General features: G+C 35.0%; 4 protein-coding genes across 7 annotated transcripts; 1 reads left to right on the top strand and 3 right to left on the bottom strand.

Moving 5' to 3' along the window:
- Positions 1-743: 743 nt before the first annotated feature.
- On the bottom strand, positions 744-24,263 carry LOC121408910 (dentin sialophosphoprotein-like). Of its 2 annotated transcripts, none has more exons than XM_041600626.1 (4): positions 24,085-24,263; positions 14,959-16,024; positions 9,368-11,527; positions 744-8,561 (listed from the first exon to the last, which is right to left on the bottom strand). In XM_041600626.1, exons 2-4 carry the CDS (start codon positions 15,869-15,871, stop codon positions 8,494-8,496), a joined length of 3,141 nt encoding a protein of 1,046 aa, XP_041456560.1. In that variant the 5' UTR covers positions 15,872-16,024; positions 24,085-24,263; the 3' UTR covers positions 744-8,493. The 2 variants fall into 2 exon arrangements, with proteins under 2 accessions (XP_041456560.1, XP_041456558.1); XM_041600624.1 differs by lacking the exon at positions 24,085-24,263 and adding an exon at positions 23,728-24,040.
- Positions 24,264-29,735: 5,472 nt separating this feature from the next.
- On the bottom strand, positions 29,736-37,814 carry LOC121408909 (MORN repeat-containing protein 3-like). The gene is made up of 5 exons (XM_041600623.1): positions 37,339-37,814; positions 35,183-35,337; positions 33,780-33,939; positions 30,213-30,397; positions 29,736-29,809 (listed from the first exon to the last, which is right to left on the bottom strand). The coding sequence occupies exons 1-5, from the start codon at positions 37,481-37,483 to the stop codon at positions 29,741-29,743; spliced, it is 714 nt and encodes a 237-aa protein (XP_041456557.1). The 5' UTR covers positions 37,484-37,814; the 3' UTR covers positions 29,736-29,740.
- Positions 37,815-40,848: 3,034 nt separating this feature from the next.
- On the top strand, positions 40,849-81,571 carry LOC121408908 (titin homolog). 2 transcript variants are annotated; one of them, XM_041600621.1, is made up of 28 exons: positions 40,849-40,988; positions 45,851-46,627; positions 50,438-50,488; positions 51,300-51,394; positions 55,317-55,665; positions 56,455-56,589; positions 57,904-57,954; positions 60,248-60,349; positions 60,639-61,677; positions 62,020-62,117; positions 64,372-64,518; positions 64,955-65,073; positions 65,679-65,838; positions 66,213-66,397; positions 67,847-67,933; positions 70,678-70,791; positions 72,152-72,223; positions 72,923-73,034; positions 73,872-74,004; positions 74,575-74,698; positions 75,760-75,971; positions 76,390-76,608; positions 77,598-77,670; positions 77,991-78,113; positions 78,686-78,745; positions 78,917-79,075; positions 79,654-79,790; positions 80,133-81,571. In XM_041600621.1, the coding sequence occupies exons 2-28, from the start codon at positions 45,970-45,972 to the stop codon at positions 80,161-80,163; spliced, it is 4,845 nt and encodes a 1,614-aa protein (XP_041456555.1). In that variant the 5' UTR covers positions 40,849-40,988; positions 45,851-45,969; the 3' UTR covers positions 80,164-81,571. The 2 variants fall into 2 exon arrangements, with proteins under 2 accessions (XP_041456555.1, XP_041456556.1); XM_041600622.1 differs by lacking the exon at positions 67,847-67,933.
- Positions 81,572-86,025: 4,454 nt separating this feature from the next.
- Positions 86,026-119,906, bottom strand: LOC121408907 (transcription elongation factor SPT6-like). Of its 2 annotated transcripts, none has more exons than XM_041600619.1 (38): positions 119,758-119,906; positions 116,835-116,972; positions 114,994-115,095; positions 114,520-114,593; positions 114,014-114,172; positions 112,810-112,885; positions 111,944-112,028; positions 111,080-111,185; positions 110,736-110,834; positions 110,199-110,285; positions 109,460-109,561; positions 108,521-108,637; positions 107,812-107,901; positions 107,135-107,283; positions 105,830-106,464; positions 105,233-105,362; positions 104,642-104,792; positions 103,491-103,645; positions 101,590-101,788; positions 100,773-100,915; positions 100,021-100,215; positions 99,677-99,812; positions 99,091-99,228; positions 98,362-98,529; positions 97,494-97,621; positions 96,713-96,923; positions 94,785-94,932; positions 93,992-94,140; positions 93,645-93,785; positions 93,043-93,241; positions 91,970-92,085; positions 90,230-90,352; positions 89,447-89,645; positions 88,923-89,075; positions 88,323-88,400; positions 87,714-87,919; positions 87,029-87,246; positions 86,026-86,614 (listed from the first exon to the last, which is right to left on the bottom strand). In XM_041600619.1, the coding sequence occupies exons 2-38, from the start codon at positions 116,926-116,928 to the stop codon at positions 86,389-86,391; spliced, it is 5,685 nt and encodes a 1,894-aa protein (XP_041456553.1). In that variant the 5' UTR covers positions 116,929-116,972; positions 119,758-119,906; the 3' UTR covers positions 86,026-86,388. The 2 variants fall into 2 exon arrangements, with proteins under 2 accessions (XP_041456553.1, XP_041456554.1); XM_041600620.1 differs by having other exon boundaries at positions 114,520-114,590.
- Positions 119,907-132,542: the final 12,636 nt, after the last annotated feature.

Genomic DNA, 132,542 nt, shown 5'->3' with positions numbered 1-132,542 from the left:
AAATATGTCCCATACAGTTTCAGACAAGGCAAAAGCGATTTTGTCTCGCCCACTGATGAAAATAACCAGACATATCGTGATTTGTGAGGGCACGCAACAGAATTGTCATAGAAGCCTTGCATGTAAACTTTAATGTTGACCTGAAAATGACCTTACCATGTGACCTTCCACTGCAGCAAAACATGCAGGTTGCCTAAGTACATCTACCATCCAAGTTTGGTTGAAAAGCGACTTACGGTTGCGAAGTTAGGTGTCATAAGAGAGTCTTGCATGTAAACTTTAACATTGACCTGAAAATGACCTTTGACCTTACCATGTGACCTCCGACTGCAGCAAAAGATGCAGGTCCCCCAAGTCCATCTACCATCCAAGTTTGGTTGAAAAGCGACTTACGGTTGTGGAGTTATGTGTCATTAAATTTGTGACAGACGGACGACATTTGGATCCCTAAGTCTCGCCTTCACCTCTGGTGGGCGAGACAAAAATGAGCAAAATGCGATTTGTTCCAAAATCGGATCGCGAACAGTCAGGTGTGCAGTGGTCTTAAGATATGAAACTTAGGATGAAACTGCTGTTCCAGTTCCCCAGTTTTTTACTAAGACTTCAAAGCTTTTTCAACACATTAAATTTTTTTAATCCTTTGTACGTCACTGAGTGAAATCTCGCTTATTATGACCAAACAACCTCCATCGTAATCATGTACAAACACAATTCACATGTAAAAGACACAAACACATGAATAATTAAACTTGTGAGCAGATCATTATCCTGCTTCATTTATTGTATGAGCCCACGTCATATGCCCAATGTACACATCAGTATCTCGAATTAGATCACCATAAAATAAAAATAAAGATTGTAGAATAAGCTTGAAAAGAAAAAGAAATAGGAGTTCGAAAGAATTAAGCCTTCAAAATAGAAAAAATCACTTTTCTTTACTCTGATTCATATATCACTTCTTATGAAATGTGTAAGAATAAGATATAGAATGAAAACTAAATTCTAGTACACAGTTCTATTAACTCTAGATAAATTAGCTCTGATATAGTTGCAAGCAGGTCTAAAGATACAATACAATACATTTACTGTCAAAATGCTACATATAAAGAGTTCTATTACTGGTAGCAAGAGCCAGAAGCAAAATTTATGCCAAAGCTTTGATGCAGTATATGTTGGGTTAATACACTTTAAGCTGCATTCGACCAGAGTCGATCAAGACCTGCAGAATTTTCACACACAAATGATATGTATTTCATAAAAAATGAAAATTGATGGGTCAGGGATTTCAGTAACAGTCTTGGGCCAGTTCCTCAAAACTTTCACAAGTTTGAAGTATTTGATACAACTGACGAAACTTCTTTTATAACCCATAACATGTGTTGTGATCCAATGGGATGAGAATAACAGGCCCCGAAGTCCCAAGACGTGTCAAGTCTTGGCATGGAAACAAATCATAAACATAATCTTGATACAAGATGATGTACAATTGGAGTTAATCGGTATACTATAAGCATCCATGTTATTACGGATATGGTTTTGTTTGGTTTTAATACAATATATGAAGATTCTGCTCTTAAACATGACTTTGGACTATTAAAGCTTGACAGCAATCACAATCTCTGTGTTTAAGGTGAGATCTAAGGGAATTTGCAAGTAATCAAAAAATGTGACGCTCTCTAATATACACACGTATCTTAGACACATGCCTAGAAATGTTAATTTGCACAAATTGATTCACACAATCAAACATTCAACTGCTTTATTCTAATGGCGGGAACAAACAAAAAATAGCAAATAATATAGTAAAATCTTTGATAATAAACAGTATGAAATCTAGTAAAAGTAGCACATCTACAATACATGTACTTAAGAATAGTCATGGATGAAATATTACCTGCATCTTTCTGAACATCTAACATGAATTTTGTCTAAATTGGTTCTTGAAGTAATAAATGAAGTTGCAAAGCAAATAGATGAAATCAACAATTAGCTTGTGGAAATAAAAAACAATTTTTAAAAAATAGGAAGTTCAGTCAAAACAATGCTGGCTTATTGGATTATTTATGGAAAGCAGACAGATGAAGAGTCAAGATTCACAATAAAATTATTTTAGTGCAGTGTTCAAAACCAGTTCTGCAATTCATACACTCACATGCATACAAACAAACAAACAAAAAAGTGTCATAAACATTAGATTGCGTGAAGGAAATGCTGAAAACAAAAACAATAAAAAATTCATGTTCATTACAAATATACCACATAGAAACTGAAATTACACCGCAAAATATAAGGTTATGAAATAAAAAAATTTAGACAGAGAATCTTATTACCAATTCTATCAACTTCTTTCCATATGCTAAAACCATAATCATAATCATCAGAATCAATGCAATTTTAATGAGTTGTTGATCAAAAAGACATGAATATCATAATAATCATCAGTCAATGACATGGCGCGAGGAGAGCCAAGAGTTTAAGCCTAGCTAATACAGCTTGCAGTATTATAACATTCATTTTCTGAAAAAAATCTAAATATACCTTAGTCACACAGCCTGTCCCCTTTTTTACAATTGGAAGCATTTGCATACATTTGATTTATTTTAATTTATCTGATTTTAATGATTTAACTCAGACATTCATATATTGTCTGAAGATCACTAGCAAAACAACAAATGAATGCTACATGCATACATGGTCATTTAAAAATATATTTTTTTTTTTTCTAAAGCAGAAGTATCAACTTATACATGTACTTTTCAAATACTGAAATTTAGCATGGCAAATTTTAAGCATCGCATTTTCAACCATTTAAGTGAAAGCAGCTCATCAAGAATTTTGTACAAAAACATTTATAAATATTTCTGTGGTGAAATATCTTAATTTAAAGACTTTCATGCTGTGATGTGTACATTATGGCAAACTCATTCCTTACAACTTGTACGGGAAATACAAACTTCAGTATGATTGCCATTTGCCAAGCAACCTACTAGTAATAATCTTCTTTCTTTTTTTTCACTTTTTTTTCTCAAAAGCAAATATCTTTCAAAACAGATACAAGTAATTCAATATAAAATTAAGTGAAAAACTTTTTTTTCAATTCAAATAATAATTTTGAAATACAGGTATAATCATAAAAGTTAATTTTAATAAGGAGATTTTTTATTCAAATAAATGTGCATGAAAATTCATGAAATTGCTCACATATCTCCTTCCAGTAATAAGTTCAACCTCATGAAACTTTTGTTTTTAAATTTTCAGAAACAAACAAGAGAAATGGAAGGATTTTTAATTCATTTTACATGTACCATAATGATTTAATAGGACTTTGTGTAGCTCAAATATCTGTTAATGGTGCAACAACTTACATCTGCAAGTGAAAAAAAGTTGTGCATGCATATTTAAAATGAGACCGAACAAGTGCTTAGATATCAAATGTGGTCAAAATGTGTTTATTTTTCAACTACACCAACAATGGTTTCCTTCCTATTTACCCTATTATCAGTATATCCACATGTGTAACTAAGTAATTTTCTGATCATTGACATCTTGCAAGGTTTCTTCCAACTCACTAGTAAAAATTCAGAGATCTTTTTAGAAAAAATCTACTCAAACATATTTTTAAGGCAAATAAAGCACAGTATGTTTATACATATAATATATTTTGTTGTTTTCATATACTCTGGAGATGTACGTCTTGTTCATAAGACTGACCAGTAACCAATTGCACTGTATAGTTGATTTTACATTTGTAATTAATCTTTACCTTTGTATCAAATGAACATGATGCACTAATTTACAAGCAACTTCTTCCCAAAATTGGGGTAAGGAGGAATTTTCAACATGTGGGCAGCTTACATGTAGTAGTTAAGGACCTATGAACAATTATTTCAAAATTTCAAATCCCATTGAGGCCTTTGAGCAAAGCAAGAATTCACATTAGCCACAACCTACCCAGGAATTAAATGGTACCCAGTCATAGCAAATGTCTAGAATATGCATATATTGGGCCACAAATTCCATGGTACATTGTCAGTGTAATAAGCCTCTTTGAAAAGAAACAAAAAACATTATGGTAATTACACTTTGACAAGATTAACAATATTTTAAGACAAGATTCTCAGTTGTATACACATCAGAGCTTTGTCCTAATATTGTAACATCAAATTACAATTACCATTGAGCTTGACTTAATATATATTTTATTAGCCAAGATTTATACCAACTCTGTGGAACCATGTACATGTACTTTCATAGTCACTGCTCGAATCACCGCTGCGAGGGGAATTTTTTCAACATAAAAAAAGATCAACATTATTCCCGATTTAGTTTTTTTCTGTGTGAATTTTTAGTCATATGAATATTAAATACAACATGAATCAAAACTTAGTATTTTCTTTTTTAAACAAGATCTTTGTAAATGCTAATCAATGCCTTAAATATGTGCACAAAATAAAGAATAGGGATGCAAGACATGCAATTATGCCAGCAATTTTTTCATATTTTTTTTAAACCTTACATTTTCATGCCTATCTCTAAGACAAAACTGTCAAGAAAAGAAACAACACATCCTCAAAATAAAAGTAAGTTTTTCAAACCTCTAATAAACTTTATAACTAAACTTTTTTTCTTTTATAACTAATTAATGTATAGAGATTAACTTATTCTTCTTTTGCAAATTATCAATAAACAGTTTGCTTTTTTTCTGCTTCTTCGCCTTTTTGTGACAACACATGTAAAGCTGACACTGTACAAAAATAATGTTTGTTTTTTTTCCAAACCCCTCTCTGATCACACACTTCTCTCAACACTTTATTTTATAATTCTACAATTTCACACCCAATGTTTATCATCACTGTCTCTGATTTAAAATCCATTGGGTGCAGATGAACCTGTACAGGTGTTCACAAGAAAAACATGTACAATTTACACAACATATTGCAACATGTTAGAAGATAAAGATTCTATGATACGAAAAGCTAAAATTGCTTCTTCTTTTTGTTGCATGTTACATTATCTTTTTCTTCACAACAAAAATCTATTTCTCAACCAACTTTTTCCTCCAATACTACAAAAGCTCTCTTTCCTTCACGCAATCTGCCAGTTGACTATTGCAAGTTGCATAATACAAAAGTATCGCAAGTCAAAGCTAATCCTCCTTCTTCATATATCTATATACATCAGTGTGCAACCTACTTTTAGTACTTTCTTTCAAAGAGAAATAAAATAGAAATACATGTACATTGGATCAAACAGGAAAGGAAATCCATACAATATATTCAAAATCACAATGATCCCAGTGGGTTTTAATAGGACATCATTGTAACATCTTGAGATAGGAAGCAGCAAGACAGAAGAGGTTTTTTGAGGGTGATTATGACATCACCTTATAGAAAACCCAAGTCACATGAGTTCTGTGACGATGTGAAGTGAAGAAATCTGACATAATGTAACCTTATAGATGTGGCACAACCTTTGAGACACATCAAGTCACATGGTACATTCGGTGATGTCATAGGAAGAATAACGATACTAGCTACCTGCCAGATATGACATGACCTGCTCAACACACCAAACCACAAGGTATATTTCATTACGCAATCTCCAGAAACATAACCCAATCTTCTTGACAATGAAGAGATCTGAAGAAAGGAACCAACAAGATTTACCAAAAGTGACAAAAATTGCTTTTACCCAACAATCTATCCAGAAATAGAGGCATTCTGGAATCTCCATTCATGCCATCAGTTCAGAAGACTTTCAAAGACTACTCCTGTTATATCTACCCTATCACTTGTTTTCCCCATATCATTTAATTTTATACTTTTCTTCACGAGAATGCCTTTGATCATCGAAAGGTGAATGTATAATACACATCTCTTATCGTATTTGTTTTCATTTATCCTATATTAGATAGCAGATCACACAGAACATGCTATGGATGTTTGTGGCTTTCATCCACCATCCATTTACACATAACAAACATCCTTTAAAAAGGATATTTTCAGGGGAAGTGGCTCCCTTCATTCACCGACCTGATTAAATATCCTTGAAGCATCCCACTTTAATCAGCAAGTTCAGAAAATTGATGAAATTTGGCATAAGAAAATCATATTTCATTCTGCCAAAACAGAAGATGGAGACATGTGTAGGTAGAGGATGTGTATCAAAATACATGTAGTTCACAATATAAAATTTTGCCATCTTTAGAACAAGCAACAGTTGTACAAGGAAAGCACTTCGTCAGCACCTTTGCAATGGTTATATGAGCATGACTGGCTATGACTAGGACGTAACCAAAGTGGCACTTCTCAACATGTCAAAGACTACATCTCACATTATACTGATGTTTGATAGCTTATATCTGATTCCTACTTATGCAAAGACCTGCTACTTGCTGTAAAATTACTGGCCTCGTTTGGGTCATACTCAAAAGGACCTTGGGCCATTTATCTCAAAACCAAAAGGAAGATTTCTTTGGCATTTAACAAAGTGATAGTCAAAAACACAACATAATCAAAACAAATCTTCATACAAAATCTGAAACAAAATGTACATATAAAGGTCACTTGCACTTAAGCCCGCAATATCTCAGAGAATCAAATATTTTTGAAACCCAGAACATTACAAAATAATCTAAATTTGAACAAATTATATTAAAAAATTTTATGTAGAATCAAGAATTAGGAAATCTAGAATTGGAATTTGATCCCAATAATATTTATAAACTATTAACTGTCTACTGCCCTTATTACCACAATTATTCTTCTGTTAGATTTTACACTTAAAGATAAATTATAGATTTTTTTCATGAAAATCCTTCAAGGATGAATGAAAATAATATCTAAAAAAATATACAAAGCAATACTTTTTTTCAGCAAAAACATCAAGCTATATTCAGAGCAGGACAACTACCACCCTCTTCATTGTCCAAACTATAATCATACCCTGTTCACACATGCCACCTTGTAAATAGGAACACATGAAGTTTCTGTATTTTATTGCAGCATTCTGGCTGACTCATTCAGATACTTCAGTCAAAATACCGGTATAATCACTGTGTTCAGACTATCTCTCACTTACTGGACATCCCCCCCCAAAAAAAACCTCAGTCTGAACGCTCAGGAGAAAAATGCTTTGTTTCCTATTCCCCCCCCCTGGTTATTGGAAGTATACGCAATATTCCACTAAACTATGCAATTCAGTGCTACATTCCAATGGGGTGCAGCTGTTTTTTATTCAAGAGAACACACACAAAATGCAGAAACAATGAACTGCTTCCACATCATGTCAGTCAGCCATGACTTGTCCCTTGAAGATTGGGGCAAATGTGAACACTCAATCATTAAAAAAAGATTGACCATCCCCTGGTAAGCGGGAAACAGTATGAATGCCAGGATAATTGTAGAAATATTGTGTTCTTTTAGCATACAATTGACAGGGATTTGACAGCGCTTACCCTTAAACTGCTAAGATGAGTAATATTTACAACAATGATGCTGTATTGGACATATGAACAGGGTACGTGTCAAATGTACATTTTTTTTTTTTTTAAGATAAAAGATGAGTGTAAAAGCTACCGCCATATATCACTGAAATCATGTTATTGATTGGCTTAGAGCAAATAAGCAAAATGATTGTAGCAATTGTTTTAATAAGTTTTATGAAAGAGGGAATAAACATATATCTATTTTTCATAAAGATGATTCCCAACAAGTTTAACCTATTTCAGGTGAAATATAATAATACGAGAGATTTTTGCTTAGCAAGACTACACGCTGCTGAGGTGACAAAGGTACATATGTCCCCATTCTCTTTAATGCAAGTCTCATTATAGATTGCATCTTTAACATTCATACATTAGACATCATTTCTTTCATGGAGCAAATCTGCATGCCAGGATACCATTTCATCAATGTTTTTCATCTGACAACTCTCCTTGATTTTGATTGGCTGTGTAGCACAGTTGCTATGGTAACCATCACATAAAACAGGACCTGTCAGATAAAACATCCAACAAGTCTTATTATCAAATGCTCCCTGATCTAAATCTGTGAGAAGAACTTACCTCTCTCACAACCCTCAGATTCTAAGTCCATGCTGAGTTTGAAAAAAAAAATTGATATCAACTGCTCGAGAGCAAAGGGAAAATTCTGTATTCAAAGTTTGATGTGATCAATCATAGAAATAGTATGCAATGCTTCCTAACATCAACTTTTGAAAGTTTATATTCTTTCACACATGGATCACTGAACTGGGGATAACACAAATCAAAATTTAAATTCCCGATCATAATTCATACTGCAAGAACATGACGCATCAATGTATCAAACTAAAGCAAACATGAAAAATATAACAGACTTGATAAACATACAAAATAGTTGTAAGAACAAAGAAAATATTCTGTGTTTTTTCAAGAATTTGGACAAAATTTACACACAAACAATGATACATGATAGCATGCATCAGATTCATTACAACATCTCATAGAAAGTCCTATTCTTCTTCATAGACCACAACCTTGGATGACTGCTTGGTCAGCTCAAAATTCAACTTCTCCCATTCTGTGTGGTAGAAATAAAAGATACAAAATATAATCAAAATGGTAACTATTTGATTTCAATACTAACCGTATAAAATAGTTACATGTATTATATAATGCAATTATGACACTACTCCAGCATTGTATAAAATACCATTAAACCTTTAAGCATGCAATTTATTATTTAATTATTTATCTTCAGACCACCATGACATTGTAATGCTTAGCTTGCATAGTTCCTGTCACAGGTGGAATTTTTGATATACATGTAAGCATTAACTTCTTCAACGTGAAATAATGACTTGATAAAATCACTTAGACAGGGGATATCCTGGTAAAATATATATATATATGTACTTCTACAGTCTGAATTCTGAATGAATTAAATACACTGTATGATGCAACAATATCAAATCAGTATATGTGACAAGGTACATTAACAAGTAGTGATAGAGTTCTCATACCATAGCATGTACGTTGGTCAAAGATTAATGTTAAAGTTTCAATGAAATCTCTCCAATCATTCATCATCATTTCCAAAGTGCATGTAGATTAGTAGTTAAATAACCTAAGGAATTCCTTAAAACTTGAAGTCCATGTTCAAATGAAATAAGAAACAAACTTGATTGAATTTGAAATCACAACATATTTTTTTACATCTTGCACTAAGTTGCACACAAAATAATGGCATTATTCTCTTAATTCTGAGCAAAAGCTTTTCCATATTTGACATTCAATCATTCTTTTTTAATAATTATTTTGACATGTGCATGGTATCATGCTCAAAAGTTTCTTCATTGTAAATGAATTAATCAATAATTAACTTACCTTTCTGAAGCATATCTGCCAATTCTGAGTGGTTAAATCTGGCTGTCCAATATTGCTGTCGATCCAATGGCTTCTTCTTCAGGTTATTATTCTCTCCCATTGTGGTATGAGGGATACTGTTCTTATTGCCACTTGCAAGAATGGCAGCAAGGCTTGCAGGTACTGATGGCACTGTAGAGGTACTGTCCGGAGTAGTCTTCCGGATATGGTGATTGTCACTTTTGTCAATGTTCTGGGGAGTCTTGGAAATCCAAGCCTTTTCCAGATCAGCACAACTGACCTGGTTAGGAGGTGGAGATGGAGAGCTGGCATTGGTTCGATTCTCTGGGTTATTGACAGGAGAGGATTGAGGCACAGGCTTGGAATCAGATTTACCCTTTGGCTGTTGGTTGCTTTGCGTCACATCGTCGATCAGTTCGAAATCACTCTCGCAGAATTTCACTGAACCAAACGTAATGTCAAAGCTATCAGCTGGCACTGCTTCAAAAGGGAAGGAGTTGTCCTGGATGACAGGAGTACCCTCTGACGTCAAGTTAAGGCTAGTTTCAGATTTGACTGTCCGCATACTGTCCTTGTCTTTAGTATTGGCACTAGATGATTTCTTGGGCACCACTGCCGGAGCAGGTGGTGCAGAGTCGAGGCTTACAGCTTTATGGCTGCTCTCTAGTTTACTTGCCCTAGCTGGTTTGATATCATCACTAGCTTTTGATGTATCCTGCTGGGTGCTAAGTACTTTACTCAGTGTTTTAGTGTCTGTTGATGACTTGTTAATGCTTTGTTTAAGGCGTGCTGCGTAAGTGTCATTGGAGCATTGCAAGTCAAGATATTGCACAACATTATCTGCACTTGTATTGTCCAGTTTTGGCAACTCGGCATCCGGTATACGGCCCATATCACGTGGGAGACTTGCTGATTTGGCAGCTGTCACAGCACCAACTACACCACTACCATATGCTTTGGCAGGAATATCACTAAGATCAGTCTGACTGTCCAATTCTCCAGTAGTAGATGATGTAGAAGACTTTGTTTCAAAATTGTCCTTTACTTCTGGTGGTTTTATCAAAGGAGGGTCTTGTTGCTGTTCTCTGCCATCTGTTGCACTAGAAGTAAGAGAAGCTGAAAGTGTTTTACATGTACTATCATCCACTGTGCTTTCTTGCTGATCTCCAACAATGGGCTGATTTTCCTGGGGTTTTTTAACACTCCCACTAGGAGGAACAGGTGGTTTAGCTTTTAGTTTGGCTGCATAAGAGTTGGCAGAAACTGGTGGGGGAGGTTTCTCAGCACTCTCGTCTGTAGGTATACTGTCTGGTCTAGGCGATAAGCTGTGAAACTCCTCTCTCAGATTATGGTGGCGGGAAAAGGAAGCATGCCTATGTACTGGTCTATTATCGCTCACATCCATCCATTTGGACATGCCCGATGGCTCACTGCTGGATTTACGTAACTTAGGATCAAATGGTCCACTGTAATAAGAGCGTCTGAGGTTATCTGCAGGTGAAGGTCTAAAAGTGTATCTATCCTCTGCAGCATAAGCCCTCCTCTTGCTCTTCTTTATTCCATATGTTTGCCACTCACTACCATTTGCTTCATCTTCATCGCGAAAATTCTCGTCCATGGAGCTCTCTTGGCTTGCCTTTATACTGGTATCCTCGCTGCTTTTTTCGGCATCATTTCCACTTTCTGATTCATTATCAGATGTATTAGCTTCCTTTGCAGCACTTTTATCACCATCTAATTTAACTAACTTATCATTTAAAGGCTTTTTATCACTAGACGATTCATGTGTAGTCCTTAGAGCATCATCTTTATCTGACATGTCTAGTGATTTTGGCCGGTCAGGCTTCCCAGAAGTAACTCTCTTGTCTGATTTGTTGATGGCTTTGTTGTCTTCAAGAGTTGAATCCACTTGTTTCTTTGCATTATTTGTCTGTTTCTTGTCATTTTTGTTTTCTGTTTTCTTAGTCTTTGTTGAAGGTGCAGATGATTTAGAAGGTGCTCCACTAGGTCCATTCAGAGTTTTTAAATTGGACGAAGATTGTGAGACTGCATCTGTTATTTTATTACTGTCTTCTGCCCCAGATGTGCCTGGTGATGTAAGTGCTTTGTTCTCATGATCAGATGAGTTGGCTGTTCCACCTGGATCTGCTTCAGTATTTCCTGCAGAAATATGATAACAAAATACAACTCCTGTTAATGACTTCTCTGTATATCATGACAATGAACATTCAAAGAATATACACAAAGGAGCTTTCACTATTGGTTTACAATATTTTTTATCAAAACAGCCTAAACTAGGACCACAGCCAATTATAAATACCCCTTCAGAAAATACCCATTCTCAATTTAAAAAGACAGAAAAATCAAAGAATAACAATAAAGAGTTTGAGAAAAATTTGACAAACAATGAGAAAGTTATGAGCATTTGAATATTGCAATCACTAATGCTATGGAGATCCTCTAATTGGCAATGCGACAAGGTTGTGTGATGTCACATGTGAACAACTTTCCCTATGATGGACTAAAAAATAACCCCAAATTTCTCTTTTTGCTTTTTCTTATGGTGATACAATCTTTTATCCGTGATGTGTTCTTTAAAAATATGTATTACATGCCCTCCTATAGAAAGAATAAATGATCTACTGATAGATGTGATAAAAGAGGCAATTTAAGTGAAATATATACTAGTGTAATGGGGAGAGTTGTTCATCAAAAGACATCAGTGACATCATACATAACATCTTTGCCGCATTGCCAATTTGAGGATCTCCATAGCATTAGTGATTGCAATATTCAAATGCTCATAACCTTCTCATTCTTTGTCCGATTTTTCTCAAACTTTCGTTGATCTGTTTCTTTGATTTTGATAGGAAAACTAATGTTAAATTTCTTGGTGTTATTCTCGATCAGCATTTAAACTGGAATTTGCATTTTCAGCATCTAAGAACTCATATTTCTAGAATTATTGGTATTATGTTCAAACTAAAAGATACATTAATGCCAAAGTCTATTATACTATTGTACAATTCTTTCATATTATCTTATTTATCTTACGCTAATATTGCTTGGGGTTGTGGAACCAAAAGAAACGTTAATTCCTTACTGTTATTGCAGAAAAGAGCCATAAGAATTTGCACAAGTTCTGCTTACTTAGCCCATACTGATCCAATTTTCAAAAAACTGAACATATTAAAAATATGTGATATCAATATCTTACAAACTGCAAACTTTATGTTCAATTATGCTAATCACTTGGTTCCAAGCAATTTTAATTCAATGTTTATACATAATACCCAGGTTCATGAACACAATACCAGAAGTTCCAACAATTTTCATCTTAGTAATCCCAAAACAGTACCGGTACTTGCTTATAAATCCATCAGACATAGAGGACCCGATGTTTGGCACTCACTGCCTCGTACAATAAAAGAATGTTCTTCGCTTTCTTCTTTTAAATGTAAGCTAAAAAAACATATCATATCATCATATGACTCATGAATTTTTTCTTAAAGTGTATTTAGATAATTTATAATTGTTACACTGGTTTCCAGTTCCCGATGGGGGGGGGTAGGACATCTGTACTTTTTTCCCTTCATGTCCTCATTTTTAATATGTCAATATTTGTATCGCCATGATGGCACTCGGGGTCTGCCTCGTCAAGACCTTTCGGTCTTTTGCAGTCTCCCAAATTTCATTTTGTATTCATGTATGTTTAATTGCTTTCTTATCAATTATGTATTTTTCTGATATTGTATCTTGTGTTTTTTATTGAATGGAATTTGAATAAATTGAATTAAATTGAAATTGAAATTAAAATTTTTCTGCTTTCACACAAGCTATCTTGTTCTAAAGGTTTCATTCTCCTTTAATACAAATGTTTCTAAGCGCTGCATTCTATTTCCCCGGCTTTAGCATGGCTATCCTGATTGGACACTCGAGCATTCAAGGAATTCCTTCCTACCGGGTACCCATTTACTACACCTGGGTGGAGAATGGCAAATGCAGATAAACGCTTTGCCAAAAGATGCGAGTGCTGCAGGGATTTGAACCCCAGACTTTGTGGTTCAAAGTCCAGAGATTTATTCGCTGAGCCACAACACATGGATTCATGGAATATTTGCCCAAGGTAGTCCATTCTGAGCCATCAAATATAACATGAATACCCAATTGCAAAGGAAGTATTGTGCACACGTACTGTACATAAAAAACTGACCTTAATGGATAGCTGGCAAATTTATGATACGACAAGTGGAATGCCTCTGGCCGTCTCACCTGCATCGCGCAGTTCAATATAGCAGCAGTGCTGACTTTGAAAACTACTCTAACTCGCACAAGATGTTCAGTGATATATGGTTACTCTTATGTCTACTTTTTATGAACTAGACCAATAAACTTACAGAGATATGATGGTTATTCAACAAAAACCCCAACATGGCCAAAGTTCATTGACCTTACATGACCTTGATCATGTGACCTGAAACTCGCACAGGATGTTCAGTGGTACTTGATTACTCTTATGTACAAGTTTCATGAATCAGATCCATAAACTTTCAAAGTTATGATGGTAATTGAACAGATACACCTAATTCGGCCAAAGTTCATTGACCCTAAATGACCTTTGACCTTAATCATGAGACCTGAAACTTGCACAAAATGATCAGTGATGCTTGATTGCTATTATGTCTAAGTTTCATGAATCAGATCCATAAACTTTCAAAGTTATGATGGGAATTCAACAGATACCCCCAATTCGGCCAAAGTTCATTGACCCTAAATGACCTTTCACCTTAAACATGTGACGTGAAACTCATGCAGGATGTTCAGTGATACTTGATTAACCTTATGTCCAAGTTTCATGAACTAGGTCCATATATTTTCTAAGTTATGATGACATTTCAAAAACTTAACCTCAGGTTAAGATTTTGATGTTGATTCCTCCAACATGGTCTAAGTTCATTGACCCTAAATGACCTTTGACCTTGGTCATGTGACATGAAACTTTAATAGGATGTTCAGTAATACTTGATTAACCTTATGACCAAGTTTCATGAACTAGGTCCATATACTTTCTAAGTTATGATGTCATTTCAAAAACTTAACCTCAGGTTAAGATTTGATGTTGACGCCGCCGCCGCCGTCGCCTCCGCCGCCGGAAAAGCGGCGCCTATAGTCTCACTCTGCTATGCAGGTGAGACAAAAACAGTTTTCATTGAGGGAACCTGCTCACATAAGCTTTAGTACCATCTCGAGCGAGGATGAAGTTGATGAAGTTGCAAAAACTGGATATCATAACATTAGCAACTGATAAATTCAACCAAGAAAATTGACAAATCATGCATGCCTTAATATAATCTTTCTATAGTTCAATTTTGTTCATTTAGGCCCAAGGTTTGAAATTTAAAATGTGAAAATGCAAATATACATGTAAATAGTAATTAAAACCAAATTAATTAATCTTTAATTCATTTTACATTTACTTTTCATTGGTGCACCAATAATGATAAAATCAAATCTAGACCCGAAAGAAACAGTCAGGAATTTGTCTGTTCAATTGTATCATCTCAGCTATACTCAAAATACATTCTACTGACCTTTCTTTTTCTTTTTCCTTTTCCTCTTCTTCTTGGTGGGTTCATCTGCCACTTCGGGACCCCCTAAGCCAATACCATCACCAAGCACTTCTGCTGTACTGCTTGCAGTTGGAGAGATTTCATCCTCTGGAGATGAAACAGCATTGACACCAGCAGATGTTTCAGGAGATTCAATGCTTCCATAGTTCTTTGGCAGCTTGCTGCTACATAGTCCCTCTTGCTCCCTACTGCTATCTACATGCAGTTTCACAGGCTGCATCTCCCGCTCCACGGGTTTCTCAAAGACATTATTACCCAGGTTGCGGCGACTAAAGTCACTACTACCTGACACATAGTTCAAAGCTACGGCGTCAGAATGGTCAAGGCGCTCACTGTCAATGTACTCAGGTTTAGGACACGTTGAACTTTCTGGGAATTCGGAAGCATCAACTATGTCTACAGCACGATTCATCAATTTGTTTATTGTATGTGGGGAAGGGCTGGAAGCAGATACTTTACTTCCTTGAGTACTGTCACAAGATTTTTTCTTTGTTGAAAGCAATTTATGTGAATTTGTGTTTTTAACACTGCTCTTTTCATCTACCTTTGGCTTGTTCACAATACTGCTGGTTGCACTCAGTTCTAATCCAAATGATATGTTAGCCCCAATATCAACATTGCTGTGATGAATGTCATTTTTAACTTGAGAGTCCTTGTTTGCTAGTGATCCATTTTTCTTGCCAGTGACATGAATGACATCTTCCTTCTTTTCTTGAGGAGTTACATTATTCAAACATTTATCATTCACAGCATGTTTCAATTGTACATCAGATTTTACTTCAGCAGACGCATTCTTGACAGAAGTAACTGAAAGTGCTGTAGTCTTGCCATCTACCCCAGCACTGATGCTTGCAGATTCATCGGTGGCAGCCATATGGCAAGAAACAGTCTGTGCTTTGGGGGGATCACAGGGATGTTGCTCAAACACCAGAGGCTGAAAGTCGGTGACAGAGCCAGTGATCAGAATATCAAATTCCTTATCTGGTAGTTCAGCTATCCGTCTTGCTGTCTCTTTCAGGCGATCAATCTGTATACAAAAAAACAGAAGCAAAGAACAAACAGTGAACATTCGATATTTCTGCAAATCACAATACAGCACCAAATGACATCATATGATAGGCAGATCTTGTATTTCATACATGTAGCTCAGAGGAGCATGATGGAATATATCAAGAATTGGTTCAATTGGGATCAAGATACAGTATGACAATGATAAGCTAAAGCCCATCTTTCGCTTTGGTAAAGGGTCAGTAATGTAAACAAGCATACATGTACATGTAGTATTAGTTATCATCCAATGCATTTTTTACCCATTCAAATATACATACGGCATTTTTTGAGGCGGTTAGGATTTAAAAAGAAAACAAAAATAATAAAAGAAATAAGTGAAATAAAACAAAAGAAAGAAAATGAAGAACAAACAGAACAGGAAAAAAAGTAAAACAGAAAAAAATAAAGAAAAAAAAAGAAACAAAGTAAATGAAAAAAAAATGAATAGAACAAAATTAATAAAAAATGGGGAAAGGGGGAAAAAATTGAGAAGCCATTACAAATAGTTTTTAACAGTTGTATGTGACAACAGTTTAAGCCAATTGAGCAAATAATTTTCACCTTTTGGGGATGGCGCATTTCTATTTTTATAACCTTTCGTTTGTATTACTTGTATATATCAGTAGAAACATATTCTTTAATCAGGCATATTCAATGGGAAGGAGTATATTGTTTATAACCACTTTCAGAAAAGAAAAAATAAAAAAAAATAAAAAATGCCAAAAGTTATATCTGGAAGAAAAGTGTCAAGAAAAATTCTTTAATTTGTTTGCAAAATGTTTGAAAAATTCACATTTCATACAAATGAAATGCCTTCCCAAAGTATTTTCTTTCTGAAGAATGGTTAAAGAAGTCATTTATAAACAAGAAAGAAGGAAACTGTCTGCTTATTTTTGGCTAGACAAGACACAGCTTCTAAAGAAACCAAGTATCAACATACATACAAATGCACACATGGGACTGTGATGTACTCACCTATGTGTTTTTATGTGTATTAATACATTTGGAAATCGGTCTTTTCGATTCAAAAGAGAGGTTATAATTCCTCTTTTTAATGCTTGCAAATAAACAGTTTACACCAGATTTTAGTAATATGGACTGTAGAAGGGCATTTCATTGGTGTAAAATGTGACTTTGACATAGATTTTCAAAGTTCTGTGGAAGATTTCTAAGCAGCAACATTTTGTATCGTAGCTCGCCAGCTGGCCGGCTGGATAATAGCTACTGTATGCCATAGCGGTAAAGCCTATGTACTGTCATGTGTGTATTTGTGTGTAGATCAACAAAAAGGGCGCATGACGAACTGGCTTGCAAGTTGAACTGTATAAAGTTGATAAATGCGTGCAAAATCAGGAGAAAATTGCGCTTCTTTGAAAATAATTGGTTGCCCGATTTGGGCAACAAAAACTTAACATTTTTCAATGATTGCCTGAAGTGGATTTCTGTAATGTCGAGCCTTGTCATAGCTATATTTTCGTAAAATCGTATCTTATTTATAAAAATCCTACTGTCGTATTTTAAGTGAAAAATCGTACTATTTGGCAGGTCTGATTTGGGTTGAATCACAACTGCACAAAAATAATGCTTTATTTGCTATCCTGAGATACATGCAAATAATGGCGAGCAATTGTGCAATTGTGCAATCCCTCCAATCCAGTCTATCTTTGGCAAAAAAAAATTCCAGCATTTTAATGCATGAACCCAAGGTATAGTACGTACATGTATGTATCTAGCTAATTCGTCAAAAGCATTTCAGCATGCATGTTCCCTGAAAACCAGGGGCGGTATTCTGAGATCCATTATCCTTGACATTGTTTTATTTTACCTCTAAAATAAAATTGGTATTCTGATATCAATTTAACCTCTCTAGTCTGGGACTAAAAATTTCATACTTATCTCAGATAAATTTTAGTTTTTAATCATGTGTATAGATAAAATGCAACGGAGCAGTCCCAATGTAAAAATCCATCGCTTTCTAACCATTGCAACACAGATGATGTGCTTGCTCCCATGTTACTTTGAAGATATAAACAATACGCTTAGCGTAGGATGGGGCTATTTCATCTCTGCGTTGTCAATTTCAGCAATATTTCTCGGTGAATAGTATAACTGAAACGAATCGATTAAAGACATGTTAGCATAATAATGCAATCGTATTTGAATGTATTGAAACTGATGCACTCTCACTCCCTTCCCCACTTCTGGGAGGAAAGGATTTTCATTGGTTGGATGTTGAGAAAGCTAAAAGCAGCAACAAACTAGCAACCTTAATAGCGCTGTAATAAGTATTTTCTACTTACATCTTGCCAGCACAATGCTACATTCGGAGCTGTGTGTGTAGTCTTGTAATAGGCCCAAAATTGAATGATATAACATGTAATTCACCAGTCAATTCATTCATACAAAATTACATGTATGTATACCACAGTAGCAATATACATGTAAGTACTTTCCCCTAACAAACATTTCAGTTTCTCTATTAAATTGAAGGCTAGTTTATGAGCTGTATTATTGATTATCTCACATATTCATTTTTAAGATTATACATGTATGTAGTCTATAATTGCACACAGTCTGTCAGAGGCCACACAAAATGTTGGTCAGTTTACTTCCCCTTCAAACAGCCATTCTTAATGGACATTGCTTCATATTAGGCATGCAATATATGGAGATGAAATGAGAATGAAATGGTTCTCAGAATACCAATTTGGATAGATTTTAAGAGTATTTTGTTTAGTATCTAACTGGTTAAAACAGAGGTATAAAATTTTAAATCTGAAATAATATGTCATGATACCCACATAATGTCTTTACCTACATGTACATGGTATGTAATGATGTACAAGTATCATTTGAGATTCATGTGCATGTAATGTACCTGTAGTGTAAATTCTGCCTACTGGCATTCCGCCATATGATGCATTTGTGAATGTACATGTAAATACTTTACTCTAATACTTCCATATGGCCAGCGTAAGTAACAGTGACTGTTTTAAGATTGTATTCTTCACCAAGAGAAGGAATACCTGATATATTCTATTCAATACCATTTCTAATGCAATGTGCTACCTGCAAGCCAGGGCCCTGGGAACAATTTTTTTGGCTGGGGGTGCTGAAGTAAATTTGCCATACAAAAAAAAGGCTTTTACTACAAAATGAAGGTTGTTTTAGTCCGAATAAATCTGACAAGCCAAAAAAAAAAAAAAAAACATTTTCACTACAAAATGAAAGTCGTTTTTGGTCTGAAGTATTACGAGAAATAAAAAGGTTTTCACTACAAAATAAAGGTCGTTTTGGCCAAAAGAAATCTGACAAGCAAAAAAAAAATCTTGGGGGTGCTGAACCCCAGCACCCCTGCTTCCCAGAGCCATGCCACAGGCGCTGTGCAACCCCTGTATGATAACCGACACCCTCCCCCTAGAAAATGAAAGCTGAATCATATTTTTTCAAACCACAGTATTGTTATGAACAGCAAACTACATGTACAGTGTACTTTATAAGGGGAGCATGTTTAGTCTTTGTTCATTTGTCATAGCAAAGGTTAAGTCCACCCCAGGAAAATGTTGATTTGAATAGAGAAAAATCAAACTAGCATAATTCTGAAAATATCATCAAAATCGGACGTAAAATAAGAAAGTTACGACATTTTAAAGTTTCGCTTATTTTCCACAAAACAGTTATATTACATGCACAACTCAGTGACATGCAAATGAGAGTCGATGATGTCCCTCACTAACTATTTTTGTTTTTATTGTTTAAATCAAATACAATATTTCATTTTTTACAGATTTGACAATAAGGACCAGGTTGACTCAGCCATATGGTATTGTACAATGCTAATTCCACATGTTCAGGGAGGAATTAATCATTGTTTCACATAACAATGTGGAGAAAATTAGAATATTTTTTATTTCTAAAAGAATTCCATATGCATCCCCCCACCAAAAATAACACAAAGATTGTTGATTGTTGAGGCTTCCGGTTCGTTCACTTCAGATTTTTCTATCATTTTTTTACTGTTGGCACCTGAGTTGGAACTCAAACTCACCTCGTTTTATCTGCAGTCAAGACCTCTTCCCGCTATACTAGCGAGAAGCGCTGATATCGGAAGGGGTATTTTAACGATAATCAGCCGATAGTTTCACTAGTCTTGACTCACAGACCCTTTACTGACTAAATAAACTGATGTCTATGGACAATTACACACACTAGATCCTGTTCAAAATTTGACAGAATAAAGCCATATTTTGGTATGTATTCCCACTCCCCCATCATACACATGTATGTTCTATATTGGACTACATATAGATACCTTCTCCATATTTTATTTTCAATTTTAGTGGGGATGCATATGGAACTCTTGCCAACATTTCATATAATAAAGTATAAAAAAAATACTTGCATCGACCGATAAATATCATGAATCTTTGAATTTTACGGCAAGATTCATATTCATCCGCCGACGCAAGTATTTTTTTAGATTTAGTTAGCACTGCTCATGATATTGTCGCCCTCTATGTGTCTGGTAACTAGGCTTAGATAACGAAGACGGCAAGATGGCGACAATAACAGACTGAGTACATCTAAACGCTCCTCTACTTTTAATAATTTCATGTATTTAAGCGTAATTGTATTAAAAAAACAATGATCTTTGGCCAAAAGTTGCAAACCAATATTGTAGGCCTAGCCGATTGATGATGGTGGTCCCCAAGTCTGCGCATCTAACAACTTCAGTTCGGATTTAATATGAATTTGTTTTTATTTCACAAAATCTTTCAGATAACAACATTCCTTATACATGTAGTTATTATGAGTAAGTGTACCAAACATCTCATAAGAATTTGAAAGAAATAGATCTAGGCCCCATAGGATTTTCTTGGAAAATCATCGGGCAGTCATTTTCAGATTGAAAAAAATGGTGCTCCATGTCTGCACACCCATTCACTTTGCACACGATTTGGGGATTCTGATGGGAAGCCGAGAAGGGCTGCATTTTGAGGCCGTCACATGAAATGCCCCAAATTCATTATTTTTCCACCATTTTGAGTCAGATTTTTAAATGAATATCTGTTTAAGTATTGCATGCGTAAAGTCTGTGTTTGCTGCATATCTTCTTTTACTAGAAGTTACATTTAGAATAGCGCAGATACGAATGTGCAAAGACAAGGCAGGGGGACTGCGCAGACTTGCCCAAGTTTGGGCTCAATCAAAAAAAAGGCCTGGCATGCCTGGCTTAAAGTTAAGTTAAAACGAGTATTTTGGAGCAACATTTATTGTAGCCCAATTCCTTGGTGCGTTTAGAGCAATGGCATCCGTCCCTGGCTCCATGGAGATTTTATTAAGCACGTTAGTGATATCACATCTCCACTGGAGACTCCAGGACCCGGGGGGGGGGGGGCACTCAGTATATATTGCATAGTGGGTATGTGCCAAAGAGGGGACCCCCATTTTTACACTCAAATTTCCATTCCAAGGCATAGCATTTTTGTCTTATTGAGAAAAAGAACAAAGAAAGCCGCTCCAAGGCGTAGCATTTTCCTTATCACGAAAAAAGAAAGAAATCCATTCCAAGCTTCACATATTTTTTGTTACGCCGTTCCGGTCGCATTGATCCGCTACAAATAATGAGCTGCAATTTTGGTGAAAAGTGGTCGCAGAACACCATCCGACAATCGCCTCTGCGAGAGCGCACCCGGTGGCCGGGCTAGCTGCATCATACACGTACATGTATACCCATTCCATAGGGATGCATACGTACTCACACGCTGGCAATCCGTTCCAAGCCGGCTTGGTCCACGGACCCCAGTATTCACAAACATTGTAGTTCCAAAGCCCGTTCCGAGTAGCCTGGAGTCGTCTGGGGAGTAAAAAACATTTACTTCGTGGACTTACTCCCCAATGATGCCTGAAATTGGATCCCATTTATCTCTGTGTAGGGATGCAATTCCCACGATCAAAGTTAGGCTAAATCAACACTTGCCCATTACGTTTGGAGCCCAAATTCACGTAAATGGGCCCAAACCATATTAACCCCCCATAAGTACTAAATTTCATTATATTTATTACATAAATAGTACTAAATTTGAAAAAAACATAAGAGCAGTCTGTTTATCTGCCATTTAGAATGCCACACGCGTGTAGATCTGCCAACTTAGATTTTAAAAAATACTTGAATCGGCCAATAAATATCATGAATCGTAAAAATCATTTTTTCGGTCAAAAAATATAACACGTGCGAAATGATATTTTTTTACTGCAAATATTTTACGATTCGTAATATGTATTAGCCGATGCAAGTATTTTTTAAATCTTAGACTGCAGCTCTACACGCGTGGTATCTTGGTATCGATAACGAAAGATTCTAAAATGGTGACGTAAACAGACTGGGTAAGTTACGCTCGTGGTTTGTTTTTTTCAAATTTAGTATGGCAGTGAGTCCAAACTTCGCGTGTGTCCATACTTCGCGGACGGTCATTATCTCAAAAACTAGCCAGTATCCTTAAAATCTGACATCATCAACGTGAAAAGCGACCTAAAATTACCCTTGGGTGAAAGTTTCTTTAGGATGAGTTCAGTATTTATGAAAATATTGGCAAAAGATCGGCAAATTTGTCACCGTTAGCGCCCCTTTTGAAGAAAGCAACAAGCATCATGATATCACCATTTTGCAAGCAGAAATCATCAAAAATGTGATTTAAATGTGGTTCTAACCGATTCCATAGCTTTTTGCCATCAATCTGATATAAATATTTCACTTTTTGAGCTTGAGTTTTTGTTTAAATCTCCACAAAAGCTTTGGCGCGCGAAGTTAGGTCACACTTTTTCTGAACGGTTTTCCAGCACAGCCCGCATTCGGAATAGAATTTTGAGATCGCGATACCAGCGAAACCCCTTGACCTACTTTACATTATCGTCCATGATTTTATAGTCTACGATCTTGCCGTCAATGTGGTAACTATTTCTTGAATTGGTTTTGTATAAATTATGAATAATTTGTGAACAAAATTAAGCCTGATGTCATGAATATTTTTGAAAAAGTGCGCAAAGTTTGGACACCCCATCGTACTATTTAATAACATATGAAATAAAATATGAAATTTAGTACTATAACGGGGGGTAATATGGTTTGGGCCCACCTGAATTTGGGCTCCAAACGTAACGGGCCAGTGTTGATTTAGCCCAACTTTGATCGTGGGAATCTCATCCCTACACAGAGATATATGAGATCCAATTCCATCCAGGCGTCACATTGGGGAGTAAGCCACGAAGTACCGTAAATGTTTTTTACTCCCGATGCCTCCCGGCTAGTTCCAAGAACCCTCCTAGCCTAGGCCTAGCTAGAGTCCTAGTCCTATCAATATAACTTATAGTATACGCCCACTCCACGACCAAGGCCCCCATTTTTTGTCTCGCCCGCAGCACACACCCCCACCACCATGACCACTTTTTTGGTCGAGTGCCCTGGCCTGGTTGCTAATTCAGCATTCTTCCAGTATTTGCGGTAAGGTAAGAATGCTAGCTGTGCCTGTGAGCTGTGCACACACATACTAGCCTAGGCCTACCTAATTCCTAACTGCCACTGAGTGCCAGTGCAGTGCAGTGCAGTGTTGGGTCCTACTGACATGACTGTGTGGAGGGAATGAACTGAAAATTTTATCCTTGTTGTTTAACAAAATTTACCTCTTCAGTAGGAAGACTAGATGGTATCAAGTTGTCATACACTTCTAGAAATACATCAGCATTCTCTTGTTTAAGTGCCTTGGCTAAAAGAAGTACAACGCTATTCCTGTCCACCCCGAAATGTGTTAAACTATTATGGTCACATCTTCCACTGTCTGCCATTTTTGGGTAGACAGTGTTGTTATGGCCTAACTGCGCATGCTCAGTTCCATTACAAACGAGCAATCTTGCTCGCGATGAATTGTATGTCCGAGAAATGACTACACCTCTGGATAAAAGGCCTATCTTAAGTCGGTATTATATTAAGTGTACGCAAAATTCAGGCAAAACAGACACGAATTCTCGTAGGAGACTTACCCATTAGAATTATATACTCTTCTGAATGATAGAGGAAAAACGGAAATGTTATTAATTTGTCACGATTTGCAGTGGGTTTCCTCATATGCCGGATTGATGGTACAGCCAGATTTTGTCATGGAAGAGGTGTGTAAGAATAGTACACGTATACCATTGGTGCATATCATGCACGCGCCGAAGCACTTCGCGAATGATCTCATGAAAAAAAATATTGAGATCGGTCAAAGGTCTTTTCCACTCCAATAAATATCTTGAACTAAAGCAATTTGATATTTGATTGAAATTTTGTGGTATGAATCGTTTTTTTTTCTTTTACGTCTAGTCTCATAAATATGTGATGAACGAACAATGAAAGGTAAAATGTATGTTTTCTTCTTACAAATGAAAGGGAAAAAGTATAACCCCGGAAATAGATACATGTAATGGATGCACGCCCACTTGCAAGTCATACCAAATTTGAAGTGAATACTAAAAATGGATGTGAAATACTGGGAGGGGGCTCTTTTAAGAGATTTTTTTTAATATTGGGGTTTTATAAGAACATGTGAGCCTATAAACTTGAAATTATTTTCATAATCAGGCACTCAGAGAGAAGGTGAAGTAGTTTGAGCCCGGGTATATTGAGACCTAGCTCAGAGTGAGATTTTACATTTCTACATCTTCTTTTGATAGCCTTTAGAATTACCGGAAATAGAACGTCGACGGGTCGCTCAGTAGCGAGAGGAGGTACAAGTTGAGCAGACCCACTCGTTCTGTTGTATTTTGTTCGTGACGAGTAACTGCATCAGAGCTGGTGCCGAGGATAGCCCCCCCCCCCCCCCACAAAAAGGGTCACTTAATTCTCTTTTAAAACAAAATAAAGAAAACAAAGAAATAGGCATGCATGCAAAAATTTTTTTGAAGATTTGACAAGTGAATTTGATAAATCACTTATGCATTGGCCTGCCCATTTATATTCCCCTCCCCCTCCGTGCTTTGCACCCAAATAGCCTACACAATGCACTCGGTAGCGTCCGCCACCAAGGGAAGGGGCAAGAGGGCTTCTGACCCCCTCTGTCAAAAGCATTGCCCAACCCCCAAAATTTCGAAAACTAAAAAAATGAAATGCTTTCTTGTCCGCTTCTGCCCTCTCCCCCTCATACCCCAAGAGAAATTATTCTGCCCCGGCCCCTATCATAAACCGTTATATACCAATGGTATATCAATGGTGTATAATAAATGGTAGTCAATGGTATACCATTCAATTTTTTTATAAGGGTTGCTGCTACTATCCCAATTGAGCATTTCACATATTGTTTTAGCTTTCCAAGGGCTATCAGCATAAACGAAATTCCCAAGGCCATTAAAAGCAATTAAATCGGGTACTTGATACAGGCTGAAAATAATATTTGAACCAATAAAGAAAAATCAGACAAACAGAACACTGAAAATTTGATCAAAATCGAACAAAGAATAACAAGGTAATGACATTGCGTTTTGGTGAAATATATGTTTCATGAATATTCAATGAGCAAATTGATATCATATCCTTAATTGATCTTTTTGTTTTGTTTTTTGTCCGCCAATTCAAGTTTTATCCGCCCAGACAATAATTAATTTGTGGAAAGCCTAATGAAATACTAATAAAGGCATATGGTTTTCTTTACATTTTGTATTATCATCATCATTATCATCACCATTTATTTCAGTCAGCATTGATATTTTTAAGTGTTCGTATTATATCAATTATAAAATCAAATAAGGATTATTAAATGATTGCAAATCAAACGAACAGAAGATGGTTACACAAAAACAGGAAAGGTAACGGCAACAACAATATATAATAACCTTAATTCATATATCACTTGTTCTTTCATTTGTATTTTATATGAAATTATATTTATTCAAATTTTGTCCTCCAAGAACTAAATTGGATATAAAAAAAAATTATCACAATATATTAACAGCTCCAACTTATTTTATTATATCGGGGAGGCAAATCATTTACACATGTGTGAAAATAGGAGGTAATTATTATTTCAACAACATAAGAAAAAAATGAAAGTGTGGATATGTAATTATCAGCAATACTGATGAATTTTCACAACGACGTGATATACCGTTTTCACAAAATATTGCTGAACTTAAAATTCAATAATTTCGTTATTTCGTTAGATTTTGATTACATATTCAGCCTTTGCTCTGTGAAATTTACTCTTTTTATTTTGATATAATGTTTCCATCCCGGTGTACCCCGGACCTTTAAGTAAGTGAATCCGCAACATGCTTGTGCTAGGGGCGGGGACTGAAGTGGCTAACGCAAGATGAGATAATAGGTCTATCAAAGTTACTCATTTTAAGTTAAGTTTGCGCCTAGACGGAGGGGGGGATGCAGCTCGTGCGGTTCGAGTACAAATTATGCTCTATAGGGACAGAAGATCATAATTGACGGCTGGATACAAAATGTGCTTAAAATGAAATTTACAAATCGGCCCCGGCCCCCTGTCAACGGAAGATATGGGGGAGATTCTGTTCAAGTGGATTAATCGTGCTTTAAGTATCCAGTTCTTTATATCAATATACATGCAAAAATCATTTTCATGATTTCAGCCCGCACTCCACGCTCGCATTCAGGACTATCATCTTCACGAATTCCTGACAACCATTCCTTTTATGTTCCCCGGGATATGTTCCTATTTTCAGCTCGCACTTCGGCGCTCTTTGCACCGATTATTTAGTTAGTTACACATCATTTTGTGAATGCAAAGTGTTTAAAATGCCAAGTTCACATTATTTTGTTGGTGGGAGACGGTTCCTTTTCATGATAAATTGTATGACCTTTATAATGAGGCCCGGGGCCGGGGCCACTTCCATTCACGAGTGGATACCATGCGCGACCATGGGGTATCGAAAAGCACCCTAAACAAGTAATTTCCATTTTCTGAAAATGCACCCCTTAACAAGTATTGGCGTGTGAAAACCTACACTTAACAAGCATTGGAAACAAAACGATACTCTTGGCAAATATTCCTTGAAATGAACCCCTAAACAAGTACAGGAATGTTTTATTGTTACGGGTCCTTCGGTCGTCGGCTTTACCTTATTTGGTTTAGTACGACCCCAACTTCTCAAATCGGACTCTAAACACGAAGTTTTGGGGCAAAAAGGACATCCTTTATAAAACATTTTAATTTTGTTTTATCATCCCCACATATTCGACCCTAAGCACGTAATTTTCCTAGCGAAATAGATACCCTTTTTTCATTATTTTTGTGTTTTTGACACCCTTATCACGTTACGTACGTAACGTGCCCTATCGTGAAAAAGACATCCTTTTTACGTGTTTTTTTGGTCGCGCATGGTATCCACTCGCCAATGTAAGTGGCCCCCCCCCCCCCGGGTAATGAGGTCTGGTCGTTTTCATCATACTTGAGAGTTTTAAATAACTGCAGAAAATCAGCGGTGCAGACAAATGTTTCTTTTATACAAAATGTTCAACTTTGCTTTTTCTCTCTTATTAGTACCTATCAGGGGCCGTGGAACCGGGTAGGGGGGGGGGGGCTGAAGCCCCCCCTTTCCAAAAACGTGTAAATGACCATATGATTGTGATTTTTGGCATGGTCAGCCCCCCCCCCCTTTGAAAACCATTCCGCGGCCCCTGCCTATGTAATGTGCTATTGTGGTTCTAAGAAAACGTATGGTATGAGAAACCACAAATTAATCATGAATAACTTCGTAAATAGAAGACTTGTCCCTACTAGTCCTTAGAATATAAACATCAATTTGGAAGCTTGTTTATTAACCCTATCTAGGCCAGGGTATTTTGGAGTTCCCCCCCCCCTAAGATCTCGGCCGTCGACCGCGCGATCGCGCCGAAAATTGGCACGCGGGTTGCCTGGGACATAATCTACAAGATTGTACAGTAGTTTATTTCATGCGAATCGCTATGAAGCGATTATGCTAATTTATGCGTAATTAGTATGCGAAGTCATACTTTTTCCTCTAACTCCCTAAATAAAGCTCCAAATGTTCTAATTTTTGGTATAGAAACTCTTTGTGGTGTCCTTAGCAAGTGTACATGACAAAAATCGTGATATTAAATAATTTTCTTATGTATTATATTGTTTTTTGGAATTTCTTATGTATTTCTTTGTTTTTTTACTTTTGTTTTTCATTGTTTTTTTCAATGAAATCTGTTGGGGACTCTTCTGTGATCATAAAAAGCATAAAATGAATATATTTAGACTAGCAAAACTAAAAATAATCATACAATTATAAATTTTGGTTGAAAACACAATTTGCATTGACTTTGTATATAAAATCACGTTTTTGAGCAATTTTCGGTCTGACATGCACTTACATAATGTTGCATGATTTCGTAACCATGTACCCATCTGAAGCGAAATTGGTCTCAAAAGTTGCGTAAGACTTGAAAGTAAAAAGTCAGCGAGCAGCGCGGTCAAAAAATTTCGCACGGCGAAAATATCGCACCATTTGTTGAGGGGGCCTCCGAGGCCCCCCGGCCTAGATAGGGTTAAACATCAACAAACTTTCATTCCTTGTTCAATGTAATAAAAATGCAGCATTTTAAAAGATTGTTAGCACATTTCCTCTTTTTGTTATCAATACACGATACATTTCATAGATTTGAATAGATCTAGACCAGCCATGGAAGGTGACCAGTAGAAATCTGGATTTAGAATTAAATCTAAAACAATTTAAAAGTGAATCCTCAGGATATAGATCTTACTGGTCACTATTCCAAGCCTGTATGGAAGTATTCTTAATCACTGTGATTTAGAATATGTTTATGACATGGAAAATTGCTAGCAGTCTGGATGAAAAATACTACAATATTTTCTTCTAAAAAACACTCTTCTCACAGAATAACAAGCATCATGGATTTAAACTACTTCAATAAAAATTTCAGAGCAATCATTGTATTGATGTTTTCCTTTTTTATTGCAGTTTTCTTACAAAATATAATGTACACATATTTACAAATACAATATAAACAGATTATTAAAGAATATTGTAATTTTGAGGTATTTACAACACTGCCCATTATTCATTTAGGAATAGCAATTCTTCACAATGGTCCTCATGAATAGCATTCCTCATAAATTAGCAGTGTACAATTACATATGCAATTTGTGTATGGATTTGAAGTTGTCGGGCCCCTATTTCTGAAGAATTGCTATTCAGTAAGTTATGTAATATATAAATAGTGCTCTTTATAAATAGTAAATTTACCCCCACAAATAAGTTTGAAGTGCTATTAGTCCATGAATAAAATTCATATCACACATATTTCAATATGATGTATTTTGGGGAAAATGTGTTTTCAACTTATCAGACTTTACACAATAGGTTATATTTTAATCTAATGGCAGTCTGTAACAACTCAACAATGAACTTTCATTAATTTTATTTCATTATGCTAGAATGTTCAGAACAACTATATTATGTTCAGAATCCAGGTTTTGTAAACAAAAGAAGAGCTATAATTGATATCTCTCTTGGTTCATAATTCATCAATTTTTAAATGCTTGGACATTTCCTCTCAGAACAAAATTTAAATATGCTAGTTTAAAGAATCATCCAGTTCTCAGTTGTTTAATTACAATACCAGTTGGCTGTATATTAGAATGTTTATTTTGATACTGTAATTACATCCTCAATCACTGTCGGGTAAAAACATATCTTCTGCTTCTTGGAGTACGCCATTTGCATCTGCGAGTTTGATCTGAAATGAAACAGAATAGGAAGAGATATACGAGTGCCATCATGATTGAAATTATTCTACAGATCATATGAGTGCTCAAAGAAAATTCTATCTTGATTTGATAAACAATATATACTCTATCTAATTTGCAAAATATGCCCTATCTACCAAACCACTAAAATATCATTACCCTGTTATATAATTATTCGTTTAATGGCCATGATCATAATTATCATAATCCAGGGGCAGTGTTAGCAGGGGGCAGCCAAAATTTTTTTTCAGAAGGAAAGGAGGAGGAAGAAGAAGAGAGAAGAGTGTCAAAAGGACAGGTGTGTGTTGTGTAAGCCTTTGTTGCCTATTACTTTTGTTTGCTTCTACATTATTAACACAATTACAGATGTGACACATATAGTGTAAGACATACCTCTGGAATGGGATACTGAGTTGGGTCTGGAGCTCCCTCTCTGCCAAAGTCTACCATGGTGCCACACTTGGCAATGTCATTGACCCAGACACCCTCATAGACCTGACCTTTGTCCAAGTAAAAGAACTTCCCTGGTCCATTCTTCTTGTGATCCTTCCACATGCCCTCGTAACGATTCTCTGTCGCTGAATGAGAAAAACCAAGAACAGACTTGCCAGATTAATCACCACTAGATTTCCTTCAGAACAAGAGTGGTGTACATATAAGATTGAAATGGAAGATCTCCTCCATTGCTGACAATTAATGACATAAATGTTCAGTGTTGATCCTAATCATTCACCTTTTTCAATAGCATTATTAACTTTATTGAAAAAAAAAGAAATACTGAGAAAACTGAGAAGTACAATATACCATATCTTTTCTTAATATGTAACCAGCAATACTTGGGAAGTTTTAGACTAAATATAAGTCATAACCTTCCATAAAAAAGGTGACAGACATTGAGGTTTGTCACATACCATGTCTGCAAAAGCTCGATGGGCAAAGCAGCTGCAATACAAGAAATTCTGCCTACCTCAAGAATTATTGATGCTATCATGACATTTTTTTTTCATTGTAGACATCTTGATATGTGTAGGACAGTTATGTATGTAGGCCTATTCCTGTTTGTACAATTTACAAGAGTAGCTGGAATGGTGATTTTGGTTCTGAATGACAACCAAAGTTACTACATGTAATATTGACTACTTTGAAACATACACTCTGATATCTTAAAGACTATCATTAGATCGATAAACTGTAAAAGCCTATCTTAATATCAGTCAGTCATTTACATTATGCCCATTGTTGCTCATTATGAAAAATACGAGACATTTGACTTCCTCCTGCTCGTACGCACGGGCGTCCGTCGATATAACACATGATATTTTTATGAAAATATGCACCCTTTTTCTTAAAAGTTGATGGAGAGGGGGAAAAATTAATCGTATCAAGTCGGGGTATTCAGTAATGAGTACAGGAGAAACTATATTTCACTGATTTTCATGATTCATCCCATTTGATTAACTCATCTATTCGTGTTTTGGGGCTAATCTTTCCCTTACGCATTGCTTTTTGGCAGAAGTTCTATGGAAAATGCACCTTTTTTCACACAAACTTTGAGACACTCTGTATTCATTCCCCCATTGCTCGAGAATGAATGGGCAGTTAACGACGGGGTGAAAGATTTATTGAAGAATGGAATGTATATTTCATGAAAATGAAAGCCATTCCCCATTGGATGTTATCTTCAATACGTGTTTTTTAGATGAAGTTAGTTGTCGAATAGGCTCTCCTGGCATTTGAGGTCTCTATCGGTGACGTCACTCAGGATCGTCATGCCTGAACCATCGGCCAGGCAGGGGTCGCAATGGTAGTATGATTTATGCATAATGCACTCGATATATACAATAATCTTGTCCTCCCGTTCAAATGAATGTGAAACTCATATAATTTTCATCAGAGCATTCAACAGGAGTACTGTAGTACACATTTCTTTGTTATAAGTGAATTAAAGTCCCTCCAGTGAGTTTGATCACCCCTATTGTGAAAATGTATCACCCCTAAGTTGTAACACAGTCAGCTGTTTGCACTCAGGGTCACTCCGTGACCTGTGTGTGCGTTCAAGAGTTGTACACGATTTTCTGTCTCATTTAGGCAGAAATCTTTCATAATGGAATAAATGAATTAAAAATCCTAACCATTTTTCCATATATATGCCAAAGCACACTTAATATCAGAATGCATGTAGCAACATATGCTGCTTATAATTAAATGACTGATGTCATAGTCTGTATCAAATCAATTATATTAGTGGCCAATAAACAGGATTATTTACAATAATGTAAATGATTCCCATCTACTACAAGATAAATTGCTGAAAAATAGAGGGCTTGATAAATGTAGGCTCTTGTAACAATATTTTTTGTATTCACTATATCTCAGAAGTAAAATACCACAACAACAAATAAATGTTTTCATGAAACATAAAAGTTGAAATCATGGTTAACAAGGACTGCCCAAGTTAAGGATTTGTTGTTCTTAGCAGGAGCTTCCAACTCCCTGTTCTTAGTGTGTGAAGGGTTGTTATCATTGTAAAAGCAGTAATGACCAAGCAATGTGGAAAAGTGTAAACATGTTTATTCTGTTGAATGAATTATTTTGTTGCCAGCCACCCTCTCTCTATCCCTGACCTAGACATCCTGGTTTACTGCGCCTACTTTCCACATCCTCCAAATAATTTAAAGGACACTTCAGGCTGGCAGAGGTTCGGAAATTCATTTATAAGAAATTGACCTCTTATACAGCAACTAAAAAAAGATTGAAAAAAAAACACAATGGGGGCTGAAGAAGGAAGTAGCCCCCTGAATTAAACAAATATAAGTTACCATTTGGTTCAAAACAAACAGTACACAAATAAATTTTAATAAATGAAAAATAGGAAACTAGCCCCTGCACAGACAATACAATGTTTTACCCTGATAGAATTTTGTAATATAGCAATATCTTCAAAATAAAAACTGAATGGGGCTGACTGTTTTTATGGACCATTATATAAAGAATATTAAATGACTTTGTATGAACAAACAACTACAAATTTCCAAAATGATACTACATTCAAATTTCAAGTTGGGAAATATGAAAATACTGGCTTAAAAAAAAATCCTTATGTCAATTTGAAATATTACTGGTATGAAATGGAATGTTTGTGAAATCATGCCATGTTTTGCCTCACAGGACCAAGCTCAGTTACATTCAGGCTGTCTTCAATGTCAAAGGTGTACAGCTAAATCAATTCTATTGGGCAGACATTCTTACACAAGCAAGATCACAGTATGAGACAGAGACAAACAAGCAGAGAACAATGGCAATAAAGATTTGAAGCATACAGAGTGATCTTAGTTTCCCACAGTGTCAATGAGCAGCAATAGATTAATAGTAATAGTCTGACAAGAAAATAGAAATGAGGGGAGAAGAGAGTGGAGAAAAATGTTACAGGGGCATATGTCTGAAAATATTCTGACGATGAAAAGAAGAACAATTAGAGGTTGAAACATCAGTATCATTCTTTTCCTTTTCCTCTCTTTCTAATTTTGGTTTTGGTTGATTGATAGGGGGGACTTCCCAAGACCATTCAATGTTAGACCATCATAACAAATAATTCACGCAAATTTTACATCATACATATCAACAACAAATAAGGACATGATGCATAAAAGAAATAATAATGATAGCTAGTTTATAGCGCTCTTCCCAATACAGCTTAAAGCACTTTCCAACATATTATTACCCAGCCATAAAGAAATTATAGACAGATTTAAATGAAAAATAATGTTTTAACATCACTAAAGTAACAATGTGATGAATTAATAAAATATAACTTTCCAAAACAAATACTGATAAAGTACTGTACATAAACAAATTGGGAAATTACACTTGTCGATATTCACATCACTTTAAGCAAATAAGCACCAAAGAAATGAAACCATAATTCATAAACTAATATATAGTTCAATTAGAATAACCTACCTAATCTGAGCATGCCCTGTCCATTCCTCTCATCATTGTACCACTCTCCTTCATATGTGCTTCCATCAGCAAAGTACATCCTACCCCACCCACTGCGCTTATCAGCATACCATTCTCCTTCATAGTACTCTTCTGCTGAGTAAAAATTTGTTCCATAACCCTGAACAAAATTGGAAGAAGAAATATTAGAAATTAAGTTTGCATGTAAAACTTGATTTTTTGCATTTCATTTTTGCCTTTGAGAAATATTTACACAAGTTGATTTAATTTTATCAGTTATAAATCTTTTCCTCATAAAAAGCTTTTCCAAGCCCCAGAGGCCTGCTTTACAAGGGAGCCTTGTTATAAAAACAATTCATATTTCAAACATCATACAATCACATACATGCACACAATCAAATCAAACATCAAATATTCACAATACAAAAAAGAGGAAAAATAGAGGGGGTATATACTGTGTGTATAAAACACATACAGTAGAACATTAAGCTCACTGTGATTTTACATACATTTCGCTTTAAAATAGGAATTGAGGCAGAGCATTTAATACATACAGATAACATGTTGACAATTTTTGATGATGTATAAGAGAACAGCTGTTTTATTTTACACTCCTTTCTTGGTTTTGCAAGATGTAATTTTTGCGTTGAGAAGGATCTTGTGATGTAGGATAATGATTAATTCTCAGAGGCATGGTTTGCTTAATTACCATGATGCAAGGAGCAATGACTGTCCAGAATTTTATACAGTATGTTTTTAAGATAGAAATTTCAAAGAGTCCAACATACCCTGGGGCAGTATTTTGATCATTTTCTCTTTTCTCAGAGATAAGACAGAATCATTAATTTGGTGGATGTCATAACTTTTGTCATAAAAATCTTCTCTTTAGCGTGCACCAAAAATATGCGTTTCTTAATTGCACATAATCACAATATTCAAGCAAATGATATGACAAAATTTATGACACGGTCTAGCACTTGTAGCAGTAGTGAAATTTTGTCATATCTTTTAGTACCGATTCCCTGCTGACTAAATGTCAAGCATTCAATCATATTATTTAGATTAGATTGTGATATTAGTTTCATTCATCTTCCAAGATTTAGATAAGAAAAACAATTTTCCTATATTTCTGGGTATTAATGTTTCACTCCATGTAACTTAACCAACTTCTGCAATTTCATCTTTAATATGCAGCTGTTGAAATACATGTAGCTCTAGGTGTCATTTTGGATCAACTCTCACTCATCTATAATCTATTCAGCTATATGCCACAATTCCTAAATTTCCTCTCCAGTCTTTCAATCTTAAAGTTTTAAAGGAATTTCATAAGAAAAACATTCAAGGAAATATTTGACTCAAGAATCTAGTTAACATTCATGGTTTTCTGTTCCTAGAGCACTCACATGTCGTTTATCATTTTTCCAGCCACCAGAGTAGATTCTTTTGTAGCCTCCTCCCTCCATGGGGGTACTTAATGTTCCAAACCCATTCCTCTTTCCAAACTTCCAATCTCCATCATATAAAGCTCCTGACTTCTTCCACTTGTACGTTCCTTTGCCTGTAATGAAAGAAGCAATTTAATTACAATAAATGCAGATGTATGGTTTCAGGGGTAAAAGAGAACTAATCTGTCACACATTTTAGTCTTGGATTAAATAAATAGCTCCAAGTTAGGATGGTTGAAGAACTGTACATTTCTCCCATGTTTCAAATACCAGAGATCTTTAGCATGAAGATACTCATGGTTTAATCATGCATAGGCAATGTTTGTTGTTCTTTTTTGTATTAAAAGAAGTCTAGTATTACATTTCCTCTAATATTTATTTTATACCAGTTGTTGTATGTCCAAACAGGTTGCTTAAGCGGACAAGACAGTAATTTGGAGAACTTGCGATCAATATTTCATTAATAAAAAAATTATCAGGCAGTTACAAAGCACATGTTCTACTTCAACTTGCAATTATTTAATGCACGACTTGGGGGGAAATCTAGAGAAAAAAATTATTTTTATAATCTGCTCCCAACCATACTTGTGAATTTATGCATTTCATTTGACAAAAGACTTTTAATACATGTACATGTATGGTGTGCTATACTGATTACTCCAAAACATAAAAGAACAATGTATAATGGAAGCATCATCTAAGCTCCATTCCCATTGCATTAGGGCAGTTTTAGGGCAAGGCCACTTTTTCTATTATATAACAGAGGGCAAGTTTCTTGTCAGCACAAGATGGGGAATTCAAAATGGCATCAAAAATTTACTAGGCCAATCATTTGTTGTTGTTATTCGTTGTGGGTCGTTTCCACACCCAAATGAACTCCTCAGTACCGGTATTCTCTCAGTGTTTGTCACAAGGTTGATGAGCTGCTAGGTACTATTTGCTACTGGTGCTAGAAGTTGGCATTGGTGCTTTTGATGAAGCAAGCCAAAGAAGATGCTATTATTGATTGCATTTGGGGTGACAATTTGGGGTTAGTCCTCAGTATTCTCAGGCCAATCACCTGGGGCTGGGAATTGCCATTGAAGTCAGTTAACAGGGCATTTAATACTGCCATGGGAGTGGCTTTGGTACCCGGGGGGCCACTTCCATTGACGAGTGGATACCATGCGCGACCATGGGGTCTCGAAAAGCACCCTAAACACATATTTTCCATATTATGAAAATGGACCCCTTAACAAGTATTGCATGTGAAACCCTACCCTTTAACAAGTATTGGAAACAAAACGATACTCTTGGCAAATATTCTCTGAAATGAACCCTTAAACAAGTACTGCGATATTTTATTATGTCACAGGTCCGTTGGTCGTCGGTTTTATCTTTACACATCATTTGGTTTAGTACGCCCCCACCTTCCACAGCTCGTACAAATCAGAATTTAAACAGGCTCTAAACACGTAGTGTTGGGGCAAAATGGACATCCTTTACAAAACATTTTTTCATTTTGTTTCATCATCCCCGTAAATTTGACCCTAAACACGTAGCTTTCCTAGCAAAATAGATACCCTTTTTTTTTATTATTTCTGTGTTTTTGACACCCTTATCACGTTACATACGTAACATGCCCTATCTTGAAAAAAAAGACATCGTTTTTACATGTTTTTATGGTCGCGCATGGTATCCACTCGTCAATGGCCCCCCAGGCTTTGGTATAATTCACTCTGCCATTTAATACGAGAAATACAACTTTACAAGTATATATCATTTAATTTTAAAAGGGTAGTCTGAAAATGAAATAACAAGTGCAGCACAGAAGATCAATTACCGTACTATTTGGAAAAAAAATCTGTAACAGTAACATAAGACTTGGTTTTGTTCGTTTTTAAATTCTTTGCAATTTACAAGTTGATCATAACTGAAGTTGTGAGCAAACAATCAATCCTGAGCCTATCAGTATCACATTTGTCCAATCTACATGTAGCCCCCCCCCCCCCCCAACATTACTAATTTTTTTACTACAACTTGTACTAGAATCATAAAACCTTTGACTTTTTTTACTCTTAATAATAGTTTTGGTCTACCTATTATTTTTCCCTTTAAAAGTTTTATTGTCTCACCATGTTTTTTGTTGTCAAGCCATTCTCCTGTATATTCATCTCCATTTACAGAATACACTGTACTCCGGACACCTTTTTTCTGTGCCTTATAGTCCCAATCATGCCACAGAGGTTGCGTTTTCTTTGGTACTTTCTGATACGGCATCTTTCCCTGGTTGAGTTCAGCTAGATCTACAGGGTTTACTGTACGATACCCACGCCAGCGGGCTCGGCTGGTAAGATGTTCAGCAATCCGATAAAAGCAGCTGAATTTTTTAGTGTCTCTTATATATGCTTCAAAAGTTCAAATTAATACACCGACAGAGGAATTTCATCCGATTTTCACCAAAACTGTAAATGTCATAGACAGTATCAGTTTAGAATCATAGATTTATAGAGTGAAATGATGAAGTAGTAAACAATTACAATCGTCTTATTCCTTCAAGCCTTGCTTTCGTTCGGAGAGAAACGGGGTACCGGTGAAAAACTATTGTTTGGGTCAAAGGTCACAAAGCTATGGTAACGATCTGCAAAAGCTCCACGCGCGCTAGCGCTCTAGAAGTGCATGATGTGGGCATGGGGGCATGCAGGTCAGTGGGTGGGGTGCACGGGGCATGAATCTAATGTTTTTTCTCAGCTCAGGGTAGTAAGAAAAAGTGAAAATGAAATAGAAAAATAATAATTGAGAGAGGGATCACGAGTCCCTTTGTTGACGTTATTGTATTTATTTTGAAGGATAGAGAATGAGAAGGGAACTTTGAAGCTAAATAGAACAGGGGCGGCGGCACCACCCTATTGACGGGGGGGGGGGAAGACGATCTTTATTTATCTCAATTAAATTACAGGGGTAATAAAGAGTTACACGACCAATACCTCTCTACTTCTCTTCAGTATTTTGTTTTCCCCTTTTTCACGTACTTGAAAAAAAAGTTGCACTCCTGCCCCCACCTGTAGCACCGCCCTGTTCTAGAAATAGGGCGGATTTTATTTATTTATTTATTTTCATTGTAGGCCTTCCTTCCGGGTCATAAACCCATATTCTTTATCGGTACCGACATTAAAAATGACAGTGAATATATGGGTGTCGATCATGGGGGAATGGGGATATTTTTTTTCTTGTATTTATGTTAATGGGGATATTTTCTTTCTTTCTATATTTCTTTCTTTCTTTCTATCAATCTATCTTTCTTTATATAAGTTCTTCCTTCCTTCCTTCGTTCTTTTTTGTTTCCCCCAGTTTTTATGCACCTCAAGAAGATCCGCCAATGGATATTTTTACCCTCAGTTCTGAGCAGGCCGCATAAAGAGAGTAACCACTAGCAGATCCAGGGGGGACACAGCTGACACGTTCCCCCCCCCCCCCCCTTTGAGAAGCAAAATTAAAATTTGTAATGTTAAAATGCCATCAAAACTGCTCTTTTGAAATTGAAGGCCTTTTTTCGGTATGAAGTATCCTTAATTTGTGATTGAAACCTGTTTTTTTTAATATCCTTTATTTGTGGTTGAAAATATTTTTTTTCTTTTTTTTCCTTTTTTTTCGGTACAAATTATCCTTGATATGTTGTTTAATTTTTAATTTTATTTATTTTTTTGCTTTTCAAAATTTTCCTCCGAAAAATTTGCCCCCCTTTGGAAAATTCTGGATCCGCCCCTGAGAGTGACCCCTCCCCCCCCCTCCGCCCCGGAGCCTTCCCATCCCTCTTCTCATCCCTCTATCTGGAGGTTACCTTTAGATTATTCGTAAAAACAACCGATGGCAAAAAGAGATTGAGGCCTATAGAGGCGATTGGCTCACTGACATTCAGGTTTGAGAAAACTCTTACTCCCCGCAGAGTCATTTTTGTCCGAGCGCCATCTCATGCATGGTCTTATATTTTTATATAATTCATATATGATAAATATCATGACATCCGCAGTAATGAGAGAAAGGGTATTATACTTGTACATGACTTTCGGAGACTGAGTGTCGATTGATTCTATCTGAAACGGTTTGTAAAGGCCTAAATTGCCTTTTTTGAATGTTCACTGTCAGGACTGAATTGACTGTTTGTCAATCCATATCGTATAATTTCATTTTGCATATATACTCAACTCATTTCCTCTTGCTTTCGATATGCTTTATCTTGCCACGCGAGTATAGGCCTATAGGGTTGTCTTTCAGATAGCTCACATAATTTTTATAACATAGAATTCAAATATTATTCAATCAGCCGATCGGATGAAATGTGGTTGATCCCCCCCCGGCCCCGCCACGCCCCTCCCTATGATAATTGATCCTCCTCTGATGTGACATTTCCCTAGCTGGTGTAGACCTTCTAAAATTATCATCTAAACCACACCCACATGAGAGGCTAGTCTCATGGACAAGCTTGGGTTTGAAACGGTTTTTTATAGGCCTGTATATAGGTTTTTCAAAGTTCAAGGAAAGAAAGTTCGGAAATAGTTACTGATCAATAATTAGGTTTAGTGGTTATATCTGGGTTCTTTCGTTTAGTTTATCTGTGTTTTTAATCATTCTTCGATTTTTGTTCATTGGACAGGGTAAAATTGCCACATGCATACGTTTATCATTCTTATCGGCTTTCTTTAGACCATTGGCCTACTTCCATCCTTATATCTTGGCCCAGAGGGGCCACTTACATTGACGAGTGGATACCATGCGCGACCAAAAAAACACGTAAAAAGGATGTCTTTTTCACGATAGGGCACGTTACGTACGTAACGTGATAAGGGTGTCAAAAACACAAGAATAATGAAAAAAGGGTATCTATTTCGCTAGGAACATTCCGTGTTTAGGGTCGAATTAATTAAAATGTTTTATAAAGGATGTCCTTTTTGCCCCAACACTTCGTGTTTAGAGTCCGATTTGCGCGAGGTGTAGAAGGTGGGGTCGTACTAAACCAAATAAGGTAAAGCAGACGACCGAAGGACCCGTAACAATAAAACATTCCTGTACTTGTTTAGGGGTTCATTTCAGGGAATATTTGCCAAGCTTAAGTATCGTTTTGTTTCCAATTCTTGTTAAGGGTAGGGTTTCAGACTTATTAAGGGGTGCATTTTCAGATGGAAATTACGTGTTTAGGGTGCTTTTCGATCGAGACCCCATGGTCGCGCATGGTATCCACTCGTGAATGGAAGTGGCCACCCCCCCCCCACCCGGGTATCTTGGAAATATAAGTATTTCATTTGAATTTGAGTTCAGTTGAAAAAGGTAGGTAAACTGCATGTCAAAATTTTGCGGAATATGCCCCCCCCCCCGGCCCCCGGGCACCTACCTCCGATTTAGGTTCCCAGGTGTGGGTTTATAGGGAATCGATGTATAGTCAGCAAAACGATTCTGCACAATAAAAAGTCATTAAAAAAAACATATTCCCTAGCCCCGCCCCCACACACACAAAAAGGAGGCCATATAAAAAGTATCTTGTACACAGTACTCTGCCTGTCCTCCAAAATAGGCAATGACAGTGCATGCAGTATACAGTTATGTAGCCGTACGTATACGAGTGTGAACGTACGCGTTCATAAGATTTTCAAAATAAGTGACGACGCCGTTGTTTACGGATGCTAGGGAACAATATATCTACGTGAATTTTCATGTGAATCTGTATATGATACGGATTTTATCCTGTAAATCACAAGCAAAACTTAAGTTCTGGAGTGACTGCTTACAGGTAATACCCTTTAAAGATTAATTCTTGATATTTAGTGTGGTTTTCGTGTGATAAAAACTAGACTTGATTTAATGTCCTCTCGTGTGTAGTCCGAGTCTTATGTTTCTGTGTTACATGTGATTGGGGTAGACAGCTGGCAGCCGCACTCATTCAATGAACAAGGTTATAATATAACCTTGTTCTCAGTTATATCTCCATGTGTGGCAAAATAAGGGTGGCAATGTTTGGCTTATTTTCTCTTTTTCTTTGGGGAAAATGCTTGATTTTTTTACACTGACAGTTTCCATTACACCTATTATTCATATAACTTGGCTCTTATTTAAATTTGATTCTTTAAATCATTTTTTTCTTAATTAAAAATAGAGATTAAAAAATGAAAATTTTCTTGCCATATTACTTTCCACCAATAGAGGGCGTACCCAAAAATATGCCCAAAATTCAAGTTTTTGAGCGCTCTGGTGAATACAAAATTATTCCCAAGTTACTAATGAAAAATAAATTGCAACTGTATGGAAATTAGTAATTTTGGTCACAAAAGTGATATTTTAATGATTTTTTAAAGTGTGTGCTCTGTACAACATTGGCATACCATAGTCCTACCTCTAGATTCCCCACAGGCAGGGTGGTAGCAGTGTTTTCTGTCTGTTTCGAGGATTTTTTTTTTTACATTTTTTTTTCTCCTCGAAGTCATACGGCTCGCGATCGTGCAGCCACCATTAGGGGATTAAGTTTTAACAAAGCAAATTCCCCAGACGGGGCTCATCGATTTTTGCTTTAAAATATTTATTTCATAAAAATCTGAAAAGAACTGGACTTTTGTTTTGGCCTGAAATGCACCAAAACGGGAAAAATAAACTTAAACTTTAAAGGACAAAAACAGTGATTAACTTCAGTCTTCACTTCCTTGGTTTATCTAGCCAGGAGGCTTCTGGAGAGTAAAAATCATTTACTAACGTAAGGTTACTCAACGAAGCCAGGTCTTCCTTCTAAGTTCCTTTCTATTCATACCACCAAAAAACCTGAAACTTTTGCCCCCGAGATTTCTACTTTCTTTCTAAAAGATCTAGCCCTAAATCATGTACATGGGGTACAACTTCATTTCTGACATTTCTACGCTATGGATTTTATTTTTAAACAAGAATTCATCAAAAAATAAGAACAAATATCTTGCAAAGAAGGAAGAAACTTGCCCGATGTTTACGCCGCCATCTTGTTTCATATTGTTCTTCCCCAATGTTACGCGACGCAAGTGTCCGTATTGAATGAGTGCAATAAGTAACAATTTGAATATTTGAACTGATTTGCTTACTCTTAAACTTAAAGTAGGTATGTGTGACAAAAAAATGAGATTCATCAAATATGAATAAATTTGGTATCATTTGAAAGCTCTTAAAAAGACCTTTCAAATGATACCAAGAACTCTAATTTTCATCTAGAAATTATTAAGTTATTCCAGTTTAAGTCGCGCATATTGTGGTCATTGTCTTATAATGTGAAGTCAATGGAGTACAGAACGATTTTCTAATGTATTTCTTTGTTTTTCTGATATAAATTACATGCTCTTTTTCAACTTAAAGGAGAATGAAACCATTGGAACAAGATAGCTTGTGTGAAAACAGAAAAATCAAAGAAACAGATCAACAAAAGTTTGAGAAAAATCAGACAATAAATGAGAAAGTTATGAGCATTTAAATATTGCAATCACTAATGCTATGGAGATCCTCCCATTGGCAATGCGACAAGGATGTGTGATGTCACTGATGAACAACTCTCCCCATTACTTTAGTATATATTTCACTTGAATTGCCTCTTTTATCACATCTATCCATAGATCATGTGTTCTTTCTACATGAGGGCATGTAATACATATTTTTTTAAAATACATCATGGATAAAGAGTTTGTATCATCATAAGAAAAAGCAAAAAGAGACATTTTGAGGGTATTTTATAGTCCACCAAAAGGAAAGTTGTTCATCAGTGACATCACACATCCTTGTCGCATTGCCAATGTGAGGATCTCCATAGCATTAGTGATTGCAATATTTAAATGCTCATAACTTTCTCATTTATTGTCCGATTTTTCTCAAACTTTCTTTATTCTTATTCTTTGATTTTTCTGTTTCTACACAAACCTATTTGTTCCAAAGGTTTCATTCCCCTTTAAGTATTGTATACATGTACATGTATGTACGGGGGTCTTTTTTACGTATGAAAATTATTCCTTTTGTACTTTGTATGACAAAATAAAAATACAAGTGTGCTTTTTTTCTGATGTATTTGATTGTTTCATCAATTCCAATTCTATTGTTTAAACAATTTTTTATGTAGCTTTTGATTTTAGAGACAATGGATTTAGTGGTCCATAGCTTCATTCAGCCTTAGGACCCCTTACCATAAAACTATTAGTCGTTGGGATCCAACAATAGCAGATTATTACATTGTAGAAAGATTCTACTGAAGTACTGTAGAATCTATTTCTAAAGTAGAAGTTGAAGAAGAATAAGGAGGAGGGGGAGGAAGAGAAGAAGAAATTGGATCTACATTGTACAACACTTGCTATTCTTTGCAAGAGATAGGCTACAATATTTAGATCTACATGTATTTCTAAATAGCTCTAAATTTCTTTATTTCTTTTCCCCCACAAATTTTTGTACAGCACATGCTAAAAGAAGTTGAAGACATTTTAAGACTTGTAAAATCAATAGTATCTACATGTAAAGCTCTGTATCTTTTTTCCAATGAAAAGTATGATTTTGCAAGGCTTTAGGGTAAATCAAATTTTTAAAAAATATGTCAAAGAAAGGGTATGTCTTGTTTGTATGGCATTTTTTTTTCTTAACTTAAGTGTGATAATGAATTTCTTTTTTTTTTCAAACATAATTCATAAGTGGGAAAAAGATTTTAATTTAACAGTCTTTTAATTTTAATTTAAAAGACTGTTACACTGTAGTGTAACAGTCTTTACACTACAGTCTTTTGCTTTTTCTCTAAAGTTTGGTTTAATATAGGAAGGAAATATGAAATATCCATAAATCTGGGGTGGTATTCTAGAACTCTGTCATAACTTTTGTCATACATTTTGTCATTTCTCTCCGAGATGTGACACCGCTATGATTGTCACAAATCACTATTCTGAACATTGTCTTTTCCCTGTCATATCTCTTAAAGTTCCCGCCCATCTTTTCGGAAGCAATCCAATCAAAATCATCGTTAGTTCCCAGTGGGAGCCCTTCTAGCCAATAGGAAGGCCCCGTGTCAGGTAGGGCGTATCCCAAATACAGTTGCTGGCACTGCGCAACTACACAAATATTGATGCGCTTAATTACAAAGAGAGACAGGGAGCTGTGAAGGATGTAGAGGAGAAGTAGAAAAAGAAGGAAAACAGAAAAACAGAAGGAATTATTATGTATGGCCTAACTAATTGTAGCATGAAAAAATAATTTTGAAAATTGTCATGGATGAACTAATACCACAATCTAATCTAAATAATATCATTATACATGTATGCTTGACATTCAGTCGGCAGGGTATCGGGATATTTGGTAATAAAAGATATGACAAAATTTATGACTGCTACCCCCCTGTCATAACTTTTGTCATATCTTTTGCTTGTATAAAAGGATTACGCGCATCTAAAGCCGCATATTTTTGGTGCGCACCAAAGAGATATGACAAAATTTATGACATTTTTTGTGACAAAATTTATGACCTCCACCAGAATACCAATTTTGTCATATCTCTGAGAAAAGATAAAATATGGAGAAAAGACAATGTTCAGAATACCGCCCCTGGTATCTAGGCAAAGACAACATCTTTTATAACCTGCTCATAAAAATATTTAAAAAACACAAAAATCTTCTGGCTTCTCTTGATATCCTCAATTGAAATGCCCCAAAATAGTCTCTTCCATGAGCGTGAAAATTCCGCTCTGAAAATCCGCAAATTTATGTGATGTCACATTACGTCTTTGGTCATCGGCTCTGCACCCCACTGTGCATATGCTTTTAAAATCTAATTTAAAAAACATTCCCATGATGTCAAAATAAACTGGAACATAGACATTCATATATCTTGCTGTGATTAAATAAAATTTCATGCGAAATATGCATGAATTTATGGCCATGATCTTTATGTCATTATTTATATTTCATGTGGTTGATAGATTTGGATTAGGTAAAACTTTAATCAAAACATATTTTGTGCTCCAATTTGTGAGATAAAAGAACATTTAACAGTAAAATGAAAAATAAAGAAGCAGAAGTTTGGGAGAGTGCCATAGAGTTGCCAGTTCACTTACAGTATTATGAAAAATATTTTTGGCATGTACATGTAGAGTGTGTTGTGTACCAACTTCCAAATATTTGACAATCTTGACTAAAAAGCACATGGATAGCCAAATTTGTAGTATCATTTCCTGCATTTCTATTCATGACATAATTACACATCAACTGCTATATATTCACTGTCCCTCACCTTTTCATTCACTTTTCAGTTTCCTTCCCCCTCTCCTTCACAAGCTGTATGCCCACTCTCTCTGTATCACTCCCTTCCTTCATCATTCTTTAATAGACTGCTCTCTATCCTCCACTCTCTGTCTCTTTATCTTTGTACAGTACATGTACATAGCTCTCTCCATTTTCCCCGTTCTTTCACTCCCATTGTGCTACATAGTGTTATTTTATCTTACCCTTTCCACCCCCTCTCTCTCTCTTTCTCTCTCTCTCTCTCTCTCTATCATCCTCTTTCATGTTGCTATTCCACTGACAATCTTTGTAGGCCTAATGTTTATGTAATTACTGTATAAATGTTGCTATTAATTTAAGAGTACTACTAATTAATTAATTTTTTATTGCCATTTCCAGGAACATGTACATACATGTATGATGGTAGTATTATCGCAGCTGCATTAAACCATGTGAGAAACCCTGTCATCTGCATTACCCTGTGATTGGATTCTTCCAGTAATCAACAACAATCCATCATGTTTGGCTGGAAGAAAAAAAAGAAGGAAAACAAGAACACTTCCTCACCTTCAGGAGGTTTTTCATCATCTCTGAACAACCTCCTCAAAGGTTCGCCCAAGGCCAAGAAGGCCAATAAGCATGGTAAAACTGATATCCTCAGCGGTAGCCAGACATCAGGGAGCAACTCTCCACACTCTGTCACTGACCGAGCCCACCTCACAAACACCCCCACCTCGTTCATCTCCAATGGCTCAGCTTCGCCGTCCCCCAGCAACAACTCCAGCCAGATCACCTCCCAGTTTGTGCAATCTTTGCCACCACCAGAATACTCTTTGCGTGTGCCTCCAGACCACAGTCGCCTGACGCCAAAGACAAGTAACTCTGATCATCCATCTTTGCGTGCTACTTACACTCCACCTCCTGGGTATGGCATTCTGAAGCAGGTTGGTCGACCTGGATCCTCTGCTTCTGAATTGTCCAATGCATCCAGACTCACTTCACCCTCAGCTGAAGGGGTGGATGCGGACTTTGATGTTACTGGAGAATCAAACAATGTGTCAAAGAGTGCAAACAGGAGCACTCATCCATGCAAGCCTCTTGAGGATTGGTCAGAAGCAGAGATTCTGCAATGGTTGAATGACAGTGATCTTGAGTACTTTGCTGACATCTTCCAAGGTATGTTAAGACAATATTATCATGCTCATTGCTCAACAATGTACTGTACACTGTTTGAAAATGTAAAATATCTGAAGGTCTATAACTGTTGTAGGGGAAGTTTACCCTGACAATATTTTTTTTTGTGCTGGCAATTCATTTTTTTCAATTCAATTCATTTATTTTCTTTTTCAATCTTTTTACATTGACATTGATAGTTCAATATACATATTTACAAAATATAACATTTAAATCATTTTTATAATACAATAATACTATGAAATCGAAAGAGAAGGAGACCAACTAAAAAGCATAGCTTGTGGGGTGAAGGCCCTCTTTCATACATGTTTTTTATGAGTAAAAAATAAGATAAAATAGAGAAATAAAGAATTTATATATATATATATAAAATGAATAAAAAATAAACAAATGAAAACAAAAATAAATAGATAATAATAAAAATAAATGTTTAAGTATACACTGTATACAGAAATCATAAAACGATTAAGCATGTATACAAAGAGAAATTAATAAACATATTTACATATTAAGTTCTGAATTACATTACTTTGTGAAGAAACGATTATAATCAAATAAGAATTCAGAAGATATTTTTTAATTTTTCCTTTGAAATTTTGTATTGAATTGCATTGTATAATATCCTATGAAAAAGAATTCCATAATTTTGGACCAGTAAATACAAATGTCTTCTGTGTAAACAATGTTCTATTTAGAGGTAAATGAAAGGAACTCGCCTGGCGAGTGAAGTGCTTATGGATTGTATCATTTTTTACAAACATATCATTAAAAGGTAATGGTAATTGTTTATTGATAAACTTGTACATTAACTGTCCGAGTTGAAAAGAATATAAATCTTTAACCTTCAAGACTCTAAAAAACAAAATATTTGTATGTGCCCTTGATTAATGATTAATATACGAATTACTCTTTTTTGTAGAATAAAAAGTCTATTTGAGAATTCGCTGCGTTACCGCATGCAACAACTCCGTAATTCAAGTAAGGTAAAATAAACATTGGATACAATGATAACAAAATATAATGGGGTAAGAAGGAACTTAATTTTGTAATGACACTAATGTTGCGAGCAATGATTTTTACAATGATCAGTCCCAAAAATTTAGTAGACCGCACTCTTTGAATGACAGTATCATTTAAAATTTCATCTTTTGGTACAGTCGTGATCTTGTTGCTAAATAGCATGTAGCTAGTTTTTTTCGAGGTTAAGAGAGAGTTTGTTAGCTGTTATCCAATTCGAAACATTTTTAGTTCGTCATTGAATATTTGCATCAATTGCAATTGGGTCGGGGTGCGACAGAAATATATTAGAATCATCAGCGAAAAGTATAAATTGAAGCAATGTAGATGACATATCAATAGCATTTATGTAAGTAATGAACAATAGTGGGCCAAGAATGCTGCCCTGTGGAACTCCACAAAGGACAGGTTTACGTTCAGAAATATTACAATCAAGTGAAATGAACTGTGAACGCCCGGTTAGATAATTCTTGAACCACTTTAGTGTTTCCCCTCTAATTCCATAATGAGAAAGTTTATAAACAAGAATGTTATGATCAACTGTATCAAATGCTTTTGAAAAATCTAAAAACAAACCAATCATATTTGAAGACTTGTCATAAGCTTTGGCAACTGTTTGAACTAAAAGTATTGCTTGGGAAGTGCTACTCTTTTCCCGAAAACCAAATTGAGTATCGAATAGGATGTCGTGCTTTTTAAAAAAACATCTATATGGTTCGTATGTGAACCAATTTTTTCAAGAATTTTAGATAAGTTTGTAAGCAATGAAATAGGGCTGTAGTTACTTGCTAAAGAACTATCACCTTTTTTGAAGACTGGTATTATCTTAATTGATTAATTCTCAGAAGAAATAGAAAAAAATATTGGCATTACAAACATGATATTGAAGAAAACATCTTAGAGTTACATGCATGTGCCAGAGAAAGTATACTCCTTTTCAATCATATTTTTTTTCTTTTTCACCTACTTTATTTTGGGGGGGATGGGGAAGAGGGATTTAATGTGTTGAACTTGTATTCACACAACCTAATCAAATTCTGATTGATAGATATATATACACCGAGTCAGTATATTCATTTATTGGAATGTAAAATATTTGACACTTTATCCCAACTCATTACTGCATACCGGTACATGTCATATGAAATGTATTCTGGAAATGGATGGAACAAGATTGTCTTCTGGCAGTCTGTATCTTGCTTCCGTTCCCTATAAAATAATCCTAATACTTTAAGACCCAGAAGCTCAAAGAAGTATGTGTCATGCTGGAAAAACTGTGGAAGGATTTTCAAGGAAAAAATATTTTTAACTGAAGTATTGTGCTTGAAATGAAAGTTAAATACACGTAAATGTAAAGCATGTTTTAAACACGCTTGAAAATTTTCAGAACAGATCAATCATCCAAATGATGTCAATGATAAATCATTCCTTTTTAATCAATATTGTACTGTTTATGTCATTCAAAATCGTACATTTCCTTTGTGCATCACTGTTAAAAATACATATTTATTCTTCTGTAACTTTTTAACATTATTTTCTTGCTGACATCAAGTATAATTATCAACAAAAAGTTGTTTATAACTAATTATGCAGATTGATTAGAATTTGTCATTTTACATGTTTTATTGTAAGAAAGAATGTTAAACTGTACATTTTGAAAAGTGTATTACGAAGTACCAGCAGAATTTATTGAAATTGAAAATTTATATAAATTTATATCATGCAGGTCAACTGAAATCAATCCCCAAATCCAATTTAAAGCAGCAAAAATTACCCTGCTTTTTTCTTTTAACTATGATGGCTTTGTGTCCTAAATATTTTTTATGCCCTTGGTTTACTATACATGATGTATGTACAATAGGCCATTTTTTTTTAATTCCCTGTGTCTGTTTCATTATAAAGCATAGAATGAATGTTCAATTTATGTGACAAATTTGCGGCTAGCCACTGAAATACCATTAGTCCATTAGCTCAGTTACAAATGTAATTTAACTGCTATTGTGACCAGGTTTATGAAATTTACATTCATTTGTCTCAACAGTCATTAGTTCAGGACCCTGTTGCATAAAAGTTATCCAATGGCTACTACCATGGTAACACTGAAAAACAGCCAATCAGAATCAAGGATTTCATGCAAGTTACCATTGCATGGCAAGGTACTGTTACCATGATATTATGACTTTTACGCAACAGGGCCTTGAAGTTTGTACAAACTGTGGAACTTGGTATGAATAACTTCATTCAGTGGCCAATTCTACCTTATCTCCTAATTTTCAGGTCAGGAAATATCCTTCTATTGAAGCGAAGCAGAAGTAAATGAGATACTTCCCAAATCAATTATTTCTTGTTTCCTTGCTTTTATAGGGAAGTTGTTTTTCAAATTGATGAACAAACAAATCAATTTCGAGAAGATACATCTATGATCTATATGCTCATTTTCAGTAAAGGTTAAAGTTTTTAATTGCTACATGTGTATGTATGCCAGTTCTATGATGAGAGTAGATTGGGTATCTAGATAGTAAAACATTAATATTTACTTTTGCTATGAGGAGTCTCTAGAATATGTCATTGATCCCTCCTACAATGACTGTTGTTTGGGGGTGGGGGGGGTTACAGTGTAAAAAATTGGGTTGTGTTATTTTTATTGTATTATTTGTTTACTTGACATGTACTAATTCTGTCAAATTCATTCATTCAGATACATGTATTTCTTTCTGTTTGTGTCATTTCTTAATGTCATTCTATAAGTTGCTTCCTATTTTCCCAATGATACAGGTTGTGATATTGATGGGGATTACATTTCCCAAGTCACTGAAGAAGATCTAAGTAAGTATGGAATGACTGACCACTATTTGATTTCTACTGTGTATATAATAATCAATTACATGTAGGCTATACATGTACTTAATCTTACTCAATATGTTTTTCCATTTTATTATTTTTTTTTCTTTCTTTTTAAAAAGGTATTTACCTATTTGGACCTTATGAACCAACTTTCATTAATTTTTTGTACTTTCTGCAATTCTGGACTAAAAAATTTGGAAAGAATTGAGAATGATAATAACTAATTCACTAAATTAATGTTATTGTGTTTTGATTGTGGTCTCTTTCAGTATGCAAGTCATTAAAATGAAAGCTACAAAAAATTCCACCAAGTTAATTTTCTGCATTTTTTTTTTCTTTATTTGAAAACAAGCCTTTTTCAGGGCCACTTTTCTGTAGGGTGCATCACAATATTACAGCACCAGTGGAGAAAATCATATAATAAGGGGTTCAATAAATGTCCAATAAGGGAATTGAGGCAACTTATGTAATAGTTCATCCAAGGTCTTGGTCTTCCTGGATGTTTATTGAATTTAAAGACCTTGAAAATAAAGTGATTATTTGTATACAGGATCTTTGTGGATTTATGAAACTGAAAAAACATTTGTTGAGGATGGAAATGGAAGTTATTGCCACTCTACTAAATGTAATTATAGTAATTTCCCCATTATATTTCTGTTGTTTTCAAAGGATTTGCATTTGATCCAAAAACTGGAACAGGTTGTGGATAGATGATGTACAATAAAGATAAAAATCTAAATTCAGCATCAACATTTTCACATTTGTTATTATTTTCCTTTTCTATTTGTTTCAGTTGACTTGGAAGTAGAGGAAGGGAGCCTTAGAGAACAGCTTTTAAGAGAAATCACAAACCTGAAGCAAGAACTTGCACATGAATCAAATGCTCAGGTATTAAGTAATCTTGCTTTTTGTATACATATTAATTCAGAGAAACATGAATAAGAGTAATGAGGGGATGGGGGGGGGTAAGCCTTGACTTACTTTTTTATTTTGCATCATGAAGCAATTGGAGTCATTATTACTGAGAGTGACATCATTATTTGAAAAGAAAAAAATCAAGGAGTTGTATTTTTTTAGTACAAGTGAATTTTCAATTAGAATGATGTTTTTCCCCTTGACAAATTAACTTGTATCGGGGAGCTATTGGAATCAGTATTTCCTTCATGTTACAAACAAAAGTAAACTGTTTGTATTCTTTAAGTATTTACAAATACATCAACAACACAACAGTACAATATCATTGACATTGTTTTTTTTTCAAATGCAACCATGACATGTACATGTAGTCATTTTCATTACTTATTTCTAATATAGGCCTATATGAGTTAGTATTTTTTACTCTGATTGGTGAATTTTGTCGTGAAAATTGTTGAGCAGAAGATATGTTTACTTCCCTGTTCTACTGTAATTTACTGCACATTCCAGTACATGTACAAGAATGTTCAGCATCCCTGGGCATTGACACAATGGGCAGGATTGCAATTTGAATGCAATAAAAAAAAAAGATCCTACATGTATTCTGTGTAAGAGGAAGTATAAAGAATTGAGAAGCTTTGCCATTGATTCCACTCAATTCCTTGTGAAGAAAAAGCCCCCCCCCCCCCTTCATAATTCCCACTTTCACTGACACTCACATGCTAGACAAGCTTTAAAGGAAATTATATCTATTTTGACATCGTCTTGAAAGAAATCTAAATATTGAATTGTTTTTACAAAATTATCATCAGTTTTCACAAAAGAAATAACAGAATAATGCTTGGTTTTGTTAAAAAGAAAAGAACATAATTAGTTGTGAATGTCGCCCTTTTTTCTTGCTTATTATGAATAAAGGAAGATTTTGATACATTGTTCATGTAATCATTTTTTCAAAGAAAATTTGTAATCATTTTATTAATACATGTATGTATGTATGTATAATTTGAAAAGTATATTTTCTTGTACATTTGTGTAAACTCTGTATTTTACTTTGATGATACTCATCAATGTATAGTTAAAGGAAACTTTCTTTAGGATACATGTAGAAAAACTTTAATTTCCATCTTTGATCTCCTTATGCTACATGTAAATATGCAGTAGGTAGGGGAAAGTGGGGTAATTGAGGTCATGGGATAAATAAGGCCCCCAGTGAGTTTTTAGCTTACCGGTACTGCTCAATTATTCCAGTGCCAAAAGTGATTGTGGTTTGTGTGGTATTTGAGACAGTTCCTTAGCAAACATTTTGAGCATTTACAATGTCTCATAGTTCAATGCGAATAGCCAGGAGGAGCAGAAACCCAGTGGCACCTCAGAATTGAAATATTGAAAGTGGCATCGTCACTTTAGAGTTACAGTACAGTTACAGTATGTGCATGAACTTTCATATTAGTTTATTTACTTTTGTCAGACATCATTATGCTTGCCAGTACTGTACTAAAAATTCACCACTTTACCTCTTAATTTCTGACCAGAATCCTATGAACTCAATAAGCCTGATGGGGCAAATGAGACCCCCAGATTAAAACATAATTAACCCTGTATGGTTACATCTTTTAAAACAGTAAAGTGCAGTGTAGACATCTCTACACATGCATGTACACTAAAAGTGTCAATTTCCAATAGAACATGTAGAAAAATATAACTCTAATACATGTAGTTTAAAAAAACAATCCAACAATCTTTTTTTCTTCATAATATTGGATAGGATTATTAAACAAATAAATCCTTAAAATGGGGGCCTTTTGGAAAATAAGTAGATATCAATCATGTGATTGTTATAGTTAGTCAATGTTCAGTGATTGTGACAAACCACCTGAAGTATTTTTACTTTGAATATGGCAACACAAAATAGTTCTAAATTGAGGAGCCTCATTTGCCCTATATTGATGGGGCAAATAGGGTCCCCTGACAACAATATTTAATGCTTATTAATGTGAAAATGAGATTGATATAGTTCTTATATCTATTGGATAATGCAGGTCTACTGTAGACCTATTATTAGACATCTTATAATGTTACTACTGCTATGCATTACAAAGATATGATTGGAATTATGAAAAAGATGGCCTTATTTACCCCACTCTCCCCTACATGTATATAGTATTCTTCACAGTTGGTCTTTAGATTATTTGATGATTTCCTCACTACTAGGATATCATCAGATATATGCAAAAAATTAAACAGAATGCTAAGCAAAAAAAAGAGTGTAGAAGAAACATGCATTTCTGAAAACTCAGGTTATTAATTATTAAAGTCTGTCATTACAATTGTCAAATTTATCTTACATCATTCAGCTGGAATGGTATGAGCTTTAATGAGAAGTTATTTTCTTGTTTACTAAGCTCAAAGTACCTTTTAAAATCTTCAAATGTTAGCTGTTTTCTTTTCAGATTTCTGTGATGTAGTCCTAGGCCTGGAAATATGTATTGAGGCATGATCTATTAGCATCACACTCACTTTAAAGTAGTTCATTCTCTATGTTTCTTTAATAAGTTGACTGAACTACAGACAGCTAATGATTCATGTATCATAGATTTACTGGGATTGTCATTCTTAGCCCCAGCTTAGCAGTCGCTATGACAGGGTTTCTTAAAAACAAGGTATTTTTAGGCTCTCTACCTTGTCATGAATGTCACATTCCCAGCCATATCTAATTATAATGGATGGGATTAGAGATGATAGTATGAACATGTGATGATAGATTCCCAGGGGCTCAAAATGAAGGAGCTTTGAATTTCTTTGGGAGAAGTTTTAACTTTTAAATATGCTCCATGTTTAGCGATGTTCGGATGTTTTAATTTTTTCTTCCTCTTTTTTCTTGTTCTTTCTCATTCTCATTTTTTCTTATGTATCTAATTTTCTTTCTCTGTGTTTTCTTATCCCCCTCACTTTATATTTCTCTTTCTCTCTGTCTTATTTCTCACTCCCTCTCTATCTATCTATCTATCTATAGTCCATTCCCCTTTCCATTTAATAGTAAGATTCCACCCTCTCTTCTTTTTTTGTCAAATTTTCTTTTTTCAGTTTCCTACATTAGATTTTATATTTTTTTCTTCTACCCTTTACTTGCTTTTTTTCTCTTTAGACAGGGTACTACATAACTGTTTAGAAGCACTTGCTTGATCGGGCAAGTAAATTTTTGAATAGTTGGAATATACTTGCCCAAAAATCTGTTTCACTTGCCTGAAAAATCATTGAAAAAAAAAATTTACCTCTTCAAAAGAACCATTGACATTTTTCTCTCTTTTGACATGAACTGATCTACTTTGTTATTGCAATTCTTTTTCCAAAGTAATTTTATCTTGCCTGTCATGACCAAAATTAGGGTCAAGATCATATCATATCGACCCTAATTTTGATCATTCTACTGTGAGAATTTTGCTTGCCCAATTCAGGCAAGTAGTTTAGGTCTTTACTTCAAAGCACTTTTCCACTTTAACTTTTATTTGCCTGATTGCAATCGGGCAAGTGCTTAATATGTAGCACCCTGCTATAGATATGACTTGATTGCTTTTTGTTACTCTCTCACCCGAACCACACTCCCTCGGTTTCATATCACTGTATTTTTTCCTGCATAGCATACACAGAAATCTATTATTTGCTAAACTTTAATGCATAACCATACAAGTACTTGTGAAATGTTAATTTTCATCTGACCAAAGTCATTATTACTTTTTGCAATGCAATTAAATCTATTATGCATAATTTCCATGAATAGAAATTAGTCCATAGTTGAAGTTGTATTTTCAACCCCGTATTATGTACATTTACATGCATGATTATCGTACATGAATATGTATATAGTTTCATATACTTAATTGCTTGCATTTTGTAGCAAGCTGAACACAATGGAGAAGAAGAAGAAGAATCCAGCTCAGTACATTTCGGAGACACCTCTGATGAAGATCTCTTCCCGGACCTTCCCACCTCACCCTCCCTTTCTGCCCTCAAGAGTGGTTCAAAACCCTCCATGACATCATCGGTCAAAGGCAACATTACAGAGAGACAGGAGGGAAAGGAGGATGGAAAAAAGAAAATGAAAGAGAAGGAGCCAAGGAAACGACAAGATAGTGATTTGTCTTCTATCTTGAGTGGTAGTTCTGTGAAGTCATCAGGGTCAGGAAGTGGATCACATGGAGGACAATCTTCTGATGATAGAGGGAGCAAGATAAACTCATCATTTGGTGAGTCATCAGAATCACGTCTTATTGAAATTCTTTCTCTATTTAATAAAATACATACATTCATTCCCTTCCGTCAATTAAATTATACATACATGTATCTAGTGATATTGCTCAACAGTCAATCAAAACCCAGGCATGGATTATATTTGTACATGTGCATTACTCAATGGGACCTTCTGGCTAGAGACTCATAACTCATAGTTGGTTACATAATGGTAATTAATACATGCTATGCAGGGTAGTTTCAAAACTGATTTAGCTGCTCTGTTTAAAGAAGATATTGGTAACTCTATTTGGGGTAGTTGTACAATTTATGATCTTTTTCATTTATTCTGTGGTAGTTGTACAATTTGTGAAAACGATAATATTTATACTGTAATGTAACATACTTTGATAATTAGATTAAAGAGTGAACATGTACATTTGTATATACATGTACTTCATCAATTTTGATGATGTACAGTGTATAATATAATTTGTCTTTTTATTAAAATATAATGTATTGACTCATTTTGTGTCCTTTTCTTTGAAGGAGTTTAATTGGTTATTTCTTATTTTTGTTCCTTCTTCTCAAGGAGACTAAAATTGCAGATCAAACCAACAATCAAAAGTTGTATAGTTGTAAATTTATTGGTTTGTCTCTAAAACGTTCAATAAGAATATGAAAGATATTGTGATTATAGTTGAATAGTAAACCATTTTGCTTTCATTTCTTTCTATTTATTATTAGATTTTACTGTAAAACTTCATTTGTTTTCATTCCCTTTTAATTCTTTCATCCCAATACAGAAGCAAGCCCAGAACATGCAATCCCAAAATCTAGCATTCCATTCAGCAAGAAAAGGGTTTCTCAGTGGACAGAGAGAGATATCATACATTGGTTGGATTCTATAAACCTGGGACATCTAGCTCAAAACTTCATTGGTGAGTATAAAAAAAATAAAGCTCTGTTTGCAAATGATGTTATGAAACTGTTGAACAACAAACAATGTAGGGTTTAATAAAGATAAAATTACAGACAAATCAATGTACATGTAAATATAAACAACTGAATGCTTGCCAGGTGTTTTCATTTATTGGTGAGAAGTGGGAGGGAATCGGGATGGCCAAAACCTTGTAGTCAAAACAAAAAGCAAATCATGGCATGCATTTTAAAGAAACCTGTAAATATAGATTTTTGAATTTGATTATCTCTTTATGGGACAGTTACCTCTCCTGCAGTGTTTTAACCGGTTTCCATGGTTATGTACTATATAGTGAAAGATTGGATTTCATTCAGCTTTGCCATCAGGCTGAAAGTCATTTTGAAAACTTGCAGATTACAATATACATGTATATAAAGAAAAGACAAAAGGGTTAACATTCAGTAATACATCAAAATTTTGGAATTACTTATGTAATGATAAGTGGAGTTATCTTGAAGTCGAAAGTCACGCTCATTTTTATTTTGGGGGGGGCAAATTTTTATTGTGACATTGCAGGTAAGTGCAAGTAGACAGTGCATTATACATATACATTTGATTACATCCATAATGATTTCTTTTTTTTATGTATGTAAATACACAGGGCTCAACATAAGAAGTGGCCCGGGGCAACCAGATATGAGAGTTGGACCACCGAAATTCTGTACAAGCCCACACTTGGTGGCCCGGTTTGGCTACCAAAGTGTTGATAAATAGTAATATTTTCTATTGTTTCAAGGCCACCAAATTTTCTTTGTGGGCCACCAATATGAAATTGATGATTTGATCAAAAAAATTAATGTGGAGCCTTGAATACACCCTAATAGGTACGCATTCTTTGTTCTATGACACCCTGATGGTCTATAAATGACATTTGTTATCCCAGTAACATTGTTTGTGTCTTTTCAATCTTATAATTTGTATTCACATTGTTAAACATACTGATGATTAATGTTTTTCAAAGTGTATCCCCCGGAAATTTAATTCCACATTTTCTTTCATTTTCACCTTATTTCTCTTCACCCTCTCCCCACATCATGTCTATCTTCTGTGTGTGTGTGGGTGTGTGAGTCTGCGTGTTTCTCTCTCCCCCCTCCCCTTATGTCTCCTGCCCTTATTTCTCTTCTTCACCCTCACTCTCTCCCACATCGTGTCTTCTCTCACCTCATCTCTCTCTGTCCTTTCATCTACATGCACCTTCTTCATTTGCCCCTTCTCTACATCATCCTCTATTTGATGACTATTATTTAAAATATATTTGATATACTTCTTTCAGATCATGACATTTCTGGAAAAGAGCTAATGGAAATTGATATGTCCTTGCTGGGTGAGTAATTCTTGTCTAAACCAAAGTAATTACTTTCTGGCACCTGTCCCAACTGAACTTTCTTATAATTTTTTCATATATACTAGTATATAATTTATTGATCCATCGAATAACAGTCCATATCCTTTGATAAATCCCATCAGTAGTCATTTTTATCCCTGTACATGTTGTTGGGGGCTTCCCAGGATTTTATGTCCTTCAAAAACTTTCAGAACTGTTTAATACACATTATGTATCAAATTCCATAATCAGTAACAATTCAGATAACAAATGAAATCTCATTGTTTAATGAGCTTTAAGTATCGAATCATACTTGGAACATTTATAATAATGTAGCGGCCGCCGCTCTCGCTTATTTCTTCCATTCCGACCTCTACGTCAGGATGGTGTTCAGTCTGTGGTGGATCACCTGAGCTTTTCTCTATTTCCATTTTTGTCTATCTCAATATTTTCCGAGCATGCAGTTTCCAAGATAATTATAATAAAAGAGTGGAAGAAAATGCTAGAGCGGCTCGCTATAGTTTATTTGCAATTAAGGGTCGTTTCATCAAAATATATGACTATGGGGGTACACAGCAAAGAAATTAAGACACAGGGGTTTGTGACTCAGATTTTAGTTTCAATGGCAAAAAGAAAAATGGTGCATTTTATTATTCAAATTGCATAAATATATATATATACATGTACTTTACTCGCCACTTACAGGTAAACAATGTCTAATATTTAGATAAGCTCTAAGATGTTTTTGTTATCAGAGAAATAAGGGCTAATTATTAAACTTATTTTGGGCATCCAAGTATAAGAATTTTCCAAATCTATAACCGGCGTCTAGCTTAAGAGAAAAACTTCTATTTCCAGCTTCCCAGTCTCGACATTCGTTTCCATGTCTGTTAATTCCGGCGTCGATATATACGAAGAGATTGATTCCTAGATTATTTACTTCAGGTCGCTCGCCCAAAATAATTATTAAGAAAATTTATATCATAGCAAGATCTATACTTCTATTAATCTGGACCTCTATTGGGAATTCTCATATTCAAACATACGGGTCAATATAGGGACTTAATTCAATTCATATCGAGGTTTCCAGCGTCTATATGCCTTGGCAATAGGCTTGTTTCCTGTGTCTGTTTACCTTTCCAAGTTTTCCAAGTCTTCCCCGTGGCAAGCCTTCCGCAGTCAGATTTCCGTTGTTTGTGCCAGCCCCGGCGACTAAACGTATCTTATTTATATGGACAAATTGCGGACGTAGGTGAAAACGGTGCGCCGAGCAGGTTTGGATAGCACACACACGTCTACGCGCAGCGTATAATGTACAGAGAACTCGAACTGTGCTTTATCGAAGCCAGTTTATTTACAATTTCTCGTTTATTACTACAAAACATTCAATAAGTCGATACGTTTCCAAAAGGATATATATTTTTGCACTGAAATATATACAGAACCATTCATATCAATACTCAAAAAGATATGAATTAGTCAAAAATCTATCAAAGTCGGCCAGCGCTGCGATCGGACGTACTGTGCATCCAAACGCTCATCCGCACTTATGCAAATACGCCGGCTGTGCTCTTATGCGAATTATGTACGTTCATAAACACAGCCAGCGATGAATTATTCAATCTATATCTACACCAATTCGATCATAAAAAATGCAAATCAACTTATCTCCTAACATTTCTTCATTAGAAACTCAGGACTCATTTACAAACTAGCTAATACATTAATAATTTTCTGATTTGGAATATGAGATCTCAAGTAATTTCTAATAATAACCGAAAGACATAATACTCACGGTTCAATGAGTTCTCGTGACAGCTATGAATAATGAGTTAACAATAGTTATGCGCAGGGCTTATTGTTTACGTCACGATCCTTTTTGCGGGATCGTTACAATAATATAAGGAAAATGAAATAAAAACATTGATTTTAGTTTTAGTAAGTTTGGATCTATGTTCATTAACTTTAATTTGTTGAACTTAGACCTAATGAATGATAATCTTTATTGCTTTAAGATGTTGCTCATGTTCCAATTATAGCACACCTGCACTCTGCATACATGTATATAGCTTGGATAAGGGACAATCCTTTGGCTAGGTTTTGTAAAATACATGTAATTGTAAAGTGATGCTAAAGATTTCCTGATGATACATGTAGTATTCAATATTTCATTTAATTTGTCCATATCTCTTACATTCCTGGGATGGCGATAATATGATATTTTTAACTTTTTTAGCTACTCTGTATATTTTATATGGATAATAATTTGATTTCTTATTGTGTCTCCTTACAGATGAAATGGATATAGATTCCTCAATAGAAAGAGAGAAAATCTTATCTACTCTCTACGAATTGACCAACCCATCTTCTACTACTGCAAGAGATGATGTTTTGAGTAAGTTTCCAATGATAACAGTGCTTTGTGGCTACTACAGGGACTCTGTTGGTTTAATGGATATATTCGAATTTCAATTAATATAGAATACTTTGAGCTAAGGTTTATAGTTTGTGATAGGGTTTTTATTCAGAACAAATATGAGGACTAAGATGCATGTTTGAGATCAGTTATCATATTTGTCTTCATGTGCAGATTTTCTATTGGAGCATATTACCACTGGAGAAAATGTCATTAAAACTTTCCTACCAATTATCAAAACACAATTCTACATATTCTTTTTTACCAGGTGTTATCAGCCATACCAGCGGCTATGAGAAACAGAAATACATGGCAGCGGTAAGTGTGTTACAATCAGATGACCCTGAAGACATCCAGCTCTTACCACCAGAAGAACGCGACAGTCTACTATCTAGTCCTGAGAAGAATGACAGCAGAGAAGAGAACAAGCGAATGAAGGATGAATGGGATGACGATGATGATTGGGATGATGAAGAGGATACAGAGGAGAAGGTTGATAAGAAGGTTGCTGGAAAGATGGACGCCTCTGATGATGAAACAGATGATTCCGATGGCGATTGGGATGATGAAGATGATACAGAGAAGAAGATTGATAAGAAGAAGGTCACAGGAACGATGGATGCTGCTGATGATGAAACAGATGATTCTGATGGTGATTGGGACGATGAAGATGATGAGGAAGAAGAAGAAGTTGTGGAACTTCTGGCAGAAATCAAAGAAACTGAAAGGAAAGCCAAACTTGCTGCAAACCAAGCAAGTAAAGATGCAGAGAAAAATATACCCTCTAGTAAGACTGCTGATAAGGACAGCAAAGAATCAGAAGCTAGCGACTTTGACTTTGACAATGATGATGAAGAAGAGGTTAAGTTTATGAATAAAAAACAGAGCAATGAAGCTCTGAAATCAGCCATGATAGTTAATAATATCTCAGGAAATGTGAAATCTGTTGAAAATAATGCTTCCAAAAATACTGCCAATAGTGCCAAGGTGCTAAAACAAGGTTCTGTTGAGAAGGACAATATCTTGAAAGGCTCCTCCAAAGAACCTGTGACAAGAAAAACCTCTGTTGACAAGAAAGACTTGTCTAGAACAACTTCCAGTGATTCTCTAGGTGCAGTGATCCCAGCAAATGTTTCAGTAGATGGGACTGAGCATGGGGCCAAAAAGGATTCCACAAAGGGAAGGAAGGTTGAGACTGAGATACCAGTAGAGGAGGAAAGTCCCAGGCGAGGAGATGTGAAGCCAACAAGAAGTGAGAGCAGTAGAAGTTCTGGGAGTGAAAAAGAAGAAAAGAAGAAAAAAGGAGGGTAAGAATACAGATCTTCATCATGTCAATATGTTATGAAAGTCTCTAGATTTTTCACCATTGCGTTATTATAGTAGCTTCCAATTCCAAAGACACATGCTGTAAACAGCGTTTACTGGTAGATGATGGACACAAAAGAAGTAGAGGAAAGAGAAGAATCCTTTATCAACCATTTAACCATTTTAGAAAATCTATAGATATGAAGTTTGTTGAATTTAATGTATCTTTTACCTGTTTTTCTTCACTGAAGAGATGCTTTATTAATCCATCAAATTTTTGAGACAAAATCTCACTATTGAAAGAAAAGGCTATTTCTGAATGTGTATGATTCTTGTTCATGTAGACTCTTCAAGCTGAAAGAAGTGATCTCCCCATCAAATTGGAAGAAGAGTCCAAGAGATAGCAACACTATTCATGTATGGACAGATGTCGGACAAACAGGTATCCATTTTGTATCTTACATTGATGATGATTTGTCTTTGATTTCTGCAATACACATATATATTCAGCATATCGCAGAATGATTATATATCTAGATGTTTTCTCTTTCTAAGAACTGGGTATGGTTCACTTGGTTTCGTCTTATTGTGAGCTCTGTTTAGGTATGTTTGATTTCTTCCATGATATTCCAAATTAACATTGCATTATCATTACAGGTTTGATATTCAATAGGTAAATTTCATGTTAAAAATTCTTCTATAATATCATACAGATATTGACTGCCTAGAGGGGAAATATAACATTTGAGATCCTTGAGGGGAGTTATATTTTTGTCGAGGGATATGATATTTTTCCGAATTCCAACGCTTTAAATGTAAACACAATGTTGAATAAGTCTAGTCTCTATCGAGATGCTGCTGTATAGATCTATAGTCAAATGTTAGTTGTAAAAATTGACCGTACAATTGTAGAAATTGTACTGCCGCTTCTTGTCCAAGGCTAATTTGTTCGAGACAACATTTATTTGAGGTGAAGACTGGGACTGTGAACTTTGTGACGATGCATCTTCGGTGTTTGCTGCTGGCACGAGAGCTGTAGGATTTTGTTCTGGTCCTGGACTAGTAGGCCTAGTACTTGTAGTAGCAGTACTAGGATGAATGCGAGAAGTGGACAGTGCTGTAGGCCTCGTCTGTGTCGATGGACCAGCTGTTCCATCACCCATAGATGAAAGGCATCTGCTCATGCATCTTTTTTTAGCTTCATCAACATAAGAGTAGTGTTTGATACTACTTTCCGACTTGTGTCCGGATACGGGCATGATGTGTCTCGCTTCAAATCCACCAGCATCCAGGACGTGGATTGACGTTGCGCGTAAGCAGTGATTTGTGTACACCTTTGATGTGTTGGCTTCAAGTGATATTTTCTTCATTTTATCACCCAAAGTATTCTTGCCTGCGGGGGAATTATAGTACCACACTTATTGATTTTTTTCTACACTTATCTTCGGACGCTGAAAAAAATCACATACAGGATTTAGATGAGAAATATACAGTTCAAAAGTTTCAATGGGACAGTCCGGTTTATGAGTTTGATACATCCTTCCTTGTTGACTGCGGGAGTCATCCAGAGATTCTCCACGGTGATTTTTTGTTAATTTATCAGTGGCGAGGTAGACATATTTCTCATTTGTAGAATCCTTTACAACGACAAAATCTTTCTGAGAAAAATTCTGCAAGTTTTCTCTCCCACGATTGCACAGCTGCATCATAATGTCCATGAAAACTTTGTTTTGAAGTCCTCTCGGTGTGTTCACATCAGTTGCTGAAGATGATTTAATTTTCAAAAAATCATCTTTTGTGATCGGTTCCTTGTGATCAACAGATCCTTTTCCTGCCTTCTTCAGCTTTACAAGAACAGCATGAAACATGTCATTTGCTTCTTTGAATTCCGGGTCATTCACGACGTTGAAACCAAGTTTGCTGAAATGTCTCTGCAGTCCATATCATAGCGTTATCATCGAACGTTTACTGTACAGTTCACCGTTTGATCTACGCACCTCCGCATAAAACGATCGAAGAATATTGCTCAGCTCAGCTGATGTGATTGTTTCCTGAATTGTCAATCCTTTGTGTTCACAGTAAGCTTTGAGAACATTCTCCGCCAAAGTAATAACCCTTTTAGTTGAACGGGCATCTTTTTAATCAATTATTTCCTCCAATTGTTCCTCACCAAGCGATGTGAATCGACTCGCTGAAGCAGTCATTTTGACAAAAAAATTTGTTTCTTCCAATTTCGCGCTGCGCGAATGCAGCCCAAATGTGCTCATGTGAAGTCATACCTCGGAATATAACGGCGTTATATCACGAGGTATGACGTAATCACAGCGTTATATTCCGAGGTATGACATATTTTACGTCATGTTGGGAAAGATACCGATAATCATCCTTGTTAGGATGGTCACGTGACGGTGTGCTGACCAATCGCGCATAAGTATCTATATAGGTCATGTAATATAATAATTTATTACTTCCTTTTGAGAAAAAGTACGCTGAAATATATAGATACATGTAACATATAGAATGTCAATGATGTATGTTATTGATTTTCAATGAACCACTGTGTATATATGTTATTAATTTCTAATGAACATTGAGTTGTCATCAATGTTCATTTATACTCACATAATCATAGATCATGAAACTGTTTTGGAAAAAAGGATAATATACATCTATTTTTTTCATCTAAATAATTATAGGGAGTGGATCAAAGACTCTGGTAGTGAAACTGACAGAGGAATCAACAACTCAAGATTTAATCAATTTATGTTTAAATCAGCTGGATCTGATTGAGGACCCAAGACTCTACAGGGTACTACAGGCTACAATTCATGGCAAAGACAAGGGTAAGGTGTATGCAGACACTGCTGACTTGCTTTTCCCGAAAGATGCTAATATTGTCAATGGCACCATAACATTCTCAGACAAAGTTTTTATGGGTCAATCCATTGTTTACACTCACTTGGTTGCCCCTCCTAATCTTTGCCTGATCAGAACATTCCAGCAACACCGATTGGCTTGTTGATAAAATCAGGTTTTTATATTGCATATCAGATGCCTATCAATCAAGTTCAAAGTTGATCTTGTAGATCACACGCTTAAAAATGTGACTCAAATTTGAATCAGGATCAGCCGAGTTGGTTCTAGGTGTCAAATTAGCTCAACTTCAGGTGCACACAATACCCAGCTGTAATTAAAAAAAAATAATGTAATACTTATATTCCTGAGTAGTAGAATAATAATAATAATAAATTCCTAACTTTCTTATGTCCCCATGTGCAGGTAATGATGTAGAGCTTGTGCCTATGGATTGCCCACTTGTTATTCAGCATGGTTGGAGTGATCACTCTAGCAATAGGTTTGAGTTCAGGCAGAAGACTGCACAAGGTGGTGCTATAAAGGTGAGCTTTAACCTCATACATTACCATTATTATGATGAAAGTTCATTAAGATACAGTAATTTTGGTATTGATTAGTGCCAGTTGTAATGTATGCCTTTCATGTTTCAATCAAAGTTAATGAGGAATGTGCAGAGTTAATGGATTTGCCACTTTATTGCTTATAATAGAGAATTAATATCTGAAGTAATTATTGTGAAAACTATTTTTCCTTGACCTATTATAACCAACTCTGATTTTGCTTACAATGTGTTTATTAGTGTTGTGGCATGTTTAACTCTCTATGATTAAGAGTATTTACCAATATAGGCCCGTTGTCAAAAGTCTGTTCCGTATAGTGGAGCTGTATGTCATATGATACCGCTTTCCTCCATTCCCTTTTTTGTCTATGAGGACATGTGAAAATTGCTAATGAAAAGCCACTTGCTGATTTCCTGTGGGAAAGACGCAGCTCTGATTTTGGCAAGGTGGCTAAGTCATAATATTGATACCAATTATTCATGTAATATTACGGAGCTTGCAACATGTTGTAGTTTGCTAACATTGAAAATATTTTCTTTGAATTTGAGTGATTGTAATTATCCTATTTTATGTTTCACTCTTTTCAGACCGTCCTTAGAATCCCTGGTCAGCCACCTAAGGGCAAGCTGGTCAGTATATCTCTGTCCACTCCAGCCATTGAAGTGGTCATCTTGGCTCTCAAGAAGTTTGACATGAAGAATGTTGACCCAACTCTCTTTTGTCTTCTTGAAGTGGACAAGGATGGAGGTATATATTTTTTATGTTTTTTTAGTTAGTTTTCAATCACATATAATAACCACGATATCAACAAGTAATTAAAATGATTTGAGATTGTCCAAAGATAATAATGAAAATAAAACAGGAGGTATAGAATCTTGTTTCAGTTTTCTTGATTTGATTAGATTTGATATCACTGTATTGAGCTCACATTAAAAAAATGAAATTACAGAGTACAGAAGATCACCAGGTAGCGTGACTGACCCTGTATCAAGAGGGACCTGGCAGTGGCTAATATAACATAACTGGCTCTTACACATGCTAAACATAGAGAAAGTGTTATGTGGTGACTCAAAATGATAAAGATGATAAATTGTGTTTACATTGTTGGTTCGCCTCCTTAGATGTATGTGATGTGGACGATGAAGCACTCCCTCTTCAGCTTGACTCACATGCCTTTGTGTTGTGTGACCGTAGCAACAGGGATCTTCATTGGACAACCCAGGAAGAAGAAGAAGCCAATGCTGGCGATCGTAAGGTCAAGCGTCAGGACTCTCTCACGTCAAGAGCTAGCTCCAAGATGTCCGCTGTAAGTACTCTTCCTCGTGGCCATCTTTGCCTGTTCTAATGACCTTGCATCTTTGCTTTTGTATATGATTTCATTTTGATAAATGCAATAAAAATTGTCTTCAGTAATTGTTTCAAGTCCTATCAAGGTCTAATCATTTTAAGACGTGCACTATAAAATGTACGCATGCATGTATATGTTTTATTAAGTTCAGCCAAGGATCAATAGAGTAATGGCTTTCAATTCTACACTATCATTTATCCTATCATTTAATTTGTCTTCCTTGTGAAGCTGATTTTATTCTCAAGTTTGAAAGTGATTAGAGAAGATGCAATATGAATACTACATGTAATAGTATATGATTTAGGGCAGGCTTGTACTATCATTTTGAAGCAGTTTTATTTTACCAACTGCTGTGTTTTTAATTTGCAAGATTGCATACTCTTTCAAGCCCCTGTTATATTTGTTTAATTTTCTACATGTTCTTTCTCTTTTGATGCAGTGTTCTCTCATTTTGCATATTAATCTTGTTTTTTTTGTGAGATAACAGGTTGATGTTGTGATTTATTGTTCCACTGTGTAATAAGATTGATTTATGGTACATCTCTTGTACATATCAATGTCTCAGAACTTTATTGACCTTTTAGCCATTATCTCTCCCCTGCATGTGTATGTTGAAGTTTTATCGTCCTAAGGCAAGTCATGAGTACTTTTATGGTATTTTTCTCAAACATGTATATGTGGACAATGCTGAAGAGAATTGACCGAGTGTTGCCTCTGCTGTGAAAAAGGAGTGTTTTGGGGAGATGATTTTTTTTTAAATATTTGTTTGTATGTTTGCTCTCTTGTGCAAGAGGGGATCAGTCATCAGATAAATATTTGAGGTTTTTTTTTCATTGCTAAATGACATTAATACTGCAGTCACATTTCCCCTACGGCGGCCGTATGGCGAATCGAAAACAGCCATTTTATTTGTTTTTATTCAAACCACTTGCTAGTGTATGTAGCTGGTGCAACAACAACAAAATGTTAAAACGGCCGTTTTTGACTCACCGTATGGCTGCCGTAGAGCAAATGTGGCTGAGGTATTGGTCTTCTAAAAGAGACACTAGATTGATCAGTGGCTGAGAGCCGTTTCACAATGAGTGCAGTTCGCTCAAGGTCCTATTTAAAAATACGTACATATACGGTAACACACAACCACATTGATGAGATCTTGCCCTCTTTGGGATTTAAATCAAAATTACACAGGACTTGAAATTACATTTGACCCCTTGTGAACCAACTTCATGTTCCCTTTATATTGTTATTAGTTCGTAAAATATGCTTATCAACAGACATACTTAAGCTTTTTCGACATGCACAGATAATAAGTATTATTTGATATCTGATCCCTTTAGAGTTGAATGATGTAATATGGTGGTAGGGATGAGTTGGTTATTAAATACTATGATGGTTTGATTCTAACAGATAAGCTTGGGGTCTTCTTACGGGTCTTCTGAAGTTCTTTGCTCATCACGTATCGACAATGAAAAATTGTCCAAACTTGAAAAGGAGGTATGCTCGTGAATATGTATCAATCAATAATCAATATTCATGATGATCCAACCACTTATATAATACATTATATTCTGAAAAATAAATTATCCATGATTAATTTCTGTGCATATATCATGGTGCTTCATTCTTCACTCCTTCCTCCTTCAATAAAAATGCAGGCTGGGTTTGCTTTGTGGCTGTTCTTGCGATAGGTGCCTTTAATAATAGTATATAATAATAGTGTATTATATAATACCCTTTCATTTACATTTACTAACCTTTAATACATTGCATTATGTATTCAAATGATCTTCATTGCTTGTTGCTTGTTGTAAAATACATTGGCAGAACATCTTCCGGGGGATTTGGACTGGGGCCCCTAGGTCCTTCCCTTAGTGAATCTGCTAATGTTGCATACATGTATACAGTTCGTGTGATTTGTAAAAATTGACATGACATTCTGAATAATGATGCTCATGCACAATTCCTACCATTCCTACCAAATACTAACACATGTTTAATTGTTCCTTTGCAGCTTTTATAAATGTTAATTTATCAACCAATGAAATAACTATGAATTACTTTTTCTACTTCACTATTATGTGCAGGTTATTAATTGATGTTTTCTTTAAAGAGTCTTTGGCCCGAATTCACAAAGGTGGTTTTTAAAACCCATGGTTTATGCAGATTTTCTGTATAAATTACCTCTAATTAACCGCATATATCGAAAAATATCCAATGCTAATGCACGCTTTTGACACATTGCGCCAAATTGACAGCTGTTGCCATTTGTAAGTATGCTATTTTATTTGAGTCCACTGTTTAAAGAGTAGACTCATTAATTCAAAACAGTGGACTCCTGAATAAAATAGTGTACTTATGCAACATGGCAACAGACGTCAATTTGGTGCTCTGTGTCAAAAGTGAGCATCCGCATGGGAAATTTTTTTGATACACATGTTAATAAAGTGTAATTTATACAGGAATCTGCATAAACCATGAGTTCAACTGTTGGTTTTCAAAACCAGCTTTTGAATTTGGGCCCTAATGTGTTTTTTTTGTATTTTGCATACAATTGTATGAATATAACTGCAATAATTTTCTGCACATATTTCCCCCAAAATTATTTATATTTTTAATCGTTAATTTATTTGCATCATATTTACTGATTGAATGTAGATTACATGTCATTCCATTAATGCATTTTATCATCATGCTTATCAGATGCCCCCTCCCAGTTTCTAACCCTACCAACAATTAATTCCTGAATTTTACCTTTCAACACCATGCCTAAATTACACTGTGCATGTATAACAAACATTATTGGAATAGTTGCCATTTTAGCTTTAAAATACAACCCAGGGTTACCACAGCATGTAGTTGCATATCAAATATAAAAATATTTATGAGCACTGTGTTTTCAGATTTTGTAAAAGAAAATGAAAAGCAAGACTCCTTGCTACAGGATATTTTTAGGGAATCACTGTCAATTTCATTCATCAGTATTAAAGATAACAGTCTTATTCTGCATGTACTTGTTCATAGTACTACTTTTACAGGAAGACATGTTTATCAAAATCAGTTTAGAAAGGTAGTTTTTAGAAAAAAAGAGACTTTTCCCAATAGTTGTTGAAGTTTGACTTTGTGGCTCCCATGTACATGTACTCATTTTTCTTTTACTTTGTTTCAGAAAGGTCAGCGAGTTTTATATTGTGTGTTTGACTGTTTGTTATCTTTCGATGCCTGTTACAGTATATCCATGCGTAAATCAGTAAATCATTATACTGCATAGTCTTTCACACCTAATTCATTTGCAAGCTTGTATGATATAAATTTGGTTTATTTTCCTTGCTATTTTCAATTCCTGCCCCCCAGCCAAGTTTATATCCTGTCTCAAAGTATATTATTTATCCAGCAGTAATGCACTCAATATTGTTATCTCATTACATTTTCATAATCATATAATGTTACATTAGCTCATTTTCCTTGCTCTTTCATGCTCCTGTGCCCAAGCCCCTATCCAAATTTAGGCCTGTGCCATAACATCAGGGTATTGCACCCAGTCGGGCAATCTTGTAACCGACCATTTGAGAAAAGGATCCCTTAAATTTCTGAAAGTTCGGGTTCAGTTTATCCAACCCTATTGGCTTATAACTTTCACGAAGTGTCTGGTATTAACTGGATTGGACCTTTTAAAGATATTTAGGAGGCCCTTTTATGAAATGGTCGGGTTACACAATAGCCCGATGTGAGGGCATAGGCCAAGTTTATATCCTGTCACACATTTATATTCATATTCATCCTCCAATTAGGCATTCAATATGCCTGCTCATTACAATCTTTATAATTTTGTAATCTGTATAATTTGAAACCTAGCTTTTTTCCTATAATAAAAAATAGATATATGTTAATCACCATTTCCTTAACCCTACAAATTGAAAAAAAAATCAGTGTGTTCAGTTGTCATACAATACATGATCCATTGTTTATCATGTGTTTTTCAGTTATAGAGTACTTTGATATGAATATTGATGTAAAGCATATGGATATACCATGGTTTGGTATTCAGTCAGAAATATTATCGTTTAATAGTAAAAATAAAAATTTCCCATTCTTAGTTTATGATCAAATGAATAGGATGAATAATGTTTAACAAGCATATCAAGAGCTCTTATATAGCATTGTATAATATATACTTCAGCAGTCTCTGCTCAGTATATATTCTATGGAAGTAATACTTTTATGATTATTATTTTTGATAGATGGCCAGTATTGAGGAGTCTTTAGTACCAGGTAAAGATACCTCAACACCAAGTGCAGCTCCAGCCCCAACCCAAGTCAAAGTAAAGGACATCAGTCCTATTCCAGAAATACATGTGAGTAGCAGTACATAGATATTTTTCATGTTATATTCTTTTGAAATCTTGTTATAATCCGTTTCCAAATTTTGGAAGTGAATGATGGTTCTGTTCCTTCTCGACCTGATGAATGGCCATATGAATACCTTGAAGATATTGTATATCTGCCTTGTAACTATATGGAACCAGACAAATTTACACTGATTTCAATGGGGCTAAATGAGTATTTATACCAGCACATCTTATGTCCCATGATCCTGATTCCTATCAACTTTTATATAGGTTTTGGGGGTTTTTTCATGATGCTTTACTAGAACATCATATCTAAAATGTTGAAAGAACCCCCCCCCAAAAAAAAAAAAAAAAAAATAATAATAATAATACCAATGATATTAAAAATAAAATGAATGAATTAATGAATAAATAATTGTAAAATACTTTGTGACATCATCATTTCAGTACTCTGTTCTGATATTTAAAAAGAAAGTCATTACTGAACATCATGAACATGCACATTCTTCCAATGTGCATTCCATGCTGTAATTGACAATGATCGAGTGTTGGACAGGAAATACCAACCAAATAGTAGATTACCTTCCTGCCTTGATTGGAAATGTACTCTCTTAGTATGTAGTAATCTACTTGAAATTTACACCCCTGTCCTGGTGTGGGCATGTGACACCTGCTTTGCATTTTTAGGATATTAATTTCATCAAATGATTGACAGGTAGATATCTCCACCTTTCAAATATTTCTGTTGGTGGTTTTTTTTTTCATTGGGTAGATTGGTTTTTTTTTATATGCTTCCCATGAACTTTTATCAAAATAAGTGAACTTTGTGTGATTTTGAAACTTTTATTCATTCTAATGAATGGCATAATAATAATTTGTAGTAGTTTGAGGATCTACATGTAGCTTTTAAACATTTCAAGTAAAAGAAAAAAAAAGCTAGATTCAAATTTTACTCTTAACCTCTTAATCATTATTGCATGATTTGAAATAGAAATGTACCTTTTTTGCAAATTAATTCATTGTGATAAATTTAATATAAATTATACATGATCAGTGTTAGGTCCAGCAGAGATAGGAATTTAACAACACACAAGTCTGGTGACTTTTTTCTTGTTTGCTTGTAAGATTATTTGTAAGGAATATAATGATTATTTTAGTGACAACCTCTCTCTTATGGGCATTGATAATTTCATCTCTTTAAAAAAGTGCCAAACAAAATGAAAAAAAATTCTTAATCTTATGTGCCAATTCATTTATTAGATTTTGGATCTGCTCATAAATCTCTATCCCCACTTTACTCCAAGTCTTTCTCATATTCATAATTCAATTTATTATGTAATGTTACATTTGTCTTATACCCCCTCAGATTAATGATGTAGAAGAAGACAACTCCAGTGAGAAAGATATTTCTAGAGAACTAGAAGAAAAAAGTAGACAGGTGAGCTGGCAGTTTTTTATTTGACTTTTTTTGTTTAATTTGAACAATGTATATAGAGATGCCAGTCAGGCTTTTGCATGATTTCAGGCTCTGGCTACTTCCAGTTCAGGCTCTATTTTGTACTGAATATATGGGGCTTTAACCGGTTTTTCAGGCCCAGTAACTAGGCTGACGGCATCCTTCTGAATAAAAGAGAGATGCTTCTGAATAAAAGAGAGATGCTAGCATAAAAAGCCGAATAATCTTTTAGAGAAATGATGAATTTGTGACAGTTTCTATTCTAGCCATGTACATAGACATAGGAAATTATTTATATTCTGGAACACATTCTAGAATGTTAGAAATGAGAAATAAATACAGTGTAAATATTTGCCATGGTTTAAAAAGGAAAATTTAAGAAAAGATAATGTGTTCAATGATTGATGATTTTCCAAATTCCTATTCTTATACTAAAGTGTTTTGCCATAAGAAAGCAGCAACTTGGTATTATAACATTATAAAAAGTGAATATCCCTATCTGTCTTAAGCTCATATTTTTAACATATTCTCACATAAATTACAATGCAGAAAAAGCAGCAATATAGTTGGCTTTTTTATCATAAACAAAAATGTCATTCCCATGTTAAGATCCTGTCTTTAGGACATATTTGTGCATGCTAATGTATTGCCTTTTTTATTTTTATGTATGTTACTATACAGCTGGCTGCATTACAAGAGGCTCTAGCTGATCTTGGGAACTCATACCATCAGATGAATGTAGATGCTAGATTACAAACACTGGAACAAAGACTAGCATCATGTCCTGAAACAGGTAAGATTCCCATTGTCAGCATTTATCGCTGAGTAGGGTCAGAATTTTTTCTCTCATGACAAATCTGGGTTCCGTTTCATAAAGACTGTGATAATAAAAATGCACAATTTCTAACAAGTCTTCTATCAGCCAATCAAATTGAATGATTTCAGTAGCTTTAAACTGCTATTCCAAATTTGTTATTGTAAGAAGTTTTATGAAACAGAACCCTTATTTAATAATGAGGAAATGCAACATGTCAGTCAGGTTTCATAGTTTCATTTCACTGATATAAGGGGTGAATTTTAATTTCAATGTTGTGAGAACTGTACTATAAAAAGAATACTGAATGTTTTTACTTTCACAGAATTTATCAGTCTGAATTGTGCTGTTTTCAATAGTTTTATTGGTACACTGGAATGGGAACTAATAAATTTCAAACTAATATTTCTTATGTGCTACTTTTTATCAAAAAATTGTGGTTGTGTGTAGAGGTAAGCAACCAGGGGACCAATAGCTTAAGGTCCTCTTAGAGGGTTATGGGGATAAATGCCTTACTAAAACACTAGCACATGAGATGTGTATGCTTTTTATGTTCCATTACGTTTAAATGATGATAGAATTTAGAATTTTGGAGTGCATTATATAAATAGTGTGTAGACGGTAATGTAATAGAGTAGATTATGTGTATAGTAATCACTGAATTATCTTGTGTATACATGTAGGTTTATCTTCTGAGGGAGCAATATAAAGAAGAGAAGATGAAATGAAAAGAAATATAGCTACAAAAAGAATAAAAAGAAAAATGAAACCAGAAAACAGTAGTGCATGTTATCTCTTTCTTTTTTCCTCCCCAAGAATCTCTTCCAGAGAGACTTCTTGAGTTATTAGCAGAACTGGAATCAGCCAGTCAAGAAATGGAAGACAGACAGAGAGACCTTGATGAGATCAAACAAAGTGTTGAAGAGTTAGGAGCAAGCATGGATGACAGGTATGGACCTGCAATTTTATTAGCAATCAATAATAGATCCCAATTTAAGTTTAAGTAGTTTAACACAATCACATTGTTAAATTTCTCCAACGCAATTCTCGTACATATTGCATATTCACACAACAAAACTTGTGCCTTGAAATTTCTTTGACCAGTTTGCAAGATAAAATTCTTTATATTTTTATAAATTATACTTTAAAAACATTATGTTGCCTGCAATCTATCAATTCTAGGGCTGAGGAGATATGTAGCACCTCTGAAATTCTTATAACGTGTGAAATTATGAATTAGCATGCTACCCTAACTGCCATGAAACTTTGAGATGTTTAAAATGTGAAGGAATATGCACTCTCTGGTATTTTGGAGCAAATTTGTTAGCCCATGTTATGGAATCTTCAAATCTTCACTCCTAACACAGAGGAAAGCTAATTTTTTCCTAATTAGAAGATTCTATACCATGGAAGAGAAATAAAGAGCTTCCTATATAATAGTAAAACATGAATCCATGCATGAAGAAATGCTCATGAACATAATGTCACAGTTGTTCTCAATGTGTATTTTTTTCTATAGCACGTCATCTATGTATGAAGTGACTCTAGCCGAGGTAGCTCTCCTAAAGGCACAATATGATCACAGTACACTCCTAGCTAACATGGAGATTGCTATTGCTGACTACCAACTTCAAGCTGCAAAGGTACCCTAAAGATGATGAGCAATTTTAATTCTGAAGTGAATTTAATTGACAACTGCTGCATAATGAACTCTTCCATTTCCTGCTATCATTCATAATGTCAAATTTGGTATCATTTTTGTCTCACCTGCGAAGCAGAGTGAGACTATAGGCGCCGCTTTTCCGACGGCGGTGGCGTCAACATCAAATCTTAACCTGAGGTTAAGTTTTTGAAATGACGTCATAACTTAGAAAGTATATGGACCTAGTTAATAAAACTTGGCTGTAAGGTTAATCAAGTATTACTAAACATCCTATTAGAGTTTCATGTCACATGACCAAGGTCAAAGGTCATTTAGGGTCAATGAACTTAGACCATGTTGGAGGAATCAACATCGAAATCTTAACCTGAGGTTAAGTTTTTGAAATGTCATCATAACTAAGAAAATATATGGACCTAGTTCATGAATCTTGGACATAAGGTTAATCAAGTATCACTGAACATCCTGCATGAGTTTCACGTCACATGACCAAGGTCAAAGGTCATTTAGGGTCAATGAACTTTGGCCGAATTGGGGATATCTGTTGAATTCCCATCATAACTTTGAAAGTTTATGGATCTGATTCATGAAACTTGGACATAATAGTAATCAAGCATCACTGAAAATTTTGTGCAAGTTTCAGGTCTCTTGATTAAGGTCAAAGGTCATTTAGGGTCAATGAACTTTGGCCGAATCGGGGGTATCTGTTGAATTACCATCATAACTTTGAAAGTTTATTGGTCTAGTTCATTAAACTTGGACATTAGAGTAATCAAGGAAATTGTTCTTATTTCATAATATTCAAGAATTCCACTTTCATGTACCACTGCATGCTTTATAAAATAAAGGAATGGCAAGGACTTGAATATTTTTTTTTACAAGATTTAAGTCTACATATTGAAAATATCATAGAGTTGTACCTGACTGTCAAAAATTGTTTATGGCAGACAGAAGCCACTAGTGTATAAGGATTTTATTGAGTACATTCACAAGGCAGATCATTAACAGCACTTTTACATTTTTTTTTTTACTTTTGACTTTTAGATCGAGGAAGCCAAGAAGAAGGCTGCCATCTCACCCCGCGGTGCTCTCAACTTCTACAACACTTTGCCTCATAACCAGCAGTTTTCAGTGTTTGCTCTACTGGCTAGTGCAAGCTCACAGGGTTTTCATTTTCAGGTGGCTGAAAAAAACTCTCAGAGCGGAGTCTACATACAGAGCTGTCGCTCTGCAGATGTGCTGCGTGTCGGTGATAGGTGAGTATACCACTTTCATAAAACTTGTCACAATGTCTCTGATATAATCACCTCGAGCTACAGAAATATTTTGTAATATTAATATTGGAAATTTTCTGTTGAGATTGCCATTGATTTGCACATTTTATTAAAAATTCCTTCAAAATTATGTTTTTGTAATTTTATATTAATTTATTCTATTTAATTTATTTAATTTATATTATTTATGTCAATGTAAAAATGGATCAATTATCAAGACCTGTCTTATAAAAAAAGATAATATGATTTGTAAGATAATTGCCAGTATGATCGCCTGAACATGTTTATACATAATATGAAAACCATCACTGCAACACAATGGTATTGCTATATTTAGAGTAGAATGAGGATCCTTTTTCAGTTAGCAATTTAATTTTATCCTTACAATCTTGTACAACAGAGTCATAGAGGTCAATGGTCACAGCACGTTGGGGTCAAGTGTCTTAGAGGTCAACACCTTGTTGAACCGGTCCAAGAAAGCCCAGCTGGTATGCATGCGGGCTGGACGGGATCAGGTTAGCATGGAGGTGGACAGACTGACCAGACAACTAGCCACCGCTTCAGAACACTATGAGTCATGCTGGCAGGAGAATAAGAGGTTAACAGATATAGTTCATAGGTAAGGTAATAGAGAGGAGAAAGGAATAAGCAGTAGGATTTGATTGTGATAGCTGAGGTGCTGTTGATGGTGGTAGTAGTGACCATAGTAATGATGGTGAAGATGGAGAATGGTCATGATGAAGATGTTGCTGTTGATGCTGGTGGTGGTGGTGGTGGGGGTTATAATGCCATTGATCATAATATTTGTGGTAGTGTGGTGATGATGATTTTAATGATGAGGAGGAGGAGCTGGTGGTAGTTAAAGGGGAATGAAACCTTTGGAACAAATAGGCTTGTGTAGAAACAGAAAAATCAAAGAATAAGAATAAAGAAAGTTTGAGAAAAATCTGACAAATAATGAGAAAGTTATGAGCATTTGAATATTGCAATCACTAATGCTATGGAGGTCCTCCCATTGGCAATGCGACAAGGATGTGTGATGTCACTGATGAACAACTTTCCCTTTGGTGGACTATAAAATACCCTAAAAAATGTCTCTTTTTGCTTTTTCTTATGATGATACAAACTCTTTATCCATGATGTATTCCTAAAAAAATATGTATTACATGCCCTCATGTAGAAAGAACACATGATCTATGGATAGATGTGATAAAAGAGGCAATTCAAGTGAAATATATACTAAAGTAATGGGGAGAGTTGTTCACAAGTGACATCACACATCTTTGTCGCATTGCCAATTTGCTATCTCTATAGCATTAGAAATCGCAATATTCAAATGCTCATAACTTTCTCATTATTTGTCCGATTTTTCTCAAACTTTCGTTGATCTGTTTCTTTGATTTTTCTGTTTTTACACAAGCTATCTTGTTCCAATGGTTTCATTCTCCTTTAAGTTTGCTTTTGTTTTTTTAGAGGAAGGAGTGGAGAGAATGGTTGTAATAACGATGTCCTTATGTTTGCTATGATTTTCTAAATCTTACCATAAAAGCATACATGTATACTGACCTCAAACCATCAATAGTTGATTATTCTGTTGCGTTCTTTTAGATTGAGACCTCTAGAGCATCAGGTCCTGGAACTTAATCAGCAGAAAGTCACAATGCAACAACTTCACCACAAGGTAACAATGTTTTTAGTTCATATATAGAATCATGATCAATGAATGCAAGAATTCAGATGAAATGTATGTAATGATATTCTCTGCTGTAAATGTTATTATTGTATATATCATAATAATTTTATCATATTGAATGACCGGTTTGTGGATTGCATGAAAGAAGTCTTCAACCGCTCCTATCACTTTAATTAGGTTCAGTACAAGCCATTTTATATAAAATGTCTGTTTCAATACAGACTCTCAAATTTCAATTGCAATATCAATCTATGATTCCCCGAGTTTGTCTGTAATGTATCTCTTAATATTTGTTTTGAATTGTATAGATTGAGACATTAGAGTCTAGGAATCAAGAAATATCAGAGGAGTTGCGTATGGCCCATGAAGGGAACATCAACCAATCAAATCATGCTATCAGTCGATTGCAGGGCGACAAGGAAAGATTAGAGGTAAGTGTTAGTCTTTTTTTGTTTACATTCTTGTATCATTTCAGTTATGATTGCTTGATTGTGATTAGGCTATTCCTGAAAATAATCGACTGTTTTTGTCCATCCATCCTCTCTTGTCTTATTTTACTTCATGCTCAAGCCATGATAATTTGATAATATTGCAAACTTTCAAATGAACTAGAAAACAGAGAAATCATTTCAGAAAGGTCATACATGAGGGGGTCAGGTTCGCATATTTTATGCAAAGTCCCAATAGTTAAAGGTGATGATAATCCTCCTCTCATCTTTCTCCCTCTCTTTAAATTCTAACTATAAAAATATCTGACCTGTGCATCTAACAAAACTCTTTGAGAATGATTCTTTGCTGTTAATTTGATGAATAACTTATTTATCATATAATCTCATGACAGACTTGTCTTGGTCAGTATAAGGAAAGCAAAATACCTTATTTGAATCCAAATATAAAGTATATCACCAAATGATATATCAATAATATTTCTCTTGAAATAGGTATTGACCTACTTTCACCCATTTCCACAAAACTTATATACCTTTTCATTTAACTTATACAGACAAGGGTACGACAACAGGAACAGAAGCTTAAAAAGCTGGAAGCTGAATTAGCACAGAAGGTAATATATTTGAATGAATATTTTAGATTCATTTATGATATTATTGCTTCAAAGAAATATGTCATATACACCATGTATTTGAAAATATGTTGACTATAGGGGGAATGCTTCTGTACATGTGTGGTATCAATAAAAAGAAGTTTTCTGTAATCTGTATTCTTTGTACCATAGAACTCAGAGACCTCATCTATAGTGAAGGAGCGTGATGATGCCCTGAGTAGGCTAAAGTCTATTGACCTCAATCGGAATGAAGAGGTAAAGGCAGATGACCTTATTGCCAGTGCTAATAATGATGCACCACTATGGGAAGTTCTTAAGCCTGCCAATAAGGTGAGCACGCTTAACGGTTGTAAAGCCCATGTCTATTGACATAAAGTATGCAATTAATAAGATAATTACTAGATAGAGTAAATACAAAAAAAAATGAACAACTATAACGTAGATGGGAAATGAATCTACTGACAAAAATAAATAGAATTAGATGATGAATGAATATGTTAATGAATATCAATTAATAATCACAAGTAAATGCTGATGAATCAATAAATGAATGGTTGTAAATTTGGATGAAAAAAAGAAGAATTAATCAAATCATCAAATGATAGATGGTTGATTGATGGATGGATGGAAAAACCAGTATAGATTTTTTTTTTCAAAAAGGTATGAAAATGTTCCTCAATCAGTTGAAGTTGAAATAAAACACACAAAGTAAAGAAAAGAACAACATACTGCTGTTTCTTAACTTTTATTTTAGATATATACATGTATATAGATATTTAAATAGATATAAATAGTTAAAGAGAAATTTAGATATACCTCAAATGTTATATTTTATTATATTATATTTTGCTTGCGGTACACATGTAAATAAATCTGATATGATATGTGTGTGTATTTATCTTTGATAGGATGAGATACTTCATGTGCTTCAAGATGAGTTAGAGGAAGCAGGGAGGCAGAAACAGTATTTAGACCAACTCTATACCCTCATGTTAGAGAGAGCTCCAGAGCTATTAGAACATCTAGAACAGGACTTTGAAGGAAGGTAGGTGTCAATGAAATAATAAACTTACAGCACATCAAATCTGGGGCCACTTTAAAATGTTACACATGGTTTGCAAACAACTGGTTTGTTTGGAGTGCCAAACAATATGTTACGTGTTTCCTCAATTCAAAGCCTTTTCATTAATCATCTATACAGTGTGGCATGAAATGTACTTAAAGTGTAATTGACAGTCAAAATATCAGTCTATGTGATTATACCATACATAGATTATAATTCAATGTAGGCTGATTAGGACATCACACTTGACTTATTTCACCTTGTTTAAACTTACTGGCTGTATTTCTACTAATTTTCTTCTTTTTTCTTCCATGTATTTTTCAGCGAATTGTCAGGCAGCGAAGAATTCTGCTAGTTCTCAACTCAATTTCTGCTACCAAGCAGCAAGATGGACAACTCACTTTTTATTCCAGTATTGGAAGTCAGCATCAGGAAGCAATCACTGGTCATCACATTTTGTCATTGTCACTCGTATTGCAGATTTGTCATTGCTATGGTTGATACATTCTATTCATTACTACTGATCTTATTTGCCTTCAACCTTGAGAGGATGGGGGGGGGTATGATGTCCATTATTCAACCCCCCCCCCTTGCATGATATGTCACCCTATTATCCTGAAATGCACAGGGATAATCTTGTATGTGCAACTTCACAACATTCTTCTTTGAAGTCTTGTGTAGCTTTTGAAGTCGAGTAAATATGGATCCATTTCTTTAGCACAGCAAATATGAAAGCATTCTACTGCACTCCACTCAATATAAGATATCATATTACCCTGGCTGTAGCTGGGCTGCCAAATAGGCACTAGGAATACAACCTTGTGGGTACCCATTGACCTCACCTTAGTTGGGTGTTGCATAATGTAGATGAATTTCTTGCTGAAGGAAATATAACACTACGACTGGAATTCAAACCCATGGCCCACATACTCAGAGGCGAGAGTCAGAACCACTTGACCAAACCAGCTCCACATTAAATGCTAGTATGTGTGTCAACTCTCAAACAGTTGTGTGAACAATCCCATAGCATAGCTGTTTTGTTAAAGATTTTGATTGGCCCATAGTTCTTATATACAAAACATTATTCCCATCTCTGCAATATTTGTTGCCTCATATTCCCATTGACACATGAAAGCAATTAATGCTTGTACTACATGAAACAAGCATCTATAGAGTATGCTTTTATCATTTTCATCGAACTATGAAAGCTTGCATACTTGCACTGTTTCCTTTATTGCCAGCTTCTAAATGTTATTAATATGAAAAATGAACTTGTATTATGCAATATTTTGGTATTCCTGTCTTGTGTGCTTGGACTTTGGTTTTGATTCGTATTCTGTCATGCACCTTGAATTGTATATTTTATTTCATTTTCAGTCCATCCACTGCCGAATATTGCACTCAAATAATGAAAAAAATATATATTTATCCAGATTTATATTTTAATGGAATTTCATTTTATATGTGTAGTATATAAATAGCATTTTCTTTAGCTTGGATTGCACATTTCTGCCCTACTCAAAGTTCTGTCATGAAGCCTGTGTAGGAGGACTGTTAATATCTCAAATCAAACAAGAAGTTTCCCTTATAGGCAGGTGATCTTTATGGTCTAATTGAATCTGTACAGGAATTTTAACTGAATACTGGCCCATCAGTATGATTAAATCTAGTAGTAGAATAAAATGGTTGCAGTACAGTATTCAACAGAAGTGAGTATATCCCTCATAAAAAATCATCAACTTTTCAGTGCAGTTCTTCACCAAAATCTTGAACCAAAACAAAAAAAAAATGGAGGAGACATGACAAGATGTATCATCTTTTAACGATAATGGAATGTTTGTTTGAAAGAATCTGCAAAGTTATGCTTATTAATGTTGGATAGACTCACTTCTGTTTGATGCTGTATGTTGACAAGTTATTAGTTCATTTGATCATTTCATAAAATGGTAACTGGTGCAAGTGGAAGGTAGGCCAAGTGGTGGTTGTAACGCTGAGACCACAAAAGTATTTTGGTATTAGACCAAATAGGCTTAGCCACTCAAGTATATTACAGTTTAGGAATAAGACCAAGTGTTGCATGGACTAGAAACATATTCTTCTAACTCAAAAGTTATTTCCATATGTCCTAATTGATTTGACTTATGTTAGATGTATTTTTTTATCAATGCATTTCCTTGTTATATTTTCTCAGGAAAATCCAACAATCAAATAATTTATAATTTTGGAAGAGCTGGAATATAAGCAAACTCGAGTTAAGAGAACAAATCGTGATTTAAATTGCAATTCATTTAACAAATTACAAACAATCAGATTTAATTGACTTTGTGCTTGACCTGTTCATAAGTGTATGTATTTTGTATTTATCATGTTATTAGTTCTATATTGATAGATAGGACATATAAGTATTGTTTTGTTGTTGTTTTTTGCTGTGACTTCATACAGACTTATCACTTTATAAACAAAAAATTGTAGAGTTACTTTTATATCTCAATTTCCATTTATTTTGTTTCATTTGAGTAACTCTTCAAATTGACTGCATAAAATTGCATTTCCTTTACTTTTTGTTATGGTTTAAATATATTTCATAATCTTTTTTATTTTTACAAGACATGTACCTTTGAATGTTTCAATTTTTCTGGTATGATTCATATACATCACATACATACAATTCATGATAATTTCAGTAGATTTGTTAATTTGCGATTGTGAGGTTGATATGTTCCTCTCCTGCTTAAATTACATGTTTCAATGAAAGCAAATAACCATTGTTAAGTGGTAATTTTGTTTTGGAATATTCAAATCTAGTTTCCAATAAAAATCTTGTTTTTGCCTGTGCAGTATGTGTTCTTAATTTCATATTTAGATATTGATTTGTTTTATAGTCAATTAATTGATTTATTTATACTTATAATCAAAACACTGAAATTCTTTGTACTGCTCTTTGTTTTCTTCATCTCTCATCACCATATCACATGTACATTTCACTAGCTTGCCAAATGCTTTTTGTAATATATCTATATCAATGAACTATATTTATTCATGTATATATTTGTTTCAAGTTTTTGTAGATTTTCAATCACGTGTCTATATATCACTTAAATGATTTCAAATTATTTATCAAATATGAAAAACTTGAAATTTGGTATTAATGAATTGGTATATGTAAAGTGGTCATAATCATGTTGTCAAATATTTTACATACATGTAGTATGTTCCATGTATATCGAATTTATGTATAGTGTATGTTTTGTAACATAATAAATAAGGAAGGGAAGTTAATTGATGTATTAAGTAGTGTTTTTCTTTAGTGTAAACATTCAACGAGAATGGACTCACTCAAAATCACATTTAAATGTTATGTCATGTCACCTGTGTATACAAAAATAACAATATCCAGACATGTACATGTAGATTACCTCAGCTATTAAAAATTATTCCCAGTTGAAAAAAGAGAGAAATTAGATCAAGCAACTTTCCTTCAGGCAAAAAGAATAACTTTCAACTGCAAAATTGAGCTAGAATTCACAAAGGTTGGTATAAAGTTTAAACCCAAGTGGTTATATTCTGAAGTCGGGTTTAACTTAAACTCCAGTTAAAGTTGTGGTTTAAGTTTGGATAGCCGATTGTTACATAAATCACTAGCAATAGAGATAAATTTCACCTCATTTGGCTCTCGAATCATTCATAATTGTGTAGGAAGTATAACTAGATGATTGTCTTCACCATCGATGAATCAGGAAAGAGCACAGTAAACATAAGAAGCATACAACTTAAGAAAAAAATTGACACTTTTGGCTTGCCATAATTTTAGTACAGAATGAGACCATGGTCTAAGTTAAACCTGCCTTCAGAATATGGGCCAAGGAAAATTCAGATATAGTAAACTAAAGGGGTTCTTGATTCTAGAGCACATGCACACAAAGGTTCAGTAAAGCAATGCACATGCTTTTGGCAAAGGGTACAATATCAATGTAAATAAAATGGGTTAAACCATACCATCATGAATGAATATAGCTGCATTTTCAAACTATGAGGTCCATTATTGGACCCACAACACAAGCTTTAAAATTGGCTTTAACATTGATTTATATGCTTGATTGTAAATATTGACCAATGTAATCAATTGTACCTTCAGTCAAGCACCTTTTGCTTTGTCTTATGGAGGCCCTGACTGCAAGCTTCATGTAATGTCCCCTCAATGAGAAGATTTCACAAGACTGTTCCTTTTCTTAAATTCATGGTTTTATTTCTTGATATCATTCTTCATACAATCATATCCTTTTTCATCAAGCAAACCAGATTTCCATACAAAAGTTTCTTAGAAACAAACAGATGTTACCAACAAATCAATTCAGCATTATCATTGTACATGAAATTGTGGAACAGAAATGAAGCATTGTTTTTCAAGACAAAAGAATTGTGAACATAATCAAGTTATACATGTTATTAATTTCTATTCACAAGTACATTTGGTGTGTAATAATCATCAATAGAAATTAATTGAACATGACCTTGTTTAAGAATTCACATTATGCATTATTTGGCGAGCTAAGCATAACACAATGTGGTTTATTAGATGTTATAAAACGGGTTCAAGGATGTAGCCAATGGTGAGTGTGTATTCATGTCACGTGTTCATGCTTTAATTATGCGCAACCTTCCAGTCGTGCAGCACTGTGCAATTTTTGTGCAGCATTAGTTCCAATAGCACGTAAAAACTGATACGCGTTCAGTAAGAGGCTGGCTAGGATTTTGATGCGCTTACTTAGGCGCGCATAGTAGATACGCCTGTGATGTCATGATTGACAGTATTGTGATCTCTTCGTCTGTGCGATTGTACACAAGTTGGAGGGATTTGAACAAGATTTCCAGGAAAAATTCATTTTGCCGACCCGTTTTATAAAACAATTAATGCACATTTTAAGATTTGTGATGTTAGTGACAATGCGAGCAACTCTCGGGCATTCACAATATCATGCAAAAGCACTCGGCGCAAACGCCTCTTGCTTTCGCATAATTGTAAATACCCTCGAGTGTGCTGCATCGTCATAACACACTCATAAATGTGCATTAATTGTATAATATTGTTCTTTTTTTTAAAAAAAGTAATAGATCCTTTTTCTTAACTTCCACTTGCAATTTATATGTATACTGTATATACAATGCCTGCACACATGATCAAGCACATTCATTTGAAATCTGTACTTCATGTCAAATGGTTGCACAAGAATTAGAAAATATTTAAATATATTTACATACAGTAGATGTCAGAAAATGTAACAAAACGATCTCATAGTCTCTAATTCAAACATCACATTTCATACGACCTCAATATTTGTATTACCTAGCATCAGCTTTGCAATATCAATAGAAATTCCAAGGTGGTTACTTTCATGGATTTTGTAAACCTTTGCAAACTATTGTGCACTTTTGTATATAGCCTCTCTGCAAAATATAATCAAAGAAAAGGGAGATTCAATATGATGAATAGGTCAATGATTCTAAAAAAAATTTGTTCATTGAAATAAAAAGCATGACTTATCCCATCCTCAGTTTGCCAATTTGTTAAAAATGTCTGTTAATTGAACCAATACAGTAAACATAGATTGATTATTATATCTGTATGCATGTGTTGGAAGCCGCTTTGGTATTAAAATCATCCCACCAAAGAACAAATTGAATTTTGGATTGGTTAAAATAATACATCATATAATTGTAATGCTTATATTCTGTTGAATATTCACTTAATATATTCATCAACTTGCATATATACATATGCATGGTAGTGTATACACACACATTTGCATCTAGCACCCGTTTTCTTTAAAACAATATTCACAGGACCTTTCCATTAAGCAATCTGTCCACATGTTACCTTTCTTAATAAAAAGGAGGAAGAATCTATCCTCTTTGATCAAAGATCATACTCTCTTCTTTAACATTCATTTTCCCTTCTTGTCTTGCTCCAACTTAAAACAAGACAAATATTGTCCTCAAGAGCAATTTATTTTTTTTTACAGAAATAAATTAAGAGAAGGAACAAACTAAGTTCTTCATGCAAAATTCAAAGAAATTATATATGTTGTATACATTTTTGAAATGTCATACACTTGAGCTGAAACAGAATAACTTCAATATTCAGATTAAACTCCGAAATCTATTGACATCAGTACACAGAGTGTCATTTCATTTTAATATTTGGCTTTTATCGTGTTCATATTAGGCTTAGATTATGCCAAAACTGACATCCTGATATCCTCAACACAATGGCACAAATGTCCTGGCCATGAAAAATGCTTTTCCATCGATAAAGGCAACTGAACCTTCAACTCCCTGGCTGGGTGCAGGGGTATTTGTGATTGACATAAAGCTAGGTCCAAAGCCTAGTAGGTCACCAAATGCATATGATGGAGCTTTGCAGTCTACAAACAGTGGTACAATCTCTTCATGAATGAGAGGCGTTGAAATCCCACTTCCCTCACTCGGCACAGGGATATGAGATTGAAATGAGTCTTAGTACACGCAATGCAGGTACTGGCTATTCAATGGAGCTTCATGAGGTCCATAAACATCAATACATTCAAATCTCTTCATCAATGAGGGGTGTTGAATCTCCGCCTCCCTGGCTGGGTGCAGGGGTGTTTGAGATGGACATTGGGCTAGGTTCATGTAGAGCTGGGCTAGGTTGGACGGCTGGGCTTCGCAGGTTCTGTTGGCGTTGTTTGGCCCAAAGGGCAGCTTGCTGGGCCCAGTCCACTGGTCCTCCAGTACGTGGCATTTCACGGCTACTGCTGCTACCACTACTCCTGAAAATATAACAAGTAATAAATTGTTCTTGAATTCATATATGAATCACAAAGTCTTTTTCAAGTAGGTAAATTTCATAGACAAAACCAATAAATATTACTACGAACTTCATACAGTTGATTCACTAATTTATCAAAGACAATAAGATTAGAACAGCAATTAGAACAATTGATTGAAGATCATACAGATTAAGCCATGCTAGTATTAGATAATATGGACATTAGACAAAATGATATTGGACCAAGAAGCTATAAACCACTTCACAATATGCTATCTGACCAGATGGACCTAAAATCACTTGAAACTGTTTTTGAATAGAAAAATAGTAAAAAACTTTGGTCTGAAAATGGTATACCACAACTTGAATTCATAGTGTTCCCCTATCCCTGAAGAAGAAATGTGAGTAACCATACCTCTGTGGTGTTCTTCCAGCACTCCTGTGTGGAGCCTGTTGTGGCTGTTGTGTAGGAGTACTCCCACCCCATGACTGGCGAGGAGTGGTGCGTGATTGGTACTGGGGTGTGCCCTGGGGTGTCATGCCAGCCACAGAAGGGGTACGGGCGGGGTTGATCTGGGGGGTCCTGTTGACCTGTGGGGTGCGGGCTACACCTCCCTGAGGGGTGCGCATTCCCTGGAAGATATTACAAAGGGCAAAGGGCATACAACTATTTACTTCTTATACAAAACAATGCATTACCAAACTTTTGAATTCTTTTGTAATGCTTTTAAAACTTGATTCTAAAAATTCCTAACATTTCAGATTGAAAACATGTCATTTGTTGAGAGATAATGGGAATAATTCTAAAAACCACAATTTGGTAACTCCATGCAAATGAATAACTCGTAATTATTCTCACAGGTTTTAATCTTCCCTCCTTTTGTTTTACTTCAGTTATTCCAGATCATACTAATGACAATGAAATTATATAAATATTTAAAGACACTCTGACACTTGGCCCACAGAAGAAAAGTCGTCAGAAAAGAATTTAACCAAATTTACTTAGATTTTCAAAAAGTGTATTACTTTTCCAAAATGCACAATATCCTACAACTCTTTGCTCTTTCAGAAAACACAAACAAATCCAGAAACCCTCTCACCTGGTACGAAGGAGTGGCACCAACAGGTGTAGTGATATTCTGTGGAGTAGTGTAGGGGTAGCCATACCCATAGCGACCTGCTGCTGTACCAGTCAAGGGTGTCTGACGGCCTGGAGTCTGTCGAGGGGTACCTTGAAGCACACTGGGCGTGGCATACATACCCCCTGTGAATGTGGTACCGGTCTTTTGGATCATGGGTGTGCCCGCTGGAGAAAAATTAAGCAAAATCATGAATATCAAATAAATTATGGAAAACGTAAAGAACTATTCATTTTTTTTCCAATTTTACAAAAATTGTTAAGGAGCTCTTTCATTTCTAAGTATGAGCTGTAATCAAGCTTAGAAAACATGTCTTCGTTCACAAGTACACTTTGTTGTATGAACAATAGCTTTAAGACATGAAATAAAAAATTTTGATAAAATATTATTTTTAAAAATTTTTTTTTTTTTCCTCCTCAAAGAAAAAATGAAAGTATGGACAACACACATGACCTAAGATCATTATCAATGCTACCATGGTCATTATCATCATCAAAATGAAATATCAAACTTGTTGATGTCTTCAGTACTTGGTTAAGACACCAAAGAGAATCCAAATATCTTACTCACTTTGCCAAGGTGTGCCATCATGAGCAACAGACATGGGTGTCCTGTGAGTACTCATTGGTGTTGGAGTCACATTCATACCTGCAACAAAAGATGATGAACAGATGAGCCAGATTATTGTCACTTCCATATGCATATAAGTTCATCCCAGTGTTTGTCCAATCATTCTTGAGTAATTGTCGTCTTCATAATGACCTTAGGTGATCTTTCGACAGCGACACCCTAAAATCTAATCAGATAATAGTCCCTCCTATATACATACATGACCCAAGTTTAAAGTAATTCCAATAAACAATTCATTCTCGGGTCATCACTAGAACACACAATAGACTATTGGACAAATAAAAATAGCTTTTTAAAAGGCAAAGTTGTACTACCAGTTTTTCAATAAGTTCATTCTGCTTGACATTTTTAATGTCCCTTACAGTAGCGGACCGTGACCCGGAGGAGACAAAGCATTGGAGGAGCACTGTATTGTTTGTGAACAATGCTGTGCCCCTCCAATGCTTTGTCTCCTCCGGGTCACAGTCCGCTACTGGTCCCTAAGATATAATCTGTATATAAATGCAATAAAATATGTCAGTAATATGTAAGGTAACTAACCAGGTATTGGATCTCTAAAATGAACCTTGAACCAGCGATGTAAAGAGTTGATTGTTGTGAACATCTGACCTCTGAACTTATACCCATCAGGTGTAATAGTGACATACTCATGTCTTCCTTTGCTTCGTGGCTGGTATGACAACAGGAACTTGCCTGGAAAGAAGACCATTAAATGCATTACCACATAAAAGGGATTAAAACAGAAGGAAAAAAGTACTATCTATAATATATTTTTTTTATTAAATTAATCATGGAGTATACAAATCCAAAAATTACTATACATTTTAGAATTCATTCAACCATAATGACCAGATTCATGTGAGAAGACTGAAAAATACCTTAAAACAACATGGAAAGAATAAGATTTTGCATCATCTTTCACATGTTTAGATAAAATATCAGGTATATAAACCTAGTCAAAGTACATGTACTTGATCTAATTTTCACAGATCCAACATCGACCAAAAAAATATGAATCTTATACAAAAGAATTGAAACTGATCAATTGTTCTGCTTTCTCATACCTGGATAGTCTTTACAGAAACACATGAAATATGGGATACGACTTGGTGCCTTCTTCTTTTCAGCAGCGAGACACTTGTCCATGAGTTCCTTGCTACCCCCTTCTACGTCCCGGTAGTATTTATGAGAGGTGACGTCTCGTACGAAGGCTGCCATCGGCTGGATGTGACGGGCTATGATTTCATCCAAGTCCTCAAATCCCTGAAAATTAAACATGATGAGAATTCATATAACGTGAGATCATTTCCACATGTGAATATTTGCATTTACATCACATTTCAAATTATATGTAAATAATTTTTGTTGTTCTGCTCTGAAGCGCCTTGAGCATCTAATCAAGATGGAAAGTGCGCTATATAAATCTTATGTATTATTATTTCTCACAAGATGGATCATATCATGTAAGACAGAATATTTTGTATGTTAACAAAGTCATCAATCTCTTTATGATTACCCATATTACAGACACTTATGATAACGTACAGAAAAACAACAAAAATTAATTAAATGTTTATTTTGTCAACTACAAAAAAGAAAGTAACATAGGTACAAGGAATGGTGAAAGTATTGCTCAATAAAAACAAAGGTTTCTTTGCAATGATGTTGACGATTATGAAGATAATGATTACAAAGAGGGTGATTATGGAGATAATAAATATGATGACGATGATGGTCTTTACAACAGAGTGGGATAGATTGCTCATAACAACAAAAACACATCTTGCATATATATAATACTCAATACAATGTTTTAAAGTGTTTAGAGACAATGATGATATACCAACCTCTTCTCCAATCTTTAATGTTGATCCCAGACTGAAATCATTATCTTTCCCTTCTTCTTGTACATCAATATGCTGATAGATACCATCATCTACTTTCCATGTCACCGTCAAATGATCAGCTCCCTAATAAATCCAATTAAGTCAATCAAATCATTGAAAGTTAATTTTTTAATATCATCATTCTGAATTGTCGTATTGGCAGATTTTTTTGGTGTGTTTTGTGTACTTCTGTGTTGTTTCTTTTGAATAAAAATCCTCGCAAAATTTTATTTTTGTTTTGCCATTAAATTTCACAAATACTTCAACATGATCAGATATAATCCCATACTTGCCAATTTTAGAAAAAAAAGAGGAATCCATTTTTCACGCAGAGTAACGAGCGCGTGACATTTTGCGCGGGAAGGGTGTGGGAGTACCCCCTCCCACGGTTAGAAATTTTTTGAATTTTAGAACATGAAATGGGGGGTTTCCTTCACTTTTGAAGTGCTTTTTACTTGTCCACAAAGAAGAAAAATATCTTAATTTTGTCCCAGTGTAATGAAACATGAAACAGGAAAATCAACAGGATTCATTTCATGAAATTGTACCAAATTTTTTTACTTCAAAAACATGTATTTCCATTACAATAATAACTGGATATTTCTCAGAATACTCCTCGTATTTCCAAATAATTTTGGCTTTATTTCACCAAAACAGACTAAGTCTAAATGCATGTAACTTACACATGAACTTAGAAGCTAAATTATGCAATTGCAATTGCACCGGTACGGAACTCACTAACCCAGGGAGCTCCGACCCGCGAAACGGGCGGGCGGCTGCGACTGGGCTAGGTACCGTTACTCAGTCACTGCCCACCCTGCACCCATGCACTGTCTGTAAAACTCTGTATAACAATCGGAATCACAGCCACAACTCACATTCACAATCCAAACGACGCATTGGCGATGGTATCCAGTTTCCACACACTAAATTTGTAATTTTGGCTTTAAAATTCCATGGAAAACTATATCCTTTGGCCTTTAATCCGACGATCGTTGAGCTGGATCTTACGTTTGCACACGTATGCACTTGCAGCGCGGTAACCCACGGAGCTCCGGCCGTCGGTAACCCGGCACAGGCCGAAGCTCCCTAGGTTAGCAGCGAGGTATACTCGCGCTCGCGACGTCGCAGCTTGCATTGTATTTGCCTGTGTTGTTGCTCTAGCTGTGTTTGCACGTGCTTCTGCAATGTGCGCGCCATGTGAGATAGGCAAAGTGAAAAACTACGTACAAGGGTGTGTTCAGTTAGTGGAAATATAATGCTATTTGGGATATTGCGATATCCAGGTGTCCGCAAGCTTCATATTGGTCTAACCTTCGCTCCAGCCGTTTTTTTAATATTATCAATGTAAAAATTAATGAAAATCTGAATTATGGGGTTGATATTCGTAATGCGGAATTGGCAATAAAAATCGGGATGATTCCGCCAAAATCGAAATGGTTGGCAAGTATGTAATCTGGCCTGCCTACACACAATGTACGCATTCTACACTTTAATCCATAGAGATATATTCGAGCCAGTTGCTGTGTGAGGCACCCACAATAATGAGGAAACTCACCTTACTTTACATAGCCAAAATACACATTTTCAAACACAAAAACACTACCTTCAAAATTCATTTAGCATTAGAATTTAGAATTTAGAATTGAATTTATATTGCTTATCTATAGACAAGAATAATATATTTTTGCAGAAATTTACCTTACTACTTGGTCTTATGATGACATCGCCTACATCCGACTCTCTCATCACTTTCTCAGCTTGTTTATAGGTGATATTTTGGAAGGATGGATGCACGATAACCCTCTTCACATATGCTGAATTGAGAAAACAGTATTAAAATATATTGTAAATATCTAAACTAAAATCTGAAATGTAAGAGAATGTGCCTAATTTTATTTTTACTTTCTTTACATGAATAAATACATAGAAACAAAACATCACATATATTTTTTTTCAAAAGTATAAAACATCGTGGAACAGCAGTTCAATTCAAAAAATACATAAGAAAACCATAACTGACATCCATAAATATCAAGAATGAATACAATTAAAAGGAATTTTTGAAGACTTTCTTCATTTCCCATATGCAAATATTTTTAAAATTCCCATCTCTACTAATAACAAATCAATCACAAGGTAAGAAGATGATGTTTTCTGTTGAAATGTCAAGGAATATTTTCAAGAAGTCTTGGTTCTGATTCACAATTTTTCATTAGACTGAACTCAAAATAGAGGAATGATATTAAAGGGGAAGTTCACCCTGAAGAAAACTTTGTTGTAAAAATAGCAGAAAAATAGTAAAAAATATTGGTGAAGGTTTGAGGAAAATCTGTTTAAGAGTAAGAAAGTTATTAGAGTTCAAAATTTGGGATTTGTGACGTCATAAACGAGCAGCTGCCCCATGTGTTATGTAATATAAAATGTATGAATTTCAAATTTTGTATGGTTCCTGATGACTTAATTCTGTTTTCTTTTCATGATCGGGTGTGAAATGATTTGTCTATTGATATACAAAAGTTACAGTGAAAACCATTTTCAATTTTCTGAGAAAATGACATTTCATTGATATTTTACCATTCGCTATGTAGGAATGCTGCTCGCATATGACGTCACAAATCAAATAATTGAAATTCTAATAACTTTTTAATTATTTGATGAATTTTTCTCAAACCTTCGGTAATATTTTTTATTATTTTTTCTGCTATTTTTACAATAAACTTTTTGTCAGGGTGAACTTCCCCTTTAATCGCTTCAAACAGTATATGACTTACTGCTGGATGCTGCAGCCTTCTTCTTCTCATCTTCATCCTTTTGCTTATCCATCTCAGCTGCTTCATAGTCGTAGTAAGTATCACGAGGTGGTGCCCATTCTCCGTTACGATCCTGGAGATCGGAGCTCCTGCTTGTCAGATCCACCTGGAACCTCTCAATGTCAATCTTCATGATGCGAGCATGGAGGGTCATACCAATCTATAGAGAATCAAGTAACTGATTATTCGCTCATTTCCCAAAATATACAATCAGGATTTGTCTGTGCAATTGTGGACTATTTGAATGCAATTATAGTGGACATTGCAGGAAACTTGTAATCTATTAAAAAGCTCCAAATCGGCACTGAACCTGGGAATTACACATTTGCAATTCATTATACACTCACCCATTTCTTGCATCAGAAAATTGCAACTAACCTATCGGTTTCAATTTTGTAGCTGATATCTGCAATTGATTGCAACTTCCCAGGTTCTTGTAAATCACCATTCACAAAAACACACATAACGGCAATCTGCAATTGAAACTTCCTAACCACTTTTCAGATTATCTGTACAACATCCATCAAAGGACATTAGATGGTCAGTTGATTGGTCAGACTTACCTTGACCCTGTCTTCAGGATTCTTGACCTTGCTGTCACTCAGGAACTTGGTGTGAATAAATCCCATGATGCCATTGTCCAGACGAACTTTGACCCCTACTGCCTGACCTGGGCAGTTACCTGTGTCGAAATGGCTCCATACCTGAGTGAGAGAGATTGTAATTGGGAAATGATCAAAGTCTAGTCTGCAAAACATTGTTTAGAAATTAAACAGGGACTAAGAAACTGCTGCTTTTCTGACTTTAAGAGAAAAATATCAGTTTGATTATTGAATTTATCAATTTTTTCTTGCAACAAAGAGATTATCCATGCTGAATATCTTGATTTAAAAACAACAATCTGTCTTACCTCGTTGAGTTCAAAGAAGTTATCTTGTTGACAGAATGGACATAGCCATAATCCTGTCTCATCATTCTTACTAGGATTAGCATCATCTAACATCTCCCTGGTGGGTCTCCTCCTTGCAATACCAGTCACTACACATGTTACCATTTTACCTGTAAAAGGTTAAAAAAGTTTGTTACAACAAAGTCAAGCACCTGTCAAAGAGTACCTGACAATTTTTACTGACATTGCTTAAGAGTAGACAAATTTTCCTCATACACCATGTTCGAGATGCCAACCTTTCAAATCAACAATACATAATATGGAAGATGAGCCCATCCATTCATTAAATTTCAGGTGTAGGCATAAACCAATGCAAAGTTTTCATTTCAACAAAGAATACATACACATCTTTACTGGCATCGTTTAAGAGTATTCAAATTTTTGTGATACACCATATCAGAGATGCATACCTTGCAATCAACATTACACTATTTGGAGGGCAAATCTTCCCTCCCCTTCCATGAAACTTCAGGTGAGAAAAGAGTACTTAACCTTGCTACATTGGCATGTAAACATGTAGGTAAAACCTATTAAGGAAAAGTATGTTTCCATTTTTCTTCAGTAACATGAACCTAAAAGGGAACTAGTGCATATATTGTCTATTATGCAAACATCTCTGCAAATCACTTCCCGGTCCATTCAGTGTCCAGACAATTCCTTGTAATACTTTACCAGTCCCAAATAAAATTCTGAAACATATTTTTTGTTCAGTCCCATGAACTCATTTTAATGTTTTTTTTACCCTGACACTCACCTCTATAGAATGTCTCTGGTGTTTCCTTTGTCAGTGTACTGAAGGCTTCTTCAGGAGTGAACGGATGGAAAGGCGTCCTAAGATCCTTGTAACGGCTGTTCAGTTCAGCTCTGATATCATACAATGTAATACTCCTATTGCCATATCCCTGAAAATGCAATGTATAAATTAAAATTCATGTTTCATCTCTTAACAATATAGTGTACCAAGAACTGCGAGTTAAGCACATAGTCCCTGGTGGGTGTTTCATAAAGCTGTTCGTAAGACACAAATTACTTTACACTCAACTGGTGATCCTTTCTTGTGCTAAATGATGTCCCTGTATAAATGATTAATGATATAAGAACATGTTCCAGTCATGCATGAAATTGTGCGTAACTTTACGAACAGCTTTATGAAACACCCACCTGTACTTAATAAGACCTACGCCAAAGATAACTCAGGCTGTATTTATTGAGAATCGTATTTTCCTGCAATCAAATTTGAATCCATGGGTTAAAGCCTATCTTTATTTATGGTAAATCACCCCAAACGTGCATGTCACTATTCAATTGTAATGCATGTCCCCTAAAACAGTTGTGGCGTGAAGAATATAAACAGAAAATATGTTGTATTATAATATTCTGATTTTACATCAGATTTTAATTTGATCAGGTGCATAACCTCTGTAAATTGTGACCATTAACCCTATCTAGGTTGGGGTATTTTGGGAGTTCATATGCCGGGGGGGGGGGGGGGGGTGCGGGGGCCGTTGACCGTGCGATTGGGCTGAAAATTGGCAAGCGGGTAGCCTGGGACATAAAGTACAAGATTGTAAAGTAATTTATTTCATGCGAATCGCTATTAAGTGATTGTGCTAATTTATGCGTAATTTTTATGCGAAATCATACTTTTTCCTCTAACTCCCTAAATAAAGTTCCAAATGTACAAATTTTTGGTATAGAAACTCTTTGTGGTGTTCATAGCAAGTGTACATGAAAAAAATTGCGATATCAAATCATTTTCTTATGTATTTTATTGTTTTTTGCAATTTCTTATGTATTTCTTTGTTTTTTGACATTTTGTTTTTCATAGTTTTTTCAATGAAATTTGTTGGGGACTCTTCTGTGATCATAAAAAGCATAAAATAAATACATTTAGGCCAGCAAAACAAAAAATAATCATACATTTATGAATTTTGGTTGAAAACACAATTTGCATTGACTTTGTACACAAAATCACGTTTTTGAGCAATTTTCGGTCTGACATGCACTTACATAATGTTGCGTAATTTCAGAACCACATACCCGGGTGACGCAAAGTTGGTCTCAAAAGTTGCGAAAGACTTGAAAGTAAAAAGTCAGCGAGCTGTGCGGTCAAAAAAATTCGCGCGGCGAAAATATTGCACGATTCGTTGAGGGGGGGCCTCGGAGACCCCCCCCCCCACCTAGATAGGGTTAATTTAAAGAACTTGCACCATTGAGTGCATTAATACTTCATTCCATATACATATACATACAAATACATGCTAAAAGCATGTAGTCTATGGCCTAAGCAACAGAGGAATGGAACAACTCCAGATAGAAGACATTGGATAAATGTTCATGTGTTTCTTGATTTAAAAAACACAATTTTTTTTTTAAGACATGAGAAATAGGTATAGAAAACTTACTTATGAAAAAGAAATAGAGAAGTACTATATATTGTAATTAAGAGTAAACTTTCATAAATAAGAACAGGTAATTTATTTTGAGAGTAAAATAAACCAAGCAATACAATGGAGTAATGGTAAAATCATAAATAATTGAAAATGCAAACTAAGCTTGGGCAAATAAGTCCACACAATGACAAGATTTGCCATCATCATCATCACCGTCACCACCATCACCATCATCATCACCATCACCATCATCATCATCATCATCATCATCATCATCACCAAGACTTACCTGTCTTTCAAGTTCCTCTGCAAAGGCATCCAGATCCAGATCCTTGAGTTTATCAGGATTCTCTAGAATCTCTTCCAGTGCTTCTGCAGGGTTTGCATCATCAGCAGCTTCATCATACTCTAAGGCATCTACAGCCATCTTTCTGGCCCACTCATATGTCTCAGGGTGGATACGGGTGCTATCAAGGACTTCAATGTATGTATCGTCAGCACTGCAACAAATGATATTTCAATTCTATTTTAGTTTGATTTTGAATACAGACGCAATTGGGTAGGGTGAATGTGTTTTATTCATACCACATACATGTTTTTGTAGTAACAATGTCTACACCGCAAACTTTTAACTATGACAATAAAAGTAGCATCATTGGTGAGATCATTTCATTTGTCACAACTTATAAGATCTTGAGATTATTCAAGTTTTAAAACAATAGGACAATCAATACAATTGATTGCTGATCATGATGATCACATTACAAAATTTGATTAAAGGCATCAAATTTTACTACCGATATACAATTATTGGGATCAACCAATGAAAGGACAAAATCCATACTCTTGTATAGACTGCAATCTGGTGTCTTTGAGAAATGCCACAAAAGGGTTCTAGAGGCAAGAAGGAAAAGGGTAAAGAGTGCTCCGTATATACTTAATCAATGATCAGCTACAAGTTGCCACACATGTTTTTTGTAACTCAACTCACAACTGTAAGAAATTGGCATAAAATGAATCTACTTGTGATTGTCAATGTTTAGTCAAATTTTCATCTTGTCTTGACATACCCATCACCAGCTGAAGCAGTATCTATCTTGAGGAATCCAGCACAGTTGATGAAGACCTTAGGACCAAGCTGACAGTGGGTTACTAGTTGATTACGATTGTCTAAACGCTGGTTCTTCTGCTTCAGGGTCTATAGACAAATCAACATTCGAAACCATTTAACATAAAACAAACACAGTTTACATATCTTTGGTTTCAGCCAATTGCAGAAATAAGAGGAAGCGTTTCTTAAATGGAAGGTATAGTGAGTTGTATCTGCAGATGGGAAAGGAAAGTGGCTTTTATTTTCTGATACAAACTTTTGTTTTAATGTTAGATCAAACAAACTTTCTTAAAAATTCAAAGAAAAAAACACTTTGAAAGCATTTAGCATCTATCATCTTTACATAACCTTACTGCAATTCAAATACTATAACAACCAACCAAGAAAGTCAAGATAGTGTGACAAATGGAAAAGACAGAGGCTGAAAATACGACATTGCAGAATTTTCTATACATAAATCAAGAGCTGCCAACCTGAACAAAAAATATTTCAGTATTTTTAAAGCTGAAAATCAGTATATTCTTCAGCAGAATAATCATTTTCAAAGAAATACCACAGGACAACACTTAAAAATGAAACTTAAGAAAGCAGTATTTTGCATGAAACCATAAGTATTCTTCTCATTTATCAGCACTAAATACAGAAAATCAATACTTGATGGCAGCTTTGTAAAGATCTTCACAAAAATAGGGAAACAGAGGTTGAAGTAACTCACTCTCTCACCAAAAATCAGGACCAACGATATTATATATGGACAGTTGGCACAAATGAAACACCCATATACAGACACTAAACAGTTGAAACTGCGATGTTCACTGACTACTTACCCTGACTAAAGCATTTCCTTTCCTGGGACCAAGTCCACATATAAACTGAACGAGAGAGGCTGTGTGAGGATGTAAGATAGCTCTGTTGATGTCGACGCCCACCTCGTTGACCCTGTAGATGAACTCTTGGTGAAGAGCCTCCTTCAGTTCATCTTGGCTCACGGCTTCCTACAAAATAATATACAGTATACTGATCTTATTAAACACATATGGTAGTGCTTCCATTTAGGGCCAAATAATTAACAAAGTCTGCAAAGAGTCCATGGAGAAAACTCACCAAGACCAAGTTCCATAAGACCAAATTTGGTATAATCTAATTAGCAAGTCCTATTATCTTAGTCCCTATAAAATAGCACAAGCATCTAGTATTATTAGATGCATCTTCCTAGTCCTTCTATACTCAACACTGAGCTGCCCAAAAAATATTGATATACTGGCATAGTAAGTTATAAATTATCTGTTTCTGATTTGTCCAAGAAGGAAGAAATAAATCATTGGCTCTGCAACCCTTTCAAGTTCTAATTGCTATAATTTTAATCTTTTTATTGTGACACAGGTAAGATTGAAGCCTTGCTATTGCTCATAAGGAAGTTCTTCAATTTAATTCAGTATCTTTTGGATTTATGCAAGTTTGAATTTTACATTTTGAATTTTTAGCTCATTTTATATGAAACTTTTCTTATAGGAAACACCCCAACCCCAAGATCTTGATTAAAGCCAATGGCAAACCTGTTGAGGATGAAGTTTCAAGCAAAGGAGATCATCATCTGGATTACATAATCGAGAGAACTCAATCAGCGGATCCTGTAACCTACGCGCTATTGATACTGCCTGACGTAGTAATGGTGGGTAGTCACGGAATTCCGTCTGAAATGAACATCAAAGGAATGATGGGTATAAGCCATTAATATTAAATTGCTCTACAAAATTGGTATGTTTTCATATTTGGAAAACTTATATAATGTTACATCAATAATTTATGTGTTTTTTTTAAATATCCACATGCAGATATCATTAGAAAATATGTTCATAACAGTTACTAAATTGTAACATGAAACATTCCAGCATAGCCAGTGGAAATGTCACATCTTCACAAACATACTCTTGCTACATTAAAATGGTTTTAAAAGGCTGGTATCTCAATTGGCCAAATTGCATAGGTTCAGAATATTGACAGCAGTTACAGCAAAATTACTCAGATAATTGAACCTCATTATTTGGGGTTATTAAAAAGTAGCCTTCCTTGCTCCTCATTGTGCATTTTGAATTTGGTGGTCACAAGAGTTAGGAGATAAATTGCTATTTAATAGCTTACCTCAACTAGCTTGGAAGCCTGGTATACAACAGCCACATTGCTGTCGAGCAATTGAACTTTGATTGGCGCCATCTGTTGTTCCGACTCCAGATCCTCAATGCATCCCCTGATGTCTTGTAACACAGATGTTGTATTCCTGTGCAACAATTAATCATTGAAGAATAGAAACATGTTATAAAAGTAAAACATCTGAAAAGAATAAACTAGAGATGAAATAAGAAAATGTTCTTTAATATCAATGAAAATGATTTCTTCTTCTCAATGATATATATCTGAGCAGTTTACAACATCGATGCACAAAAAATTAACCAAAATCAAATATATTCAGAATTCCAAACACTCACCTTCCTTCCGAGGCTACAGCTATAACATGAGGTTTCTGATTTGAGATGAATGTCTTCAGTGATTCTACGTCGGCTTCCTTGAGGTCACGATCTCGCTGCCAGAAGGCATTCCTTCGTCTCAAGAAGTGAGGCAATCGAAGGAAGTCTGTCACTTCTCCCTCGCCGTCAAGCATACAGCAGAATGCTGCACTGTCCCTGGAATCAGAAAGAAAATACTTGTCAACCCATGGCAAACATCCAGTCTTCAGACAGAAAATAGCTACGATTCTGCTTTAAACTAGGAAAGGAACATTATTTACCACACTGTAGAAAATTCATATCGCAAGTACTCAGAATGGTCAAATTCAGACTTTTTCTTCCCTATTCAGTGTCAATGTTTGGGAGGTAACTCTAAACCTTCATTACAGACACGATTAGCATTTCCAATAAGGAAGTGAAGTACAATCACCATCACCACCAATGTCATCACCATCATCATTACGACGACCACCAATATCTTTATTGTCATCATCATCATTGCCTCTAAACCATATTGGTTTCCAACTTCTCAACCATCATCACACTGTCAAAGACTCATCCATTTATCATCTGTGATGACTGATAATGCACTTTGAAAACCTTATCACCCTGAGTCCCATCGTACTGTTTCCATACAAAAAATTATCATCATAATTGATCAAGTCCAGATCATAATGGTATCTCTAACGTCACATCTGGTATTACACACAATATGACCTTAAAGGGTGACTTACATTGCACTTGTGAAGGCAAATCCCATAACCCTTAGTCCCATCCTACTGTTTCCATCCAAGTAATCATCTTCATCTTCTTCCATGGGTTGATCTACTTGTAATGGCATCACCTTCAGGTAATTGAACATCTTTGTGCAGCATTGCTAATAATGGAAAGAGAATTGTTCATGAAATGTGTGAATACAACAAATCATGATTACATCATTACTACAAATTTCCTTTGAAAGTGCATAAAGTAAATGCATGTACAGTAAACAATAATCAGGATCAGAAAAGCACAAAATTATTTCCTTGGCACATGTTCATTGTTTTCATCCCTTGAAAGTAGATTTTATAACAACTCCAGTTTCTAATGACCAATAATAAACTTTAAAGGAAAATGATAACTTCAACAAATTTGTGCAACACTGTGGACTACAAAGTTGCTCACTATTACCTTCAATTCAATACAATTTCAAACAAATCGAAGGGCTACACTCGATGCTTAAATACCCAATTATTCAATATCCATACTAATCCTCCATATGGGCGCTTCATGTAAGTTACAAGCAACTTTAGGAATGACTAGTAATCCTTTCTTGTGGTAAATGATATTTCACCATATTGTCATTGATGTTGATTTAGCACTAAAGAAAGGATCACCAGCAATTCTCACGTTACAAGCAACTTTACAAATGACTTGCGATCCTTTCTTACAAACTACATCACTATGAAAATCTGCTGTTTATCATTTCCACAGTAAAAGATCACCGGTCCTGTGTAAAGTCACTCATAACTTACGAGAATAAGACCACTATCAGGATCATCCAGTACTGACCTTGATTATGCCTTCTTTAGCTTCAGCAATAAGCTTTGTTTTGAGTTCTTTGGCAAGTTGAGGGTAGAGGATACTCTTAAGGGCCATCTCTAGGGCACCACTCCTTTCTTTGTTCCAGGCCTGTACCTCAGAACGGAACTCATCTAGGTAGTACAACTGCTTCATCTCCTCAAAGTAAGTAGCAGACGTGTAGGACGTACTGAAGGAGTCAGATAACAAAGATTAGGAATTAAATAAACAATGAGCACTGTCATCAAACCCAAAGGTTCACTTCACCGAGGTGGTATATAATTTAGATTTAAACCAAAGTTTATTCAGATCTGAGACATAAATAATGCTTACGATTGCAACTTTATTGAAAATAGTCCAATAATGAATGAATTTTGTGATAAACTTAGACTTGCTACTAAAGTAACATCATTTATAAGCTCATTGTTTATTTCAATCAATTTAAATAAACATTGGACGAATCAAGTTGTCACCTTACTAAGAATAACTATTACTCGAGCATAACCATTACTTAGCCCATTGCTTACATCAAATAATCTAAATAAATAGTAGACTCATTAATGATGTCATCTTGTGAAAAAAGTATGCATTAAATTATACATCTGCTTCTCAATATATGCTATGAATTCAGCATAATTAATGCATAAAATCTGTATAGCCATGGTTTCGGATCACAGGTTCAAAACCACCTTTGTTTATTCAGACCCAAGGCTTTCGTAGCAAAGGGAAAGATTTAATGGATCCTCATTTACAAATTCAACATAAATTCACCTTTAATTACCTAATGCAAATGTCTAAACTACTGTATACACAGTGGAAGTTAACTCTGACAAGTCTATCGAACCAATGACAGTTTCTGTTGTGCACAATAACTATGTATATCAGACCCCTATATGTCAGACCTTCCTAAAATGAATTGTCTCTGTTTTCTACTTGAACTAAAATGGGTGATTTCAAGTACAGTGTTCGGTGTTGGTATTGAGAGCGTTAAAAGGCTGCTGAACAGAGCCCCAACACCGAGCTGAGTTCAGAGGAGCGATACCGATCTCGTTATCGAGATCCTATGACGTCACGCCTCTGCTCTGCTGATCATCTAAACTTTACGCTAGAAATTCTTGACGATAAAGTGAAATCGGGAAGAGATTGCAGTAAAATCTTATCGTACAGAATGCACAGGTTAAAATCACTGCAATAATCAGAAAGCACAAATATTATATTTCATTAAAATGTGTAAAACTCTAACGATTTGCGCTCATCCTAACTGTAATACATAATTTTACGGGGGTGTTTCATCGTGTTCGCCTCCTGTTCGTGAACTACAGTTCATCAACACCAACACCGAACTTGAAATCACGATTTTCCCAATCCCTGTGGGTTGGTGTTGATGAATAGGGAAATTGCACGTAGATCGTCAACACCAGCTGTAATGCTCGGTTCAGCAGACAACATTCAACACCAGAGCTCAACACAAACTGCCGGAAATACGTCATATTTTCCGAGGTCAATCCCAACACCAGCGTGATTTCAAGTATGGTAAGGAAGCTGGTGTTGGTGTTGTCCCAACACCAACACCAGATTTCAACACCGTACTTGAAATCACCCACTGTTATAATGTTCTCAATTTGCCAACGTTTGAGCAATTAAGGAAGTACAGGGAAATGAGTAAAAAAAGTTGAGGGGGCCTTAACACAAAACTTAGTAATCATCGAAACATTTCTTAAAATTGATTGAATTGACTACATTGTACAAGTAAGCATGAACATCAAGCGTATGATATATCTCTATCCTTTTTATTATGGGACCCAGATGTACAGAAAGGTTATTTACTTTTCTTGAATTGCCCAAGTAGTAGATAGATAGAGAGGATTCAGTTTAAGAAATGCTCTACACACCTTGATGCCTGTGCCATATCAATAGACATGGTCATGGTGATGAGTTTGTCTTTCTCTGCCTGTACTAGCTTCAGGTATTGGTCTCCTAATAGATCCTTCACCTGTTTATTCTTCAGGTACTTGCTTCCAAAGATGGGATGACTCTCATCAATTTCCTGTACAAATTAAAAAGGAGCATGGGAATAAGGAAGTTAAGTGTAAAACAAAAAAATACAGGGCACTTTCTCACAAAATGTTGTGATAGATTCAAATAAAACTCAAATTTCAATTGATCCAATATTCCTATCTCTTAATTACACAAATTTAGATCAGTCATAATTGGAGATTGACAATATGGAATGTTGGGTAAGTCATTGTATAGCATTGAAATTCTGGCAAGTATTTCTAGAATGAGGCCAATTGTTCACATTTCATTAACTTATAAGTCTATTACTGCTCAAAGTTTCTTTGCTATTATTCTTTCAAATTCTACATGGTCTCTTCTCTATCAGGAGTGAATGAAAGCTTACCAAACAAAATTTAACATTAGTAGTAGAAGCATTAAACATAGTAAAATCTCCATTAGTAACTACATATATCTGTATAGAAGGACCACATATCTTTAAATTTTATTATTTTTATGTATAACAAGAATCTGTCCATTAAAATTGTTGGCACTGACTAAATTCTCAGTGTTGACAATTTTAATAAACCCCTTGGTTTTGATTGGCTGATAGGCCTCTGTTACTATGGTAACTGTCGGAGAAAGACAGCTTGTCAGTGATGACAACTTTTTCCTGAAACAGTCCCCAGCCCACAAAGACCACATTATTTGTCTCCCTTTACTGAGTGACTCCACAGTACTCTGAAACAACACCAAGCACAACAATCAGATAAACTGATCCATAAATATTGGTCTAGTGGTTAGACCACTGGACTCGTAATTGCAAGGTTGTGAGTTTGAATCCCCACTCTGCCATTGTCTCCACTTTGATAAAAAGACCCAAGTGTAATGTCTGTTGTCTAAAAAAAGATCAGCCACTATGCCTGATTAACTTAGACGTAAAATATTTCCAGATGTACTGGCTTATATACTAGCTTGGCGTTTACCAACAAAATGCTGACCTGTCAAGTTCCTACTGGATTTACCATACACAGGAACAGAAACATACCTTGATCCCCTTCTTGGTAGGTTTGACCGATATCTTGGCTCTCTCATAATATGTCTGTCTAACACACTGTCTGACCAGAGGATCGTGTGCTATCTGAAGGGCTACCATGTACCTTGCAGCCTTCAGAACACCTTCCTCATCCTTGAATTTACTGCAAAGGAAGAATGGAAACAAAAGTAAGACTACATGGAAAATGACCATTGTCACAATAAATGATACACTAGCAATGGCTTACAAATTCAGACATTTCTAATTTTTCCCCTTTCATTTTTTTCTATTAAATTATACACTTTAATTTCAAAGACTTTGAGAAGAATGATATGGGGCACTGTTCATTATCTTTTATCTTGTAAAAGGGATTTTATTTGTTTATAAGATATTGTTTAATATTTACAATAAAACCGTTGAAAAATGCTTGTGTATGACCATTGTTATGGTAATTATAGGAAAATGACAACTTTCATGAAAAGGTGCCATGATCAACATATACGCAAGAAAGCCACCAATTTTCTGAACGAAACTGCTTTTTTTTCCGTCTGAAATATTGTTGTCATTTTTTCTATAAAATAGAAATGGTACGGTCTGACTTACTTTGAAAGGTACTCTGATGCTGCCTCTAAGGGACTAGCCTGGTGTTGTTCAGGGTCATGCCTCTGGTAATTATCTCTCAGGTTCTCACCAAACTGTTCAGGAGTCAATCCAAACTTGGCAGCCAGACCAGCTGATATGCCGAAAACAAATTTAGATGACATTTGTTAAGATGTGAGTGTTGAAGTAAAGCCTACATGTACCAGTATAATATATAAAACAACTCATTGACTGGTGTGTCCATAACAATTTGTGATTATATACCACAAGGTCATACAATAAGGATTCCAAATCCACTCCGACTGTTATCATTACAAGCATGACAAGACTTTAAAGTTCTCAAAAAAGGTGATGAAGTAAATTATCCATAAACAGATAAAATTCATGCCTGATCTAGAAAACTTTGCATGAAGAGCTACTTCAAACACAAACCAAAATTTAAAAGCCTGCTCATGAGTTAAGTCAATATAATTTTTTTTAATAGCGTCACGGAGAAATAAGGCTATTTCTACTTTCATTATATGGATAGATTTTAATTACACATGTTTCTTCTTCTTGATAGGACAAGTAAAAGATAATAAATTTGATTAAAGAACTTACTGAGTTTAGCATCTTGACAGAGAGCATACATTGATTTCCTGCTGGCTTGTTTGATCTCATAGCTAGTCACCACGCCTTCTTCATCATCCTCATCATCGGAAGCCTCCACCTCCATCTCCTCTTCCACCTCTGTCTCCACCTCAATCTCCTCCATTTCTTCCTCCTCAGCGACCTCTCCATCTTCTTTATCCTTCTCCTTTGTCTCTCCTTCTTCTCCTTCCTCCCCTTCTTCCTTATCTTTTGTCTCACCATCCTCGAAACCATCATCCTCCTCCTCATCTTTTTTCTTCTTCTCCTCCCCACCTTCCTCATCTCCCTTCTCCCCGTCCTCTGTGTCCATCTTCTCCTCATCCTCTTTCTCCTTCTCCTCCATTGTATCCATCTTCTTGTTACTATCCTCCTCCTCATCACTATCATCATCTTCTATCCTTCGTTCTTTGTGCGGGGATTTTTCCTTCTTTTTCTTCCTCCATCGTTTGACCATCACTTTCCTCTTGACCGTCACCATCTTCATTTTCTTCTCTTTGGGTTTGGCTTTAAGTGAATTGTGCATCTTAGGGAGCTCTCGGCCATAGTATAACAAGAAGTGCATGTAGACGTCCTTCAAGCTTTCTGTAGAATCAACAGCATTCAGCCTGAACAAATAGAATTAAAAAATATCAAAAATACAATATTGATAGTTGATATACACAGTTACAAACTGAATAATTCATACTTTTTTTTTGGGGGGGGTCTTGTTAAAAATTGTTGAATGAAAGGCTGGCATTACTCTTATATGGCATCAATAATCTCGGAGTTGTTGAAAGTATAACATTTATGAAAAGAGTAAATCAAATTCATTATTTAGTTTGAAATGAAATTGATCACTGTATTAAAATATTGACAATATTCTTCTTTGATTTCTCATGGAAAGAAACACAACATTTCAACCCTCTCCAATGTTTTAGATAACAATCCTTTGAAATATTCATTTGATACAAATATAAAGCAAATGAATGAAAATGTGCATTTTACTCCAAAAGATTTTTTATATATTGATTGTTTCCTAATTCCATAAAAAAACACGTTGCTAGCATATGTTCTTTCTTCCATTTATTAATCTGAATTTTAAGACTCCATGATAGATTTCTCTCATCCATGTATATCTGAATTGTTGAATTTACTCAATTTGGTTCGGGAAAAAAATGTTCCTTGCTATTTAAGTTGAGGATCTTGTACCATTATATTTGATGTTTGGAATGCAAATGAATAATAATAGAATACAATAGTACTAAAGGTTGCATGATAAATAACCACATTCTTTACCTTTCAATATCTTGGTTGGAAAGAGCTCTGAAATCTTCAGGGAGTTCTGCATCAAAGTCTTTATCTTTCATTACTGTATCAAACTGGTAAGTCTGCATCTTCTCAAAGAGCTTCAAGAGATTGGCTTTCCTTGCTTTCAATTGACACCACTACAGTGATACAAAGAACATGTTATTTCTAAATTAATTATCTTTTTTTTGGTAAGAAAACAAACTTAAGCATAGTTGAGGTATAGCTTTTATTCTCTATCTTGTATGTCTACTTTGGTAAGTTTTTTCCTTCACTGTAATCTCAATAGTGGTGAAGAAAAATGAAATACTCAATCATATCCAGTCATTCTTTATTTCTCAACTTTACTTCCCAGTGCAGAAAATCACAGTAACGATCTCATCAAACCAAAGTCTAAGGACTGTGTAGAGTTAAGTACAGTTCAGCTCTGGTTCTATTCTAAGCTGATCATCAATTCAAATTCTGTTTCTCACATCTATAACTTCATGATATATTTTACAGAAATAATTAAAGCTAGCTATACTCTAGCATACTTTGAACCACTCTTAACGTTTTACTGTAGCATCCTAATGATTTATTTTGTAAAGATAATTGAAGTATACAGTTTTGTTTTCAATCTTAACTAATCAACTCACATGAAATTATAAACTAAGTTTGCTGTATCATACCTTTGCATCCCAATGATAGACCTTATAGAGATCATTGAAATTCAGCTCTGGCTCTACATATTCCTTCCTGTAGAAAGCTATAAATGGTACCTGCACGCGAAAGACAAAAGAAATACAAAACAAAGGGTGTATGGAATGTTCTTATTCTTACTTCCTTCTGGAGAGAATAAATTGGAAAGATTTGAAATAGCAGATCAGGGCCCTATCCCACTGAGGTTTGCAATAGACAGCAAATATGACAGAACACATGTGATTGTCTTTTGAACAAAATATGAATGTAACTATAATCTTTATTGGCTATCACCATTTGGTAAGTAACTGCCAATCTTCGTATGAAGGAGCCTCTGTGAAATACACACTCTGCTTCAATTTGTGTAAGTTTGGCACATGACAATCTGACTTACTTCAAATTTCCTATTCATAAGACCTCTATGCTTTTAAGTAATTTGGGGATGTCTGAAAACTTTGAATTCTAATAATAATTCAATGTTTTATATTTATATCATTGTTAAAAAAAATAGCTTGTCATCCAAGCATGATTTGACTAATGTTATGATGGGTTATATACATCATTCAACTAGGCATTTAATGTACTTCTTCAACATCCACATTTAATTTTTCATAATACATAAACATGTTTCTCAATCAAATAATATAAACACTATTACATTACTTGATTATCACTTTAATGAAATATGAAATAGTTTACCTCAAAGTGTTGATTCCTCATAAACAGGAGGGCTTCTCTGATTTTCTTCTTTGTTTTTGGAGGTTTCCTTTCATAACCACTTGATCCACCATAACCATCACCTTGATCACCAAATTCCTACCAAAAAAGAATGTTTGAGAACCGCTTGCAATACAACAAAACAAAATTTGAATGTTAAGATTGCACATAGGATAGGCATTATCAATACATATTTCATATTCATCATCTAGGATATGGTGCAATGACATTGACCTTTGAATTTCCATTAAAGGTATGACTTCGGAATTGATTCTGAACAATTTTAATACCTTGCATTTTTTTTAATGAAACACAAAACATTACAAATAAGATATGATCTTCGTTCAGATCTACAAGTTCATTTTACACACTGCAGTATGTCACAACTAACAAATATTTATCACAAGACACTAATGCAGAACAAAGCATTTTATAAAAAAAAAAAAATGTATAAAGGAGTGAAAGAAAAACCTGCCATGCCATGGTATCTAAGGTAATTTGACCTGTGTCAGGACACAGTAAGCTTCATCGTTTGAGATGGAGAAACTGGGAAATGAACATAATATCACTTGTGTTAAATTGTTCCAACTCTCATTTTGCAATCATAGGGGTGTGGGTTCAAATCCCAGTCGAGATATTAAATTTTTTGTCTGCCAGAAATTTATCTACACCATGTTGCACTCAATCAACATGAGGTAAACAGGTACCAGCATGAAGGAATTCCAAAATTGTTAGCCTAGATTAGCTATGGTAAATATAGGAGCACCTTGAGCACCTAACATGATATGTGCACTACTTACACTATATTATCATCATTTGTGCAATATTACTAGGTAACAAAACAAATGTGATTTTCAAATACAATGTGACAAGTAAGGTTTTGTCATCTGAGGAAATTTGACATCTGGAACCGAAGCATACCTGATTTGATACTGATGGTGTTAGGAAGGCTTGTTTGTAGATCCATTCAGCTTCTTTCTCAAGCTCTTCATCAGCTGCCTCAGTCACAGGAACCGTTCTCAACTAAAAAGCAAAATCAAACAGAGGTATAACTTACAAAATTTCAGTGACATTTGTCAGAGAATTTTTTTTTTTTTAGAAAATACAAACAACATCTAAAGGTTCAAGCATAGAATCTAGACTATGCTAAATTATATCTGGTGGTGACATGGCATCGTGTATAAAGTCACCACTTGACCATAAACAAGTCAGAGGATTAAAACCTGACATTGCCACCTACGCCTTTTACATGGTAATGTTAAAGGTTGGTCCCAGACGTTAAAGGTCATACCTACTCAATGTATGTTAAAACTTAATTACACATACAAAGTTCCCAAATGTGAATAATCATTTCTAAGAATAAAAATGTCTGTAAAAACTAATTGAAAACATTCAGACCGAACTGTTTCAATTTTGCCCAAACTATCATAACTTCATCTTAAAACATACCTACAAACTATTTTAATTGATGTGGAATCCGCATAAGCAACATTTCCAGGTCACATAAAATTCACAATTATGGTAATATTACCTACCATTCATGGAAATCTTAAGGTTTTTAATTAGCCTTTTAATTACCAACATTACCATAGTGGTCACCATTGATGACAAATAATTAATCATAAACTTTATGAAACATGGTTCATAAATCTCAACTCACCATAAATCTCTCTGGAATGTCTGCTGTCTTGATCTCATTATCAAGATCTGTGAAATGACCCCTCTCCAACTCACTTGGCTCAAATACCTAGAAGAATAGACACAAATATGAGTTCATGGGACTACAGCACTGTGTTTACACAATGGATCAATACACTGGTCTTAAATACATTGAAAGAAAGCAAGAAATATACATCGGCATGTGTACAAATTATCATACATATGTTCTTACAGATCTCAAATACAACATACATATGAATTAAAGGGACTAGAATGTACAATATCAAAGTTCATAGACCATATTAAGTATCCTTCTATGGAAACTGTCACTGCATACAATATTTTTTATTGAAATAACTCCATAGTGTTAGCAAAGGTGAAAAATATAATTTAAAACTGCCATTCCTATATAAATTTTCATATTTTCAATTAATCTTTTACTGTGTTTTGTTATTCAATACAGACTATTGATTCTACTTCACTTATATCTACAGTGTATCTTGCCAGGAATAGATGGATGTAAGGTTAATGGCCTTACCTCGTAAATACTCTTCTTTGGAGCTCGTTTCTTGCCAGGTCTCTTCTGTCTTCTCCTCTGTTCTCCACCTTCTTCTAATTCCTCTTCCTCATCCTCGTACTAATCAAGAGATTTATGATTGAAAGTACCAAGATTAAAGAAAGCACATGATAGCAGGAGGGCAGCTAAATTTGGCAAGTGTATTACATAATCATACATATTCACAAACAAATAAAAAATTTAAGAGATAAACATAATTAGTAAGTAATGTCACATAATTCATCACATAAAAAGGGATGATTAAGACCGATGCTAACATTGGAACTATATTACTTTCAAATGTAACATTGAAATTATGTATTTACCTCAGAATATTCCTCCTCTTCTGCTTCTTCATAATCATCACCGTATCCTTCAAATTCATCAAAGTCAAAATCAAGTCCAAAGATATCCTGTGCTTCTTGTAGAGCACTAAAGAGAAATAGAAATATACACACCCAAATGAAATACTTAACTTCCTCAAAATTGCTATGTTAAAACTGATAGGTCAAGCACTCTAATTCAATCATGGTTCAAAAATCCAAGCAACATTTTTGTGTACACAGTACGCAGCTAAAAGGTATTTGAAAAAATTGCTGCAGAGGCAAGAGACTGCATATTTCTTTAAGACTAGTGAGTGACATAAATCTATAAAGACCACTTGAAATGATCATGGTGTCACTGGTTGTCCATGCATTTTTTTTACATTTTTTTTAGACTTGAAGCATGAAATATGAGGTTATAAATGGAGTAATTGACCTTAAGTCACCATATATAAACAATACAAAAAATGTCACTGCTCGTTTTCTTTGTCAAAATATTTCTAAACTAGCCATTAGAGGGTGGCGCGAGACATGCATAATCAATCCCAAATAACTTTTCGAACCCATAATAAATCATAAGTCATCTGATGACATTATAAGTTTTGATTGACTGATTGAGTGATATGGCCTGCTTCTGGCAAAAAATAAATTTGATATACATGCACCTAGTTTAATTGATAAACTAATTGCTATTTTGCACCTAAAGATTCTTGCAACACATCCAGTGCCAGTCTTATTGGTGATTAGATTAACTTGTGAAATGACCAAAAGATTATAAAAATTCAGGGGTTCTTTGTAGCTTGAGGTGGCAATCACATCATTCAATTATTACACGGAACAACAATAATCCAAAATATGCATACTCACGAGTCTGTGTATCTGTGTTTATGTCCTTTCTTCTTTTTCTTTCCAATAGGTTGCCCACTATCATCAACAATGAAATCATCTGGGTCTGCAAAAAAAGTATTTCAATTAGTAAAGGTATAAATGATTCAACAGAATTTTGAATTTTTGAATGATAGCTGAACTCACACACATCATAAAATAACTTTAGTTATCTGTCCTCTACCTGAAATATAAAATATAAAGGGAAATATGATTACTACAAACCAATATTTAGATTTATCAATTTTATAATTCCCATTGAAAAATGACTAAATTTTAAGGGCTTATGAAGTAAATGTAGATGCTACATTCCATAATGAAAATCAAATATAATTCTGTATTGTTTCCAATAAATTAAATTTCTTCCCAACTTTGCAACCCTTAAAATTCAATACATCTTTCATGTGATATTTATATCAACGTTCACATAATTCATGTTACTAACAAAATGCCATCTTAAAATACTGTTCTCTGAATATAGAAAGACACACAACAATGGAAATTGTAGAATTGCCAAATATTCTTGAAATATGTGTGATTCCATGAATTAGGAAGCCCAAAATTACCCAAGCATATTAAAGAAACATAGGTCATTCTAATTGTTATAATCATGATTATTCTTTAGTATTTCCTGTATATGCCTTGAAGGACAGAAGCAAAAGATGACAAATGTATAATAGTCTCGTTATTAAAGTGGTTCAAATGAAAGAAGAAAGGGAAGACAAATTCTTATTACAATATATTTTGGTTCAGCATTAAACATGATAAACTAATTTTCATAAGTTAGCTCCCTAATGAATGATATCACTTTCATCCAAAGAAGCTGCTTAACATTTCTTTGCACCTACCTGATTCTTCGTCAGACTCTTCAAGGGCTCCATACTGCTCCCCTTGGTCCACTTCGTGCTGTTCCTCCAGATCCTCCTGCATTAAACACAAATATAATAGGAGGAAATCAAAACATGGTAAAATTGTTTTGAGATCATTCTTGAATCAAGGAAATATATATCTTGGCTATTTCTATTGATGTCTTCATGCTACTAGAGTTTGGTTACTTCATAAATATTTAAGTTTATCCATAAGGACACATCATTATTACTGGTGTATGTCTCCTGATGATGGTGATGAAAAGATGACAATGACCACAACAAAGACAACTACAGTGGTGATGATTGGGTGATTTCAGGTTCAGTGTTCGGTGTTGGTGTTGAGAGTGTAAAAAGTCCGCTGAACCGAGCTCCAACACCGAGCTGGGTTCAGAGGAATGATACCGATTGCTATATCGATAGCACATGACGTCAAGCCTTTGCGCTGCTAAATCATCCCAACTTCAGGCGAGAAGTCTCGATGATGAAAATGAAATCAGAGAGAAATGCATTAAATTCTCTTTGTACAGAATACCAATGCTTTAATTAATTCAAGAATTCGAAAGAGAGAACATTATTCTTCATCAAAATATATAAAGTTCAAATAATTTATACTCATCTAAACTGTAAAAGCTTATTTTACGGGGATTTTTCATCGTGTTCGCCGCCTGTTCACAAGCTTGAGATTGCCAACACCAACACCGAACTTAAAATCATGATTTTCCCAATCCCTGGAGGCTGGTGTTGGTGAATGGGGAAATTGCACATAGATCGTCAACACCAGCCACAGTGCTGGGTTCATCAGATACCATAATACCAGCCTTCAATACGAACTGTGAGGGATATGCCATATTTTCCGAGGACAATCCCAACACCAGCCTGATTTCAAGTACAGTGTTGTGGCTGGTGTTGATGTAGTCACAACACCAAAACCAGATTTCAACACCGTACTTAAAATCACCCAATGAGGGTGATGAAGATGACGATGGTGATGACGATGATGATGTTAATGATGGTGATTAAATTGATGAAAATGATTATGACAATGACATGATTTTAATGACAGAACACTCAATATTCTTACATAAAAGAAACTTTCACCCAATTTCTATTTCTAGAAAATGTATGTACACTCCTCTTTGATACAAGGAAGATATGAAACACTAAAGCAGAAGAAATTTCTTACAGCTTCTCCAGGACTAAGTTCGCCCTCTTCTTCCTCGCCAGCAAAGATTTCCTTGGCGATAGCATCTCTGTCATCTAACTCCCTTGATGTTCCTGCTCCTCCATCCTCACTTCCACTATCATCCTCCTCAGAGATCTGACGCACTCTACGAAACTTTTTCTACAAATTTGAAAAAATAGAAATACAATTATTTCAAATTTTAATTGAGCCATAATGACAAGACACATTACAGAATGGTCATCTGGCCTTAGATTGATCATAATCTCTATAACTCATAACTTTCTGTTTTTATCTTTTCAATGGGATATGCTATCGAACTTGTTCTTTTGATTTCCTTTTTATATTAAAAACAATGGGATGGAATTCATGTCAGACACAAAGCCAGAGAAACATTTCAACCCTTACTCTTTCAAAAAAATTGACAAAAAAATAACACAATATTAATGGTAAAATGACTTATCGTCAAATTAAATATACAAATTTTACTTGTAAAAAGAATATCTCACCCTCTCAACTTTGACTCCCAAGTTCTCTTCAATCAGATCATAATCTTCATCTTCCAGCCTTTCATCATAATCTGCTGAAATAGTAATAATGTATTCACAATCAAATCTTATACACTATATTAATCAAATTACATATTTACTTGCCTCAGTAACCGATTCACGTCACATTGTTTATATTAATTTCATCCCATTTTATGCATTAACAAATCATGGTAATAATTTCAGATATTCTAGAAATTTTTAAAATTTTATTTGGCTTTAAAGTTTAAACCTACAATTGTTTAAACATCAAACCTTAACAATTTTGGCAAACAGTATGAATGGCAACTACATGTATGAGAATGAAATAACTCACCATTTGGCATATGCTATGCCATTGAAATTATGTTTTCATACATATAAATATTCTCCAAGATATTATAATGGTTTTCTCTTCTCAACTTTCTTCGAGAGATAGTAGTGAAGTTCACCCACCTCTGTGTTTTCTTTTTTTCTTTCTACCAATCTCTTCTCCCTCAGAATCATTTTCTACTTCTTCATCATCGTTGATCAGATCAGGAACATTAGCCCCTTCATCTGAGCGCAAAGAAAAGAACAACATTAATGGATATGACAACATTAACATAACCATCTTTTATATGGTAATTACCAATGGCAGTAAGGCACGGCATTTTACCCTCTACCCTAAGATGAAGTTGGGTTTATTTAATTACATAAACAGGAAAATGCAAGATTTTGCCAAATTGAATGGAAAATAAAGAGAAAATATTTAGCAGTTTGCCAAAAAAATAATAATTAAGTATTTATTGGGTCCTAGTAAAAACTGGATGATGTAAGAAGCTGAACTTTACCTTTCCTGTGAACAACAATCATACATACTTTATTATAAAGAAACAATTTTTCATGAATTCTTAAAAAAATTAACAACAGATTTCCTACAACATACAAAAGAAAAAATAGGCTTAAGACATCATCAACTCACTTATTTGCACACATTTATCATGTTTCACAAAAAAATGCATGATTTGAATTTTTCGTTCTACTAATCAAAGTTTTAAATTTACATTTCTTACATTTTGATGATTTTCCTGTATTTATTAAAATCAATTTTATTTAGAAAGGAGCATCATTTTCAGTTTTTTTATTTTTTATTTAGTTAACTACTTACATGTACATGTAAATGTATACATGCATGTGTGAATTCATTTGAAGCATTCGAAACACATCAATAATCACAATTCACATAACTTAAAAATTACACATGTACAATATACAAGAAAACCTTCTCGAAAGAAACCTGGCTTACAACTAAAATTAACTCTTGGGATTGTGCCTTCATTTGTGTTGTTTCCATGGTATACAAAGGGATTGAGACATTTCATTCATATAGTGGACAAAATGCTGCTAGTGAATTTTGTATATTTGCCTGTCAATTGCATGATTTATTTTTCACAAGCTTTAACTGTTTCTTCATTTTGGCCTTCACAAATATTTAAGTACAATTAACTCTATGAACCATGGACATATACAAGTAGGAGATGGACAATAAACGTGAACTCGTATTCTTTTGATGCATTCCTCGTCACACATATTCCTTATTGTAGAAGTGCATCTTAATGAGTATAAAAGTGACTACTACAGCATAATTGATCACTAATAAAGAAATGTTTTCCCCATTCTTACTGTTTGTTGGCCTAGTTGGCTGATGTCCTGTATAAGAATATACCTTTTAATCAATATACATGTATACTTCAGATTTGGAGCAGCAAAATTGAGGAGCAGATGATTTTTGGAATATTAAATTCATTATCAATTTTCACACTTCTGCAATCTGTACACACACATAACATTAATAACAATGGGAGAGACCCAATCTATAGAGGCTATGTGTAATTATTTCCAGAAATTTAAAACAATAACCTCAAAAAAATCAGTAATCATAAACAACCCATCACAATTCAGCCTCTATCTTGAAATTGTACATTTTCCAAATAACTCTCATGGAATTAAGATTACCAAATGCAAATCAGAAATAAAGATTGATTTCCCATAATTTAAGTGATCAATTACAATATATCTTCTGCACACATAGTTTGTGCAATGAATCACAGACTGTTTCTTTCAACTCGTGGCCTTCTTGTCAGCGACCCTGATAGGATCATAGTAAATAAAGAGAATTCAGATGACAACAACTGTCACATGGCAATGAATTCATTAACTGATGAATGTCCATTTCTTATATGTCCATGCATGATCTAAGTATATTCTGCTGAGTTTTGAGTTTCTTAGAAAAAGAATGCTAAATGATACCATACCAATATCTTCTTCATATTCTTCCTCTTCCTCATCACTGCTTGCTGGAGCATCTTCATCTGATACTTCTGCTTCTTCCTCAAAGAAATCTGCCATTGTTTCTTTCTTCAGGAAATACACAGAAACTCAAAGCAATAATCCTGAAAATTAAAGCAGAATAAAAGAGATCAAGAAAATCAAAAACAATAAAACTGAAAACCCACAGTTGCATTCAGAGCACTTCCATTTTTCTTTTCCTTTTTTTTTTGGGGGGTACTCCTGCTTCATGAGTGGCATCAGGACAGTTTCATGAGGCATGGGGCGACCTCGCAAATAATTATGAGCAGGTTTCCCTGACTGAATTGTACATGTAGATTCAGTCAGCCCAGCTTCTTTTACTTTTCGAAATGTCAATTTTTTGTAACTTTTTCGGGGGGGATTTCTACTCCTTAATGTGAATAAAATGACTTAAGAAACCATGCTGTATAACCCCCGCTCTCTATTCGACATAGCACATCAAACGTTCAAAAGTCAACAAGTGCAAGCGCCGCTGAATTGCATGATTTGCATCGCAACGCATGCAACATGAAACCTACAGTAGGTGCAGCGGTCATTCGCTCCTCGTCCTAGCCAGTGTCCCACATCATGCTTGCCATCAACTTGATTTCTGTGCAAATTCAATCATGCCCGTTAGGAACTTTATGTGTTTGGTGTAAGCCTGAGTCGAATCGATTTTAAAATCGGTGTTCGATCGATGTCATCGAACACCGGTGCAGATTTTGCAAAATCGGTGCATCGAAAAAAAAAAAAAAATACGTCGGCCGGCCGATTCGTTTGGTTTACACAATCAATCATCAAAATATCAGTAATGTCCAACTTTACTACTTACTTGATTTCTATTGCCCCCAAAATGAAACCGAATGAGTAATTATATGATGCTATTCACCATTAATTTGAAGTTTATTTCGATCATAGTTCGAGTCTTACTCGTCTGCTCGTGCCGAGATAATTTATGCACGATGAATTCATGAATGGAAGTCATGGCCATCGATCGTGCATGCGCAGTACTGTTCTTTAATCAAACCAGAAAATGGCCGGAAATTGACGCGATCAACGTAAAATAAATCTTGCTTTCATGAACAATATTAAAATCATGACCATAGAACATTATTTAATCGTAATATTTAACAATAATTTGCATATGATAATCATTAATATGAATTTAGAGCTTGATGTGAAACGTTTGTATTTCGTTTCAATTTTCAATGGCGGACATCTCATGACGATCGACTTGACTTGAGCTGAGTCGAGCTAGTGCACTTGTCTAAAAAAAATAATCATCACGTCAGGATTGATTCTCGAACATTGTCTACATGCAAAAACTCTGTTCAAGTTCGTAATATCACCATATAATAACATTTAACATGACAAAACAGAGAAAATTGCGTTTGATATTTTTTCCCATCAATTTGAAGCTAGTTTGTGCCCATTTTTGGGCTCTGATTTCATGAATGGGAAAATATGTCATACGTCATCAAACACGCATGCGCATTGTGCTTATTTTCTCGGAGCTTGGAGGAGACGTCCAGAGATGGAATAACAATAGAAATAATCCCAGTATTATTTCTTCCATATGAACATAACATACTTTGCTGACATCGTCAATATTCTTAGTATGACCATAAAATCTTGTTAAATCGTAATAATTTAGATGAATTTAGGGCTCGATTCGAAACATTCGTATTTATTTTGATCGCATGCTCATAATTGCGTCTAAAAAACTGGATTGTCATTATCAGGATTAATTCTCGAACATCGTCATAACTCATATTCCACAATCTTTCCTCACAATCGTTATATCAGCATTGAATAGCAATTCAAATGACCATCCAGAGAAAATTACGTATTTATTCCCATAAATTTATTTGGAGCTCATTTTGGATCCAACTACACAATCTCAGGCAAGTTACAGCGCTCTCCGTTGATTGCACTTGTTTGCTGGCGCTGACGCCAAGCACGCCTGTCGTTTCGGGAGAGTGAGTGTACGGAAAATCATTCGGATCGACTCTGCGTGATTCATGTCTTTATTATTGTTTCATTTTGAACTTATATGTTGTCATCTGCAAATATCATTGTTGAAGATATTTTGGGAAGAATTCTGCTTTGGTCCCCGGCCTTTTTTGTGTGTTTTGTGATCATGGAAAATACAAACGAACTTTGCTTTGTCATCTGCTTGTGCAACGCTCACCCGGCCAACGCCAGCGCATACCGTCAGTGCGTAGTGCATATGCAAAGCGCATCGCATCGACGCAAAAACAAAAGACTAAATTTTCCCCGCCTTCAATATTCGATGCATCGATGTTCGATCGAATTAGAGCTGTCGAACACCGGTTTTCAAAATAATCGATATGACTCAGGCTTAGTTTGGTGCGTGTTGTGGTGATTGACTGTGCTAGCTTATGAAATAAGTTTGCCATGTGATGTTGATTGGAGGCATAAAATTCTGGCGCATTTATCACTGAAGAAAGAAGTGCATTACTAAAGTAAAACGGCTAGAAAATTGAGTGATTGTGAAAAGGTGCAAATCATTACTACATACTAGTAGCACTGAGCGCCATATTATGTCGCCGTTTTCTAGCCATTTGAATAGTGAGCGAGATTAAAGAGAGCCACATATAATAATATGCGTTGCCGTTGAGCAACCACGGTCCACGCAGCTAGCAGCTGCAGCTCAGATCATGCAGATGCGGTTCTATCGTATCGCTGAGCCGGAGCAGCAGGCGCGGGTAACGTAGTGCATGCAGTGCTAATTCAACTATGCAATGCGTGCAAGTGCAAGCTGCATTGTTTTCCGCGTTATTTAGAGTCCATAAATTGTCCTATACTTTCAAAAATACTAACGTATAATCATAATGAGTACTACAGTAAGAAGCTACATTCTCTCACCTACAATGTAGTATATCAAAACATATCCCAAACGGTCAGAACTTGACCAAAATAAATCTTAAAGTCGATTTCCTACAACTTATCGCAGAAAACCCAGTGGAGTGACGTAAGTGCTAGTTCGCGTCTCTTTTTCAGTCGACTCAACTATCAAAAAACAAAGTGTTGAGCTTGAGTGAAGCCAACTGTCTTTTTTTTAGATTGTAAATTACTTTTTTGACATTTTGTCTTGATTGGATACCAGGTTTTCAAAGGAATTCCAAGATCATGGCCTAGGCCTACTATGACGGAATTCAACTCAGGGTTCTATTTCATGCCGGATTATATAGATTTTGGTAGATTTCATCATAGATCCATGATTTCACGCACTCGATTTTAGTAGCACTCTAGTAGTTTTATCGCGCCGTTCAAGGACGCACCACTATTATAGGATCCGTCAATTTCGGAAAAATGTTCATATAAAATCAACGGTACATGGGCATAGAGAGAGATTACTACTGGATCTGTTCAGTCCCATGGGAGACGAGAGCAGTAATTTGTCAATGCTGGGTTTTATGGGAACTTGATTAGTTGCCCCGTTAGTTGCCCAAGAAACCCTGTGAGCACTGTGACTGCCGGGTGTGACTGCTTCTTCTTTCTTCTTCTTCTTTCCTTGGTTGGCAACCAGTCAGGATTGACTTTTTTTGCCACAGCTTTTGTTCATTTTCAGTAGCTTATGATATATTTTTCCATTCCTTTTTTTCTTCTCTCTCTAATTCTTTGTTTTCTTTTTTTTTTCCTTTTCTTTTCTTTTATTTTCTTTGTCTTTTTTTTCTCTTTTTTCTTTTCTTTTTCATGTTATTTTTTTTTCTTTTCTTTTTGTCTTCTCTTTTCTTTTTTTTCTTTTCTTTTCTTTTTTCTTTCTTCTGTTTTCTTTGCTTTTCTTCTGATATTTCTTCTTTTTTTCTTTTTTTTCTTTTCTTTTCTCTTTTTTTTTTCATTTTTATTTCTTTTTTGTTTCCCTTCCTTTTTAAAAAAAATAATTTATTTTTCTTTTGTATGCGTTCTGATCCTTGCAGCACGTTTGATTTTCTTATGCTACAGTAAGCTGCAACAGAAAAAGCAAAAGTAAACTGGATTTGTGGCCTGATGAAACTCCAGGTTTCGGGAAACCGAAACTAAAGTATAGGATGCAGTGTTGTAGTCAAGGCTCAAACCTCCAAGGCCAAGGCTTTAATACCCAAGGCCAAGGCTTCAATACCCAAGGCTGAGGCCAAGGCATGGAAACCCAAGGCCAAGGCCAAGGCCTGAAAACCTCAAGGCCAAGGCATTTCAAACTTACGATATACAGAACAATGAGCTAACAATGCTTATAGGCCGCTAGACATCACACATGGCAAAAATGTATGTGAGCGAGCGGACTGAGCGAATAAAGAATTTCACCCTTGTACATTTAAAACAAAAATAATTTCATGATAAATTTAGACATAATATATTATATATAATATTTTTTTTTGGGGGGGGGGGTGGTTCAGAGCCAAAAAGGCACTTATATACCAAAATGGGAATTTTTGGTGCTAACAGATACATGTATTTTCAAAATGAGATTATCAACTGCGTGAAGTAGTTGTTTGTTTTGTAGAAATTAAGTTGAGCAAAGCCTTTTTAAATTTATTTCTTATTGATAAGATAGATATTTTGATTTAGGTTTTACTTCTCAGCAAGAAAGTGTAGCGAGCAAGCAGTTTTGAAAAGAAAATCAATTCTGAAGTTGTAAAACTCGATTTTTGGTCAATTATGGGGTTAATGACTGTTAAATCACTAAATCACTGTTGCGTGATGTTGCCGGTACGAACCACGATCTCAAACTTCTGGACATGTGTAATAAGACATGAAAATTAAATATTCTGAGCTGTTTTTGTAATCATGAAAAAGATGTGTACATCTAATTAAAGAAATAATGCTAGATAATGTACAGATCAGAAAAGGAAGCATTTAAGGACTGCATTTTTAATAGGATACATAACTCACCAATCAAAGTAATGCGAGCGCAAAGTGATGCGAGCTAAAAAACATTGTGATATTCCAACCTGAAAACTGGATATTCTAAGCATTTTTGTGTGTAAACAGGAATACAATGAGTACAATAATTGATTCGAGTACAGAAAGCGAGCCAAAAATTTGTGATATTCCAACCAGAAAACACCATTCTACATTTTTGTTACCATGAACAGGATTACATGTAGTACTGTACTAAACAATAACTGATGTAAGCATGATTCAAAATTTGTGATTTTCAAACCTAAAATGTCTAATTTTTACTATTAAAGAAGGTATTTCTTTTTGAAAAAGGGCAAAATCATTCTGAAAAAAGAAGGCATTTTTTACTTTGGAAAAAGAGGCATTTTTTCCTACAGGATTTTTTTTTTTTGGGGGGGGGGACAAGAGAGCACAGAGCACAAGCTGAAATTTTCAAATGCTGACTTGAAAATGTGTCCTTTTTAGGATTCTTGCCAGTTTTCTTTTTTTTTTCCTGCTTACAACCACTTTCAAATTTCAATTCTCATTTCTTGTATCTTCTACACCTATTTTACCTAAAAAAACATAATGAAGAATACTTACAAAATAAAGTTTTATTCAAAAGGATACAAAATAAATGGGACGCACCCCATACCCTTAGTGGGGGGGGGGGGGTAAATCTTGATTATATCCTGAAACATTTAATTATTAATAATCATTAATAATATTAATAATTATTCATTATATATCATTATTTTAATTAATCATTATTTCTTGAACCCATATTGACACAAACACAAATACGTTATTTCATTGATTTTTTCCCTTTGTTTTGTCAATCTGAGACCCTAGACCCAAAACAAAATGTATACAATTTAGAAAAGATGTACTGCCTATCATCATTAACTAATTCTGCAGTATGATCTGCCTAACCAGCCACCCCCATCTTTCTTGCGCCCTTATATGTTTCTCCTTACAATTTAGAAAAGATATACTGCCTATCATTAACTAATTTTGCAGTATTTTCTGCCCAACCAGCCACGCCCATCTTTCTTACCCCCTTACATATTTCTCTCCCTTATCCTCTCTCTCTCTCTTCCCATTCCTCTTTCTCGTCTGTTTAAAAATATATCAGACCCCCCCAAAAAAAATGAGAGAGAGAGAGAGAGGAAGAAGTTCCACCACCAAGAATAAACTTAAAATAGGGGGATAAAGGAAAGGAAAATGTGGAGTAAATTTGATATTTTCTAAACATACTGTCACAGTCTTTCAAAAAAAAGCTTTTCTTATAGCAAAAGGGTGACAATTTTTTTTCGCTCGCTCGCTTCAATCGCTTTCAAATTTTTTGGCAGAAATTTTGTTCTATATGCCATGCTTGGCCCCTCTAAATTTTTGGCTCATCATGCCATTGACATAGCCAATTTGGATATTACAAAATTAAAGTCTGTGTACAAGTTTTCCAAATCTTTTCAGAATATAATTAAGACTTAAATCATTCTTGTTGGCTAAAGAAAATAATACAAGGAAAATCCTAATGGAATAGAAATCAACCTTGTTATAAATCATTCCTTAGAGTTAGCTATGTTTAAAGTATGAAAGTTGTTGTCAAAATTGCAGTCAGATCTGTCAGAATTATTCCTTTCATCAAAGCACTATAATCTTGATCATAATCATTATTACTGTCATTATTATCATTATTAATATTGTCATTATCATCATTAGTCATGATTACAACACATTACCAATTAATAGTTATTTTTCATTACTGCTGTTTTCTTTGTTACAATGTGATGATAATTCTTAATAATGATGATTTAACAATTACAATCGATGACACAGCTATTACACTTACTGCTGTTGCTACTGTTACTGGTGACTGGTAGTTTTGACCATTAGTGTCATTACAGAACAATTGAAACATTTATAATTACTTATATAAAACAAATGAAAGTACAAAATACAAAATGCCTTGAAAAAGCCTTGAAAATGCCTTGAAATTTCAAGGCTCAAAATCCTCAAGGCCAAGGCCAAGGCCCTCTCAAGGCCAAGGCTTGAATGTTCAAGGCCAAGGCTTTGAAAAAATAGGCCTTAAGGCGCCTTAAGGCCAAGGCCGAGCATCAAGGCACTACAACACTGATAGGATGAAAGTGCAAAGTGCAAAAAACAAACAAAAACTGCAACCAAGTTTGCACATAGTCTTGCACATAGTCTTGGTTTGAGCCTCTGTAGTGCGAAAAAATCCTAAAAAACACCTTTTCACATATTTAGCGTTTGAAGGATATTAATTGGATGAACTACCAAATGATAAAGGTGTGGATGATGTGATTATTAAGACTTATTTTTGGCGATTTTTTCAAATCTCATTTTTAACACATGAGTCTATGGGGAAATAGTTAGTGGTGTGTGCCCGTCACTGAGCTGCATCCACTCCTGTTTTTAATTTAGGCCTATAAGGGCGAAAATCTCTCACCAAAGGTAGGGGGAACCAGGGGCAGAAGAATTTGACAAGCAGAAAAAAATTATCACCCCAAATTTGAGGTCATTTCGACTAAACTGAATTTGACAAGCAAAAAAAAGGGGGGTTAGGCACTCAAAAAGTAAGGTCAACTCGACCAAAATGCATGTTTTATTTAGATTTTGAATGATTGATTTCTTTCCTTTATAAAAGACTATAAATATTAGGGGGACATTTGATATTGTGCCCCCCCCCCTACTATTTTTGGTATGGGGGCGTGTCTTCCCTGACCCACCTGGGATTTCCGCCCATGCTATTTACAAAATTTAAAACAAAAATATATTAATCATATCAAGCACAATTTTACAATGAATCAAAGAATATTTGTATCAATTGTTCTTTCAAGTAATTGCCCCCCCCCACACACACACACACACACCTCGGCCCCATGCAAAAAGGGGCGCCAGAATGTGGACCGGGGAATAGAGAAGGGAAAAAAGAGGAAATTAAGGAAAAGATCACAAAAAGGCACGGTAAGAGGAGGCGGAGAAGTGAATGAAATGCAGACTTGAAAAATAGAATAAATGTCAGTTCATAATTAAGCCTATATAAAATCTAAAATTTTGCTCGCAGCGCATTGTATGTCGAGTGAAATAAAAAAAAATATATCATAAAGTAAATGCACGTTTTCAAGTCGATGTACAAAAAAAATTTCTGCTCGCGATTCGAGGCTTCATTATTTGATTAGCAAGACAGGCCATACACATCTTGTTCATGAGTACACTATAAAGTATAATGAATAGCCTATAGGCGATTTATTTTGATATAATAATTGGGGGGAAAATAACTATTATTCCGCCCATACTTCTGGTTTCTTCATATTTAATTCTATTGAACTTTTCATCTTCTTTCCCTTACCATTCAATTTTATAATCTTTCATTTCGGGATATTTCTTTTGTCACTCTTTTTACTTTAAAATTCTAGTTATTTTTTCATCTATTTTTTTTTTCTTTATCATGGTTTCATTCTTCAGTTCATTTTTCATCTTATTATACTTTTTCCTATTCAGGACTATTCATTCTTTTTTCTTCTTCTTCTTTTATGTGTGTTTTTTTCTTCTTCTCTTTCTCATCGCTCTTTTACTTATTTCACTTGCTTTAACCCTCTGTCTCCATGAAATATTTCTTATAAAACTTTGTTACAAAGCAGCAATAAAAAAAAGCAATTATTATTTCAGATAAGATGATATATTTCATACAAAATAAATAACATAAATGGAATATACCCTGAACTCAAACGATAGTGTAAACAATCTATGTTTAGACATTATTAAAATTTCACTCTTTTTAAGTCATTAAATAAAGTTCAATAAAATTATAATTCTACTTTTATATAATGACGCATATGTAACGTGAATGTGAACGCTAAACTCAAGTTGGAAATTTTTGATATTTAAACCCGAAAAAGGAACAAGAATAAAAAATTATTTCAAAATATTTTATTTTGTTTTACAAAAAAATGACTGTTGAAAAATAAATGGCTAATAATGCAATAGCACATAATTCATATTGTGAACAGGAGACATAGTACCTCAACAACATATACATAATAGTTTTAAAATTGATATGTATCTGCTTATATAACAGTCTTTTACAATTAGGCCTACCATACCTGAAAAAAATAATTAAAACAAATAAAAAAACACCAACCGCCCAACCATATTTTCCTCCTTTATGAGAAATATATTTGGAGGCCTTTACTATACATGTATAGTCATAGTGTGAAACACAAATGTATATTTTTATTCCACCCTGGACAGATGGATTTGGGGGGATTTTCCCTGGCCGATCCAGCAAAAAACTGACTTTTGTTGATTTATTTGCATGTTAGGGTAGTCCTCATAAGTAACAGTTTCTTATATTCTTATAAAGAAAATCTTATAAGCCGTAATTTTGAAATTTCATGCATTTTGTGATGGAAAGTCAATATTCTGAGCAATTTTTGTGATCGTGAAAAACATGTGTATAACTTGACCGAAAAATAGAAACAATGGAGGAATTGGGCGGCCTCATCAAGAACCTATCGAGGACTTTTTTTTGTCATTTTGACTAGAATTTTGGAAATACAAAAATATAAAACACGTTGTTATCATGGATAGTGCCATCTGAATAAAAAAAAACTGATCTGGAAACGGGACTCTACGGTATAATTCACATTTTGTAATGAAAATGGTGACTGTCTCCTTAAAGGACAAGTCCACCCCAACAAAAACTTGATTTGAATAAAAAGAGAAAAATTCAAGAAGCATAACACTGAAAATTTCATCAAAATCGGATGTAAAATAAGAAAGTTATAGCATTTTAAAGTTTCGCTTATTTTTAACAAAATAGTTATATGAACGAGCCAGTTACATCCAAATGAGAGAGTTGATGACATCACTCACTGTGACTATTTCTTTTGCATTTTATTATATGAAATATGAAATATTTTAATTTTCTCGTCATTGTCATGTGAAATGAAGTTTCATTCCTCCCTGAACATGTGGAATTCCATTATTTTAACATTTTGTGCTTCAGGCAAGGAGGTCCTAACCGTCAAATTCGTAAAAATTGAAATATTGTATAATTCAAACAATAAAAAACAAAAGAAATAGTGAATGGGTGACATCATCGACTCTCTCATTTGGATGTAATTTTGTTGAAAATAAGCGAAACTTTGAAATGTCATAACTTTCTTATTTTACATCCGATTTTGATGAAATTTTCAGCATTGTGCTTGTCTGATTTTTCTCTATTGATTCAAATCAACATTTTTCGGAGGTGGATTTGACTTTTAAATGAATATCATGCGGGCGAGAAGCGCGAGCGGAAAAATTGTAAAATTCCGATCTGAAATCTGACATCTTATACGTTTAAAGAACATGCTACGTATTTCAACAAACAATGCGAACACGAAGCACGAGCAGTATTTCTAGATTATATTATTATTATTATTTTTTTTTTTTTTTTTGGGGGGGGGGGTAAAATTTAGACCGATAGGAACAGGTCATTGTAAGCATATTTTGATATCTTAAAAGAATGGTTATCTTAATTAACGGCGTGTTGCGTGAGCTGAATGTGTGTGTGTGAATATATATATATATATAAATGTGTGAAGCTATACATGTACAACAGCTTTGGCAACTCTTTTATTTAAATATTGTAAAGAAATGGATGAAGAGAACAATGGTAGACGTAGCTTAAATCAAGGTTCCCCAGAGCTATCTACCCTTTCGAAAATTTGGTTATGCCGAAAAAATGTCTCTGCCGGGAATCGAACCCGGGCCCCCAGCTTTGAACGCCGGTGCCTTAACCACTAGACCACAGAGACGGGCTAGTGGCTAGGCCGACCGAGATCCGATTGACCGTCAGAAAGACAGATTTTCGACACTATACCAATTACCTTTGTCGGGTTCGATTCCCGGCAGAGACATTTTTTCGGCATAACCAAATTTTCGAAAGGGAACCCAGCTCCGCATACATTCGTAATTCCGAAGCTTCGTAATTCCGAAGGTTCGGTTATTCCGAAGGTTCGTATTTCCGAAGGTTCGTAATTCCGAAGGTTCGTCAATCCGAAAACGAAATAAGGTTCGTAATTCCGAAGGTTCGTTAATCCGAAAACGAAATAAGGTTCGTAATTCCGAAGGTTCGTTAATCCGAAAACAAAATAAGCCTAATTCTGAAGGTTCGTTAATCCGAAAACGAAATAAGGTTCGTAATTCCGAAGGTTCGTTAATCCGAAAACGAAATAAGGTTCGTAATTCCGAAGGTTCGTTAATCCGAAAACGAAATAAGGTTCGTTAATCCGAAAATTAAATAAGGTTCGTATTTCCGAAAATGAAAATAATTCATTTTGGTAACAAAAACGATGTTGTCATTACAAGATTACACGATATTATGCAATGATAGTAATAACGATCGATGATACATGCGTGTGTTGGGGCCAAAGCATGTATTTCATTAAGAATGGCGCCCTGATCAAGCATAGGCTAATTTCGATTTTATCTGAGCAATTGCTGCCTATAAGCAAATGGTTTAATTAAAGATGCAGGGGATCAAGTGTGTTGGAAGCGTGCGAGCAACCTCTAGATAATAGGATTTGTATTGGAGGGAATGTCATTTTTAATAACAGCTTCTGCTGGTAATAAAAATAAAAATAATACTAATAATGATCCTTGTGAGATGTTGAAAGCGCGAATCGCAAGCTGAAACTAGTAGACATTTCATGTAACAAGACGTGAAGTGAGCATTCGGAGCAATTTTTTGTAATCGTGAGAAAGATGTGTATCTTTCTAAAGAATTAATGCGAGGGCGAGTTGTAATTTGTTTATATACTGACATGGGGCCCGTTGCATGAAACTTTTTACCTGAGAAAACTCAGGTTGTTTTTACAGGAGTTTTTGCCCTGTGCTAAAGTAATTGGCGGAAATCAGACTAACCTTAGTTTTCAGTTTTTACCAGAGTTTTCTCAGGTAAAAAGTTTTATGCAACAGGCTTCAGAAAGTAATCTTTTAAGGACTGCATTTAGTGACTCATGAATAGAATATATATCTCACGAACTATATAATGAGAGCGCGAACCGCAAGCTTAAAATTTGTGATATTCCAACCTGAAAACTGGACATTTCATACTTCTTTTTTGTAACCAGGAATAGAATGAGTTCCTCGATAAACAATACTTGATGCGAGAGAGAAACGTGAGCCAAATTTTTCCGATTTTCCAACCTGAAAACTGGACATTCTATAGCATTCTTGTAAAAAAAAAAATAATAGCTGGGAGAATAGTTTTCAGAACTGAAGTGGCTTCCCTGGGTAAATGATATCTATATCAATATCATCATTCTAGGCCCACATGAAATTTCCAAAAGTTTGAGCACGTGATTCGCTCGCAACATCTCACAAGGATGCCCTTTTCACAGTATTGACCAAAAAGGTGAATTTTACATCTTCAGATTTGACTTTTTCCTCCAAACCGCTTGCTCTCTACGCTCGCAGAAATGAAACGTAAACTTTAGCATGTTTAGTGATCACTTAAAAAATTGTGCTCAATTTAGTTACTACAAAAACACACAACCTCTTTACACAGATGATAATCTAATGGTGAAAATATCCGTTTGCAGTGCACCAAATTGCCCCTATTGGCCCCCTTTTTTTTACTTTGCCCCCCCCCAAAAGAAAATACGTTCCGCCGCCATTGGCTAAAACACGCATCGTCTTCATGGCTAACTGCAAAAAGTTCTAAAAATGTCCCCTTTAGATCAGATCAGAGCTTATATATTTAAAAATTCTGTTCGCGCTTCTTGCTAGCAGTTATTTAAATTTAGTTACATAGGCATCTCGCTTTGAAGATCACAAACATATTGCCCATCATATTAACAAAAATATAGCTCGCGCTCGCATTATTTAAAAAGGGTTTATCATGTTATTACATATTTACTTTATTTTATAAGGATAAAGCTAATTATTGACTGTTAGGACTACCCTTTCAAAGAAACAAACAAAAATCAACTTTAAACTGCCGATCAAGGAAAATATGGCTAAACCCCCCCCCCTCTATTTGACGAAAGTTGGATCCGCCGGGAGGGAGGCAGGGGGCATCAAAAATGGAATAAAAAACAGGGGAATTAATATTTTCCAAAATGGGAAAGTTCCTTTTTCAAAAATAAATATGCCGTTTTTTCGAAATAAAATACTCTTTTTAAAGCATACAAGTTAAGTTAAGTTTTCAGGCTGGAATATTGAAAAATTTCAGCTTGCGCTTCGCACTCTCATTCGATTGGTGAAGTATGCATCCTAAAGAGGTCACTAAATGCTTTCTTTAACAGGTTCCTTTTCTGGTCAGTATGTTTAAGCTCGCGTTTTGCGCTCGTGTTAATTCTTTAGTTAGATGCACATCTTTTTAATGACAGCAGAAATCTGCTCGGATTTTAAAAAACTAATTTTCATTTTTTATTGAAATAACCTAAAGTTTAGCTTGTGATTCACGCTCGCAACACCTCGCAATAATGCCATTTTAAGAATAACTGACCACAAAAAACGTTATACAACTTCACCTTTGAATTTGTTTTAGCAAGCCGCTCGCTCATTATACTCTCTCCCGAAAAATAAAGCCTAAATATACATTTTGCCATAATAAGAAGTCACTTCAAAAAAGTTATTCTCTACTTAATCACTATCAAACAGACAATGACTTCAAGCAGATGATAATCTTAAGGTGAAAATATCACCACAGTCCCAATTTTGACGTATGAGTTTCATTTTTTGGCTTTACCCCCAACGAAAATTCGTTCGGCCGCCCTTGCCTTCCCATCCTCATATGATAATTGAACGGCAACAGTGTCCCCCGCCCCCCTCCCCTTGCCTCTGCTTTCCCGGTTTTCATTTTTCGGAATAACGAACCTTTTTTCGTTTTCGGATTAACGAACCTTCGGAACAACGAACCTTATTTCGTTTTCGGATTAACGAACCTTCGGAACAACGAACCTTATTTCGTTTTCGGATTATCGAACCTTCGGAATAACGAATCGTCGGAATTACGCCACAAATGTTCGGATTAACGAACCCTTTTTCGTTTTCGGATTAACGAACATCGAGGTATAGGCAATTTACGTGTTTCGGAATTACGAACCTTCGGAATAAAGAACCTTCGGAATTACGAAGCTTCGGAAATACGAAGTGTAACCGATAGCTCTGGGGAACCTTGATTTTTAAGCTACGTCTACCATTGTTCTCTTCATCCATTTCTTTACAATATATATATATATATATATATATAAAATATATATATATATATATAATTTTTTGATAATCTGACAAGAAAAGGGGTTATCATTAAAAGCGAGCGCTGGTGAAGTCTGACAGAGTCTTCACTTTACCTTATCTTTCCTATTGTCTCCTCTCCCTTTTTTCTCCTTCCCCCTTTTCTTGCGCATCCAAAAAAACAAACAAACAAATAAAGGGGGGGGATGGGGGGGGGGATTCGTACACTTCGCCCCGGCTGGATCCTCCTATGTTCTTATGCCGCGAATTGATTTGTGTTGCAGTGGTGATGCTGAATCGCTATGCGGAATTGTGACATCTCTCGTGTGTTTTATATAGCGCCATCTTTTGAGAACATATTAGTCGGTTTAAGAAAATTGATTAAAAATGAAATAAAAACATAAATCATTTGACTGTAGGCCAGCTGTAAATGAAAAGTGGAAAGGAAAGTGCGCTAATTGGCATCTTAACTCTTGGGAAACTACAAGGGGTGAATTCTAGTTTATTTTAAAGCATAGCAGGATAAGGCCCAAAATCAATTTTCCATTTCAGATATTCAATCACAATCTATAATGAAATAATACAATTTTCTTCATAACGTCCACTTTAAATAAAAATTCAAATGGGTCCAGGGCCATCATAAACATACGTTGATTCTAACAGATGAAAATAAAACATGAATAACGATGTGAATTGCATAGTGAAATAAGAAAGCTGTCAACCTTATAGTTTCACTATTGTCAGTACTTAGAGAACATTCAATATAATTATTTACAAAACAATAACAATAATGCGGGTATTATTGATATTTGCATCCCTCTCCCTATCTTTATTTTTCTTTTATTCTAGACAGTTGTCATCTAATGTACCTGTGTTGTGTTGTGTCGTGTTATTGTCTTTTGTCTCTGAATTTCACAATCCTGTATGTAAGATTTTTTTGCCCTTTTCGTTGTCTTTATGTATTCCTTGAATACTATATTTCAATATTGGGGACCACATTCTACAAGCTTTGCTTTTCAGTGGACCCCTCCATTCTTGTCATGATACATAATTATATTGATTTATTTAATTTTATTGATTACATTGATTTAAATTTGACATGCATGTTAATTTATATTTGAATCACTTATTGAATATGTATATCAATAAATCAATGTTGAATTTTTTTCATGCTTTTATTTTAATTGAATCAATTTATCTTGTACTTATTTGTATTATGTTGAAGAATGGAAAATAAATTGAATTGAATACATGTATAACTGTACATGAACAAGGCATGAATATGCCGCTTTCATAGGCGGCGGAGCAGAGGATTATATTTTGTGGGTTTTTTTTTTGGGGGGGGGCGCAACAATAGCCGTCCCCCCAAACACAAAAGTTAATCCTCTCGCCAATGGCCGTGTTTACTACTAGTATTATCATCATTTTTAATGTTTCACAACCAAATAATCATATTCAGTTTACGCTCGTTTGATTCCTCTTCGTTCATAGGTCCTACTAACTTGTTTTCCTGAAGTAATATCAGATGATGTTCTATC

Source organism: Lytechinus variegatus, chromosome 2, assembly GCF_018143015.1.
Source record: "Lytechinus variegatus isolate NC3 chromosome 2, Lvar_3.0, whole genome shotgun sequence".
NCBI lineage: Eukaryota > Metazoa > Echinodermata > Echinoidea > Temnopleuroida > Toxopneustidae > Lytechinus > Lytechinus variegatus.
This window is presented reverse-complemented; position numbering and strand designations above follow the sequence as displayed.

Excerpts from the sequence above, each read along its gene's own strand:
- LOC121408908 (XM_041600621.1), top strand. The coding sequence starts at position 45,970 with ATGTTTGGCTGGAAGAAAAAAAAGAAGGAAAACAAGAACACTTCCTCA. Across the intron at positions 46,628-50,437 it reads CTTTGCTGACATCTTCCAAG|GTTGTGATATTGATGGGGAT; the intron begins GTATGTTAAGAC and ends CCAATGATACAG. Across the intron at positions 73,035-73,871 it reads AGCATCATGTCCTGAAACAG|AATCTCTTCCAGAGAGACTT; the intron begins GTAAGATTCCCA and ends TTCCTCCCCAAG.
- LOC121408910 (XM_041600624.1), bottom strand. The coding sequence starts at position 23,889 with ATGGCAGACAGTGGAAGATGTGACCATAATAGTTTAACACATTTCGGG. Across the intron at positions 16,025-23,727 it reads CTAGTCTTCCTACTGAAGAG|ATTGATCGCCTGAAAGAGAC; the intron begins GTAAATTTTGTT and ends TTTTGTATACAG. Across the intron at positions 11,528-14,958 it reads AAGGAAAAAGAAAAAGAAAG|GAAATACTGAAGCAGATCCA; the intron begins GTCAGTAGAATG and ends ATATTTCTGCAG.
- LOC121408907 (XM_041600619.1), bottom strand. The coding sequence starts at position 116,928 with ATGGCAGATTTCTTTGAGGAAGAAGCAGAAGTATCAGATGAAGATGCT. Across the intron at positions 99,813-100,020 it reads GCTGTAGCCTCGGAAGGAAG|GAATACAACATCTGTGTTAC; the intron begins GTGAGTGTTTGG and ends ATTGTTGCACAG. Across the intron at positions 96,924-97,493 it reads ACTGCTTCAGCTGGTGATGG|TGCTGACGATACATACATTG; the intron begins GTATGTCAAGAC and ends CATTTGTTGCAG.
- LOC121408909 (XM_041600623.1), bottom strand. The coding sequence starts at position 37,483 with ATGCCGTATCAGAAAGTACCAAAGAAAACGCAACCTCTGTGGCATGAT. Across the intron at positions 33,940-35,182 it reads GGAAAAATGATAAACGACAT|GGTTATGGAACAAATTTTTA; the intron begins GTGAGTGCTCTA and ends AATTTTGTTCAG. Across the intron at positions 30,398-33,779 it reads ACAGGGCATGCTCAGATTAG|CGACAGAGAATCGTTACGAG; the intron begins GTAGGTTATTCT and ends TTTCTCATTCAG.